At 48.4% G+C, this 141,620-nt stretch overlaps 4 protein-coding genes across 5 annotated transcripts; 1 reads left to right on the plus strand and 3 right to left on the minus strand.

Annotated features, from left to right (window-relative positions):
• Positions 1 to 16,001: 16,001 nt before the first annotated feature.
• Positions 16,002 to 24,839, minus strand: PROX2 (prospero homeobox 2; the record flags this gene model as incomplete). The annotated part of the gene is made up of 4 exons (XM_081228303.1): positions 16,002 to 16,316; positions 17,817 to 18,011; positions 19,054 to 19,163; positions 23,504 to 24,839. The coding sequence occupies 4 exons, from the start codon at positions 24,837 to 24,839 to the stop codon at positions 16,131 to 16,133; spliced, it is 1,827 nt and encodes a 608-aa protein (XP_081084429.1). The 3' UTR covers positions 16,002 to 16,130.
• A 16,517-nt stretch (positions 24,840 to 41,356) lies between these two features.
• DLST (dihydrolipoamide S-succinyltransferase) lies at positions 41,357 to 61,108 on the plus strand. Its single transcript, XM_081230296.1, has 15 exons — positions 41,357 to 41,501; positions 42,046 to 42,079; positions 44,689 to 44,737; positions 47,577 to 47,632; positions 47,770 to 47,844; positions 48,071 to 48,126; positions 48,633 to 48,744; positions 50,259 to 50,414; positions 50,751 to 50,827; positions 52,650 to 52,747; positions 55,880 to 56,010; positions 57,426 to 57,499; positions 57,811 to 57,894; positions 58,300 to 58,467; positions 59,509 to 61,108. Exons 1-15 carry the CDS (start codon positions 41,439 to 41,441, stop codon positions 59,641 to 59,643), a joined length of 1,368 nt encoding a protein of 455 aa, XP_081086422.1. The 5' UTR covers positions 41,357 to 41,438; the 3' UTR covers positions 59,644 to 61,108.
• A 1,263-nt stretch (positions 61,109 to 62,371) lies between these two features.
• On the minus strand, positions 62,372 to 78,286 carry RPS6KL1 (ribosomal protein S6 kinase like 1). The gene is made up of 12 exons (XM_081227693.1): positions 78,168 to 78,286; positions 76,485 to 76,769; positions 75,074 to 75,198; positions 73,921 to 74,013; positions 69,751 to 69,957; positions 68,171 to 68,218; positions 67,656 to 67,788; positions 66,271 to 66,858; positions 65,727 to 65,816; positions 65,478 to 65,560; positions 64,212 to 64,307; positions 62,372 to 63,945 (listed from the first exon to the last, which is right to left on the minus strand). Exons 2-12 carry the CDS (start codon positions 76,618 to 76,620, stop codon positions 63,835 to 63,837), a joined length of 1,710 nt encoding a protein of 569 aa, XP_081083819.1. The 5' UTR covers positions 76,621 to 76,769; positions 78,168 to 78,286; the 3' UTR covers positions 62,372 to 63,834.
• Positions 78,287 to 93,518: 15,232 nt separating this feature from the next.
• PGF (placental growth factor) lies at positions 93,519 to 106,283 on the minus strand. 2 transcript variants are annotated; one of them, XM_081229157.1, is made up of 7 exons: positions 105,870 to 106,283; positions 104,601 to 104,643; positions 100,061 to 100,257; positions 99,172 to 99,248; positions 97,159 to 97,188; positions 96,991 to 97,053; positions 93,519 to 94,351 (listed from the first exon to the last, which is right to left on the minus strand). In XM_081229157.1, the coding sequence occupies exons 1-7, from the start codon at positions 105,942 to 105,944 to the stop codon at positions 94,324 to 94,326; spliced, it is 513 nt and encodes a 170-aa protein (XP_081085283.1). In that variant the 5' UTR covers positions 105,945 to 106,283; the 3' UTR covers positions 93,519 to 94,323. The 2 variants fall into 2 exon arrangements, with proteins under 2 accessions (XP_081085283.1, XP_081085284.1); XM_081229158.1 differs by lacking the exon at positions 96,991 to 97,053.
• Positions 106,284 to 141,620: the final 35,337 nt, after the last annotated feature.

The following is a 141,620-nucleotide window of genomic DNA, read 5'->3' on the forward strand; positions in this document are numbered from 1 at the left end:
TCTCTGCGGTACGCGGGCCTCTCACTGCTGTGGCCTCTCCCATTGCGGAGCACAGGCTCCGGACGCGCAGGCTCAGCGGCCATGGCTCACGGGCCCAGCCGCTCCGCGGCACGTGGGATCTTCCCGGACCGGGGCACGAACCCGTGTCCCCTGCATCGGCAGGCGGACTCTCAACCGCTGCGCCACAAGGGAAGCCCCTAGGCTGTCTTTTGCTGTTATAAATTGTGACTTTCATATATTGTCATCATTCCGCCACTTCTATACTTGCCTAATTTCTATCAATGAAGGAACACTACTAATGGCATCCTATACATAGACATCCTCAGAGGGTGACAGGTGCTTAAGAGCCAACACAACACATCACAGCGATGAACTGTCAAGGCAGATGACAAATGAAATGAAAAAGGCAAATCTTGTTTGCTGGAAAATCCTGCATGATAGAATTCTGACAGAGTGAAGAACCGTTGTGTGTCTTAGAGGGCTAGAGTGGCCAGACTGATGATTGTGGTCCACACATGACTAAGAGTTGAGACCTTAGTCCACTGTTCTCTGTACCTATAGGTATTTATGCTTCTGCACCTCAGTGACCGACCTGATCTCAGGCTCTGTTGCTTTCACATCAGACTGTAGTCAAGGAGCATCCTCGTGACTGAGGCTGAGCTTCTGCAGTTATGGACAGCCCTCGGCCTGCTAGCAGGAATCTGCATTTGTGATCCTACGAAGGACCTGTAGACGTAATGGTTTATTATGTAGGGAAAAACTTGACTTTGAATCTTCTACTTAAGAAGCTTGAATTTTTTACCAAATACTCACATTCTTGTTTTTGACAATATTGGTCTAGATTATAGATCCCTTTCCTTTGATATTTGAAGAATTAAAATAAATTCTTCCACCATGACTTGAAATCCCACTCTCAGCTCTATTGTTTCTGATAGTGAGTTCCTATTTCTCGACTAGGCATGTCTAATTTTTTTTTTCTTTTACAGCATCTAGCTCAGTGCATGGCTCGTATATCTATAGAGTGAATAAATAGAGGGGATGCCTCCTATGTGTATGGCAGTGGTCACTCAGAGTCGGACAGGTGACACATGTGTGAGGCAGAGGGTGGAGACTGTGGCAAACGGGAAAACAAGGTAGGTCCTGTTACAGGGGAGGCGGCACCTGCTCAACCACGGCAGACTGTGGCCATCTGGGGATTTGGATCTTGTGTTGCCAGATTTTCTGGGGTTTCAAGAGAAGTGAGAAAACTGGATTTTTATGTGAGATCTTCAATATTTCAGCACCAGGAACTTTTTTGTTTGGTTTGTTTGTAAATGCTTCAGCGCACACAGGCTGCCTTTCATTTCACAGTTGAAGGCTGCGAATTGAAATTCTTGATATTAGGCAAGAGGTTGAAGAGACCATAGAGCTCATTCCTGTTGAGTTCCTTCATTTTACAGGTGAAGTTTCTGAGGCTGAAAGAAGAGAAATGACTTGCTCACTTACTTGATGGCAGAACAAGGCTAAAACTTGGTTTTCCAAGTCTGTAACGTGGCACTTCCTTTTTCCTTAACTACAACACCCCCTTTATGAGGGCCTTCATAAGTTCTAGGATGGCACATCCTCCAGTATTGAGTATGTTGTGTGTGCATGTGCACAGGTGTGTGTTTACTAAATTCTGTGGTCCTGGAACAGTGTGACTCATTTGATTACCTCTGAAACTATCTTGACCTCTCAAGAAGCAAAAAATAGCTATACACATGGGCTCTCATTTATTACTTTTTAGATTGGTTGACATTTCTTTTTAATCACAGAAGCTTAAAAATTTGACAAGAGTATTGAATCGATTATTGTGCAAGAGCAGTGGGGTTTTCTCTAGAAAACCACTCCTGTATCTATGCTTATAGGAGCAGCTAGCTTATCTACCTTATGTAGAAGCTTATATCTGAGCTATAAGCTCAGATAGCTTATAGGAATAATTTTGTTTTCTGTAATTTATTATTTCTTATGTAATGTAACCAGCCTATTTGCTTTGGCTCCAATGACAAGTGTTATTCCTACTTCACTTGGAACTTCCCTAATACCCACTTTATTAAAGACAAACGCATCAACTTAGCAGTGACGTCTGTCAATGTCGTGATCCCAACTACTCCAGCCTTCTCTTCTACCTTTCTTACCATATGTACGCTAACTATACTGCAGGTACACTGCGTGACTTACTGTTGCCGCAGCACTCCCTGAAATTCCTTGGTTTACTGCCTCCTTTTTATCTTATCCTTTAGAAATTATAACTATCTTAATTTGCCTTTCTAGGAGAGTAACTTACATACCTCTCTATTCCTTCTTCCCCATCCCTTCCCACTCCCAAATGTAAGCTCCTAGAGAGTAAGAAGTGTTTTATTCATCTTCATCCTTGTAATACTGACTATGCAGTACCTGTTATGTATAGTTGGTGCTCAGCAAGCATATTTATTTATTTATTTATTTATGCTTTCCTTTTTTTGTTGTTTTTTGGTTTTTTTCAACAAGCATATTTAGAATCGATGGCATGGTATATTTAAATGTGAAGTTAATTCATGTCGGTAAAAATGTATATAATTTACAGAACTCCAATTTTTGTTTGCTTCTTCACTGCCTCTATCTTTTGGTTGGTGGCATATCCATAAATGTTATATAAATCAGGCATTAGAAATTCAAATGCCTAATATGGACAGGAAAATATCATAAGTGAGAGAATTGGCCAGTAGTTTCACAATGGCACGTTAAGTTATATTCTTTCAGCAGAAACATACTTTTTTGCAATTGGACATGTAGAAATATTCTTCATTCTCATAGAAAAATATCCTCTTTTCCATTTTTCTTAAAACATCTGACACTCTGTATCTTTAGCTTTTCCACTTTTGGTAGAAATGTAAGTACAAGTATTAATTTTCTTCCTAACTCTCCTGTGAGAAAAACAGCAGTGGAAACAGAATGATATTGGCAACTGACGCTCAGCCTCAGTACTGGGGAGGCAGTAAGGCATGGTGGGGACTGGGATGTTGCAGAGTGCTTGCCCTATCTCAGTGAGACAGTTCTTCTCCAGCCAGTGGTTGCCGTGAAGCAAGGTAGACCCAGTGTTACCAGATGAAGATAAAGTAGAAATCTGGATTTTTGTGTGAAATAGTCTTCTCAAAAATACCATGGGGACAATACAATAGAGATAAAACAAATCACATCTGAAAGTCACATACTTCAGCCATTATTCTGGGACTTCTGACATATACCCTAAGGGATGGTGAATCTTGAAAGACAGTTATTGCAAAGAAGATATTCTATAGGAAAGGAAACAGGTTATATCACATAGGTGGTATAAAAATATTTTGACCAGCACCTTTTAACTGATGTTTTGGAGTGAGCAATTCTGTTTTCATTGAGCCAGATGGTAATACATACATAATGTACTGATGCTGAATTTGCAGTGGGTTGATTTTTGTCCATTGCTTGCTTTGACATGGAAGCATGTGTATTGCCCCCCTCCTTGGCTAACATCCTTCCAGTGCTTCCATTTATCAAGATGCAGGTAAGCACCTTATGTGTGCACAATTAAATAGTGGGCGCACACCTGTCCCACAGAAAGAAGACAGCAAGAATTCCCTTTGGTTAAGTGGAACAGCTAAGCAGCCATACCTGGATGCAAATTTGACCAGAATGTTCTCTTAACTCTCCATTGCTTTCTACTATTTCTCTGGGGGAAGAGGATGCGTGTCATTCAGCTTCTTTGTTGGCACCTATCAGTGTCAAGGTGGGTATACTTTTGATATATTTGATTTCTCAAAGTATGTTTTGGGGCATTATCTTTTTCAAATTCTTTTCAGCCATAAAATATGAACTCATTATTTTAAAAAATATATGACATATAATACTAAAACCCCCCACTGAGCAACAGACACCTTAAAGTCTTAGAGGTAGTTACTGTTACCATTTTGGAGTGTGGCTTTCCAAACCATTTTCTGCGCGTTTGTATACATATACATGTATCTATAAGGATATAGTTTTATTGTTTTTTTCCATGAGTGATATTCTTTACATGTTGTTTTGCAGACCCACTGTGTCATATACATGTACACATATACATAGGTGTATGTGTATATTCTATTATACGTATATAACATAGATTATTTTCCCTTATTTGTGATAATTTTTCACTGTCATAATGTTGCATTGAACATCCTTGTAAATGCCCCTTTTGGGGTATGTCTTCAAATTTTCCAGGGAAAATACAGAACTAAATTACTGGGCCACAGGGAAACAGTTTTTATGTCCTCCGAATAATTATCTATCCATGTGTTTTAGAGAGAGTCCGAACTTAATGTCCAGGGTTTCAAAAGAAATGCTTTTGTATTTAGAATTCTAGTTTTTGAATTTCAGAATTCTAGTTTTCTGTGTGGCATTTTAGAATTCTAATTTTCTATGCTGCTGTCATTTGAATTCTGCCTTTTCAGTTAATTCGGAATTGATATGGGTAAGCAAAATAGGTTCTAAGTTCTAGCCATGGTTCAAAATTAATAAGCTTTTGGATGATGTGTTACAATGGTGGGGAAATTAAATTTTCAATTGAGAAGATAATCTCCCTTAATCATGAAGTTCTTCAAGTCTTTCTCTGCTCCCTTTGGAATTATAATAGCTGAATCCATAGGAGCCATGAAAATATTTTCTCACATCACACATTTTTTAAAATAGTAGTTTGAATAATCATGGAAAGTGTAGGTTTTGATACTGTGCCCTTTTCATGAAAAAAAAATATATATTGTGTTAGTGAAGGTCAATTTTCTTAAGAGAATCTAGTTCATTTATTTAGGTATTAAAACTTTTATTAAAAGAATATTCCTTACACAAATGACTAGTGTTGAAAATGAAAGATGTCACTACAGATTCCATGGAAATTAAAAGGATAACAAAGGAATACTATGAACAACTCTTTGACCACAAATTGGATAACCTAGATGAAACAGACCAATTACTTGAAAGACACAATCAGCCAAAACTCACACAAGAAGAAATAGACAATTTAAATAGGCCTATATCTATTAAATAAACCAATAATTATTAACCTTTCAAAGTGGGAAACACCAGGCCCAGATGGGTTCACTGGGAATTCTGTCAAACACTTAAGAAAGAAATTATACCAACTCCTTATGATCTCTTCCAGAAGATAGAAACAGAGGAAATACTTCCTAACATACTATGACACCAGCATTATCTTAATATCAAAACCAACGACATTACAAGAAAACTACAGACTACAGACTTCTCTCATGAAATGCAGAAATCATCAACAAAATATTAGCAAATCAAATCCAGTTATGTAGAAAAAGAATTATATATCACGACCAAGTGGGAAATATACCAGGTATGCAAGGCTGGTTCAACATTCAAAAATCAGTTAATATAATCCATCATATCAGCAGACCAAAGAAGAAAAACCACATCATATCAATAGATGTAGAAGAAGTGTTTAACAGAATCCAACCTATTCGTGGTAAAACTCTCATTTAACTAGGGATATAGGGGAACTTCCTTAACTTGATATAGAATATCTATGAAAACCCTACAGCTAACCTGCTTCATCATACTTAATGGTGAGAGACTTGAAGCTTTCCCTCTAAGATCAGGAACAAGGCAAGGATTTCCCCTCAGACCAGTGCTTTTCAACATTTTATCAGATGTCCTAGTTAATGCAGTAGGACAAGTAAAGGAAACAAAATGTATATGGATTGGGAAGGAAGAAATAAAGCAGTTCGCAGAAGATGTGGTTGTCTATGTAGAAAATCTGAAAGAATCAACAAACTCCTGGAACTAAGGAGCAATTATAGCAAGGTTGCAGGATACACAAGATTAATTGATAAAAGTCAGTTGCTTTCCTATGTACCAACAATAAACAAGTGGAATTTGAAATTTAAAACAATACCATTTACGTTATCACCCCCCAAAATCAAGTACTTAGGTATAAATCTAACAAGACATGTACAAGATCTATATGAGGAAAAAGTACAAAACTCTGATGCAAGAAATTAAATACAGATATTCCATGTTCATGGATAGGAAGACTCAGTATTGTCAAGATGTCAGTTCTTCCCAAATTGATCTATAGATTCAGTGTAATCCCAATCAGAATTCAGCAAAATTTTTTGTGGGTGTCAACAAACTGATTCTAAAGTTTATATGGAGAGGCGAAAGACCTGGAATAGCTAACACAATATTGAAGAACAGAATTGAAGGACTGGTACTACTTACTTAAAGTTGGACTTCAAGACTGAACTATACAACTATAGTAATCAAGACAGTGTGGTATTTGTGAAAGAACAGACAAAAATAATTAAATGGAATAGAATTGAGAGCCCAAAATAGACGCACATGAATATAATCAACTGATCTTTGACAAAGGAGCAAAGGCAATATAATGGAGCAAAGATAGTATTTTCAACAGATGGTGCTGGAACAACTGGACATTGACGTGCAAATAAGTGAATCTAGATGCAGACTTACACCCTTCACAAAAATTAACTCAAAGTGGATCACAGACCTAAATGTAAAACACAAAACTATAAAACTCCTAGAAGAGGACATAGGAGAAAATCTAGATGATCTTGGCATAACCCAGGAAAGCAAGAATTGATAAGTTGGACTTCATTCAAATTAAAATTTCTGCTCTGCTAAAGACACATTCAAGAGAATAAAAATACAGGCCACAGGCTGGGAGAAAATATTTGCAAACCACATATCTGATAAAGGACTATTATCCAAAATCAAAAAGAAGTCTTAAAACTCAACAATAAGAAAACAACCCAATTTAAAAATGGGCCAAAGACCTTGACACCTCACCAAAGAAGGTATACAGATGATAAGCATATGAAAAGTTGCTTCACATCATATGTCTTTAGGGAAATGCAAATTAAAACTGAGGTACAACTACACACCTGTTAATAATGGCCAAGATCGAGAACGTGGACAGTGTCAAATGTTGGTGAGGATGTGGAGCAACAGGAACTCTCATTCACTGCTGGTAGGAACGCAAAATGGTACAGCCACTTTGCAAGACAGTTTGGCAGTTTCTTACGAAAGTAAACATGTTCTTATCATACAATCTAGCAATCACATTCCTTGGTGTTTACCCAAAGGAGCTGAAAACTATGGGCACACAATAACCTGCACATGGCTGTTTACAGCAGCTCTATTCTATAATTGTCAAAGTTTGGAAGCAACCAAGATATCCTTCAGTAGGTGAGGGGATAAATAAACTGGTACATCCAGACAATGGAATATTATTCAGTGCTAAAAAGAATTGAACTATCAAGCCATCAAAAGGCATGGAGGAAACTTAAATGCATATTACTAAATGAAAGAAGCCAGTCTAAAATGCTGCATGAGTCCAACTATATGACATTCTGGAAAAGGCAAAACTATGGAGACAGTAAAGATTAGTGTGATTGCTAGGGGTTAATGGAAAAGGAGGGATTTTTAGGGCAGTGAAAGTATTTTGTATGATACAGTAATGGTGGATACATGTCATTATACACTTGTTCAAACCTATAGGATATACAACACCGAGAGAACTCTAATGAAAACTATGGACTTTGCATGATGCCGATATATCAGTGTAGATTGATCATTTGTAATGTACCACTCTGGTGGGGATGTTGATAATGGAGAAGCCTGTGCTTAAATGGAGGCAGGGAGTATATATGGGAAGTCTTTGTACCTTCTGCTCCATTTTGCTGTGAACCCAAAACGGATCTAAAAAGTAAAGTGTGTTTTTAAAATATATATATATAGAAAGAGACAGGGAGGGGGAGAGAGAGAGAGGAAAAGAGAGGATCTCCTGTTTTTCATATGAGCCTTCCGCTTTCATTAGATATGAACCTCAGCGTGTCAGTAGGGACTCTACAAGGCATTCCCGAAGTTTTATGGTCAGGGAAGGGTATTGACAGTGGAGGCCCTAATCCAATAATTTATATGTTTCAAGTTGAATAATTGCTTATATTTCATGAGCACTCAAGCATATGATTACTCTTTTCTTTATGCATGTTTGGAAGAGTGATGAATATGAAAAGTGTTCCATGTGAACAGTTGTGTGCTAAAGCAGTAGTTATCAAACTTTGCATATAAGAACTATCTAGGGGGGCTTCCCTGGTGGCACAGTGGTTGAGAGTCCACCTGCCGATGCAGGGGACACGGGTTTGTGCCCCAGTCCGGGAAGATCCCACATGCCGCGGAGCGGCTGGGCCCGTGAGCCATGGCCGCTGAGCCTGCGCGTCCGCAGCCTGTGCTCCGCACCGGGAGAGGCCACAACAGTGAGAGGCCCGAGTAACACGTAAAAAAAAAAAAAAAGAATTATCTAGGGGGGCTTCCCTGGTGGCGCAGTGGTTGAGAGTCCGCCTGCCGATGCAGGGGACACGGGTTCGTGCCCCAGTCCGGGAAGATCCCACATGCCACGGAGCAGCTGGGCCCGTGAGCCATGGCCGCTGAGACTGCGCGTCCGGAGCCTGTGCTCCGCAATGGGAGAGGCCACGGCAGTGAGAGGGCCACGGCAGTGAGAGACCCGCATACCACAAAAAAAAAAAAAGAAAAAAAGAATTATCTAGAGATCTGTTAAAACTCCCAAAGTTCAGGCTACACCTCATAGCAATTAAATCAGAATCTAGAGGTGGGACTCAGACACTGGTAATTTTTAAAGTCCACTGGGTAGTTCCAATGTGTAGCCAAGTTTGAGAACTGGTAGGCTAAAGGAGATTTTAAATTTTATTTTATCTCTGTCTGAAGGTAGGTTCATTGATCACAATTTCCAAAGGCCCTGGTCTGTCAGTAACTTTGCATGTGTGGAAGAAATTGGAGGTGTAGGAAGGCTATTTGTTAATAGGAAACTCCTAAAGTGAAAAATAAAATCCAACTAGCCTGAAAGAGTTAGTGTAGTTTCCAAAGGTACTTGATAGCCAAGGAACAGCTTAGGCACAGGAAGAATCTGGCTTATTGGGAGCAAATAAAGCCAAGATTTAAAAAGTCTTAATCTAAAACACATATGTGCCCCTGGACCTGAAAACAAGCCAAGACGTTCATAGTTGTGATGAAGATTCCTAACAATACAAAGAAATGAATTGCTGTACAATGTTACGTAAACTTGGAAGTTTAGAGGGGAAATGTGATTTGTGGGGAGGTTGTAGATAGATGAGGAGTGTGGTGAGTACGCAGGACAGGTTGTTTTTCCATGACTTCTTTCTGATCCCAAAGAGAGCAGAACTAGCTGATAGTTCGATCATCTGTGTACTCAAAACAGAACAAAAGCAAACAGACCCTAACAAAATGAAAATTGTGTCCTTATAGAAGCACTCCAGTCTGTGCTGGTGTGGGCTTTTATATGCTTCTTCCTTAGAGTACATCTCTCCTTCAATAGAACCCTTTCTTGAAGATTCTGATTCTATGTGGGTTATGTTTTTTTCTTTAACTTTTTATTTTGAAATAATTGTAGATTCATGGGAAGTTTAAAAAAATGTACAGGGAAGTCCTCATGCATCCTTCTCCCAGCCTCCCCTATGTTAGCATCTTACATAAGTAGAGTTTATGTATCAGAACCAAGAAATTAGCATTGGTATACTCCACAGAGCTTGTTCAGATTTTACCAGTTTTACAAGCACTCAAGTGTGTATGTGTGTGTAATTCTATGCTGTTTTATCATGTGTGGCTTTGTGTAACCACTACCATAATCATGATACAGTACTTCACATGGGATTTTGAAGAACTGTTAAAAGATATGGAATGGGTCACTTTGCTCGTAGTCCCATCCCCAACTTGAGTTCAGGACTTTGTATTGCTGGGAGGTGCCACATAGCTTTTGCAACCTCAAGTGGCTTTTGGTCTTTTTTTCTTGGGATCATCAATACAAGTGTGTTTCTCTTTTTTTTTTTTTTTTACAAGTGTGTTTCTCAATAGCTGTGCTTTGAAGAGGTAAATTGTGGTCACTTTATTTAAAGGAAGTGAACTGATAAGTATATACCCCAAAGCCAAAAAATCTGTTATTGATCTTCATTTTGGGGGCAAATTCACCAATTCTGGCAAAACAGCAATGGACTGAATGCTTGGGAGTTCTTTTTCTGCCAAGTTTTAGAACATTTGAGATTTGCTCAATAAATAGTGCCTCTTTCTAGTTCCTGAAACAGTGAGAAGACTGTCCATCTGCCAGAGAAATGCCCTGATACGTTTGAAGTGAATAGGCATGATTCTATAGTAAAGAAGTGAAAACTGTCACTTAATAGCATATTCTCAGCGTTGTCAACATATTCAACTCTGCCTCACTCAAGAGCCAAAGGCTACATTATCATAACTACCATTCACGTGGTATGAGGATTTTAATTATCTTTGCATCTAGTATAGCAAAACTAAGGTGTTTAGGAATGTAAGTCCAGTGTTTTTAAGCTTTCTGTTCCCAGGATTTGCTGACAAATCTACAGTCTAGCAAAAACTGTTTATATGTGTGTTCTGTTCTAATACCTGCACCCCATTCTCTTCTCTAGAAACTCTTATTTCTGACACTATTTTTGGCAAGAGTTCCATAGGAGAGGAGTTCTGGAGTTTGTTCTGGTTGGTCCAGAGTCAGTAAGCTCAGCCCTGATGAAGTAAGGGGATAGATGATGAGGAATAAAGTTTCTAAACACCAAGATAGTAATGTTGAATAAAAGCAGCTTTGGGGTATTTATAAAGAATATATTCTACCAAATGTGGTTTTTTTGTTAGGGATTCAATAGTGAGAATTCAGCAAAGCATCAAATTGATAATCCTATTGTCTCATAAAGCTTGATTTGAAAAAGTCAGTTTATTTAGAAACAGTAGCCAAAAAAACATTTAGAGTCTTAAATATTCTGAAAAAGGTAATCACTGACCCATATTCATGAAAGAGCAGAGGAAGAAAATAATCAACTTTAATGACTAGTAAATGAAAAAGAACCAGAAATGAGGTCAGGTTATTTTCAATAAGAAAGCAAGCTTATCTTTGTGGAAATGTAAATAGATTTTAAAGGTTAAGAGAGGAAAATCAGGGTTGTGTCAGTACATGCTCCCCCTACCCACCCACCCACCCAATCAAGAAAACAATGAAACAGCCTCTTTAACAAGTGGAACAACTACAAAGATGTTTTGAATAAATAGCAGAAGTTAATTCAGAAAATACTCAGGCCAAAAACGTTCTATCCAATGGATACTGATACAGCCTCAAAAAGCAGTTGTTGAAGACAGCAAGTTGAATAATTTTAGAAATACTGTATCATCAGTCACAAAGCTTATAATTAAAAGGGTGTCAAAAAGGCAATGTATTGGCCTACAGAAAAGAAAAGCAGGTTGATGTCTTAGCAACCAACTAGCAAATAGCAATAATAGCTATGTCATGTGTCAAGTAAACACATCAACATAGGATTGTTCTAAAGAGTGAGGGAAGCATATAGAGTTTATGGCACATGGCTTTTTTTTTAGGCTGGGTTTTGTTTACCTCTCAGAAAACGTTAACATACCACTTTAAAGCTAAGTTTTTTGCTATCTTTACAGGTATTAGTGCATGTTACTACATGGTTATAGTAAAAATGAAATTCAGAATGTTTTATATCAGTAATGTCACACATCAGTGCCGTTCTTAAGAAATAATTCTTCTTCACTGTTAGGAGTACAAGTTCATGATTTTGCTAACAGTTTATGACTGCTGAGTAATAATATAGCTAATATTTACTGAGCACCTACTGTACGCTAGGAGTGTGCTGAGAATTTCATGTATGATTTTACCTAAAACTTAGATCAGTACTATGAGGTAGGTACTATTTTATTATCTCTGTTTTACAAATGGAAAAGCTGAGGCCAAGGGAATAAGTAACTTGCAGAGATCAGAGCTGGTAGGTAGGTACTTGAGCCGGAATGACAAGACACTCCAGAGCTCATGCACCTAACCACAGAACTCTACTTAGGAAAGGTATTGGTTGAGGGGGAAAGTGAAGGTTGGGTGGGGGGGCAGCAGATCAGATAGCTGAGGATAAAGTGGGGGAAAGGGAAGGGGAGAGACGACATTCTTGCTTGAGGTACTCAGTGCTTGCTTACTTTTCAGACTTAGTTAAGGAGAAGCAGTTGTCAAGGAGATAGGAGTCTGAGCCACAGAAATCAGTACATATGGGGAGAAAAAGGGTTTTCTAAGGGAAGACTCTAGGACCTGACGTTTGTTTGAGGGGTGATGCTGGAGAATTCGGAAATGGCAAAACAAGAGTTTGTCAGTGTGAAGGGTAAGATTGTTAGAAACAAATAACCCCGAGAGACTCTTGGTGAAAGAGAAGGCAGACTCCTCAGTGTGAGTAGATGGATGTGTGAAACTGGTGGGGTTTGGAGTGGGTGTTCCTATACTGTTTGCGTTGTCTGTACCTGCCCTCAGCGTTTCATTAGACACTCCCTTCCTCTGGGGCCTAGCATCTGGTTTTCTAAAAGAATATGATTGAGCATTCAACTCCTGGACACTTGGTTATACTCTTTAGGTTTATATAGTCTGAAAGAGCTTCTTCTGGTCTCTAGGAATTGTCTACCCCTGAAAAATACCCTTTTCATGAATTATCTTTTTCCATGGGTGAGCACTTAGTACACAGTTTTAAGTGTAGGTACCATGATCTACCTCAGAGGTACAGCATGCATTATTAATGCTCTCAAATGCGTAACCAGAGCTGTCTTTACAGTGTGTGTTGTATATACTTAAATCTGACCAAGAGTATGTGTATACTTTCATGAGAAGTATTGTATTTGCCATACTGTCACAAGCATCAGCCTGACAGAACTATAACTTTAGCTCTCCCCCTCATCACTTTATCTCATTATCTTTTCTGATTTCCTCAGTCCTGAGAAAATGATCTTACATTGTGTGAAATACAAATACACACTCATAGAGTTTGTGTAAAAAAATCAATGGATTTTTAAAATGTTTGTTTTGAATGCATGCATCATCAAACTATGTTTGATCTGCTTTACAGAGCAAAGGTTCAAAACTATAAAAGAAAAAAGAATCAAAGATTATGAACATTTACACTTTGCTGTACACCAGAAACTAACACATCAACTATACTTCACTTAAAAAAAAAAAGATTAGGGCTTCCCTGGTGGCGCAGTGGTTGAGAGTCCTCCTGCCGATGCAGGGGACACGGGTTCGTGCCCCGGTCTGGGAGGATCCCACGTGCCACGGAGCGGCTGGGCCCGTGAGCCATGGCCGCTGAGCCTGCGCATCCAGAGCCTGTGCTCCGCAACGGGAGAGGCCACAACAGTGAGAGGCCCGCCTACCGCAAAAAAAAAAAAAAAAAAAAAAAGATTATGAATCTTTAGAATATATACTTCATCCAGGAAACTGGTTACCAGAATTTCAGCAAATTTTATAAAGATTTTAAAAGAAATATTTTCTTAAAGGCACATGTAAAATTATGTTATGGAAGCCTTATTTTAAATTATTTTTTCTGAGGATTCTATAGTTCGTCATTGAAAACAAAGACAATTTTTAAAAGTGGGCCTGTGTACCTCCCTGGGTCTGGGGTACAGAACTTTGTTAAAGAGTGCTGTGCTGTCACTGCCAGGTATGCCCTTCCCCTGATGGAAAGAAAATGGCTCAGGTACCCCTTATATACCTAGGAGATGCCTTTCGCCTCTTCACCGTATGAATCCGGTCTGGAGCTGTGTATACTATATACAACCATGTTTGAAATAAAGGGTCCTAATGGACATTTTTCTGCATGGAATGCCAATTAACTGCCTGCTTTCAGTTGATCATTGGACATTAAGTCCTCAGTAGTGCCATCATCTTAAACCGCAGTCCAGCCCCTACTGTCCAACCAAGAAGGATTGGACAGTTATGCAGTATTTGACCAGACACTGAGCATGTCTTATGTGGGAGAGAATAGGATCCACATACACCTTGATGGAAAGAATAAGCAGGCCGTTGGCAATATTATGGCTCCTAAAAGAACACAACCACCACCTCAGCTTATGCTCGAATGTGTTCCCGCCATGCTTGGTAGAAACAGAAAAATATAGTAAACTAGAATTCTTCTGTTGGCAGAGCATATATATTTATGCATTCTTGTGTGTTTAGCTCAGTGGTTAGAGAACACTTCCTGGAAAGACTGCAGTACCCAAATGTTTTCAATTTGAACTTGTACATTTCATCTAATTGGTCCCTGGGACAAGGTTCACTGCCCTGGAGGTGGCTTGGCTCAGTGTTTAAAACACTAATGAATTTCAGGTTTGGGACAGAAAGTGGCTGTTCATATTGGACAATCATGTGAACTTGGAATTGTTTCCCAGGAATGTCTTAAATAACTATGTAATGTCACTCTGGACAGGAGGTTCTTCTCCTGTCCCCAAACACAGATGCCTGATTGCCCTTGCTCAGGATACTCAGTGCTTGCTTGCTTTTAAAACTGAGGTTTGGCGGAGTCCTTCATTTTTGTAAAGAGAACATTGTGGGAGAAAATAGGGCAAAGATCATCTGAGTGCAGTTGGATGTGATGAAGGACACTTACAAATAGCCTTAAAGCAACCCAAAAAGACTGGTTCGGGCTGAGTATGTTTGTTTTGTTTTTCCTCTTAGCTGTGTGGAGTAAGAGAAAATTCAAAAGAAAGTCATCTTTCCTACCTTTTTATGTTGATACATCTAGCAATAATTTAGGGATTTCATCTTATCTGATCCAGCTGACCTGAAAAGTCAAGGAAGTGGAGTAGTTAAATGTGGAAACTTGTTTTGCACAGAGGGAAAAGAAGTAAACTAATGAAGTCACAGACACCCCTTAATCAGAACACAGAGCTCAAGCTCTGTGACGCCTATCCTGGCCTGCGCACCTTTGGCATGCTTTCAAAGACTTGACTCTGACTAGCTGGGAAGCTAGATACAGTTACTCAGCTTTGCAGATGTCTTGCCTATATGCTCAGAGCAAGTCACAATTTGTGTTGGAGCAGTAGGTGAAAGAAATGTTGATTTCATGAATTCCTTTATCTGTGAAAGATTGACCATGGGCTGTAATGTCCTTATGGAGCAGGAGAATTTCCATTGCTACGTGATGCTGTATTCGTCCCATTTAAGCCATCCATAGTCTGTGTAAAGCCTCGCATCTGGGCTTCAGTTTCCTCCTTCCTCTTTTAAGCAGGGTAGGCCAGATGAGCCCCTAAGGCCCTTCTAGCTTTCATGGTCTGAAGTTCAGTTTCTTCTGCACATAGGAAGTTGGAGCATTAATTGCATTGCTCACCTAGAGACTGTTTGGGTTATTCAGCTGATAAATTCTTCCAGCAGATAAATGTGAATGTACAGCAACACTCAGGTCCTGCAGAAAGTTTGTGTCGGCTTTGCTGGAACGATCAGTGGACGTCCGGGTGATGAAGCACTCCTAAGTGCCAGGCAGGGGTTGTCAGAAGATAGTGCTGCATCAGTGCTGGATGCTCACGGGGGATGGTGGCCTGTGTGAGAGCATGGGCGGCAGCATGAGGTGGTCCACACGCAGCCCGGCATCAGAAGGCCATGGGTTCCTCCACACTCCTGACTGCCCCTACCAACCCAAATGTCCTAGCCTCATAGCCTTTGGCGACTTATCTTCCAGTTCTAAAACTTGTGTTTGGTTGTTTTAAAAATGTTTCAGGGTAAAAAGCTTAAAGGTAATGTATTTGAAAGTGTCTTGCAAATAAGTGGAGCTTGATAAAAAGGTAACTCAAAACAGCAATTTATAAAAACCCCAAATAAGATAGCCTTATCTGAAAGATGAAGGAGAAAAAAAATAACATTTGTGTAGTGAGAAACATTTCACAAAGCTCTTTAGGACATGTCTTTTTATCCTTACAACCTCATGTTACAGATGCAGAGACACCTGCAAGTTCCCAGGGTCATGATACCTGGAAACGAGTGGAGATTCTTCTGGTTCCAAACTGTTGTGTTCCTTTTACAATATTTTATAGTTAATGTTAAACCTCTGGTAATTCTGGAAAAGGAAATAAATGATCAAAAATGGTAATGGTATCTATTTGAGGGGTTTCTCCTTATGCTCTTTTTATATGACTACAGCTGTACTGACTGCCATTTAAGATAAACCCAGGAAACCCAGGCCAGTCGCCCCTCACTTTGTGGGACCTTAATTCCGAAACAGCTCCTGGGGATAGCTGGAAGATTTGAATATCTCTGGGATGTCACTGTCCAGTTTCGAAATAATTTTGTAAATGGGTTTCTTCCAGGAAGGATCTGAGTCTTTGCCTGCGGAGACAGCCCTGAAGAACTCCTGTAATGTCAAGCTGGCGATTTCCAAGAAGCAATCTGGGACCTGCACTCCCAAAGAGACCCACAAGGAAGAAAAGACGTGAGGCTGTGAAGCACTGACACCATACAGACCTCACTGCCGGATGCTGCCTGTTCCTAGGGTTGTGGGCTGATCAGAGCATCCCTGCTCTACTGGCCCCTGACTTTTGTGGAATCTTTTCCTCCCTCATCAAATACGTACCTTCAAATGATGGTACTGATGAGACAGCCCTGGGAGAAAGCGTATTGGGGACACTCCCTTTGTAGGAGTAGCTGATTCCACTAATGAGTGACGTTTTTAGTTAGTGGGAGACTGACTCTGATTGAAATTAAATCTGTGGTTCAGAAGAGGTTTTTAGTATTCTTTTCCTAAGTGCCTCACACGGAAAGAACTTACAACTGTCGTACCTCATTCTGCCATCCTTTGGGACTGGGTTCGAAGGACTTGGAATCATTCCTGCTCCCAAAGCCAACCAGGAGGCTTGCGGGGGTGGGGGGGGGCCTCAAAGATATGTTCCAGGACCTCACCCAGACTGGCACCGTTAATGATGGGACATCCTACAGGGCCCCCAGATCCAGCCTGGCCTGGGGCTTGCCACCCCTGCGTGCCAGATGACACCCGCACGTGGAACGACGTGGCAACACTGCCTCCCGTCCGCATGCCTTGACCCCCACGAGCCTCACAAAGGGTCCATTTTCCCCACAGGTAGGCTTAGGTTTCCAAACATATTCTGACGGAGCCTCTAACCAGTGGATGCCAGCAGTTCTTCTCCTTTTTGGAGGTGTCAGTACACTGCTTTGTGATCACAGTCAAGTGAGAAATGCGAGAAGAGGGAAGTGTAGCCAGTGACCAGACACACCCAGCACCTGCAGAACAAGAGGCCAGCCTAACAGAGCTGTCAGCCACACACAAGGAAGATTATGAGTTCTCACCAGCGACACTTAGGCCACTTGCTCACCCTTTACTGATGCTTTACCTCTAAGGTGCCACCAGCGTGCCTTCACAGAGATCCCCAAAGGACTGAGAAGCTTGAGTATTGTTTATTATTTCCAGAAAGGATTTGAGGTGACTTGCCATGGAAGACCCACAGATAAAACTGTTCAAGGGAGAATAAAGATAAGAACCAAATGATGGAAAGAACAGGGACTGTGGTAAAGAAAACCGAGGCCAAGACTAGGTGCTGCAGCCGAGCCCTGCATTCAGTCCTGGGCCTCCTGGCGCTAAGGTGAGAAGGTCGACAGGCTGTGTAACTCGGTCATTACAGAGTATTGTCTAAAATGGCGTAACAGCTGACCTCTGGCCAAGTTTATGAATAAAGACTGGCTGTACATTCAGTTTGCAGCATCCATTAGTTGCCTAAGAGAAGATGTGCGGGCTGTAATCTTTGTGGATGGTACAGAGATTGGCCCCAGGCTGCCCTGCTCTCCGTGATGTAAGGACAGACACGGAAGGGGATCTTTTCTAAAACTCCAGTCACAAAGGGAAGGCACTCATCAGACCTGGGACCCAAGCACATGATCTTACCTCAAAGTCGTTTCCCTTGTTATAGTGCATATTGAGAGCTCGAAAAAGCTCTGAGTTGCGGAGAACCACCAGCATTTTGGGATTTGTGACACCATCTGAAATTGCTTGCCGGGCAAATTTCTCCATTTGGATATAATAAAACTCACGAAAGTTGCTGAACCACTTGATCATCTGGGAGGTAATGCAGCGGTTGAACTGTACAAACAACAGGGTCCGTGAAGTCAGACGTTTGCCATGAGGTGCTCAGAGTCAGAACTGTCAGCTTCCAGTTCAACACAGGGGTTAACAAGAATGGCTTCAACCAACACTAAGAAGGGCTTTCTTTAAAAAAGAAGCCACAGCTATTTTCTAAGCCTATACAGTTACACACAGAAAAATCTGAATTAGCCATAATGCCCATTAGAAAATAGTTGTATTTTGTAGCCTAGATTTATAAAGGTTTTTCACTCTTGAAGTGTGACTTTGGGAGGGTCCAGGGTCAAGACTAGTGTGGTCCCAGCTTCTGCTGCACCCAGGTAGATTGCATGGCAGCCCCAGAGCCCTCTGCCAGGTAAAGAGCCAAGGAAAGGGGTAAAGGTGTAGATCAGAGAGCCATTTACTGGCAACTCAGAGTTGCAGAATGAATCAGAATGAGAGCTTGGTGCAGGGATCAACCAAGCAATTGGATATGAGGGAAAGAGCTCAAAAACAGCAAAGGGATGATATAGATACAAAGTATTAACAGCCCCTAACCCAATACCCAGGGTAAAGGAGGCTCTCAGAAACTTTATGGAAATAGGCAAGGCCTGGTTGCAACCATCAGACCTTGATTTTTCTTATTGTCACATTGATCTGTATGCACCTTCAGTCGATTTTGAAACACAGCAGTTTGAATGTAAAGTTGACAGGGACAATGTCCAACTCTTGATACACTCTTTCTTTTTCATAGTGTCCCCAGCAAAGACAGAACACTAGGCCAAAGATGCCATTTCCTAGCGTTCTTTCTAACCCTGCCTCCCTCCCCATGTGTTTCTGGGTATACCTACAGTTCCAAAGCTTAAATTCAGACACCCAACTTTCCTACCCCCAAAATTACCCCTGATTATTCAGACAGTTTCTCAGCCCAGACCAAAAATGCCACCAGTTCTATCCACAACCTGAAGGGGAGCTAAAGTGCACGTATGATGACCTAGGACTTGCCTCACATGGGAGAAACCCGCTGCCACTTGGGAGTTCTGCAGAGGCTGAAGGACTTTACCTGAACATCAGGAAAATAAGCCTTCAGGAGGTTGGAACTGGGATAGCGTGTGAAGAAAAACATTAGTTTGGCCTTCTTCAGGTGACCAGGATTGAGGCCCTCCTGGATTTGTCCCAGGGTCAAGGAAAACTAATACCAGTTTATCAAATAATTTTGTCAAATTATCCAAATAATAAATTGCCCTGTTCCTTATGGTTTCTATTTTATTTATTTTTCCTGGTTGAATGATGTATTTGCTCTGTTTTTCTGCCTCTAGCAAGTATGATCAGATAAGCTTTTTCTTTCCAGATGCTGAATACCATATGTGTACAGTAAAGTTGCAGAATTTACAAAACATTTTGATGTGTGAAAGTTCTATGGCATATGTGATATCAAATACAGTTTGTTGTACTGTGTGTGTGCTTTCACAATACGATAGGCAGAGACGGCAACTCTCTCCCAGATAAACCATTTCAAAACCTCAGGTAGAGATTTACTTCTCTCTGCCTCAGTTTCCTCATCTGTAAAATGAGAGGAGTCGACTAGATGGTCCCCATTCTGGCTCTCATCATTGCCTTTGCAGTGTTGACGCCAACGAGCATCTAACCAGACTGAGTACCAGATCACAGTTAACTTTGGCTCACGAAGCTTGAATTGCTGGGCTGCAACTGCTCTCCATTTGCCTGGCAGAATTTTCCCTCATCCTTCTCGTCTCAGATCAGATGTTCTCTCTGCTGTGAAACCTTTTCTTGCCAAATTAGGCCTTCCTTACCCTGGGCTACCAACACTCTTTGTATAAACCTTTTTTTTGTAACAATGACATTATTGGAATTTTATTGCATGTTTGTCTCCCCATTTAGACTCTTAGCTCCTTGAGAGCAGAGACCTTATCCTTTCATCTTTGTATTCCACGTGCCTAGCCCGGTGCTAGGAACATAGTAGGTGCTCAATAATTGTTTCTTGGATGAAGGAATGAGTGAGTGCTTAAATGGTCAACTTTAATCCATACACAAATATGGCAATTCTATTCCAACTCATTCCTCACTCTGGGAACAGATTCCTTCCCCTTTAATAAGAGTAGGGGGCTGTGGTGTGAAAACTAGCACCAGGGTGGGAGGGAAATAAAAGATTCTTACACAAGAACCCTTAGCATTCCCAGGAACACTCCTAGGGCTGAGTGACAAGCATACAGTGTTACCCTGGAGCTCAGGCCTGAGAGCTGTAGCCCTAGGACAATAAAAGACTTCTCAGTAGGATATGTCAGTCTACCCGAAGGAAACCAAGCAACTGATTATAATTATAGCTGGCCAGGCACCCAGGCTGCTGTCCAGGAGGCCCCTGCCCCCTGCCTCATTGGCCCTACTTCTTATCCTTCATAAATGCTGTGGACAGAATCCTGGATTGAGTCCAAAGACCCAGTTTCAGATACAGATTTTGCCACCAAGACCCTATGTGACCTTGGGCAAGCCACTTAATGTTCTCTGGGCCTCATTTCTAAACTATGGAGTATAGTGGTTGAAGCTTGTGCTTGGCAGTCAGATGCTGGGTTTGAATCCTGTCTCTGCATGTGTCTGTCTTTGACTTTGGACAAGTTATTTTGCTTCTCTGTCCCTGCCTCCCTGATACTGATCTAGAGTGGATGATTGAGGAGGGTAAGATAACACAGGCCCACAATCTGAAACGCTGGGCCAAAGGGAGGCCAGACTTCAGAATCCCTGTTATTTTGTAAAGGTTATATGGTGCGTGTACAATGTGTTAACACCCACAGCAGGGTCTGTGGCAGGAGTCTAATCCGTTTAATATTCCCACAGCAAAATCAATGACTCATTATGCTAAGTGAGATAGTCTATACATAGCCTCCTATCAGTGCAGGTCAGGTTTTGCAACCAAGTGAGTTCCCATCAACCTTTAGGGAAAGAAATCATAGAGATTTTCAGAGCGTTTTGTGTCTCAGAATTGTGGCTAAGTGGGGGTGAGCAGGGGAACTGCCAGTCGCGGTGCCTGCCGCTCTACCTGTTTCACAGGGGTATCATGTGAATGTGAAGGTCCTTGAGAGCAAGAGCCTTATCCATTCATCTTTGTATTCCACGTGCCACGTGAAGAACTTGCTCTTAGGTGGCTTTCATGGCCCAGAGGAATAAATCTCTAATGCTGGAATGAGGGAATAATTGGGGCCAGGATGCTGCCTGGGGGCCCCCAATCATTCCAAAGGAAGCCAAGTACCTGACCCGGGCAACCAGGCTCCGTGGGTGCCCCCCAAAACCTCCTGAAGCTCTTGGAGCCCAATCCTCATTTCAAGAGGCAGGGCCAGGCACACCCCTTCATGTGTATTTCTCAGGGCTGGTTGCCTGAGGAATAGCAGCACACTCCTCACAGGGGAAGGACAGCAGAGAATCTTTGGGGACTGAGTTCTGGAGGTTCTTCCACCACCTGATTTTGACAGAGAGTCTTAACCAGTAGCCTCTTATCAAAGACCCAACAGACAGCTTTCCTCACAGAGGGCTATCACCTGACGAGAAATTCTGTCTATGTTGATATCTCTATGCCTGCTCGTGGCTGGTGAGGTGCTCTCAGCATTGGTTTTGTAGCTGCTCACTGCCTGCCAGGAAAGCAAGCAGCGGTGCCAGAGCTTCGGGAGTGTTTCCAACACCTGTGACCAGCAGGGGGTGCTCAGAGCATTTAGGACACAAGGGCGGGCCTGGTGTGGTAGTGAGCTGGCCCCACCCCATCCTGCACCCTCACCACAGCTTGCCAGGAAGAGGGCACGACTGTTCACACCTGCTTGTGTGACTCCACAGGCACAAGGAGATTCGACTTAAGGCTGTCCCTGTGAAGCAGCAGTGTGAGCTTGTCTCCCTAAAAAAGCAACATCCAAAATATGTTCTCAGGAACTTGAGTCCTACAGATGCCTGTTGGAAAAGGGTCCTTTGGTCATATGAGTTTGGGGCTGCATACATTCTCCTCTTAGAGCTTTTCACTGGACTTAAGCATGGCTCTGAGGAGTCCCACAGTAATGGAACTAACCCAGTGTTTATTTACCCAAGCCACTTTTTCTCCTACTTCAACAACTGTTAACATCCTGAGGGAGAGTTACTCTGAAGAAAAAACTGTTTAAAAGTGGGGTCTGCCTAAGGGTTGCAAAGATGATGCAATAAGATTCAGACCGTTGGGACTTCTCTGGTGGCTCAGTGTTTGAGAATCCGCCTGCCAATGCAGGGGACACGGGTTCGAGCCCTGGTCCAGGAAGATCCCACATGCCGCCGAGCAACTAAGCCTGTGTGCCACAACTACTGAGCCTGCACTCTAGAGCCCACGAGCCACAACTACTGAGCCTGAGTGCCACAACTACTGAAGCCCGCGCACCTAGAACCCATGCTCCGCAACAAGAGAAGCCACCGCAATGAGAAGCTCAGGCACTGCAACGAAGAGTAGCTCCCACTCGCCACAACTAGAGAAAGCCCACGTGCAGCAACAAAGACCCAACGCAGCCAAAAATACATAAATAAATAAAAATTAAAAAAAAAAGATTCGGACCCTCTCAGACCAGCCTGGGCCCTGCAGCCTTCCCCATGAGGGCCTCCTCTTCCTCCACATGTGTGCAACCCTAGGCTCTCTCCTCAGCTGCAGCTTAGAAGCTAGTCCTTAAACTGAAATCTTCTTACCCCTTTCAGCTTACCCCTCAGGTCTAGTCCCTGCAGAAAACTTCCCCTTTCCCATCTGCTCCAGAAGTTTCTGGTCCCTCGTCTCTTCCCCGTTCATTATCTGGTCAAAGCAGGCCTTTTGCCTGTAGAGCCAAGAGGCTCCAGGAGCCATGCCTCAGGTGAGGCCATTTCTTTGACCTGCGCTGCCAAGGTATATGGGCAGCTGACAACCAAATGATGGGGTTTTTCCTTCCACAGGGTATTTTGGGAGCCAATTTGGGTTTAAAAACAGACAAAACCCTTTCAAATCCAAAGGACTAAGTCAGTAGTGGGAGAATCTGATGTGTCACAGAAGAAGGTGACAGACCCCTCCAAGCATGCTTAAATCCCAGGATGTGGTCAACACTTTCTCAGGAACCTAACAAATGCGAGCCACAGGGGAGGGAGGCCCAGAAGCAACGTTAAGAGGACCACCGGGGGCTTCCCTGGTGGCGCAATGGTTGAGAGTCCGCCTGCCGATGCAGGGGACACGGGTTCGTGCCCCGGTCCGGGAAGATCCCACGTGCCGTGGAGCGGCTGGGCCCGTGAGCCATGGCTGCTGAGCCTGCACGTCCAGAGCCTGTGCTCCGCAACGGGAGAGGCCACAGCAGTGACAGGCCCGCATACCGCAAAAAAAAAAAATAATAATTAATTAATTAAAAACAAACAAACAAAGAAGACCATCGGGAAAGAAGAGCTGTTCCCTACGCTGGGTAGTTATTTGTCCCCCCCTCCCCTCATCGTCCAGACTTCCTGTCTCTCTGGGCTGTGACAATGAGAACTTCGATTACTAGTAAAGGATATGTAAAGGGCTGAAGAGAAAGGAAGTGCGTCCGTAACAGCCTGCAGGCCACCTTGCTCCATTTTCACTGAGGGAACGAGGGGCAGTCTTTCCAAACAGGTGGACTTGAAGAGCCAGGGGCACTGTTGCTGGCTCAAAGCCAGTGGTCGCAGTTTGGAAGCTCGCCAAGGTCGCAGGGCCGCCTCTGAGGAGGGGTGGCTCAGGGGAGATGAGTCCTGCGGAAGATTGCCCCTCCAGTGACCACTGGGCCTATGGCCCAGTAGCTGGCTGAGAATCTGATCTTCCTGGATGTGGGCAGGCACAGTCAAGGGACAGTTTGCTGGGGGACCCTGATAGGGTTTGGGGATCATTCTCGGAGAGACAGGGTACCTGGGAGAATCTAGAGGCTTGGCCAGAGATAAGTTTCCCAGTGGAGCCCCTGTCTGTGGCTGGGCCCTCCTGGGCAAGGCAGCCAGGGGAAGTGGATCTTTATAGGCCCCTCCCTCAGGAGGCGAGGGCTCGCTTCCACCGTCTGGCCCCAGCCCCAGGAAGCTTCTGCCCAGGTGAGTCAGGTGGCCTGATGGATCCAATAGCACCTTCTGTAATACTGAGTCCACAGCCTGGGATATGGCCCCCGTCAATTCTTTCTTCAGAATCTCCAGCAAAGCTCGTGCTCCAGAAGGAAGGAACCTGGGTTCCTTAGACGGGTGTTTGACCTCAGACACTCTGTGTTTCTCCACCCTGGAGAGGTCCCCGCTGGAACACTGGTGGTGGTCACTGTCCACAGCCCAGGACCTAGACCCAGAGCCATTCCTCTGCTTTACACTCAGAGGGTCCTTCCCTGTCTCTGAGCCTCCCGGGCCCTGAGCTGGGGCCTTGGGCTCGGCAGCCTGCAGGATGTGCTCCTGCAGGTGTTTTAGCTGTTGCTTCAGCAGGTGAAGCTGTTCTCTCACCCGAGGGCCCCCCTTCCTGCTTCCCCGGTCCCCGGCAGGGCCTGGCTTCAGGGGGCCTTGCTGCATGGGAAGATTCTGCTTCCTCTTCCGCTCCCGGGCCTTCTCTGGGCAGCACGGGCTGTCCCTGGCTGGGGCATTGCCTGGCACCGGAGGGTTAGGGGAGAGGCACATGCCTCGGACGATGGTCTCTACTCTGGCCCTCTTTGCCTGGATGTGCTCATCCCAAAACCAGTCAGGGTCAGCGAGGCTGGAGCTGGGGACCTGGCTCCAGGGAAATGGGGAGTCTCTGCCCTGTTCTCTGGGGCACGGGCTTCTTCCATCTTTGGTACAAGGTTCTGCCAGGTATGAGCAGGCCCGGGATGGCTGGGAAAGCAAGCTGAAGTTTGGATCCATCCCTTGGCTCCACAGAGGCTGTTAGTCAGGGTTCCGTGAGAGAATTCCTCCCCTTCAGGTCCTCAGCTGGAGGTGCACCTACAGTGAGCTGGGGGCTTCTCTTCACTAAGAGGAAGGATTCAGACTCTGCGATGCCGGGGCATACCCACCTCCCGGTCAGACTCTGAAATCAGAGACAGGAGAAAACAGTACATGTGACTTTGAGCGGTGCTTTCCAAACTTGTACGTGCAAACAAATCACCTTGGAATCTTGTTAAAATGCAGATTCTGAGTCTGCAGGTCTGGAGTGGGGCAGAGATTCTGCATCCCTAACCAGCTCCCAGGTGATGCCATTGGTCCAGACCACACTTTGAGGAGATTCTGAAGAGCAATCCTCCAAGGAGAAGGTTCTTCTCCTGCCAGGGCATAACAATAAAATAATCTGTAATGATAATGATAATGGCAGCTAACTGCATAACTGGCATTGGGCCAAAAACTTTACATCCATTACCTAATTTATTTCTCATAACAGCTCCGTGGGAATGTTGTCAGTCCTATTTTACAGATAAGGAAACAGGCTCAGAGAAGTTAAGAAGTTACCTCCCTAAGATCATACAGCTAGTAAGTGTCAGGCTGGAGTCAGAACAATATTTGTCTTGATTCAGAGTGACTATCTGCCACAGAAACACCCTGAGTGCTTGTTAAAACAAGCAAATTCAGTAGGCCCGCCGGCCCTAATTAATCAGAATCTCTCGGTGCTGGGGCAGGGCACCTGCCTTTGAAACAAGCAAACTAAATTTTGAGAACCTGCTGTTTGACTGCTATGCTATCTTGCTCCTGGAAGTGTCAGATTATGCATCTATCTTTCAACGTTTCACAGCTACTTTTTAAGCATCTACTATACATCAGGGCTTCTGGGCACTTGGAGAGTCGGTGGTGAACAAGACAGCAGAGTCTTGCTCTCACAGAGCTGGGCGTGTAACAGGGGAAGAGAGAATAAATAAGTACATTTTCAGGTTGTGCTAACTGCTATGAAGAAAAAGCACAATAAGGGACTGGAAATTGGGATGAAGTTATGGGGAGAAGGAGAGAGCTATGTTAGAAAAGACTGAGTAAAGCTGTTTTATTCCCATGAATATCAAAGTACACTGCACTTGAACCAGGAGGCTTCCGGTAGCAGGTATAAGGCACTTTGAGTTTACGAAACATTCGTTCATGTAACATCATTGCATCTCACACCAACCTTGAGAATCAGTGTAATTCTCCCATTTTATAGATGAGGAAACTGAGGCTCAGTGAGACTGAGTGGCTCTCGGTTACAAGATTCCAAGTCTTCTGATGCAGCCACACTTCAGCTCCCTCCCTGAAGATGAAAAGACCTGCATAAGAGACCGACTTCTCTGCCTGTTAAAAAGTTTCATCCTTTCCTAGAAAAGGTAAGTGAATTTCTTTTTTCTCTACAAATTTTCACTCTCGATTGCTGCTCTGGTCCAAATGATGGTGGGAGAGAGCTTGCTTTCTTCTTCCCACTTTCACCCTGAAGCTTATTTGGAATTCTCTGCTCCAGGAAATCTCAGCTCCTCTGCCTCCAGTGGGTTCTAGTCAGTAGACTTGACCACAGCCTCCACCTGGAGCTGGCAGGTGACTGGCAGCCGCAGAGCACAAGCTCTCTATGAGCAACGTCATACCAAGTGCCAGGGAGAAGGGTGGGAGGTGGTGGCATCTGCCGTGCCGTCATGGGGGAAGTGCCACTGAAAGAAGGCTAGGTTCTCAGGTCAGAGTAATTAGAAGATTCTGGCTTCGAGTAAGTAATACATTTGTAAATTACTAAAAAAAAAGTGACTCACCAAATTAATATAAATTAAAGAGTTTGTTATCGCCAAGTTTTACAAACAGTTTGGATGGTTTACCACCTCTTGGAGAGAGAAACATTTAACTTCCTGTGATCATTTGGCAATGAATATATATTATTTGTATCATATGAAAAAATTATTTTCAAATCATATCATCTAATAAGCATAACTGGGTCATTGAGCATACCTTAGCTGCTTTCTAATAATGATCACTACACTGGAAGAATTGATATTTTAACCAAGAGGAACTATACAACAATAGTATAAACCGTGTATATTTTCAGTTAAGTAGCTTCCAAATAGAAGAGGGGTTTGGTTATAGTTATTCTAACTATTTAGTGAATATTTCCTAAACTCAACATTTTCAAACCCAAACTCTAGAGCTGCCCCTCTGCCTTACCTCTCTGCTACCTATCTTATTGTTCAAGCCAGAAGCTGGAGAGTCTCTTTGACCCCTGCCCACCTCCTTATCCTCAACATTGATTTGGTCACCATGGCTGGTAAATTTTGGGGCAAAAATGTCTCTGAACTACATTCTGCCATGCTTTTCCCATTATGTTTTCCTGATTCCACATCTCATAACTTTTCACCTGGACAATTCCAATACCTCATGACTGGTCCCCATCTTCTAGCCTCTCCTTACTCTGGTCCTTCTTCTACATTCATTCATTTATTCATTCAACAAACATGGATTGAGTGCTGACAACAGACAAAATCCTCTGCCCATGTGAAGCTAACATCCATAAAAAGGGAGGCAGATGTAATAACATACTAAGTAATGGAAGGCCGTTATATAGGGCCTTGTTGGTCATTTGTAAAAACATTGGGCTTTACTCTGAGACAAACGAAGACCCATTGGAAGGTTATGAGCAATGTGACCTGACTTAGTTTTAAAAGGGTCATTCTTTACTGGGTAGGGAATAAACTAGGGGGTGGGGAGCAAGGGTTGAAACAGGGAGACTACTTAGGAGGCTTTTGCGATGATCTAGATGATAATAATCCAGATGAGATGGCTTGGACCAGGGTGGCAGTAATGGAAGTGGGAACTTGTGTCAGATCGTGGATATATGTTGAAGTTGGAGCCAATGGGATTTACTAGCAGATTAGATGTGAGGCTCAAGAGAAAAAGAAGTATGACTGATGATGACTCTGAAGTGTCTGGCCTGGAAGGATGGAGTTGCATGAACTGAGCTGGAGAGGGCTGCAGAAGGATCGGGCTTGGGGAGGAATACCAGGAGTCCAGTTTTGGACATGATAAATGTGAGGTAATTATTAGACATCTAAATGAGGGTGTTGAGAAAGCAGTCGGATAACTAAGCCTCAGGTTCAGTGGGGAGATCTGGGCTAGAAATATAAAATTGAGAGTTGCTGGTGTGTAGATGGGTGAACTCATCAAGGAGTCAGTGTAGATAGAGAGGGGGCTGAGGTCTGAGTCCTAGGACTTAACAGCATGAAGAGGCTGGGGCAAGAGGGGACCCGAACAGGAAACACAAAGACCAATCAGTCCTAGGAAGAAATCTAGTCTAGTCTAGGAGTGTGTGAGGTCCTGGGAGCCAAGTGAAGAAAGTGTTTCTAGGAGTGGGGAGAGGTCAAGTCACATAAGGATTGTGAATTGACCATTCAAGTTAGTAATTCCAGATGTTAATCAGAGTCATTTGGGATCTTGATCAGAGCAGTTTTGGTGGAGTGGAGGGGGGGAAAGCCTGGTTGGATTGAATTTTAGGGAGAGGACAAGAAGAGGAATTGGTGACATTAACTATGACAACTTTTTCAAGGTGTAAAGAAGAGAGAAATGGGACAGTAGCTGGAAGGAGAAGTGGGTCAAGAGAGGGTTTCTCAAAGGAACCCTCCCACACTGTTGGTGGGAATGCAAACCAGTGCAGCCAATGTGGAGAACAGTATGGAGGTTCCTAAAAAACTAAAAATAGAGCTACCGTATGATCCAGGAATCCCACTCCTGCACGTATGTCAGGAGAAAACTCTAATTCAAAAAGAATTAGATTACATGTTGGTAATTCCCTGGCAGTCCAGTGGTTAGGGCTCCGTGTTTCCACTGCAGGGGGCATGGGTTCGATCCCTGGTCAGGGAACTAAGATCCCGCATGCAGGGTGGAAAAAAATAAAAAAATAGATACATGCACCCCAGTATTCATAGCAGTACTATTTACAATAGCCAAGACGTGGAAGCAACCTGAATGTCCATCAACAGATGAATGGATAAAGAAGATGTGGTATATATAGACAGTGGAATACTAATCAGCCATAAAAAAGAACGAAATAATGCCATTTTCAGCAACATGGATGGACCTAGAGATTATCATACTAAGTGAAGTAAGTCAGACAAAGACGAATATCATATGATATCACTTATATGCGGAATCTAAAAATAGTGATACAAATGAGCTTACTTACAAAACAGAAATAGACCCACAGACATAGAAAACAAATTTATGATTACCAAAGGGGAGATGGGGGGGGAGGGATAATTTAGGAGTTTGGGATTAACATATACACACTACTATATATGAAACAGATAAACAACAAGGACCTACTGTATAGCACAAGGAACTATATTCAATATCTTATAATGGAAAAGAACCTAAAAAAGAGTATATATGTATAACTGTACACCCGAAACTAATACCACATTGTAAATCAACTATACTTCAATAAAAAATAAATTTTAAAAAAAGAGAGGATTTCTCAAGACAGGAGGAATCACAGGATATTTGCAGGCTGATAGCAATGATGTTGTAGAAAGATAGTATTTGTTAATATAAGCAAGAGGGGGAGAATTTCTGGAGCCTTGTCCTTGCGTAGGAAGGAGGGGGTGTGACGTGCTGCGCACGAGGAGGGCTGATTTTAGAGAGGAGAACCCTCAGTTCATCGGTGGTGGCAGTAGAAAGGCAGGTACTTGGGCAGGTGCTGGCATGTGGGTAGATGCGGTGATGGGAGCTGGGGGAAGTCCCTTTTGATTGTTTCACTTTTCTCAGCAACACTGTCATTGGCATGAATTTTCTGAACTATAGGTCTGCTTATGGAATCAAAGCCTTTTCTAACTTCCTATCGACCATAAGGTTCAGATGTCTCAGCTCCTCTTATTCTAACTCCTCTGGAGCCACTACCCTCAACAGTTACCTGCACTGAGTGGTTAAGAATCCACCTGCCAATGCAGGGGACGCGGGCTTGATCTCTGGTCCAGGAAGAACCCACGTGCCGTGAAGCAACTAAGCCCGTGTGCCACAACTACTGAGCCTGCACTATAGAGCCCGCGAGCCAAAACTACGGAGCCTGCATGTCACAACTACTGAAGCCCAGGCGCCTAGAGCCCGTGCTCCTCAACAAGAGAAGCCACCACAGTGAGAAGCCCACGTGCTGCAACGAAGAGTAGCCCCCGCTCGCCACAACTAGAGAAAGCCTGCGCACAGCAATGAAGACCCAGTGGAGCCATAAATAAATAAATAAATAAATAAATAAATAAATAAATAAATAAATAAACAATAATAATTTGTAAAAAAGAAAACAAAAAACAGTTACCTGCATTGCACTGTCCTGGGCTGTGTTTCCTGAGCTCACCAAACCCCTTCATACCTCTGGGTCTTTGCACCTACTGTTCCCTCTGCCTGGAAGGCCCTTCTCCTGCTTTTCTGCCTGAGAAACCTCTACTCCTCTTTCAAAATCCAACTGAAATGTCAGCTCCTTTCTGAAGCTATCAGTGCATCTCCCCTTCAGACTCTGAGCTCCCGCCTTGTGTCCCCAAGTGGTGCCTGACCGCGAATTGTCACCAAACAGATTTGTGGTGACTCAGTTAAATAAATTATTCTCTCAGCACTTTGGACTGACTTTTGTCTCCTCATTAGAGGTACATTATTTCAGATCTCTTTAGCACCTAGTACAGAGCCTTGTGCATGAAACAAAATCAACACAGACAGACCAAGAGACAGACAGACAGGTAGATAGAACAGCCTAGAACCACCAACTGCCAAATCTCCCTTGTGGGTTATTGAAGGTATTGTTTCTAGTGTTCCGTGTAGTCTTTGTGCCCCGGAAGGCACAACTGCTAGAGTAAAAGACAGGACTCAGTGTGTTCAATGAAGCAAAAATCAGCAAGAATGCCCTGAGGTCAGAAACTGGAAGTCCAGCCAGACTCTGCTGTGGTTGGGTGCCCAGAGACGTTTACGTCCGTCTCTGTAGGACAATCATGGAAACTCTGCATCTGGGCAGCTGAGAAACAGGAAACCTCTGTGCTGGGGCCAGCCTGCTGCCCAGAGTCCTTGATCTGGGTGTGGCCTGAAGCAACAATGCTTTCTGTCTGAAAATTAACTAGCAGCACTCTCACATTCACTGATCGAAGTAGCCATTGTCACAACCCTTTAAAAACAGGTTTACTGCCTTTCTTAGATTATGAAAGTAACATAGAATCATTTTACCCCAAATATAGAAATGTATTAATAGGAGAAGAAAGACACTTATAATGCTTCCTCCTAGAAAAAAAATCACAGCTAACATTTTGGTGTTCATCATTTTTTCCAATGTTTTTCTCTATGTGCAGATAAATTTCCATAATTACTTTCATTTAAAAACCAACAGTGGAATCATAAATGCATAGTTCTATAGCTTCCAATTTTTTCCCTGTTTTGTGTCAATGAATATTAATCTACAGCAACACTGTGAAAGCCCATTAGTCCACTGTATGGATAACTACCATACAGTAGTTAACTTATTTAATAAATTCCCATACCATAACTTATTTAATAAATTCCCTTTCTAGGGACACTTAGTTCATTCTTATGTTTTCACCATTATACTCGTAGCATGGACCTTGGAGTCTGACTGCCTAGATTTTTTTTAAAATTAATTAATTATTAATTAATTAATTTTGGGCTGCACTGGGTCTTCGTTGCTGTCCGCGAGCTTTTCTCTAGTTTGTCAAGCAGGGGCTACTCTTCGTTGTGGTGTGCGGGCTTCTCATTGCAGTGGCTTCTCTTGTCGCGGAGCACAGGCTCTAGGCACGTGGGCTCAGTAGCTGTGGCTTGCGGGCTCTAGAGCACAGACTCAGTAGTTGTGGCGCACGGGCTTAGTTGCTCCGAGGCATGTGGGATCTTCCTGAACTAGGGCTTGAACCCAGGTCCCCTGCATTGGCAGGTGTATTCTTAACCACTGTGCCACAAGGGAAGCCCCTGACAGCCTAGATTTGAATCCCTAGAGCCACTTACTAGCTTTGTGACCTCTCTGTACTAAGCCTTCCAGTCAACAAAATGGGAATAACCATAGTACCTACTGTTATCATAGGGGTGTTGTGAGGATCCAATGAGTTAACAGATGTCACATTTTTAGAGCAGCTCCTGGCACATAGTAAATTGCTATTGTTATTATGAGTAGTATTGGGTTGAACACTCCTATCTATATCCTTGGCAACTTATCCTATTATTTTCTTATGTTACATTTCTAGAAGTGGAAATTCTGGGTCAAAAACAAGGCGTATGTTAAACTTTCATACTTGTCACACAGTTGCCCTCCAGTTTACACCCAACTGATTGGGAGTAAAGATGAGGGTCTGAAGGAGAATTTTCAATTTTGACTGTATATTTCTGTATTAATTGATTTTCATAAGAAAGTACTCATGCATTACTTGTATATACACTTTTAAATAGCCAGTTTGCTCTCTTACCAACATATCTTTAAAAGAACACATATCCTCTCATCCTCACCAACAATGAGCATGTCAGTCTTTTGTCAGAGTCAGTCTTCTAAATCTTTGCCAATATGATGGGTGAAAATGTTATCTCATCATTTGTATTTCTTGCTCATTTTTCATATATTTTGGGAGAAATAGTTACGTTGTGTATATTACAAAACTTAAACATGTTTATATCATTTGAGTCAATGACTCTACATCTACGAAGTAAAATCAAGATGCTATTAAAAAATAAAATACATTTTTAAAAATTAAAAAAAGAAAATGAGGGCTTCCCTGGTGGTGCAGTGGTTAAGAATCCGCCTGCCAATGCAGGGGACACGGGTTCGAGCCCTGGTCCGGGAAGATCCCATATGCCACGGAGCAACTAAGCCCATGCGCCACAACTGCTGAGCCTGTGATCTAGAGTCCGCGAGACACAGCTACCGAAGCCCGTGCTCCTGGAGCCCATGCTTCGCAATGGGAGAAGCCACCACAATGAGAAGCCTGTGCACCGCAGCGAAGAGTAGACCCCGCTAGCTGCAACTAGAAAAAGCCCACGCACAGCAACGAAGACCCAATGCAGCCAAAAATAAATTTAAAAAATTTTTTAAATAAAAATTAAAAAAAAGATCTGATACCCACAGATTTATATCAAGAATGATTATCTTAATATTATTTATAAGACTAGAGAGTGGTTAAATAAATTATAAAGTATGATATCATCTATGTGATGCTATATTATGCAGCCATTTAAAAAAATCATGTTTGAGAAGAGTTTGTCAAACATTATTTTATAGTAAGTAGAGAGGAGAGAAAAATCACGTATTAAAAATACAAAGAATGGGCTTCCCTGGTGGCGCAGTGGTTGAGAGTCCGCCTGCCGATGCAGGGGACACGGGTTCGTGCCCCGGTCCGGGAAGATCCCACATGCCGCGGAGCAGCTGGGCCCGTGAGCCATGGCCGCTGAGCCTGCACGGCCGGAGCCTGTGCTCCGCAACGGGAGAGGCCACAACAGTGAAAGGTCCGCGTACCGCAAAAAAAAAAAAAAAAAAAAATACAAAGAAGAAAAGGATGAGAAAGAAATACATTAAAATGTTAGCAATAGTTCTTCATGGGTGATAGAACCATAGGTAATTTTTTTCTCTATTTCTCCGTTTTACTTTTCTGTATTTTCCATATTTTCAGTGGGTATGTTCTCACTCTCGTAATTAAAAAAAAGGCATCCCTTGCCTTGGATAATTTAATAAAACTTGCATTTATAGGGTAGCCTATGCATGTTTGGGGTCAGAAAATTTATGGGAAATCTCTGTACTTTCTGCTTAATTTTGCCATGAACCTAAAACTGTTCTAAAAAATAAAGTATATTAAAACAAACAAACAAAACTGGCATTTTGCTCTTATTGACTTTCCCAGACACACATTTCTGGGCACCAGACAGGAAGAACCTCACTGGAGAAGAAAATTCAGCTACAAACACAAGCACAGAACACAGGGCTTATAAGTTAACTCCAAAGGTATGTAGGATTTTTTAGCTAGAAAGTGTAAAATGAGGGCGAGGTTGAATTTCAAGTAAATAATAGACATAAGAAAGAAGCTGTGTGTCATCTCTTTTCAGCTGAAGTATTTGAAACCATGGGTACGAGCTGAAAAGACAGCTCAACTGCACAGATCACCTCCTGACATGAGAGCCTTTCTCCCTGCAAGTCTGTGCCCTTCCATGGGATCTCCCTTGAGATCTCCCAAAAGCTCTGCCCAAGAGGACAAAGGGGAAGAGCTGCCCACAGGGCCAGCTGGGGTGAGACCAGCAGCTCACAGGCTGTGTTTCCCCTTCTGTGGTGTGTCTACATTTAGGGAACAGCAAACACTTCTGACAAACTCCAGCAGGGCCACTAAGAACCAATCAATAAAAAAAGGTGGGCTTATGAGGAGTCCTTAGATAAGAGGCCCCATGTGAAGCCCAAGAGATGCTAGGTCATTCTCATCCCTATGACTGATGCTCAGGCCCCATGTGAAGCCCAAGAGATGCTAGGTCATTCTCATCCCTATGACTGATGCTCAGACCAGATTTATATGAGGTTTATTGTTACTTCCTTGATAATGTTCCTGCAAAGTTTTTGTTGGGAAAATTTAGTGTTTATCTTTGCAGGATTTTGTTCATTCATTTCCTAGACTCAGTTGGATTCCGATTGGACCAGCCTAGTAGATCGCCACTCCAATATGGTTGGAGAAATATGGAGGAAAATGCCTTATCCTGAAACAGCCTCTTCTGTGCAGATGTCATGGGATCTAAGGACCCACCACGGGTGATTCATAATAGCGATCACTTAATCACACATTTGTATACGAATGCCTTTTTGCCTGATCCATAGTATTTCTGAACAGCCTCCCATCCTCGTACTTAGCAGGCTCAGCAAACTTTAGCTGCCACCTTAGACTTGTTCAAGGTGGCACATCTCAAGGACATACAGCATTTCCATGCTTTACTAAGGTGTTTTCATATACGACCTCACTTCTGCTTCATTTTCTGAGGGTCCCCTGCATCATCCACCCCCACATGGCTGTGGGTGGGAGCGGGGGCACCCATTCATCTCTGGTCCAGCCCTGAGTAGCTCTCCCCGCTGCACTGGCTGATGATGGAAATGGTGAGAGGAGGTCAGACTGACGGCCCAATAGGCACAGCCCTGACCATCGACAGACATAGATACAACCAAGTCGGAAGCCCTAGTTGTCTGTGTGACTAGTGCCCATGAATTATAGAATTATCTACTGGTGTTGAATCTGGGTCAGACTCACCAGCTCTTAGGTGATCTTATACAAGTTAACTTTGCCTCTTCCCTCCCTCAGTTTCTTTGTCTGTAAAATGGGGTTGATAACAATGCCGTTTACTAGGGGTTCGGTGAGGATCACAGGTGTTAACACACGTCCAGTGCTTGCACTCTCCAGCACTGATAATAGGTGCTCCTTAAATTGCAGCTTCCTTTCCCCGTAGGGTAGGTTTGGAAGGCCCCATCGCCCTGGAACTTTAGCACTGGAATGGGCTTAGGGATCACCTGGTACAGTGGGTGGTTTCCAGACTTTTAGATTTCAATCATTAATAAAATGAAAAAAAAAAAGGATCAGCTTGAGAGTTGCTGACACTTTCTTTGTGGTAAGGGCACAAAAATAAGTATAAAAGACTGCAACCTACTATTATTTTTATTTCATAAAAAAAAAAGAATCTTAACCACTCTGTTTAAAAAAAAAAACAGGAAGGGCATACTATCCAAATAAATGTAGCTTTGTAAAAAAAACCTCTTTACATTGCCTTTTCTGAAAATCAGTGAAAACATCACAGACCAGTGTTAAGGAATCTCTGATTGTCAAACCATACCTTCGCTGTATGGATGAGGCAGCTGAAGCCCAGAGAGGTAGAGTGACATGCCCAAGGTCACACAGTGGCTCCATGTCTCACTGTTCTCTAGGACAACACCCCTGGACAAAAGAGTTTCTTTCATGTCGCTGAGACAGGTGCTCCGAGCCGAGAGTTAGTAGGTCTGGGTTCTACTCCCAGCCATTTGCCCTCAAGCCACACTTTACGCCTTATCTGTTTTTCTAAAATGGGGATGATAATCACCCCCTCACTAAGACTGTCTGAGAACCTAATGAAAGATGAGCTTCAAAACTGCTCCGAGATGCATACCAGGGTATTAGAGAGTGAGGTATTAGGGGTGAAAAGTCTCACTGTCTGTGATCTACTTGAAAGTATTTCTGCCAACAAAAATAGATGAAGCAAATATGGCAACATATGAACAATGGTTAAATCTAGGTGATAGGTTTATAGATAGGTGTTGTTACTCTAGTCTCTCCACTTTTCTGCATACTTGAAATTTTTTAAAATAAACATTCCATCATCATAAAAAGTGCTCTGGCAAGGTAAATGGGAGGGATGGTGTTACTCACAGAGAAGACGCCCTCAGGGAGGTCCGGTCCTGGGCTCTTCAGCCAGGTGGGGCTCGCCACCCCAGGAGCTGGAGCAGCAACACAGCCACAGTCCTGAAGTGATTTTGGTTTCCCTGCTTCCTCCCCAGGCAGGCCTGGTGCCTGTGGCTGGGTAAGGGAAGCCTCCCACCTCTTCTCAGTGCAAGGCACCATCTGACAGACCCAGCCCTGCTGCAGCCGCTGGCACTGGGGACAGTGAGGGCTGCCTAGCGCAGCCAACCAGTGTGGGGGGGTTATGAATATGCAGATAGAGGCCAGAGCTGGTTGGCTGCCCCCCTGCCATCTCCCACTCCCACCGCATCTCAGATGTCCAGAAAAGCCAGCTCAGAGAGGACCTTCTTGAAATGCCATCTCTTCTGTCCTTGCCTAAGGATCCACGGAGCCCCTTGATATTTTGAGACTGAGTTACCCAGCTTCACCCATTACACTGGCCTCCAGCAGGGAGCTCCTGACCTCAGCTTCTAGATTCTCCAGAGAGTCAGCTCCAAAGTGAACATCTTTCTCTCTACCCCTCACGCATCCTGAGGATATGGAAACCAGGCCAGCACCAAAAATATGGCATCTCAGCTCTGCAGGAAGGCTATGCGGCTTCCCCCTCCAGCAGAGGTCTGAACACTTTTGGGGAGGCTGTTTGCTGGGCCAAAAGCCCGCTTCTTTGGCAGAGCTGGGGAGAACTCACTGGCCAAATCATTTCCCCCCAACATCACTAGAATTTTAGCAACTTCTCCTCCTTCATTTTGGGAAGTGGAGTGAATGTTGTGAAATACAGCAATGAAAATCAATGCACTAAAGCTCAATTCAACATGGATAAAGCCTCAAAATGTAATGTTAGGTGAAAGATGTAAATCACAGAATGACACAGGTACTGTGATTCCATTTATATTACGTTTAAAAATAGGCCAAAATGTCTAGATTTTCGCTGAGTACTCATCTATCCATTATTTTTAATTACAACTGAATGAAGAGATAGACAGATGGAATCTAGGTATCATGAGTAATTCAAAGTGAATATAGGGTATAGTCTTTATTTTATGGACCCCAGGCTCTAGCTCCATCTATCATCTGGTCAATAATATTAGAAAAAATATAAGTAAGGATGTGAGTGTATAGTTCAGACCACACTTATGAATACTGGGGAGTTTCAGTTAAAGAAAAAGAATGTTGTGTGTATTATTTAAGCTGAGCTGCCCTCTCTGTGGTGTTTTTATAAATTAACTGAGCCATTTATTCTTCCTAGAAACATTTCTTTTTCTTATATAATTTGAAACTAAATACATCTTTTCCTCAATTTAAAGAATAAACAAAAACATGTGTACAGTTTAGGACACATGCATATTGAAGCTGCAATGGAAGCCTGGGGATGGTTAATATATAATTCAGTATAGCAGTGGTTAACTCTGGGACAACCAGCAAGGAGGGTCACATAGTGCTTTGCCATTTCTTTTTTTTTTTTTGCGGTACGCGGGCCCCTCACTGTTGTGGCCTCTCCCGTTGTGGAGCACAGGCGCCGGACACACAGGCTTAGCGGCCATGGCTCACAGGCCTAGCTGCTCCGCGGCATGTGGGATCTTCCCGGACCGGGGCATGAACCCGCGTCCCCTGCATTGGCAGGCAGACTCTCAACCACTGTGCCACCAGGGAAGCCCGGGCTTTGCCATTTCTTTGCCATTTCTAAGCTGCATGGTGAGTGTGGGTATTCTTTTTGTTACTTTTCTTTAACTCATACACATATATTTATACACCCTTTTGAATATATATTTTGCCATAAAATTTTTCTTTTGAACCCTGCCATAAACACAAGTTTATGAACTTGTATTCATCAACTCCTGTCCCAATAGATGATGCTGTGTCCTGAAAGGCTTTAAATACAGAAGAAGGTGTGAGCTTATTGAGTTGGACCCTGGGCTCCACGGAAGCTCATATGTGATTCTCAAGAAAATCAGTTTTAACCTTTATCCTGTGAGAGAAATTTTGCACGCAACTGTGTGTGTGTGTGCACTCCTACGTGTGTGGTGTCTAAGACTGTAACATCTAATTAACTTAGGCAATCACTGAAACTCCAGGAGAAATGCTTTGCCACATTATCCAGGCCTGAGCTTCTAAACTCTCAATCAGAATCTCAAAAATTAATTATTTAAAACTGAAAAAATTAAGTAGTTATCTAAGAAATATTAACAGCAACCCCTGCAAAGGATTGTCACAAGTCCTGATTACTGTTTTTGGACTCTTTAGCTGCATCCAGCAGTGCTTGTCAGCATGGCAGTATTTAATCATTCCACTGTATTTATTGAGTACCTACAGAGTACCAGCCACTGTGTCCTGTGCAGGGGATTTAGGAAAATAGAGTTATCTCTTTCCTTCTGCTGTTGTGCCCAATAGAGGAGACAGACAGGTAAAAATGACATTACAATCAAGGTGGAGATACAGACACAATGCTTTGGAAAAACAGAAAAGGTATCTGTTAACTCTGCTAGAGGGGATTAGGAAGGGATTCAAAAGACTTTTAGAGGATGATTAGGAGTCCCTAGGCAAATAGGAGTCGGGAGCAGCCCGGGTAAAGATGTGAAGGAGTGAAATAGAACTAAAGCTCAGCACCTGGGAGAATGGGGGTGGGGAAGGTAGGGAGAGGATCACAATATAGCCAGAGGCCAGGTTATCAGGTGCCTGGTCAAATTGAAGAGTTTGGACTTTACCCTACTGACAGAGAAACAACCGAAGGACTTTAAGCAGGGGAGTGACAGGATTAGATTTGCATTTCAAAGACATCTTTGACACAGGTGTGGAGGATAAGTTAGAGAAAGTAAGAGTGGAGGCCCAGGTCCTTTCAGGAAGCTTTTTTAATTTTTTACTTTTTTATAAATTTATTTATTTATTTTTGGCTGCGGGTGGGCTTTCTCTAGTTGCGGTGAGTGAGGGCTACTCTTCGTTGCGGTGCTCGGGCTTCTCATTGCGGTGGCTTCTCTTGTTGCGGAGCACGGGCTCTAGGGGCCTCGGCTTCAGTAGTTGTGGTGTGTGGGCTTAGTAGTTGTGTCTCGCGGGCTCTAGAGCGCAGGCTCAGTAGATGTGGCGCGTGGGCGTAGTTGCTCCGTGGCATGTGGGATCTTCCCGGACTAGGGCTCGAACCTATGTCCCCTGTATTGGCAGGGGGATTCTTAACCACTGTACCACCAGGGAAGTCCCCAGGAAGTTTTTTAAATAATCAAGGTGAAGGATGCTGAGGACTTGATCAGAGGCAGCTGCAGGACAAGGATGTTTTCTCTAAAGTTAGGGCTTCTGCTCATCCCTCCACAACTGCAGTGGAAGTGCTTTCAGGGTTTGGGTGAGTGAAGGCATCATAAAGCTCCTAAGGATCAGGCAAGAAGACTCAGCTAAAGAAAACAACATGAGGCTTCCCGGGTGGCGCAGTGGTTGGGAGTCCGCCTGCCGATGCAGGGGACACGGGTTCGTGTCCCAGTCCGGGAAGATCCCACATGCTGCGGAGCGGCTAGACCCATGAGCCATGGCCGCTGGGCGTGCGCGTCCAGAGCCTGTGCTCCACACCGGGAGAGACCACAGCAGTGAGAGGCCCGCGTACCGCAAAAAAAAAATAAATAAATAAAAGAAACCAACATGAGTAGGCACCAAGTGGCTCATTCATTCATTCATTCTTAATTCAAACTGAAGCTTATAGAACACCTTTTCTAATAGGAAGGCGAACTATAAAAGTGGATACTCAGGGGCCTGGGGCTTTACGGGGAGGATAAACTAAAGAGTAGAGGGAGTGCTACCTGCTTTCACTTTGAAGCATGGTCTTCCCAGAGCTGGGAGGCCCAAATTCAGCCCACAAATATTTATTGCACACCTAAACTGTGACAACCTCTGTTCTAAGTGCTGGGGATACATTATACTTCAAAAACAAGCAAACAAACTCATAGAGAAAGAAATCTTATTTGTGGGTACCAGAGGTGAGGGAGGTGGGGGAATTGGATGAAGGTATAAACTTCCAGTTATAAGATAAATAAGTACTAGGGAGGTAACGCACAACATGATAGATTAACACTGCTGTAAGTTATATATGAAAGTTTTTAAGAGCATAAATCATGAGTTCTCATCACAAGAAAAAGTTCTTTAATTTCTCTAATTTTGTACCTCTATGAGACAACGGATGTTCATTAAGCTTTTTGTGATAATCACTTCATGATACACATAAATCATTATGCTGTATATCTTTTTTTTTATTAGTTTCTGCTTTATAACAAAGTGAATCAGTCATACATACACATCTGTTCCCTCATCCCTTCCCTCATGCATCTCCCTCCCTATGCTGTATATCTTAAACTTACACAGTGCTACATGTCAATTATATCGCAACAAAACTGTAATTTAAAAAAATTGCTGGGGATACATCAGTGGACAAGACAGACGAGGTCCCTAATCTCATGGATTTTATATTCTGGGGGTAGAGTGACAAATGAACGGCCTCCAAAATGCACAGGATGTATGGGGAACAATTAGCTCGGCTGGAGACAGTTTGAGTTGGCACTATGGAAGATCAGGAGATGTGGATGCAGAAGTAAGCCTACTTGGTGAAGATCTTCAGCTCGGTTAAAGGGCAATGGGAGCCCTTTAGAGGTTCCTTGGGGTTCTGTTTCTTTGTTCCGGGGTTAGGGAGCGAGGCAAGTGATTATTGCTTTTTTCAATATTTGAGGAACCTGAGGCTTAGGAAGGCAATGTCACCTGCCCAAGGCCACACAAGTGTAAGGTAAGGCAGGCATGTCTGCCAAGGTCCGAGTCCGAAGCCCATGCCGTCTTCGGCTCTTTTCCGGTAGTGCAGAGGAGGAACGGCGCGGTGCCCCTGGGTGCCAGGACAGAGGGGCACCTTCGGGAGGACAGGCCCCGGCCGGCTGGCAGCGCGGCAGCCTCACCAGCGCGGACAGCTGGCTTGAGGCGGTGGCACCTCCACGCTGCCCGTCGGTTCCCCCCGCCCGCCAGTGGTTCGCCCCGAACACCCCTCCCCGAGCGGCGGGTGCCGCGGCCCGCCCCGCTTCCGGTTGTTGCCGGGCCCTATATCCGGTGTCCGCCTGCCCTCCGCTCCGCCGCCTCCGCCACCGCTAAAGCCGCTGCAGCCGCGATGCTGTCCCGGTCCCGCTTCCTGTCCCGGGCGTTCAGCCGCTCGCTCTCCGCCTTCCAGAAGGTATGGTACTGCCGGGCCGGGGCCCCGGCGGGTGAGAAACTCGCCGGTGGTGGACGGGCGGCTTGGGGACAGGGGCGTGGCGCCAAGGGCACCGGGACTCGGAGGCCGCGGGCTGGGCGGCCCAGAGCCGCTGTTGCCCTCGGGGCCGTCTTGCGGAGCTCGCCGGCCCGTCGCCTTCCCGAGGCAGCCGGCGCCCCGTCCCCTGCTGGACCCCACCCTCCGCGCCGGCGGAGGAGCCGCCTTAGAGCCGCGCTCGCCCCCGCACGAGACTCAGAGTTCGGGAGGAGGCGCGCGGAAGCCCCGACGGGATCCGGGGGCCCGTTTCTTTTCTGTTAAAGTCGGTGGATATCAATTCGGTTGGGAAGTTGAGATAGTTGGGCAGGCCCCGTGTGAGCCCGCCCAGGCTGTTGCCTTCACCTTTTGGAGTCATGAGATTCGCCTGTCACCGGCACCTGGGCAGCTTTGAGTCTGTGCTTGAAAGAGAAAGCTGTTTCTTCTCTCCTTTCGTCTTGGGTGACGTCGATAATGTCTTCTTTCTCAACAGGGGAACTGCCCTCTAGGGAGACGTTCCCTGCCTGGTAAGTTCTGCCCTTGCCGTCACCTAAAATGCTCTCCTCCTGGGCAGAGCAGTATGCGAGGAAATCGGGGTGCCTGTGTTTCTCCACATCGTGTTCAGATAGATAGGAGTGAAACAGGTGTTGTGTAATGACAGCTATCGTTTATTCATTTGGCACTTAGCTACTTAGTATCTCCTGAGTGTCAGGCACCATGCTAGGCCCTCACAAGGGATCCAGCAGTGACGGGTTCTCGCCCTCCTGGAGCTTACAGTCTAGTGGGAAAGACAAAGTGTAAATTGCTAAACAAGTGAACCGTCATGAATCTTGGTTAAATGCTGAGAAGGAAACGTACGAAGCTGGACACTGAAGCTGTGACCCAGAGGATGTGACAGGCCAGCCGGATGAAGAGCAGGAGAAAGAAAGGGAATAGCATGTACAAAGTCCCTGAGGAGGGAGAAGCTTGGCGGTATTTTGGAACTGGAAAAAGGGTGATTTGGCCAGAGCATTTTAGTTGAGGGAGAGAGTGGCAGGAGATAGAAGATGGCATAGAGACTAGCGAGAATTTAGGTTTTATCTCAACAGTCCTTTATATGCGTGGCATAAGTATTTGTTGAATGAGTTGATCTTATTGTGGGCATTCTGTGTGCCAGGCATTGTTCTGAGCGCTTTCTGTGCATTTTTTCAGTTGATCATCAAGAAACAGTAAAAGAGGTGTTTTCTCTATTTTACAAATGTATGACTCAAGACTAAGAGAGGTTAAGTGCCTTGACCAAGGTCATGCAGCCAACTATTGGTCAAGCCAGGTCTGCCTATTCCTCAGCCCGAACTCCTAACCCACCATGTTATCATTTGCTCATATAATCAACAGATTATTGAATTCTTACTACATGCCAGGCAGTGTGCTACGTGACAGGGATAGAGGCGGTCTCTACCCTCCAGGATCTTAGGGGCTACCTGGAGAGAAAACAAATATATATTTATGCATACCTAAGGACATAATTGCATTGTGGTTACTATAAAGGAGAAGTGGAGTGTAATGAGAGGATGGGATGATGTAGCCAGGCTTGGGAGGGTGGAGAGTGTGGTGGCAACGTCAGTAAAGGCTTCCCCAAAGAAGTGACATTTAAGCTAAGTCTTGAAGAATACATAGGAGTTGGCCAGGAGAACGATATTCTAAACAAAGGGGATTGCTTGTGCAAAGGTTTTCAGGCAGGAAGAGACTTGACCGGTCATAGAAATGGAAAGGAAGCCTGTCTGGGAGGGCTGGACAGGAATATGGAAAGTTTTTGGACTTTATCCTAAGAGTCATGAGATCATAGGCACCTAGCAGAGTGTTCGCTCATAGTGGACTCTTAGTAATAAACTTTTTAACTTAGAATTTTGAAAAATGTCAGTAAACATTTTCTCCACTTCATAGATTGGCAGGACAATGGGAAGAGCCTTGTACTTGGGGTTTGCGTTGTGGTTCAGGGCTTCTCCTTGGGCTGTCACTTAACCTCCAGAAGCCCTGCTTATATATGAAACGGGAGTAATGGCAGATGGTCGTTCCACTTCAGGGAGTTGTGAGACACAAAAATCAAAATGAGGTCATTATGTGAAAGCTTTTTATAAACTCTTAAACGCTGTACAAATGAAACTTGCTGTAGGATGAACTCTAAATTGGAGTTAGGGTTCCAAAAATCAGTAAGGGCTGCTGACTGTTCTAGCTCAAATACATGCTGTGTTTGAGATTTGTACTGCAACGTCATGGGTTACAGGATATAGAGGTGACTTAACTTGCCTCTGAAACCCTGGGGGTGTTTGTGAGGAGGTGGGCACAAGAGAGAATTGTCTCCCATTTGGTGTTTACCGTGCCCGTGGCTCAGAAAGAGTTGTTAATAGATCTGAAAAAATAAGACACCTGAAAGAATATAATCAGGTGAAGCAGATACAGTAATTAGTTGTCAGTTGAGGAAGTGCAGTTATCTGTGATGATAAGGACAATTGGTGGGGCAGAAAGGAGCTCCCACCTTGTTGAGTATGACCGGAGTGGAAGGTCTCGGGAAGAGTGTAGGAAGACAGTAAACTGAAAGGAGGGACAATGATTTGCTCAGTCCTAGAGCAAGCTGGAGACCTTAGGCCTGAAGTAGCCTAGTCTTTGCTACTGGGGTTCAGGCAACAAGACTTCCAGCTCAGTGCATTTTAAGTAACCAGGGAAACAAACTCAGATCAAACATTCCCACGGCTTCTCTGATTAGGCTATATGTAGTCACAGGATAAGCCATCATGTGTCTTTTTCAAGCTTCAGTTGTATTTGAAGTCTTGGGCAGTAGAGCGTTTTATTATGAAAACATAAAGGGATAATGAAAGTTTATGAGTTTTAAGATAAATAAGATTATAGAATTCTCCCCTTTCTTCCTCCAAGCCATTCCCACCCGAAGTCCCACATACCTGTTGTTCTCTGCCATGACTGTTGCTATGGTGGAAAAGCTTAAGAAGCAGGACTCTGTGTGATAAAGATTATGTTGTTGCCTGCTGTTGATACTGTTCTATCTCAGAGTTAGGGGGTGAACAGACTTCTTTTCCATTCCCAGCAGGTATCCTGTATAAGATAAAGAGTTGTTGGTTAAGCGTTGTTTTGTTTCTTGCAGGGATCTCCTTATGTCAGGGACCAGGTTACCCTGACAGCAGGAAGATTGTGTAAGTATCCCTGGGGAGCACAGATATGTGGACAGGGGGTATATATTTAAGACACCAGCTGAACCATCTGCTTTCTTAACTGTCTTTCAAGCCTAGTAATCAAGCTGGTTATGTTGAGTCCCTCAACCTAAGCTTGATGTTAACTTGTGACATGTGCTTGCACTTCAGCCCCATGTTAAGCGCTGGACCAGGAGTGTGTCTGTCCTGAGGTGTTTAGATTACAATGAAAGTGAAGCTGGAATCCTCTTTTTATGGGAATAGATATAGAAAGGTGCTCCTAAATATTCTGGTTGGATACAAGTGAAGCTGGAGGACTGGACGTTACATTTATTGTGGAGATGAAGAGCATCCTTTTGGTTGCATGGTTACTCATTTTAGAAACAGCAAAAGCAAAAGACTAGTCAGTTGAGTCATGGGACTTTGACTAGTTCAGGGGGAATGCTGTTATTGCATAATGCAAAGTTTGGAGAAAGGCCACCCATGTGTGTTTCAGATTAACTTCTGCTTACGAATGTTGCTTAATGCTACTTTGCATTCCAAGTATTTTCAGGGTGGTGGTAAGAGGATGCTCTTTAGTTACCTGCTGAGCAGCTGTCAAGCTATTTTCTCTACAGGTAGGATCTTCAAAATGAAGGGTGAGCAGATTGGCTCCTTCTTCACTGTGCATTACAAGCATAATCCCATTGTAAATGTTCTTTTTGCCATTTCTAAGTATTCTACTGTTAACCTCTAATACTTTTGTAATTTAAAAGTTATTTAGGGAGATTCAAAATGTGTTACTCATCTGCAGTTTAAATGAAAAGTGGAGCAGCCACAAATCCTATGCAATAAATGCAATAAATAACTATTCAAAAGTAAATTATTTTAAAATACCCTAAACTTTGAGGGATAAGGATCACACATTAGGGTATTACTCTAATCTAATAACTGTTTTTGTGTTTTATGTTGTCTTTTTTCATGAATAAGGTATTCATTTTACTTAAAAATCTTTTATTGTAAAACTATTTTTGGTTTTATGTTTTTATTTAATAGCTTATAAATTTACATGGTTCAGAAGTAAAAAGAGAGTCCATGAGAAGATTTTTTTCCTGTTCTCCGGTGCCACCAAGTTTCTCTTCCCCAAGACAGCCGATGCTCCAGGTTCTCGGGTGTCCTCAAAGAGCAGTCTCTGCATTTACACATTACCTGTTAGTTCTTGCCTACGAACATGTACCTGTACATGGTTGTAAACTTTTTGCAGAACACTTTGTGTTCTGTATTTTATTTATTTATTTTTTTGTGGGACGCGGGCCTCTCACCGTTGTGGCCTCTCCCGTTGCGGAGCACAGGCTCTGGACGTGCAGGCTCAGCGGCCATGGCTCTCGGGCCCAGCCGCTCTGCGGCACGTGGGATCCTCCTGCACCGGGGCACGAACCCGTGTTCCCTGCATCGGCAGGTGCACTCTCAACCACTGCACCACCAGGGAAGCCCTGTATTTTTTTAATAACATACATTTTCCCCTTGATTTTACATAGACCTTATAGTTAATTTGAAATTATAAAAATAAAAATATCAAAAGGCAACTTAAATCTGTTATACTTTTCTATTATAAAGATGCTTATGGTAGAATATTCAAACAGTCCTGAAGTGTAGAAAGTGAAAGTCCCCATCGGTCCAAATCACTCTTCCAAAATGTGTGTGTATGTAACAGATAACCATAGATACCATATATATCTACGTTTCCCACTCTCCAGTGGTAACCATTATTAATGGTTTTGTACATACAAGGTAATATCATTCTCCAGTTTACGTTATTGAAAGTTAGTGTCATATCAAAGAATACCTTGCTCCTTTTTTTTTTTTTTTTTTTTTTTTTTTTTTTGCTGCGGTACGCGGGCCTCTCACTGTTGTGGCCTCTCCCCTTGCGGAGCACAGGCTCCGGACGCGCAGGCTCAGCGGCCATGGCTCACCGGCCCAGCCGCTCCGCGGCATGTGGGATCTTCTCAGACCGGGGCACGAACCCGTGTCCCCTGCATCGGCAGGCGGACTCTCAACCACTGCGCCACCAGGGAAGCCCTACCTTGCTCTTTTGAAGTTCCTCTTGAATGAGTCCAGAATGGACTGATATGCTGCCTCCTGGCAAGAGAACAGATTAGGAGATACTATATCAGTTTTTTGGTGTTTTGTTTGTTTGTTTGTTTTGCATATAACCCCTTGTTTTACTTGTTAACTGTCTCATCTTGCTGTCCTGTGTAATCTATAATCATGTGGACAGAAATTCTGTTGTATGTGGCACAGTGGCATGTACCCTGAGGGCACACAATTTATCTTACTTGCATTTAGTTAAGAAAAAAACGTCATCAGGAAGCTGAGTCCTTTTGGTGGGTATGCAAAGGGCCAAGATGCTATCTTTTTTTTCAAAGACCCAAACTAGGTCTGTTCTGGGAGAGCTGGCGTTTCACTGCAGCACATTTCACTCACCCAAGGGACTCGCTGTTTAAGGCACCCAAGTCATCCAGGCTTTGCTCTAGACCTGCTGAGTCAGAATCTCTGGGAATGGGGCCTAGACATGTATGCTTTGAAAAAGTTCCCCCAGGTAACACTGATGGGCACTCCTAGTCAAGAATCACTGATTTAAAGGGAAGGTGAAAGAATCTAAAAAAGAGTGGATATATGTATATGTATAACTGATTCACTTTGCTGACAGCAGAAACTAACACAGCATTATAAATGAACTATACTCCAATAAAAATTTAAGAAATGAAAATAAAAAAGGGAAGGTGACCCGTGGTGCCTTATCTAGACGAAAATGGGAGTGAATCACCGGTTAAAGGAGTTTACTTTTGTGTTTGTTTTCTAGCATTAACAACGGTAGTGTCTTCGGTGTTCGCTTTTTCAGAACTACAGCTGCGTGCAGTAAGTACCTTCAGCTCCGTACCGTATTGGGAGTGGAGCTTTAATGGGAAGAGCAACAATGGACTGAATTTAATGAAAGAAAAAAATTACAGAGGAGAAATGTGGGCTATGTGATGCTTTTCCCCCTCTTTTCCTAGAGGATGAGGTGATTACAGTCAGAACCCCAGCATTTGCAGAGTCTGTCACAGAAGGGGATGTCAGGTGGGAGAAAGGTAAGACTTAGTGCCTTCTCACTTCTTGAGTTTAAATACTTGTGAGAAGTCCCCTTTACCCCCACGATAATCAATGGCTCCACCGTTTTCTTTACATGCAGTGTACTTTCCCCTGGCGTTAGGAAAGGGGTATTGTAACACACCTGCCAATGGGGATTTTGTGGCTACTGGAGGGTTCCCCCCCACCACCACCACCCTAAGAGGTAGGCTTTGACTATCTTTTCAGCTGTTGGAGACACAGTGGCAGAAGATGAAGTGGTTTGTGAGATTGAAACTGACAAGGTAGGCTTGTCCTATTAGTGCCAACTTTTCATGGTCTCCCCTTGGTTTCTTAACCTAATGAAAGGAACAGGGACTTAACTGTTGGTTATAGATAATTTTTAACTGCCTCAGTTGTAAAATTGTTGGCATGGCTCATTAAAAAGAAAACATTAAAAGTTTAATTTTAGATTATTCTAGGTGTATGTACTATGTACTTTAATAGCTTTAGTTTTATAGCTTTTGTGTGTGTGTGTGTGTGTGCATGAGCTGTTTCCAGCTGTTTTTATGTATCACTGGGAAACACATTAACTGAATCTTGCTTTAGTGCTCTGAGAAAGGACAGAAAGGGTGAATCTTCACAGTAGCATTGATTACTCTTACTCTGAAAGTGTGGCCTTGGTGTTTCTATATACAGGGTCTTGTGTATCTGTGTTGCAACTCTTGTGACTCATTTGAGATTCTATACAATTAATTTTCTAATGCTGAGTAAAAATTTGGACTCTTTCTCCATCTGTCTTCTTTTCAAGACATCTGTGCAGGTTCCATCACCAGCAAATGGCATGATTGAAGCTCTTTTGGTACCTGATGGGGGAAAAGTAGAAGGAGGCACTCCTCTTTTCACACTCAGGAAAACTGGCGGTAAAGAAGTTCTCCTGGTTGTCAGGGTCTCCAGTGTTCCCCCTTGGAACTGGGGCTGAGCATAATATACTAATTCCTTGATACCTCAAAGACCATTTGGCATTTGGCATTCCCTCTGCCCTTTTTGAGGCAGTAAGAGGGGAGCTATTTATATTGTGAACTTTAAATGTCAAGTTTTAGAAGAAAAGGGTATTAAAAAAATAAAGCTCATTATACTCTGTTCTTTATTGTGCTGGACCTTTTCTTAAGTAGGAATGAAGAAGATTCTAAAGACAGTGATTTCCCCCCACCCCAACCCTGGCGTCAGAGTCACATGGGGGCTTTAAAAATAATACAAATGCCTAGATCCTGAGTCCCAGGGATCCTGATATATTAAATCTGGGGTTTTCAGATCCTGGTTATCTTATCATAGTTTTCATTGTTGTTGTTGTTGTTGTTTTTAACGCTCTCCAAGTGATTCTGATACACAGCCAGGGCTGGGAGCCACTCTTCTAAAATGAGAAGTAGTATTTCATCCTGTCTATTATAGAGAATTTGGTGTAGTTCTTTCATATCTATTCTCTCATAACATTTTTTAGGGAGGGCTGGGTTTCTCTTGGGAAGAAATGAGAAATAAGGAAATGAATTTGTACTGGATCTCACAGTCAGTCTTAGAGATTAGAAAAGAACTTTCTGATTCTTAATTAAATGCTATAACTACTAAAGTATTTTTTTCATTGTTAAGATAGTTAAGCAGAAAGATGGTAGATTGCATTGTTATGATTGATCAGGGCAAGACCAGAAGCCCAGAATGGAAAGAACATACAGTAGAAGGCTAGGGGATAAGATTGATTCTTCTAGTTGGAGAATTTCATCTTCTGATCATTCCTTAAGAGAATGTTCTTCTAATTTAAATGTAAACCCAGATGTGATGTCCAAATTGGTAGAATCAAAAATACTTAAAGTTGTGAATTTATATTGCTTGACCACCTCATTGGTTTATAAGAGTTATCCTAGATAAAATGCTTTGAAGTCTTAAGTCTAAATGTGCCCTTGATTATTTAAACTTTTAATTTTTAATAGTTAAGAGTATTCTCCCACATGGGATGTTAAAATAGAAGAGGAGAGGGTCAGTATTACCATAACTAGAAAGGTGTTGCTCTTATGTGTGTATTTTAACGTCTTAAATTACCTGGGTTTCTTTTGCTTTGAAGTTTACATTACCATGGACTTTAGTAGGTGCTTTGAAAGTACTGGCTGAATTTGATGATCAGTAGATATTTGTGAAATCAGGAAGGCAGCTGAGTTAAGTCAGTTATCTAATGTAGGACATCTAGGAGCCCTGGGGAATAGAAGCATAGTGCCTTAAATCATTCTGTGTATCTCAAAGCCTTACATGTATAGCAGATACTCAGGAGGCACTTGTTAATTGATTGGAGATAGAGCTTTTGCTGCTAAATTCTACTTAGTGTCTGCAACTTGGTTGCTTTCCATTCCAGATAGTGCCAATGGCATCTATTTTTCTTGTTTTTCAGCTGCTCCTGCTAAGGCCAAGCCAGCCGAAGCTCCTGCTGCGGCAGCCCCAAAAGCAGAACCTGCAGCATCGGCAGTTTCTCCTCCCCCTGCAGCATCTATACCCACTCAGATGCCACCAGTGCCCTCGCCCTCACAACCTCTCACTAGCAAACCAGGTAAGCCTCTGGCTTCCACGTGTCTTTATGTGGGAGAACAACATCTCATCTTATGTCATGTTCCCTCACAGTCTAAGACTAATTATGGCTCTGAACAGGCTCCACTGTCTGCTTTGTGGAAAGAATTCTAAGACCTGATACAAAGGGTTTGCATCTCAGCTTTTTAGCTGAGTGTATAGCTGTGTGACTTTAGGCTAGTTATTTAACTTCTCTGAGCAGATTGTTCGTTCGTGAAGTAGGAATGATACTAATACACCTCAGCATATCTTGAAGATTAAGTGACAGTACAGTATGAAAGCGCTGGCATGTACTCAAGTAAATGTTTCTCATTTTCAGTGTCTGCCGTAAAACCCACTGCTGCCCCTCCAGTAGCTGAGCCAGGAGCTGGCACAGGTCTGCGTTCAGAACATCGGGTAAGTCTCTGAGGAAAACTTCCAAGAAAGAAGCCGAGGGGCAGTGCTGAGATTAGTGGAGTGGGTATGCTCTGCCTACCTTTGAATGGCTGGCAGCTGATCCCCTTGGCCTTGACAAGGAAATTGAGTTTAGGATGCGACTTGTTCAGTGACATGACTGTCAAATGACAGGACTAGAACCAGAGGTCTTCTGAACGCTTGTCCATTGGTTTTTCCCACTGTGTTATGCTACCAGCGAAATGCTGTGGGTGAGTAAGATATACGCAGGGGATGGTAGCCTAGTGACGCATCCCCCCCGCCCCCCCACGATAACACATACTTCAGAGAGGTGGCTTAGTGAGCTCTAGTCCTATACTTCCGGGATACTTAGCTGAGGGCTACCCAGTGGCACTCAGGAGCAGACATAAAACCTCAAGGAAGTATGGTCAAGAGGGTGGGTTCCTCTGCCTGAGAATACCTCCTAAAAATACTATAGCCTCAAAAGTTTGTTGCTTCTGAGTTTCCATTCCACAAGTAGCTATTCTCGTGCCAGTCTTTATTACCAGAAATTTCCCTTTCTGCAATGACTCTTGGGCTGGCTAGCCCTACCCCACACTCTTCCATAAATTGGTTTTGGTTTTTAAATCAAACCATATCCGTGGCCTTTATTCTTTTTTTTTTTTTTAAACATCTTTATTGGAGTATAACTGCTTTACAATGTTGTGTTAGTTTCTGCTCTATATCAAAGTGAATCAGCTATGTGCATATGTATATCCCCATATCCCCTCCCTCTTGCGTCTCTCCCTCCCACCCTCCCTATCCCACCCCTCTAGGTGGTCACAAAGCACCGAGCTGATCTCCCTGTGCCATGCGGCTGCTTCCCACTAGCTATCGATTTTACGTTTGGTAGTGTATATATGTCCATGCCACTCTCTCACTTCTTCTTAGCTTACCCTTCCCCCTCCCCGTGTCCTCAAGTCCATTCTCTACGTCTGCGTCTTTATTCCTGTCCTGCCCCTAGGGTCATCAGAACCTTTTTTTTTTTAGATTCCATATATATGTCTTAGCATACGGTATTTGTTTTCTCTTTCTGACTTCACTCTGTATGACAGACTCTGGGTCCATCCACCTCACTACAAATAACTCAATTTCATTTCTTTTTATAGCTGAGTAATATTCCATTGTATATACGTGCCACATCTTCCTTATCCATTCATCTGTCGATGGACACTTAGGTTGCTTCCATGTCCTGGCTATTGTAAATAGTGCTGCAGTGAACATTGTGGTACATGACTCTTTTTGAATTATGGTTTTCTTAGGGTATATGCCCAGTAGTGGGATTGCTGGGTTATATCGTAGTTCTATTTTTAGTTTTTTAAGGAACTTCCATGCTGTTCTCCATAGTGGCTGTATCCATTTACATTCCCACCAACAGTGTAAGAGGGTTCCCTTTTCTCCACACCCTCTCCAGCATTTACTGTTTGTAGATTTTTTGATAATGGCCATTCTGACTAGTGTGAGGTGGTACCTCATTGTAGTTTTGATTTGCATTTCTCTAATGATTAGTGACGTCGAGCATCTTTTCATGTGTTTGTTGTAGGCCTCTATTCTTGGTCAAACTTCAGGCACACTTGAGTGGGTAGTTTGTGTCTGTGTTTCCTCGTTCTTGCACAGAGGAGCAAGGCCACCACAGGAAAGAGGAAGCCTGGATCTCTCCCTGTATTTAGATACTACAGCCTGTCCTTATCCACGCCTAGCAAGCCCAGTGCTCCCTCAGGCTAAGTGCGAAGGGTTAGGTCCAGAGAGACCAGGTGGTCAATACTTGTCCCACTTTCCCTTTCAGGAGAAAATGAATAGGATGCGGCAGCGCATTGCTCAGCGTCTGAAGGAGGCTCAGAATACCTGCGCAATGCTTACCACTTTCAATGAGATTGACATGAGGTGAGAGCTCTAGTCCTCTTCCTCCCTGTGCCCACTTTCTTGGAGAACACTGGAACTTGCCCAAGTCCCTACCTAGTGCTGATGCCCAAACTAACTTAACAGGAAAGAAGTACGTCTTTGCAGCGCTTGTTGACTTATACAGAGTGACCCACTGGTTTCACTCTCTAATCGACCTTCCTCATACTGTGCCTGCCTCCTCTGTGACCTAAAGAACTTAGCCTTTTACTTTTATACCTGAATCTTGTGATTTCTGATAAACGAGGCTGGTAATAGTCTTAAACTCTCATGACTACTGTCGAGCTGACAAGTAGACATAGGGCATCCAGGCTGACAAGGCTCCCCTAGGGATACAGGATCACTTGACAGCATGACCAGAGTCAGGCGCCATACCCTGCTTCCTTCTCACTGTGACTGCTCCTTATGTGTGCTCCTAAGCGACTCAGAATTGAGTGGGTGGAAAGGCATAGGCTTGTCCTCTCTTTCACCTTTCCCAGCTTTGATAATGAAATGGGAAGCAAGTTGTGCTTTTAAAGAACAACCTCAGACTTAACCAAAGGGGCTAATTCAGTGTACCCATTTCTGTAGTGAGCTAATCGTTGACTCACTTATCTTCTGCAAGACTTTGATGTTTATAGGTGTCAGGACTGTAGGGAAGGGAATACAGTCAAAGTCAACAAAGAGTTTTTGAGTGCTTACTGTGCACAAGATATTACACTGTATTTGAGGGGGGTGCAAAGATGAGTGAAAAAGAGCCCTTACCCTCATAGAGCTACCATCTTGCTTAGATAAATAGAAAGTAAAATCTCTAGTATCAGTATCAGGAGGATACAAAACGTATGAAGTGGAGAAGAGAATGAGATCATTTGTTTTTGAGGTGGCAGGGTGGAGGGTAGGGATCAGGAAAGGCTTCCTGGAGGAAAGAGATTTTTAATAGACCTTAAAGAACGACTAGCACTTTGACATAGTGGAGGAAGGTCATTGCAGAAGATGTTAACAGTGTGGACCTGGCACAGACTGGAAAGTCCATGACACGTTTGAGAAACAATCGCTGTGAGAAATATGTGTAGGAAAGAATGGTAAAGCAAGTTGGATCCATACTTCAGGATGTTTTAAGTGCCAGGGTAAGAGTTCATAGTTAATACAGGAGGTAAAATCATCAAGTCTTCAGGTCATCTCTTTGTTTTTTATTTTTGTCCCAAGTGTTTAGTCTGAATGTACGTTTCATGAAGGAAATTGGTCTCCTTTGGAAGGGGTCTGAGAAGTGTAGAGAGGGGAGTGTGCTGTGGCATTCACAGAGTAGGGCTCTGTGGCCCATTTCACTAGATGCCATACATCCTATTGTGAAGCTTCCCAAAAGGCTGGATGTCATTCAAGCCAAAGATTTCTCTCCTATCCGTAGGATGTAGGGAAGGACCTTGACTAATGAATCACAAGGGCTGCAGCTTATGTTTCAGTGCATTAGGGCCAAATTGTACACAAATCAAATTGGGCTTTGAAATTCTACCCAATTCCTTAAGACAAAACATGTAAACATTTGTGGCCTTGAAAGATGCAGTTGGCCCAACAGCGTTGATTGAAGGTAAGTACAATAGCTGGATCTCCTTTCAGCAGCTAATCGAAGTGTCACTTAATGATGGCCTGGGGTCTTACTGCAGTCAGTAATCTGGTTTAGATTGAGTGCCCTTTGGGTCTTGCACTGATCAGCTAACCCATAAGGGGCCTTTCTGAGACCTTCTCCTCTCCCCTGTTGCCCCAGCCTCTGCCTGCAAGGGCAGAGCTCTGAAATAGAAACTACTTAATGACCAGACAATAGCATTTGGGCAGTTTTGAGAGCAGAGATGTTTATCACTTCTCTTTCCCTCTTCTGCCGCTCTTGTGTCTTGGGAACCAGTAATGTCTTTAGGGTGGTAATCCTAGCACTAAATGAGGTTAGACTCAGGACAACAAAACATTTTAAAACCAATCAGTCCCCCTAGGAAAACTTCCCTTTTGAAAGACAAAAGGTCTAAAGGGGGGAGTTAAAGTTATATCATCTTATCTTTCGTGCTAATGTCAAATTAGGCCATTATAGAGAGAAAGGGAGAACTGAGCATTTGGGCCTAAGATAAAGTTAAATTCGATTTCCATCATGGAACTGTATTCCCATAAATACAGAGGTTTCTGCAGCAAAATGATGGGAAAGCCATTTCCCACTAACTCTGTTGCACATGTGTTGTATGTATGTGAAAAACCAGCCCCGAAGGAACAAAGACTGGTCACCTTGCAAAGGCTTCTCAGGGGCCTTGCTGCTTGTACTTTAAAAAGCTTAGGTCTGCACATGGTCACTTTTCTAAATACCCGGGAAACCACGTCCATCAAACTAATATTTACAGCAGGAATTGTGTCTTTATTATCTTTATATCTTGGTGCCCTGCATTGACCCCCACGTGTGGTGGGGGTTAGTACCTGTTTGAAGGAACAAGTGGATGGAACTGCTAACTCTGGGGAGATGAGTGAATCTACTGACTTTCTCATGAGCCTAAAACAACACTGGATTATACCCATCCACAGATAGTCATGACTGCTCTTGCTCACATGAAGCCCATGCACCTGTGGGGCTTTGGGGGTTTTTTTCATCTTCACTAGTTAGGAGACAGGAGGAATGTCACAAGGAAGTCATAATCAGGTTTGGTGGTATTTTGAAAATAAACAAGAGATAAGAAGAATGGTGCTTATTTTGCGGACTTTGTTTATGCTTAAAAAAAGCTTTTTTCGGGGTAGATGGCTCATGATTTTAGTGTAGCTGGAAGTCACTTTCTTGTCCAGGGTGAGGATGTTGGTGTGCTGTATGAGCTCCCGTTCATATTGTCTGTAACTGAAATCTTTGACTTCTGGAACACGAAGGAGCCCTGTAAAGGGCTCAATCTACCTTCAAGACAGATTGGATCCGATTCCTTTGGGTCCAGGTTTTGTAAAGGAATAAAGTTATTGTGTTGACCTCTAGTGGACTATTTCAAAACTTGAACTTAGGTAGATGGTCCACACTAAGGGAAAAAAGCTTACCCAACTGTGTACACGGAGTTAGAAACCAGTATGAAAGTCAGAATTGAGGCTTCTTTTGTGGTCAGTTTGTTTTGTAATGTGTTTTTGCAGTAACATCCAGGAGATGAGGGCTCGGCACAAAGATGCTTTTCTGAAGAAACATAACCTCAAACTAGGCTTCATGTCGGCATTCGTGAAGGCCTCAGCCTTTGCCTTGCAGGAGCAACCTGTTGTAAATGCAGGTGAGTTTGTGGTGGCTAGAATCACAGAGGTCCTGGGAGGTGTGCGTGTAAACACAGACCTGCTCCCACACACAGACACAAAGACGGCGGTCGACAGACTAAGGCTTCTTATTTCATACGTGTGAAAACTTGAGTACCTCCCCTGGGGGTTTCTTGACTCACCTTCCCAAATGGGCATCATGATTACTTCCTCCCCCCCTAGCTGGACAGAACAGGTTCTCTTCACAGTGCATAGCTTGGCAGCTGCTGTGGTGACAGGCAGTTCTGAGCCAGCCCAGCAATCCAGGCTTCTCATGTCTGTGTGGAGACTTGTGTTCTGGCTGATGCCCACCCTCCCACAAGCCCTATTATCTTGGGACCTGACTCTTACACCTGGCATAGCTCCAGGGTGACCTTTGATTTCTGGTCAGTGGACCTCACTGGGAGGCCTTGGGCTTGGCCCCTCTTTCCTGGACTTGGTGCCCATTTTCCTTACTTTTTGCTCACCTACGTCATTGGAATGTTGACCTAACAAGCAGTTCTCTTTCCCATTGAGACAATTCTCTGTTCCCTGGAAGATTAGAGAGGACAGTGGCACTTCTGCAGCCCTCAGCAGTGCAGGGTCCCTAAAGATCTAGAAATAGAAGTCCTAGTCCCTTCCGCCAAGTGGTGTGCCCTAAGGTAGGTGGAAGGGCTTTGTTTCACCCCAGTGTGTATCTCTTTATTTCTTCCGTTCTTCTTATGCTTCCTGATGACTCTCTCCATCTCTTCTGCCTACACATACATGTAGGCATTTCTCAGAGTTCCCCTGACCTCTTTCTCACTTTATATGCTTTTCTGGGGTGTCTTATCTGTAATACAGTGCAGACTTTCTATGAAAAAGATTCCCAAGCCTGTATTTTCTCACGAGCGTCAGACCTAAATTTTTAGCTGCTGGCTTGCTCTCTCAGGCTAGCATATTAAAGCCAGACCACCCTGCTTCCGAGTCTCCTAGAAAGAGGCTTGCCTCCTTGTTGAGAGTGGGCAGCAGAATGGGCAGCATCCCCACCCCCCCACTTCCACTTCCTTTACTCATTTGCCCTTTTGGGGAACACTTTTTCAACCTGCCGTTAGCTAAGGGAGGGCTGGAGTAGGGCTGCCTAACAAGAACTTTGGCACATACTTACCCTGTGTTAGCCTGTGTGTTGATCCCTCTGCGGGCTGCCAAGGAAACGGATGCTCCTGTGCTCATGCTTAGGGCACTTGGGAGAAGTTACAGTTGGCTGGCACGGGAGTAAGAGGAGTGTCAGCTGCCCCTTGTAAGGTGGTGGTTTTTGTGCTAGTTGGTCGGCCCACACTGTACCAAGCACCGTGGATTTTTCCTCTATTAATGCAAATTTTTCCTCAATAGCCTAGGCCTGGGGCGTTGTATGTAATGTGTGTTTTCTCTCTCATAGTGATTGACGATACAACCAAAGAGGTGGTGTATAGGGATTATATTGACATCAGCGTTGCAGTGGCCACGCCTCGGGTATGTTGGGGCAAGAAGTGGGGAGCTCTGATCTTTGACTCTCTCCTTACCTGTGTGAAGAAGCAGACCCCTGGGAGAGATCTTTCCTGTAATTCTGTCTTTTTAGAAGGGAGTTACTAGAAGAGTAACCTGTTTTGGATCATACCATGTTCTTCTATCTCTGGCAAGCCTAAATATTTTAGACTCTGTTAATCACATTGAGTAATTAAGATATTCTGGGGGAGGGGAGACTAGAGGCTTGAATCAGGAGAGTTACAACTATAAAGGATGCTATTAATTTGCAACTGAAAAGAACTTTTCACTCTCATCAGGGTCTGGTGGTTCCCGTCATCAGGAATGTGGAAACTATGAATTTTGCCGATATTGAGCGAACCATCAATGAACTGGGAGAGAAGGTAAAATAGAAAGGATGGTATGAGCAGCTGGGCAGGTCAGGGAAGAGAGCCTGGGGAAGGCTGGGCCAGTGAGCGGTGCTCAGGGAGCTGGAGCCTCACTTTGTTCTGAAAGGAGTGTGTGGCCCCTGCGAACGGCAGTCACAAGCGAGAGCTGAAGTACAGCTACCTGGTGGGGCTTATCGTGCTCTTACGACTGAAGAGCTCATCAGATGAAACCTGCTCGGAAAAGAAAAGATTCTGAAGTCCTCTTCCCTGGTGGAGCACTAGTCATAGGCATCTCAGCTGAATGCTTTCGTGTTAAAGCTAGACCTTGGATCGTTGATCTCAGATATGAGCCTTCTGGACTTCCTTTAGGTGAAGAAAGCTGGGTTGACCTTACCTTTCAATTATAAAATCTGTTTTTAGGCCCGGAAGAATGAACTTGCCATTGAAGATATGGATGGTGGTACTTTCACCATCAGCAACGGAGGCGTTTTTGGCTCGCTCTTTGGAACGCCCATCATCAACCCCCCTCAGTCTGCCATCCTGGGCATGCATGCCATCTTTGATAGGCCCGTCGTCGTGGGAGGCAAGGTAGGGACCGTCACCATTAATTTCCTAGCAGCTAGGCGATAAGGAGAGGGAAGTCTAACTAGATGCTCATTATAAAAGATTCGCTATAGTTTCAGGCATAAGTTGCATCTCCTAGTTTCTAATTACTAGCTGAGGCACTGGTTCTTAAATTGTGTGTGGAGTAGCAGCACCTGGGAACTTGTTGGAAATGCAAATTCTTGGACCCCTTCCGAGACCTAGTGAAGCAGAAAGTACAGATGATTCTGCTGCACGTTAAAGTTTGAGAACCTTTGAGCTGAGAAAGCTTGCTCCTTCATCTGGGACTGGTCAACAGGCTTCATTCTCTAGGTGCTGTAGAGAGTGTGGGGATACAGTTGAAGACATGGTCCTTGCTCGTGGGGAGCAGAGGACAGCAGGGCAGAGCCATCCACAAGCTGCCAACTTGCAATGATGAGGCGTAGAGGTTTTCTGGGAGTTCACGGAATGAGGGCAAAAGGTCTTGAGCTGGCCCTGGAAGATATGTTGGTAGGAAAATGTTTTCTGGGACTCCTGTGTTTAGAACCTTTTTGGGTCACTAACTCCTTTTTCAATCTAAAAATCATAGACCTTCCCTGAAAATGCCCATACACCCAACTTTGCATAGAGTTTCAGAGAATTTGTGGACCCCAGGTTAAAAAAAAAAAAATTTTTTTTTTTTGTTACTATAACCCCAAAGAAGAAACTGCAGGCAGCCAGAACTGAAGAGGAACTTCCCTGTAGACAGCACAGAAGTGAGAGGGCAGAGCATGGTGTTTTGTTTTCTTTTGTTTTTTTAAAGGCAGTTGTAAGGAGACTCCTATTTTCTTGGTTTAAATTTAAGCTTTGTTTTTGAGTGTGGGAGCTTTGCACTCAGGGTAGGGCTTGGTCTTTGAATATACTGTAAGTATCCAGAAGAAACAAAGCAAAGTAGGAAAGGCTCTGCAACTGGGAACTTAACTGTGGGCTATGCTTTGTCATCTCCCCTTTCATCTGGGCTTTCTCGGCCCCGCTGCAGACAAACCTGTCGACCTCTCTTCTCTGTAGATGGAGGTGCGGCCCATGATGTATGTGGCCCTGACGTATGATCACCGGCTGATCGATGGCAGAGAGGCCGTGACTTTCCTCCGCAAAATCAAGGCAGCAGTAGAGGATCCCAGAGTCCTCCTATTGGACCTGTAGGAGGAAGCCATGCGCCCTACACATCAACCATGCAGGAACTGAAAACCAGTCTTCTCCCTGTCCCCTCACGGGCCCCGGGTTAGCCTGGTGACAGACAGGCATATGCTGTCGTTCTCAAGCAAGGAAACCAGGGCACTATGTAACCAGCAGTCACAGGTCTCTTGGTGTTCCTGCCAGGCTCTCTCCCTCTCTGCGCCGTTCTCTTACACTCGAATATCTGATTTCCTTAGGCTTGAGGGAGAGAGAGAGCCTTAATGGATGCTCATTAATATTCCTGCCTTTCTCCATTAGCCCTCCGCTGAGATGATTTTGCTTCTCCCCCGTCCAGTATACCATAGGGAAACTGCCGGGGACCATGTGATTAAGTTTCTATCTCTTGAAAGTCTGTTCTCCAGAGATGCCTAGGAGGATGCTGTGCCTCCCAGGCTCGGAGCACCCTCTGTCCTGGCTGTGCACGTCCTTACTCGGTTCCACCCATGTGGAGGTATTGACCACAGGCCAGGAGGTGCTGCTTTGCTTCTTAAGTGGCATCTTCATTCTCAGCTGTCACTGACTTCAAGCTGCCTCTTCTACCTCTTCCGGGAAGCACAGGCTGGGGGATCTGGAGGGGCAGGGGATGGGTAGGCAGTGTTGAGGGGGAGGGCGGATTCTGAGGTCAGAGGTTGTAAATGAGACTGGAGCAGAACCCAGGCCTGCCCTCACACTCCCCGTCACAGCTTTGTACCAGGAAGACCCATTTTGGCACAAGCACTCCCAGCTGTGGTTGTGCCGCCCTTTCCAGACCACTGGGACCATTCTAGCACGTTATTCTCATCTAGAGCAGATTCTAGCACATCTTGGCAGTGAGAGCGTGTCACAACCAAGGGCTGGAGGGCGCCTGGTAGAGATGGGAGTGGAGGAGGCATACTGAGGACTGGCTCACATTGTCTGGAGCTTTTAAATTCCATTGGCTTAAGCCTGTGGGCTGAAGAGGCAGTTCTGTTCCTTCCTGTATCGTGGCCCTTAGGGAGCGGAGCCTTAGCTCTTCCTCCACAGAACACAGGTCTGGGAGAGGATGGATTGTGGTGGAAAGCAGCCCAAGATGCTAGTGCACAGTGGGGAAATGGCCGATGACACCCATGAGGCACTGCCTTGGGTCTGGGCACGGTCATTGGAATTCTTCGGAGCATGGTTAAATGCACACATCTTGTCATGAAAGCTACTGGGCTTCATCGCTTCGTATCCAACTGCATCCAGGCGTGAGGCTGCTGACACTTGACACAGGGAGCCATTTATTTAGTGCAGGGTGCCCATTTGTATTTTGAGCGAAGAAGCAAGGCCTAGGGGTTGGGGGAGGGGGAAGGGGTGGGAGCCAGTACTGAGTGCCTGCAGCATCTCCTATGTCTTCACTATTCAGAACTTGTAACTAAAATATTTAAAGAAACTGATTTTAAATGCAAATTAAAGGGCAAATGTTCACAAACAGGGTTCCTGCTTCTGTACTTCTTTTGGTTACTGAGGTTGTACAAGTCTCCAGCACTGTAACTGTCATTAGCACTGAAAGCCACGTAATGTCCCTCCCATCCAGAAAAGTGCCCTGGCTTCCAGGGCACTTCCTTCCTTCCTCGAACCCGGTGAGCCCGGCAAGCCACACTGTTAAAGAGAAACTGGTTCTCACCTGCATGAAGCCCCTTCAGACACCAACAGACATTTACATTTTGATGGCGCCTCGCGTTATTTCTGGGATGGATGGGGGAGTGGTGGAGCAACATAGTTTTGCATTTTGCACTTGATTGCCACGTGGGTACCCACATGATCAAGGTTGATTTGAACAGATGAGGGTAGATCACCTCCTAGGAGCAAGTGGTCTGTGAGGGCGAGTGGAGAGGGTTGAGAGCTAATCTGCGCTGACTACGTGTGATAGGCTTGATGGTGTCCAGGCTAAACTCAGCCTGGCTTTTCCACACGCAGTCCCTGCCTGCTGATCTTGCTTGCGGTGATGCCATCTTTATGTGAAGGGCTGTCACGGGAACAGAGTGGCTCCTAGAGGGTAGAACTAGAGCTAGTAGAAAAACTTAAGTTCAGTGAAAGGAAGAATTTTAGGTCAGGTTTGGGGCATGGAGCTAGAAGCTTTAATTTCTTTAGTAAACCTACAAAGGAGGTATATTTAGCCCCATTTTTATCAAATGGAAATAGACCGTATGCCCCTTACGGGCTGGGACCACAGTATTCTAAACTCAGGGCCTAGCAAAGTGCCGGATGTGCAGTGTTCATTGCATGAATGAGGCCCGGAAGTTCCAGAAGCAACTTGCACTTTGTGTACAGTAGTTGGAGGTGCTCTGACCTGACTGAGGGAGGGTAGCGGAAGGAACACAGACTTGGGAGCGGGCTCCACCAGGCTCTGGCCAGGTCCCATCATTTCCCTCTTTGAATTCCAGTTTTCTCAGGAGCCACCATCTGTTGAAGAGGTCACGGTGAGGGTTAGGTCCACTCCCCTGCACCACCCCCAGGCACCATGACCCTCTGCAAAATGTCTTTTCCTGTTTTACTTCCCACGGAGCCCAGTGCCGCCACTTTCCGGGGGGCTCACAGCTGCTCTGCTGGGCACAGGCTGGCGTGCTGTTCACTACCAGCCCTGCTTCCTCCTTCCTAGCAGGATCCAAGCGCACTCTTGGTTATCATGGAGCTTGCTCTGGAGGAACCCTCCCATCTCCCCATCCCCTCTCATTGCGTTAATGAGGCAAGGACACCAGAGGCAACAGCAGGCTTTATTGGAGTCGGGGTGGAGGGACGTGGGCAAGCCCCAGGGAGAGCCAGGACCTTCCAAAGGCTGCACCTCCCACGTCCCCCGGACGCGTCCAGAGGGCCTGAGGAGCGTCAAGTCATGCCCACAACAGGTCCCCAGCCCCAGATTTAGAGCTGGGCCTTCACAGCCAGACTGGAGGGTAGTGTCAGAGGCGCCACCTGGTGGTGTCGGAGACGCAGGCGGGAAGGAGTTGGCGGAGATCTGTGGAAGTTTGTCTTAGATGCCACACCCCGGTGACAGGGCGAGTCCTGAGAGGAAGAAGGCCCCCAAATCTGGGGAGGGAGTTGTCTTCGGGGGTAACTACTTACCCCAGTTCTTCTGAGACCAGAAACGTTTTGCTTCCGGGTAAAAGCTTGGGCAATCATTCCATGTGTTTTGTGGTTTCATTTCAAAAGGAGATGAAGTCCCAGTGGGCAGTGGATTGAGTGGACCCTCAAGACTAAAATGCAAGACGGTAAACAGGACGAACGTCCGAGAAGGGAGTCCTAGTGGGTACAACTTTTCTTCAAGTGGCTTCAGCCTGGACACTGAATGGTGGTCTCCCCTCAGACCCATGGGGCAGGTTTTCCTTTCTCTCCACATGGGTGGGCTAGCCGGGGAAGGGAGCTCTTTGTTTCCAAAATTTCTCTTAAGTGGCAGAGCTGTGCCTTCCTCTCTCCCCCCATTCCTCTTTGTCCTTATTTTCCTCCCCTCCTTTCCTTTTGCTCTGCAGAGTCTAATCACAAGATAAGGGGCATGGTCAGGAGGGGGGAATGGGTTGTCTTGTCCCATTCCCTCACCCCACCCCATGCCCACTACAGACTTCTTCCCTGCTTCCCCAGCCTCCCGACCCCCTGCAAAAGTAGCCTCTGGTGGAAGAGGCCCACTAGTTGCATGGTTAAGATGACCCGCCAGGGCAGCCCTGGTTTGGGACCACAAAGCCAGCGGACTAGTATCCTGAGATGAGCCTCCAGAGACATCCCGAGTGGGGCACATGGCAGATAATGAGTCACAAAATTTCACGGCTCAGCAGGTGGTCAGTAGCTCAGAGCTAATGCAGAGGAAGGCACCTTTTAACATGGTAGGTCCAAGTTCAAGTACAGGGTGTGCACTCAGCAGGTGACTGCTGACTGATGGGTGGAGGGGTTCAAGCTGCCTAACAGGCTGAGATCTCTCTCTCCCTCCCACTCAGCACCGTCTAGGAAGGGTTTCTCCAGGACGTGGCTGGGGGACTCCGTAGGCCCTTCCTGGTCAGTGAAGAGACTTCTGAGGCCCAAGGGAGGGGCCCGACCAGGAAGGGCAAGCCGCCTTTCATTCTTTGCCCGAGGGCCGCTGATGAGAAGGGCCAGCTCTGGGTGGCAGGCAAAGAGAAGAGAGGAGATCCAGACCAGTCCAGCTGCTTCCATCGCCTACTCCACCCCCTCCGGTTACCCCACCAGTTTGCTCCACTGGATGGTGCTGAAAAAGGGGTGGGACTTGAGTTTGTTGACACCGCCTCTTCCAGCGCCCAGGCGCCCGGAGGGCTCAAACTGCAGCAGCTGTGGAGAAAGGCCCAGTCAGCACTGGGCAGGCCTTCCCAACCCCGTTGCTCCCTGCCAGCCCGGCCCACAGAACCCCCAGTGTTACCTTGGCAGACATTGGTGTTTGGCCACCAACATCTAGAAATTTGTTGTCCCCATTAACCTCCTGCACCCACATCAGACACCTAATACGCTGGGCGGCTTGTTCACACACAGGGTCTGTCCTCCCTTCTGTCCACCCTCAGGCCAAAGAAGCCGCCTGCTCCGGGCCGGCCGCACCTCACCTCAGTCAGCAGGGAGGCCGCGGGGCAACTGAGCCACTCGGGCAGCTGGAGCTGGGTGTGGGGTTGGATTCCTGAGGGGTGGCTCTGGGACAGCGCCTGGGAAGACACACGGGGCGACCCCAGGAGGGTCTGTACACTCCAATGGCGGCCAGGTTTTATCTTTTTCCTCCTTTGTCACATCTCATGGGGATGATGATGATGCTGATTGTTGCCTCTTGCTTTGGATCTACTGCATGTCAGGCTGTGGAGGATGCCTGAGACCCGTTATCCGTAATTTCCACAACAACCTTCAGAGTAAGTATTATTACCCCAATTTTAAAGACAAGAAGCAGGCTCAGAGAGGTCAAGGGATTTGTGCTGAGTTCAAGGTTTGAACCCAAGTCCCTCTGGCTCCAAGCTTGCTAGAAACATCGGCCTTGGGTTGCAATCAGGGCAGGCACTCTATCAGGAACAGCACCGAAACTTGTCTCCTTATAGAAAAAAAATTTCCACGGGCGACTCATTTGACATGGCATGTTACTGTCAGGGCCAAGGCAGGGCTGTGGCGAGGGAAGAAGGCAGGACCTCTCTGTGCTCCAGAAGGGTGCAGCTGCAGGGAGCAGAGAGGTCTGTCTGGAGGTCAGGAAGAGAGGCAAGAAGCAACCAGGAGGAAGGCCAGGAGCCCTGATCTGGAGAGGTGGTGGGAGGCCAAGAGGAGAGAGCCACTCTGTGGGGCTGTGTGCAGCCAGGGCTCTCAAAGGCCCTGGCTACAGGACCAAACCAGGAGGGAGCCAGGAGGGCTCAGTCAGATCTGGACTTCCGGTCACACTGCACCCACTCGGGGCATTTCCTGCTCAAATGCCGTTTGACCTCTCCCTGCTGCCTGACCTAACCAGCCCCAGGTGTGGCGTTGAGCTCACGAGGGGAGATGGAGGGCGGAGGTCACCATCCTGAGCAAAGGGTGCTTTGCCAGGGGAACTTTAAGCTCTGGGTTGACCCAGGCTGGACAGGGCAGCTGCCAGCCTGGGATGAAGGAGGCCCTCTCTCTGGTCTTCCAGCCAAAGTCTGGGGGTTATAGCTCTGAAGGGTGTGGGTGCGGGGAGTGAGCAGCGGGGAGAGGAGGCTTGGGGGATGATCCAGTGGCCCTCTGCGTCAAACTCCACCCGCCCTCCAGATCCAGGCCCGGGCGCTCTCTCCCAGAAACCTTCCCTGATCATCCCGACTCAACTCCCGCTGAGCTTCAGCGACACCCACCGAGGCCCTACACCCTGCCCACACACCGCTCACCATTCCCGTCAGCAGTTCATACAGCAGAGACCCAAAGCTCCACCAGTCGCAGGCTTCGGTCAGCTCAGAAATCCCACCCACCTCTGTGGGAACAAGAACATACGTGTCTCAGTCTCGCCCGCCCAAGGAGCCGGGTCTCCCCTCCACTCACCCTACCCAGATGGCCCAGTTCCCTCTGTCATCCTCAGCCCGCTGGCTCAACCCACATAAAGACACCCAAGGGCCACCCCCTACCCCTTCCCTTCTTGCCTGGGGCGCTGTAGAGTTTGTCCAAAGCCTCCCTGCAGCACTGGGGCTCCACCTCTGACCACTGGCCGAAATACGTGAGCCGGATGTGGCCTTGTCATGCAGTGCATGCAGGGAGGAATAAAAGGGGACAAAAAATTGCTATTAGTCATCTTGGAGCTGCACAGGCGTGAGGCAGGGGACTCCAGCGCTTCTCCCAACAGCCACAAGGCAGGGGCCAGCGGCTGCGCTGGGCAGAAGCTCCCTAGGGGCCCGCCCCCCCACCCCACCCCGAGGCCCCGAAACAACCTGGTCTTCACAGGAGCCTTGCCCTGAGCTCATTGAGGGAAAGGGTTTGTTTCCCAAGCTCAACCCTGGCCAGCCAGGCTCAGCAGAGTCCTTCCTGAAAAGGCCGGGGAGGGGAGGCAAGGGAAGAAGCAGATAACCTCTGCACCCGCTTGACTTTGGGGAAATTTCCTTCTCTGTCTTGAGGCTTCGGGGGCCTCCCGCCGGAGGGGTGGGGTAGGGTGAGGGCCCACTCTTCTGCCCCTGGGCCCAGGGCTCCTACCTGCCTGGTCCAGAAGCAGGTTCCGGGGATTGAGGTCCCGGCACAGCACCCCCTGCTCGTGCAGCGCCTCCAGGGCCACCAGCATCTCGGCCGCCCACTGCCTCACCTGCTCTTCCCTCACACGCCAGGCGGCCCCACCGGCTGAGGGGCGGCTCCGACCTCTGCCTCGGCCACAGCCCCCCAGCACCCGGCCGGCCCCTGCACGAACCCAAGGGATCCCCCGAGGGGGCCCCGGATCAGACCTCTGGCCGGGCCCCCGCCCGGCATGGTGGTGCAGGTGGCCCCCTGGGGCCTTTGGAAGGTCCCAGGAGCAGGAAGGGCCGGTCCCGGCTGAGGGTTCACCTTCAGCCTCTCTCTGGGGTCTGATGGCTGCGGCCCCCCTGGCCGAGGTAAGGCTCTGAGAAGTCCGGGGGGGCTCCAGGGGGATTCCGTCCTGCAGGCAGGTGTGGCCAGGCGGGAGGCGAGCTGGGGTCCGGAGGCTGAGGCGGGAGTTGAGCTGAGCCTTCATCCTCTCCAGGCTGGAGCCAGACCTAGTCCCAGACTGTTGGAGGCACGGCTGGGAGAGCAGGTGGGACCACAGAGTGCCTCCTGGGCCGTGCAGAGGGTGCAGCAAGCATGGGGACGGGAGTAAAAGAGCGTGGGGCCCAGGTCCCTGTCCCACTCCCGCCCCACCGCACCACCCCCCCCCGTCTTGGGCACGGACCCTTTGCCTTCCAGGTCCTCACCTCTGCTTCCTCCCCTCCCTCAGCCTAGGGTGCCCTCTCCCCTCCTCTCCACCCACCTAAAGCAGCCCCAGCCTCACAACCTGGCACAAAATAGGTGCTTAACCCCTAAGGAGATGTAAATTATTCTTAACGTCCTTGGTCTAGGTGGTGGGTTCGCCAGTGTTCAATGTATTATAATTTTTTTAAGGGAGAAAAGCGTAATGAAGCTTAAGTAAGTAAAATAAAAACAAGGCCAGGCATGGACCTGCGATGACTGTATGTCATGACCCAGAGATGTGTACCTCATTTAAAAACAAAATCATAGCTGATCAATAAATATCTGCTACGTGACCCAGTTCCTGTCCTTACAGCTTCAGCACCATCACCCCACGGGGCCACTCTGAGGGGTGGGCACAGACTAAAAAAGTGAAAAGAGCCAAGACTGGAGGAGAGGGTGACAAAGGGGACATCTGCATAAATGCCCTCTCACCCGCCCAAGATGTGAACATCCTCCCAGGATGTCCCCTGCCCCCCCTGGCACCACACAGAAGCCCCCAGCAGCCATCATCCTCCAGGAAGCCTAGGTCCCCTGGTCTGTGCTGGGCATCTGGGTTTGGCAGTTTAAGAGGATGAGACGGGACGACATCCCAAAGGCCTGAGGAGCTGACAGGGCCCCCTCACCTTGCACATGCTCCAGGTGCAGGAAGATGGAGTCCTCGCTCACAAAATACCGCAGCAGCTTGGTCATGTAGGGGACGCCGTGTGGGATGATGGTCAGCCGCTCCCGGCTCACCGCGTGGCACCTGGACAGGCTCTGGGGAGGGAGCAGAACGGGCAGATCAGCTGGGGACCCTCTGGCCCTCAGGGGCAACCAGATGAAGGGTGGGAGCCACGCTGGAGAGCAGCTGCCTGCCCCCAGTTCCTAACTGACCCTCAACCCTCTTTCCACCCTGGAAGGCAGGCCCTCCCATCTCTGGTCCAAGGATGAGGCAGTGTGTGTGTGCGTGTGCGCATGTGCACATTTCTGGGAGGCAGGGTGCATGCTGGGGGCAGAACAAACAGCTGTTGGATTTGGAGGAAGTGTGGGTTCCCCATACGGCTTCTGGGTAGAGGTTCCCCAGGGGGTAGGGGTTTCCAAGAGCTCTGAGAAACTCCAAAGGGGAATGCAGAACGGCAGGGGGTTGGGCGGCACCTGCCTTCACCACGAAGGTCCCTCCAGTCGCTGGGTCCTGGACCAGCTGCACCTGCCGAGGTCCAGGAGGCACTAGTCAAGGCACATGCTAGTTCCCGGGACTCCACGGCCCCAGCCCCAGCCTCCCAGGGTCCTCCACCAAGGCTGGGCTGGGAGGCCAGGCTGTGGTAGTGCAGAGTGTACCCCCCACCGCCAAACTGACATCGAACCTGTCCTGCTCATCCACCCTTGTTAGATCTGCAGGTCTTAGCTCAGGTACCACCTCCTCCAGGAAGCCTTCCCAACCCTTGCGTTAGGCTGGGGCTCCTAATCTGTCTCCAGTGCTCTCTGGGCTCACCCTATCACACTGTGTCTAATTTTCTGTCTCCCCGCTGGGCTGTGAGCTCCGAGAAGGCAGGGACCACATGTCCAGCTCTGTACTCCCAGAGGCCTGCATGGGACAGGGAGGTAGTCGGTGCTTCCCACATGCATGCTGAGTGGTCCATCCTGTAGGGTCTGAGGGTGTCATGGCTGGAAGGGACCTCAGAGCCAGTCACCTCCTCTGATCTCTTACTTTACAGGTGAAGAAGCCAAGGCTCTGAGAATGTGGCCCCAGTGGTGCCCGAGACCATGTGGTCTTGCCATGCTCCTTCAGGTCTCATCCCCTGCCCCCAGCCCCTTCTTTTAAATGGTCTTTCTTTCTGGAGGCTATCTTTGGAGGGCAGCCCACTCCTTCTCCTGTTGGTTTTGCTTGGAGGCAGTGGTCTACCAATTGCTGGGCAGAGCCTTGTTTGGAGTTGGGCCCTAGACTCATCTCCATGGTGGGCAGGGGTGGACCCCAGCCATAGGAGAGGACACGTCAGGGGAGGAAGGCGGAAGATTCGGGCCAGATGAGGGGCATGTGGGGGGCAAGGCCAGCACCCTGGTGTTGTGACTTCTTAGCTGTCAGCCTGCTCTGCACACGTTCCCCGTAGTGGCACATGGGAACCAGGCCCTGAGGCCAGGCCACAGGGCAGTGACGAAGGCTGCAGCCTAGGATTGGGGTTCAGATCTTGGGTGAGCGAATTGATTTTCTCATCTACCAAACAGGAATTACAAATGCCCACCCTCCCTTATCACTGGTTTGTTGAGGCCACCAATGGGAAGGGCCTTGGAGGATGTAAAGGCGGTGGGAATGTCAGTTACCACATTTGCCAAGTCACATGGCCCCTGTGAACCTTGGTCTTCTTCACTGCAAAATGGGTCATAGCAGTACCTCCTTCAGAAGGCCATTAGGAGGATTCTATTAAAGCAAGCAACTCAAGCACAGCAGCAGCCTGTGCCTGCCACATAACATTCTCTCAATTGTCTATAGTGACGATTATTAATATCATCACAGGGAAACCCCACACTGGCTATAGAGCATTTACTCTGTGCTAAGGGCTTTATCTAGGTCATTTCGTTTTATTCTCCAGCCCTACCAGGTGAGCATTACTAGTGACTCATTTTACTGATGAAGAAACTGAGGTTCAGAGAAGTTAGGTTGCCTACGGTCCCCCTGCTAAAAAGTGGTAGAGCCAAGATGTGACTCCAGACAGGCTGATCCCGGAGCCCTGGAGACATAACTGCAAATAGGGGCACAACCAGGTGACCTGGTGCATGCCTTCCCCTCTGGGCCTCAGTTTCCCCATCGTCAGTGAGATGCAGGTGGTGGACTCTGAGCACAGGGGCAGCAGGAGTGAGGCATCCCTTCTGACCACTAGAGGTCTCTCCTCCAACAGCCAGAGATGGAGTCCAGCCTAGTCCCGGCTCCTTGGCCAAATTTACGCAAAGCTTGAAAAAGAAAGAAAGAGAACTCTGGGGTCATTTAGGATAAAACTTGATAATTCCCACAAGTGCTGACACCCCGGATAATTCCCCACTGCCACTTGCCAAGTGGGATTCCCCTCCACCTTGTCTTGTCTTGGGCAAGTCTTCTCGTTTACAGCGTACAAAAAAACAGCAGTGAAGGTCGTGGAGGCCAGAAATAAAACTTGATCAGTACATTGAAACAAGTGTGTTAAAAAAGAGAAGAAAAAATACATATATACACACACATCTATCAAGAAAGAATTAGACCAAACCATTAACAGTGATTACCTTGGAATGAGATAGGATGGTGGGGAATTTTTTTTTTTTCTTTTCTGTTCTAAACTCCTTTCTCTTTCATGATATTTCAAAAGGGTAGAAAAGGGGGCATTTTCCCATTAAACCAAGCAAATAAAAAAATCCCCTTCCTCTTTTGCTCTGTGCTATAGGGCACTAGTTTGTCCCTTGACCTCTATGAAACTCAGTTACATTCTCTGTAAGACAATGATTAAAATGCAGCACTGTCCAGGGACTTCCCTGGTGGTCCAGTGGGTAAGAAAGACTTGGTGCTCCCAATGCAGGGGGCCTGGGTTTGATCCCTGGTCGGGGAACTAGATCCCACATGCATGCCACAACTAAGAGTCCGCATGCCACAACTAAAAGGCCGCACATGCCACAACTAAGAAGTCCACACGCCACAACTAAGACCTGGCACAGCCAAAATAAATAAATACATAAATACCTTTAAAAAATGCAGCACTGTCCAGTAGGACTTTCTGCCATGATGGAAATATTATATATCTGCACTGTCCATTAGAAGCCATTAGCCACATGTGGCTATCAAGCCCTTGAAAGGTGGCTGGTGCCACTGAGAAATAGAATACTTAATTTTAATTAATTTTAATTAATTAAAATAGTCTGATGTGGCTGGTGGCTACTGTATCGGACTGTACAGTATAACCCTTTTCCTCCTCAGGGTGACCGAGCGGGTTTAATGCAACAGCTTGGCAAACTAGAATGGGCCTTACGAATGTCAGGTGAGTATTGCTATCAGGAAGATGGAAGGCAGTTCTGGTGAAGGGTGCCTGCCCTCATCTTTTTAAAAAGGGAAATCTCAGGCTTCCCTGGTGGCGCAGTGGTTAAGAATCCGCCTGCCAATGCAACAGACACGGGTTTGAGCCGTGGTCCGGGAAGATCCCACATGCCGCGGAGCAACTAAGCCTGTGAGCCACAACTACTGAGCCTGCACTATAGAGCCTTCGAGCCACAGCTACTGAAGCCTGTGCGCCTAAAGCCCATGCTCTGCAACACGAGAAGCCACCACAATGAGAAGACCGCGCACAGCAACGAAGACCCAACGTAGCCATAAATAAATAAATAAATAAATAAATAAATAAATAAATAAATAAATAAATATAAATAAAAAGGGAAATCTCTTTTTAAAAAATAAAACCCACTGAGTTCTTGGGATTCGGGGACAATGAAAGCTTTGGTGAAACACATTAATCCTTCCTTTTACAACGTCCACAGTATCAAGGCCAGGAGGACTCCTCCTGGAGCAAACAAATCCAGAAGTTTCAAGCAGGTTCTCAAGCACTAAGGTCCACAGGAGCTGGGCATGTGAGCCAATGGGCAGGATGAGAAAGGGGCAGACGGAGGGCAGGTGCCCCATTAAATCGGGCAGCCCGTCCTCTGCTCCGGCTGACATGAATGTGAACCAGCATTTCCAGATCTTCTGATTTCTCAGGATAAGTAGGAAATCTGGACTTCTCTATGAAACCTGCCAATTTTTAAATGCTGATAACTAACAATAATTCAAAAAACACCCCTGTTTGAGCCAAAAACATGGAAGTGACTTGGCTGGTCTTCTCTTTCTTCCCCATCCCTGACTCAGGGCCTGGCTCCTGGACAAAGCTCAGCAAATAGGCAGCATTGTCTCCCAAGCCCCCCAGGCTCCCAAGAGCAGACCCTGGCTCTCCTGGCCTGCTGCCTGCCTAGTCCTTGATCCACCCTCCTTGCTGTTCCCTGCCACCCCCTACCCCTGCCAGTATCTCTTCGGCCCCGAGGGACCCCCGGCTCCCCAGCCCCTTTAACCCTCACAATGGGGTGTTTCTGGGGGCACTCAAGGCTTCCTGAGTGGGGCCTTCTGCTCCCACTGAGTCTGCGAGCTGCTGCAGGCTGGCACTGCCCTCCCACCTGCCTGCCCAGATCTGCCTGGGCAGAGCTGTGGTATGGAATGTGGTGATACTCATCCAGGCCTGGCTGCAGGGACCTGGGCCCAGTGGCCCCGACACCTCTCCTAATTTGGGGAGATTGGTGTTCCTGGGAATGACTCAGAAAAAGGAAGCAGGATTTTAGGAGGGAGGTGGAGTAGGTAAATTGAGTGCCCAAGAACGTATATAAAAAGAAAGAAAAGAGGGCACTCTCAAGACAGAATGGCTGGGCTTGGCCTGAATTTCTAATTCCCATATATGCACAGGCCTCAGAATATGGGATTCCAAAAATGCTTTGCACATGTGTGTCCGGGGTTAAATTCAAATTCGGGGAATTCTGTCACAGACCTCCCTCTTGGAGATTCACTGTGTACATCTGCATCCTAATGTAATGTAACTTTAACTCACTGTTTCCAAAACTTATTTGACCCAGAACCCCTCTCTCCCAAACACCACTGGTTCAGTGGGACCCACACGGGGAAACAGTGGTGGCTGTCACCTCCTCCGCCTGCCCGGGGCAGCGGCCAAGCCACGTGGACTCGCGCAATGGGAGGGAAGGGCTGGGCGGATGGAAGCTGGCTGGGCCTTGGCTGACAGACTGGGGCCTGTTCCAGGGACCTGGGAGCAGCAGCTGGAGCAAGGCCGGGATGGGAAGCCTGCTCGCCACACACTCTCGTCATTCGCCTTCATGGCCATCAAACTTGTATCAAATGCTTTAGCGTGTGCCAGGCCTTTCCCTCGGATCATTTCACTTTAGTTCCCACGTCACGCTGGGTGGGGCGGGGGTGGGTGGGAGGATCCTTACCCCACTTCCAGATGAGGAAACCAGTGCCCAGACAGGGAAAGGAGCTCGTCTGTGGCCACGCAGTGCCAGCCCGGCCAGCACTTCCCCCTCGGCATGTCGGGGAGCACGCACCGGTCCCCTTTTCTCTGCGGGCTCCCAGACCCATCCAAATCCCCCGTGAGTGCTTTAAATTACAGGTGCCTGGGCTCAACCCTAGAAATTCTGACTCAGTGGGTTTGGGATGGGGCCTGGGCATCTGTATTTTTAGGAAGCTCCCCCAGGGGATTCTGATAAACAGCCAGTTTGAGGGAAAAAACGCTTTAGCAAATATTCAGGTATCCCTGGGCTGGGGCGGAGAGCGATCAAATATTGGCTCAAATCTCATTTGACCCAACTTGTCCGTCCTTCTGATGAGTGTCCCAGGTTCAGGTTTGGCGGTCAGCTCCTATCTTCCTGTCTGCCCTGAATTAAGGGAAAAGATCCTAGATGGGGTCAGGATTGGGGGTGGCCGGAGGAGCCAGGAGAGAAAGGGCAGAGCTGCCAAGGCCCTGGACGAGGCACCAGCCCGCTTCGACCGTCCGCACAACGGGTTTCTGGAGATAAGCGCACTCCCGCCGCAGGAACCTCTGGGCTGTGCTAGGTAGGGAGACTCCTGGCTGCAGTCCTGGGGAAGTGGAAGTGGGGCCGGCAGGGCAGCGCGGGCTGGCTGGGCGCCCCGGAGGGAGCGGCTTTCTGCGTCTGAGCTGGCGGGCTGTGGAGAGGAGCTGCGCGCCCCTGCTTCTTCCTCACGCTTTCCTTTCCAGAGCTGACGGATGCGGGCTGGGGTGGAGGAAGGGTGCGGGGCCGCCACAGCTGCTCTCCTCCCCGTGGACCCTCTGACCCCTTTCCAACACCTGCCCCTCCGAATTATACGCAACTCCTCCTCCCACACCCCGGGCGGTGCTCACTCACCTTCTCGATGACCGCGACCACCTTGCAGCCCCTCAGCTGCTCTAGGGCAGAGCTCAGTGTGCGGATGGGCCGCAGCCTCAGGCTGCTAAAACCCTGCAGAGTCAGGACAGAGCCACGTAGCGGCCTCAGGGTGAATCCTCCTCAGCCACGACCTTCTCACCAGGCAGTGGGCAGGGCCCCGGCTGCCAGGAGAGCAGTGGCCACAGAGGGCAGGACCGGGGTACAGGCAGGGCCCACCTCACAGGGACAGACTGAGCAGAGAAGCAGGCCTTGGTCCAGGGTGGCCAGGCCACCCTCTCAGCTCGGTCCCCACCTAGTCCTCCTCCCAGGCCCAGGGAGTTCTCAGGGCTTCAGAAACCCCCTCTCAGAAGCCCCGTCCACAGGAGGCAGATGTGCCCGGGGAGGGGGGAAGTAACCTGGGAACATGTGCGTCTTGGGGAACACGCCTCGAAGACCAAGGCATGTGGCCCAGGCACCTGTTTTGGGGGAAGCAGCTTACAAGGTGCAGCAAGCCTAGAAGGGGTGTGTATGTGCACACCTGTGGGCTTGAGAAGTGTGTGTGCATCTTCAACCCTTTCTGAGTGCCCCCTGGGTCAAGAAAAGCCTTATGGGGAGAGGACTTTTGCACATTTATATATGCACATATTCCTGTGTGTGTATATGCATGTGGGTATTTGTGTCTGCTCCGAATACTCACTGCAGCCCAGGCAAACACAGAGAGATCTGGGGGCCTGAGTGTGCACATAGGTGAGCACGTGTACGGGCCATGCGTGAGGGTGGGAAGGGGTGTGTGTGTGTGTGTGTGTGTGTGTGTGTGCTCTGTGGGGGCGTAAGACTGGACTGGAGATGATTCACTAAGCGTTTGGGGAGGTGTGTGTGTGTGTGTGTGTGTGTGTGTACTCTGTGGGGGCGTAAGACTGGACTGGAGATGATTCACTAAGCGTTTGCAAATGAATGAATTACGGAGAGTGTGGGATAGAGAGGAAGCCAGGAGGAGGAGGGCAGGAGGGCAGCCCTGGCACACACACCAGCCGACCTGTGCTTTCCACCGTCTGCCTGCCGCTTGGGAGGGCAGGCGACAGCTCCCTGGCCTGTGGGGTGAGGGCCTCAGCTCTCTCCCCTCAGAGCCCTCAGGACTTTGGGGTCTCCTTACCGTTCCAGGGCTGGCTCCACTGCCCAGCGTCCTCTGCAGGTGGCAATTAAAGATCTCCTCCGCCCGCCGCAGGTACTTGGTAATTTTCAGCTTTACAGCCTCACATCTCTCCTTGTTGGGGTCAACTGTGGGGAGGAGGGGTCCTGTCCTTGGGAGGACGCTGGGGTTTGGGCTCCCAGTGCCTGCCCTCTATCCTCCATAGGAGGTAGTGCCTATTTCTGATGCTGGTCAGTGGATTCTGACCCCCCAACTGTTCTTGGGTCCTCCTCTGGATGGGAGACCAGCAGGGGAGGAGGAGGAGGGATGGTGGCAGGAGAGGTTGGGAACCACAGTCGCCACTCAGCCTACAGCACTTTACAGTTGGCACCTACTACCTCGCTGGTCACCATCACACCCTGGGAAGGGACACAGTGTGGATTTCCATGTCCGTTTTTCAGAGTAGGAGACAGAAGTCCCCAGAGAGCACACGTTCTTCTATCTCTGATGCCCAGTGTGAAAGAGGCCAGAATGGGGATCAGGACTGGAGGGTAAAGGAAGTCACTGGACAGGCATGAAGCCCAGGTATTGAGAGGTCTCATCGGCGGAAGGGTAGGAAGCGTGAATTGGGGCCTGACTCCTACCCCCAGCCTGGCCACCAAGGCCCTCAGGGGTCTCCAAGTGGCCTCAGAGCCAGCCTCTCCCCCTACTTGGAAATGCCTCCCTTTTCCCTGAATAGGCCTCCCCTCTCACCTCCAGGCCTGTGCGGTTCTCCCTCCGGAGCCCCACCCAGCCCTTCAGCTGGACAACATGCCCACCATTCTTCAGTCCTCAGATTAGGGTTTTGACTTTTAGAAAATGCCCTATGCCAGCCTAGCCTGGCCTCAGTTTTCCTCTTCCCTCCCTTCACTTCCTCCTCATTGTTCTTGCCACCTGGGACTATAATAGTCCATCATCAACTCATCAATCTCCCCCCATTAGAATGCAAGCCCCCAGAGGGCAGGACCACAGCCCAGCTCCAGGGGCAGGCAAGCTTAGTGAGCCGAGTGCACAGCCTCTGGAGCCCACACTGTTCCAACCCCAGCTTTGCCACTTGACACCTGTGGAGTCTCAAGCAAGCTACTTAACTGCCCTGTGCCTCAGTTTCCTCATCTGGAAAATGGGAATAAAAATCATTCTTATATATTTGGAAGTACATGCAAGAACATATACAGTGGTTTGTATTACTGTGAATGGGAAATGAGCTGATACAGGTAAAGCCCTTAGACCAGCGCCTGGTGTATAGGAACCGTTCGATAAATGAGAGCTGTTATTACTGTCCTTTGCAGAGGCCCTGCAGGGCCCACAGAGAGCCCTGCTCGCCCAGCTCAGATGGACAGATGGCGGGATGAGCCCTTCACCACTGGCCTCCATCCCTGCCCAGCCCCAGCCTCACCATTTACGCCTCGGAGCAGAACGTCCACGCCATTCTGGTAGTGGCTGAAGGCTGCCTCATAGTCCTCACTGACGTCACGCTCCAGGGCCAGCCGGATCTGTGTGGCTGCATCCACAAGGTAGTCGCGCTTGGTCATGTCAGGTGCCCCCGGAGTGACCCGGTTGCGAATCTGCTCCAGGTACACTAGGGCCTGGGACTGCACTCATGAGCAGGGCTCGGGGTCCAGGCCAGGGCCAGGGGGACACTCACAGGCCACCAGGCTCATGGCTGCCCTGGAGCAGGGACCTGGAGAGAGCAGAGGCATTAGGGAGAATCCTGCTGGGAGTAACACCCCATCTGCACCCTGGTTTCCTCCACTGAGTATTGGGAAGACTAATGCTCGCGTCCAAGGGCTGGGGGGATCAGAGCTAATGTGGGTAATATCCCTCACTGAGCCAGATCTTTCCTAAGTGGTGGTAAAAACAGAATAACATGCTTTGGGCTCTGGGTTTTTTGTTTTCAATTTAAATTCAGTTCATCGAGTATTTCTTGAGCACTTACTATGTGCTGAGCACTGGAGAGAGCTGAGGATATGCCTGCAAAGGGCCTCTACACACATTAAACATGGAGGTCACACACTCTGAGGCCGAAGCCAGGGCCCGGGGCCCAAAGGCCATTCCTTATACCGTTCCCTCCATCCTGCCTGTTCTCCCCTCCCTGCTCCTCCCATGGGAATCTCATTTATCTTTCAAGGTTCGGCTCCATGGCACCTCCTCGAACAGGATGGATTGCCCCTGCTTTATTTCATTTCCCTAGGTTCTGAGGTCAGTGTGGCCAGGGAGTGAGGACCCCCAAGGAGCCAGGCAGAGAGCCGGACACAGGGCTTGGCCTTAAAGTCTGCGGGCAAATGAAATGACTGAGTGGCAGATTCAGTGCCACGCTGGGTGGAGTTAGAGGAATGGGGTCAGAGCCCAGCCAGCCCTAGGGAGGGGATGCCTCTGGCCTCCTGGCTCTGCTCTGAGAAGGCCAGGAGGCCACGTGGCCTCCAAGGACCGTACAGCAGCTCCTCCTCCCTGAGCAGTGTGCGATACAAGTGGCCAAAGGGATAAGAGCAGTGTCTTCAGGAAAGGAAAGGGCTCAGAGAGAGGCCGGCAGAGCTGCCTTTGCCCCTCACTGCAGCCCCTGCACCTTCGCTCTCTCAGGCCCCATTGGGAAGGGGCAGGGCCCAAATGGCCAACTCCAGGTCATTTCTGCCTCTGTGGAGAGAGGGAGGAGAGAACAGGATGGGGAGTGGGGCGGGGAGGAAAACCCACATCGTGAAGCCAGCGGGGAGCTGAACCCTGGCCAGAATGCGGCCAGGAGGTGGAGGGAGCGGGGAAGGGAAGCCGCACCCTCCCCACTCGGCCCAGTCACCAGGGACATGCCGCTCTGAGTCCTGTGCTCAGAGGCACCAAGGCCGAAAGGGCGGGCTGCTCTGTGTCAGGGTCCGGCTTCCGGGGCCACCCGCCGGGCCGGGTCCTTCCGGGCAGAACCGCATAGCCTCGCCTGGACCCAGAAGGCGGCGCGTCCAACCCGCGAGTCCCCGGCACGCAAGGTGCACCGCCCCTCGGGGGTCGCCGAGGAAGGCGGGCTGGGGGAGTGAGAAGAGGGGGCATCCTCTCCTGGGGGAGGGGGGATGGAGGAGGAGCCGGGCAAACACCGTACCTGCCCGAGCCAGGAACTCGGTCCGCGTGGCCAGACCCAGCCCTGCCGCCACTGACCCTTCGCCCCCGCGGGGGACCTTGCACCGTGGGCGGCTGCTTTCAGCCCTCCACCCAGGTGCAGGGGTCTGGCCGGATGCAGCTCGGTCATTGGTTGCAGATGAGCTCATCCTCTATCCGTTAGAATAAACCACCAATCAGCGCCCGGCTCGACTTCTGCGGGGCCCTTAAAGCAGAAGCGCCCGCAAAGCGGAGCGCTGGGGGAGGGGGAGGGGGAGGGGGAGGGGGGAGGGGGAGGGGGAGGGGGAGGGGGGAGGGGGGAGGGGAGGTCCAGAATCTCTCAGGGATGCGGAAGGAGTTGCTTCAGAAATCTAGGCCGACTAAAAGCACACATGCAGCTTCCAGGACTTTTCTCATCCATTACTTCATTCATTTATTCAACTATTTAAATATTATGTATTGAGAGACTACTGTGTGGGAGGAGCTAGATGCCAAGATACCGCGACGGAGGGGACAGTCTCTGCTCATGTCTTCATGGGGTTTACAGTCTAGGGAGGGTTACAGGGATTAAAGAGCTAAAGAATACAGTTGATATTTCATTCCAGTTGTGATCAGAGTTGTGAGAGAGAAGCACCACAGGGGCCATGAGGCAGCAAGGGGAGTGACCTAGTCTGGGGGGGAGAAGACTTTCGGGAGGGGGTGATATCTGAGCTGGGCACACAGACCTCACCTGCACCCTAATGCTGCCTGGACTCACACTATTCTTCCCTAGTGCACTTGCTCTCTTCTAGATACCTTTTCATTCCATTCCCTTCTAATTCCCAACACCTCCCCCTCACTCAGCCAATGACCATGCTTCTTCCATCCCTTGAAAATTTAGGAACACAGACTCCTACCCTGCCTGCTATCTGCCTGCTGGCCAGGTCTGCATGCACATACCGTCTCCCCATCTCATTCGATAGATGACCCGTATGAGCCCCATCAAAGGCCAACCTTCCCCTTGGGATCAATCTTGTCCCGTCACCTACTCAAGGAACCCCCTCTGGTAATTCTCCCCTTTCTCTCCTACATCATTAATTTTTGGCTCCTACTGTGTCGTTCATTCCTATCTGAAACAAACATCATGCTGATTCTCCCATCTTGAAAACAAAACAAAAAACACTCTTGGCCTCACTTCTCTCCTGTCTACCACCCCAGGTTTGCAGAAAACTCCTCAAAAGAGATGTCTCCACTGTCTCCAGTTTCTCTTCTCCCACTCTTTCTTGAACCCACTCTGATGAGGCTTTCTTCCCTGACATCGCTCTGAAATAGCTCTTGGTCAACCAGGAGCTCCATGACCTCCTGGGTGCTAAACCCAATGGTCATTTCTCAGTCCTCACCTTACTTGACCTCTTAGGAGCATCTGACCCAGGTGACCACAGCCTTCTGTCCATGCACTTTCTCCCCAGGCTTCCAGGACCCATACTCTCTATTGCCTCCCTCTCACCAGCAGCCCCTTCTCTGTCCCCTGTGATGGCTTCTTCTCTTCCAGATGTTCGAGTGTGCCAGTTTTGGGCATCTTCCTTCTCTCTGTCCTTACTCACTTGATGAGGGATTGCACCTAGTCTCATGATTTTAAGTAGTATTCTTCCATATATTGATGATTCTGTATATCTATTTACAGATATCTTATATTTTCTGTATCCCTTAGCCCTCACCTCTCTACCAGACTTAAATATTTAATAGTCTAATAAAACACCTCAAATTCAAAGAGTCCAGAACCTTGGAAAAATTATGCTGGATGAAAGAAGTCAGACACAAAAGGCTACATACTGTATGATTCCATCTATATATAATTTCCAAAATAGGCAAATTCATAGAGACAGAAAGTAGATGTCTAGGAGGAGGGGATGGAGAGTGGATAATGGGTATGGGTTTCTTTTGGGGGGGTCAACAAATATTCTGGGATTAGATAGTGTGATGGTTGCACAACTCATGAATATTCGAAGAACCATCAAAGTCACATTTTAAAGAGGTGAATTTTATGATATGTGAATTTTATCTCAATAAAAAATTATCATAATGAAAAAAAAAAAAAACTGAACTCTTGATCCTCCCCCACCTGAAACCTTCTCCACCTAAAGTTTCTTCCACTCTTCCAGCTCCATCCTTCCCATTGCTCAGGCCAAAATTTTGGAGCCATCCTGGCTTCTCTTATTTTCTCACACTCCACATCTAATCCATTAGAATATCATCATGGTTTTTCCTTCAGAATGTATCCAGAATCTCAGCACTTCTCACCACCTCCACTGCTATGACTCTTGTAGGAGCATCTTCATCTTACACCTGATTTATTGTAGGCGATTCCTCCTGTCTTCCTGTTTCTACCCTTGCCACCCTAAAGGTGGTTCTCACGACTGCATCAGGGGGATCCTTTCAAAGCGCAGTCAGATTCTGTCCAAAAGTCTTCAAGGGCTCCCATCTTAGTCCAAGAAAAACTCAAAGGCCCTGCTATGACCTCTAAGGCCCTCACGGTCACCCTCCTCTACTATTTCTCCAGCTTCATCCCTTGCCAGGCTCACTCACTCAGCTTCAGTCCCAGAACCTCCTCACTGCTTCTAGAACCCACATGGCAATTCCCACCCCAGGGCCTTTGCCCCACTGCTGCGCTCTGCCTGGAACAGTCTGCTTTTGGATACCTACCTAGTAAACTCTGCCCCTGCTTTGAGTCGTCGCCCTGATGTCATGAGAGACCCACTCTGACTACACCCTCCCAACATCGCCATTTCCCCCTTGCCCTGCTCTGCTTCTTCTCTGTTGTACTCAAGACTGTTGGCATGCTATCTAATTTACTTATTTATTTTATACGTTTCTTTTCTTTCCTCCCCCCAGTGTAAGATCCACATGGGCAAGACCTTTATCTGCTTTGTATCCCAGATGTATCACAGATGTATCCCAAGTGCCTAGAACAACATCTGGCACATAGCATTGCTCAATCAATATTGGCTGGATGAGTGAATGAGCTCTAAAGAATGAGAATTAACCAGGAAAACTGTTTGAAGAGGACAGTGGAGGAGAATGTTCTGGGTAAAGAAGCAGCATATATAAATGCCTTAACAAATTAAGGGAGAAAAATAACATTTACACATCAAACAGATGACATAAAAACAGTTGATAAAATTTAACACTCATTCATGATAAGGACAAACTCTTTACTTAACAAGTTCTAAACAAACTCATGCACTTACTTCTAAACTTGATAAAGGGTTATCTACCAGAAACTTAGAGCAAACACCATGTGTAATGGTGGAGCATGAGAAGCATTCCCACGGTCCAGCTGTTCTTCTGGCGTATGGAAGGATCACACTTCCCTACCCCTTTGGAAGTTAGGCTTGGCCATGGGACTTGCTTTGAAATGTCAGTGGACAGAACAGCAGTTACTTCAGGGTGGAAGCTTCAAAAGCCAGTACATAATTCCTCCTGCCATAGTGATTGTGGAAGCACACGTCCATGTGCTTAGCCTCCATAAGCCTGAGTCTCTGAGAAATAACAATAAGGAACCCCTCCCTGATCCACGACTTGTGTTGAATATGAGGTGTAAGTGAGAAATAAATTTTGATTGTGTTGAGCCACTAGATTTTGGGACTGTTTGTTACTGCAGCAAACTTTGACCTATCTTGAATGATACCCCAGTGCAGTCAGAAATGAGCCAAGACCTCTACTCGTCAACAATATACTGGAGGTTACAACTAACACGATAAGAAATTAAAAACAAAGAAGAGAATAAAGACGCAGATGAAGAGAACTGACTTGGGGACATGGGGGGGAAGGGGAAGCTGGGAGGTAGTGAGAGAGTAGCAATGACATATATACACTACCAAATGTAAAATAGATAGCTAGTGGGAAGCTGCTGCATAGCACAGGGAGATCAGCTCGGTGCTTTGCGACCGCCTAGAGGGGTGGGATAGGGAAGCTCAAGAGGGAGGGGATATGGGGATATATGTATACATATAGCTGATTCACTTTGTTGTACAGCAGAAACTAACATTGTAAAGCAATTATACTCCAATAAAGATGTAAACAAACAAACAAGCAAGCCAAAACAAAAAAAAGAAGAGGTTTCAAGATTGGAAAGGAAGAGACCAAATTGCCATTATTTGTGATAATGTGATTACCCACCTAGAAAACCCAGAGTAACAATTAGTGAGTTAGAACGGTTCCATATTTACAAATCAAGAGAGCTTTTCTATATATGAACAATAAAAATTTGAAAATGTAATAATAATTTTAAAATTCCATTCATCAGAGTAACAAAAACTATGAAATACTTATGAATAAACTAATCAGAAGTATATAAGACCTTCATGGAGGAAATAATAAAATTGAAAGTCACAAAAAATGAAGAGACGTGCTGTGTTCAATAATGGAATGACAAGAGCTTCCCTGGTGGCGCAGTGGTTGAGAGTCCGCCTGCCAATGCAGGGGACACGGGTTCGTGCCCCGGTCTGGAAAGATCCCACATGCCGCGGAGCAGCTGGGCCCGTGAGCCATGGCCACTGAGCCTGCACGTCCAGAGCCTGTGCTCCGCAACAGGAAAGGCCACAACAGTGAGAGGCCCGCGTAATGCAAAAAATAAATAAATAAAAAATAATGGAATGACTATCATCGTAAAGATGTTGATTCTCTCCAAAATAATGTAAAACTTCAATGCAATCTCAATCAAAATACTAAAAGGACTCCATAGTACTTGACAGGATGCTTTTAAAATCCATATGTTTATTCATTCCCTTAACAAAAACTTATGGAGGGTCTACTATGGGCCTAACCCTGTTCTAGATAGTAAGGAGATGGTGGTAAATAAAACAAAACAAAAACACCTTCCTGGAGCTCTTTTTCTAATGGAGAACAACAGTAGTAAAGACACAGACATACAGATACATAATATCTCATGATGATTTTACACAGTATATGAAAATGTACAACAATAGCCCCTTGGAAAAAAACAAATGGTGGGGGTTAGGATCTCGCCTTACCAGATCTAAAGAGTTATTATAAAGCTGCAATTTTTAAAAGAGGTGACGTTGGTACACATAAATAGATAAGAATAGACTAGAGTCCAAAAAAAAAAAAAAATTCATGCATCTAGGGGATTTGACTTAGGATAAAGAAGGCATTTCGAACCAGTGGGGTAAGGATGAATTCTTCATGAGAGGTGTTGGGACAACTGACTTAAGGAAAAAAAATTGATCTCTTCCTCATACCTTATACAAAAATAAATTCAAGTTTAAAATTCTGAATTAAAAAAAAGAGAACAACCTCAAAATTTTAGAAGAAAGTATCAAAGAATATCAGCATGATCTTCAGGTAGAAATCACCTTTTAGATATTCCTGATGGGGAGGGATATGTGAATTAGTATATTTTGGAGGGTGATTTATCAGAACTATTTAAAATGGAAATACACATAATCTATGACCTATCAATTCCACTTCTAGACATTTAATCTAAAAAAAAAAACTTGCTCAGATACATAAGGATATATATGGATATTCACTGCAGCATTGCCTGCAATATTAAAAAATTGGAAAAAATTCCAAATTTAGTATCTTGTGAAATATCAATGTAGAAATGAATTAATAAAATGTGGTATATTCATATATTGAGTTATTATTGTCATTCAGCATTTTAAAGGAATGAAACAGAACTAAATCTATGTGTACGAACATGCAAGATCTGAAAAACATATTGTTGAGTAAAAACAGTCAGTCCCTAAGAGCTACCTGCCTTATGATGCCATTTATATTTATTAATTTATGTATTTATTTTTTAGAAAAAAATTTTTTTTTGAATTTTTGACTGCGTTGGGTCTTCGTTGCTGCATGTGGGCTTTCTTTAGTTGCGGCGAGCAGGGGCTACTCTTTGTTGTAGTGCACGGGCTTCTCATTGCGGTGGCTTCCCTTGTTGCGGAGCATGGGCTCTAGGTGCACAGGCTTCAGTAGCTGTGGCGCACGGGCTCAGTAGTTGGGGCTCACGGGCTCTAGAGTGCAGGCTCGGTAGTTGTGGCGCACAGGCTTAGTTGCTCCGCGGCATGTGGGATCCTCCCGGAACAGGGATTGAACCCATGTCCCCAGCATTGGCAGGTGAGTTCTTAACCACTGCGCCACCAGGAAAGTCCTATATTTTTAATATCTATTTATTATTTATTTATTTTATTTTTTGGTTATGTGGGTTCTTAGTTGCGGCATGCAGGCTCTTTTTTGTGGCGCATGGGCTTCTCTCTAGTTGTGGCGTGCAGGCTCCAGAGCTTGAGGGCTCTTCGTTGCAGTGTGTGGGCTCCAGAGTGTGTGGGCTCAGTAGCTGTGGCACGTGGGCTTAATCGCCCCACAGCATGTGGGATCTTAGTTCCCTGACCAGGGATCGAACCTGGGTCCCCTGCATTGGAAGGTGGACTCTTAACCACTGGACCACCAAGGAAGTCCCTATATTTATATTTTTAAACTACACACACACAAAAATACTATATACGATCTATATATTATAGAGTATTAGGATTCTCCAGAAAAACAGAACCAATAGGTTGGATAAACAATAGATAGATGATAGATAGATAAATAGATAGGTGATAGATTTCTTACTGTAAGAAACTGACTCGTGCAATTATGGAGGCTGAGACATCCCATGATCTGCTGATCTGATGTCTGCAAGCTGTAGACCTAGAAAAGCCTGGCATAGTTCCAGTCTGAGTCTGAAGGCCTGAGAACCAGGAGCACTGGGCATAAGTCTCAGATCAGTGTCCCAGCTCAGTCAGGCAGAGAGAGTGAACTTTCCCCTCCCTCACTTTTTTGTTCTATTCAGGCCCTCAGTGGATTGAATGATGCTCATCCACATTGGGGAGAGCAATCTGCTTTACTGAATCTACCAATACAAATGCTAATCTCATCTGGAAACACTCTCACAGACACATCCAGAAATAATGTTTAACCAAATATCTGGGCACCCCATGACCCAGTCAAGCTGACACATAAAATTAACTATCACATATAGTAATAGCTAACATCTATTCAGCACTTATTATGAGCCTGGCACTATCCCAATCACTTAACATGGAACATCTCATATAAATCTTAATCCTACACTATTAGTTACTATTATTAATCCATAGTTTACAGATGATAGAACTGAAGCAGAGAAATGTTAAGTAACTTGCTTAAGGTTACATAAGAAGTAGGAGCAAGCACTGAGACTCAAATCTTAGCAGTTTGGCTCCAGAACCAACCCAACCTCTGAGCCACTATGCTGATCATATTAAGCTCATAACAGTGGTGTTATCCAGGAAGTGGGGGAAGGCAGGGAGCGAGACTTGGGGGTGGAGCTGGGTAGTGGTCAAATAAAGCTCTACAATACCTGTAATGTGCTATGTTTTTGTTTTTATTTTTGTGTGTGTGTTTTTTTTTGTGGTACGCGGGCCTCTCACTGTTGTGGCCTCTCCCGTTGCAGAGCACAGGCTCTGGACGCGCAGGCTCAGCAGCCATGGCTCACAGGCCTAGCCGCTCCGCGGCATGTGGGATCTTCCCAGACCAGGGCACGAACCCGTGTCCCCTGCATCGGCAGGAGGACTCTCAACCACTGTGCCACCAGGGAAGCCCTGTTCTATGTTTTTAAAGGGCAAAGTAAACTCGTATATTATTTGTGATAATAAATTAATTTTTAAAAATTGCATATGAAATATATATATATATATATATATATATATATATATGAAATTATATAATTATTTTTCAGGATATAGTGATTAATGCTACAAGGAAGTAGACAGTGCTCCATAGCCTTTAATGGTGGGCTAGACCTAGTCTGATGGGGAGGGATGTTTGGGAAACTTTCCTGAGGAAGTGTCTTTGAGCTGAGCTGTGGATGATGCATGTGTATTAGTCAGCAAGGGTAAGGAGTTGGGCGTGGGAAGGTGGAAAGATTTCCTGGCATAAGAAACAGCATGAGCAAAGGCCCTGAGGGGGGCACCACAAATTCCCAGAACTAAGAAAAGGTAAGTGGGTTAGGCTTTAGATAAAGAGGGGACATGGCTTGAGATGAGGATGGGGAGCTGGACAGGGGTCTGACCTCATGGAGGCCTGTAGGCTGAGGAAAGGACTGGGAGTTTAATTCTCAGAATATTGTGTGCTGTTTGGTAAGATGAAAACTGGACACTCTGATTGGCACCATGGAAATCGCTGGAGTCACTTTCGCAGGGCTGTGTTACGATAGTGAGTAGAAATGCCAAGAAAGAGACTGAAAATATAGACAAATCTCAAAACATGTGGATCTGAAGCACAAGACTGGGATAGGGAGGCCCCTGGAGGGTGAATGTGCCATTGAAGTCTGGGTTTAATTCCGGCTGCTGTTGTTATTTTTATGATGGGAAAGACTTTTACACACAAAGACATATCCACAAGGACATTCATCATAGCATTGTTTATTACAACAACAACAAAGAGAAACTAAATATCCAGCAACAGAGCAAGTAATCAAATTATGGGATATCCAAGTGACGCAAAGCAATTCAGTGCTTAAAAAATTATATCGTAGAAGAATATCTATTGTTGTGGGGAATGTCTACAGCATATTAAGTTTAAGAAGCAAGTTATAACATAATGAGTATATTACGATCTCATTTTGCTGTCAGGATGTCTCCCCCACCTCCTCCTTTCTCCCTGTCTTCATGCCTGGTGGTGGGAGGAGGAGGGGGTCTTTTGACATAATGCAACATGCCAAAAATTAAGCCAAGGGAAGTGATCCACTTTATCAAAAGAGACGTTTATTTGTCTTGTGGATGCTCCACGTGGGTCCAGGATGGAGCTGGAATGTTGGGGGAGGGCAGAGGGATAAGAAGGAAGGCACTTCTGGTCCCAGCTTAGGCCAAATTTATACCAAAGCTGAAAAAAATGTATTGCTCGTTCTCTGGATTTTGGAGGAATTTGTGATCGGTTATAGGAAATATCTGGGTGGGGGGCAAAGTTTTAAAGGAAGATGTGACCCCTCACTATCAGAAACAAGAGTCTTGAGTGTACTGCTTGCTTAAGGGAGCTGTACCTGCAAAGGCATCTCTGAGCAAGGGGGAGAGGTAATCTCATATAGGCTTTGGGGAAGCGTGGAGTTCAGCGATGGGTCAACTTTCAGAGTGTTTAGGAATGGTCGACCTTTGGCTCTAGAAGCACCGTCAATGGAGTGAGGCCGCCGCTGACTGGTTATTCTCAGAAGGGTGGGCTATGACTGAAGGAGCGCGCAGTTCCAGGATCATGGTTACTGAAACAAGTGGTCACAGAAGAAGCTGAGTAGATAACTGGTGCTAAGAGTTACTTGTTACTATAGCCACATAGCAATCCACCTTTTCCTAAGAGGATGGGAAGAGAAGCAAAGAGAAGGGAAGAGATGGCAGGGCAGTCTACACATACATGAAGATGAAGGGTCTCAGTGAAACAGCCCAGGTGGAGTCTTTGTGCTAGAGCTAATCCTGATTGGCCAGGACTGGTTTCTAAAGAAGGATCCCAAAGGCACCCAGAGTTTCCTGGATTTGGACTCAGGACTCGGTTGTGAGACAAGAGTGCTAACCCCTCCTTACCTCCGCAGGTCTGGTGAGAAGTTGTATTTCCAGTTGATCTGGGGCGGGGGAGGCATAGCTCCCGGGTGCCCCCCTACCCTCAGGTTCCCCCCAACCCTCAGGTTCCGACTGGGCCCTCCCTCCTGAGTGATGACCTCCATGACCCCAAAGGGCTGGTCCGGGGTCCACGAGCCCATCAGAGCCTGCGAGGCCTCAGCTTCTGCCTCGCTGTGTGGCAGCTGTGGCCAGCTGTCAGCCCCCTGGACCCTCCAGAGACTCTGGGGCTGGAATTCCTCGGGCAGATTTCTCACCCTCTCAGTACTTCCTTCCAGCTTGTCTGGTAAATGAAAAGACTTCACAGGCTTCCGAAGAAGACTGTGGCAGGGACAGCTTTGGAGGGATAAAGAGCTCAAGGAGGGGCGGATATCACCATCATTACAGTCTAAACCTCAGACCCCCGCTGGGGGCGTCAGGCGGTTACATGTCTGTAAACAACCGGGGCTGCTGGCCTGGCTGTGTGAGCACAGAGGCTCCCTGTTGCTGAGTGGCCCACACGGTGACTCATGGGGGGCCCGGGCTGACTGCTGGGTGGCGGTGGGGGGTTGGGGGAGCCGGGGCCTTAGATGGGAGAGAAGAAGGGGAAGGCCTAGAGATGGGGGCTGGCGGTGGCGGGGGACCCTCCTCTTCCGAGTCCAGTGAGGACAGGGGCTGATTCTCCAAAGTGCCTCTATGGAAGGTCAGTATGGCCGCAGGGCACTCTGCCCGTCACCCAGGTAACGCCCTCTCCATGGGAGGAATGCGCGTGGGAGGGTGCCCAGCTTCGTGGGGAAGCCCTCACCCTCCTCCCCGCCGGACTGTCCTGCCTGGTGGTTGCCATGGTAAAAAGCCACCTCAGGGGCTAGAAACACACTATCTTTTTGGCCCGGAGCCCCATGGCCTGTGAGGTAGGATCCACAGATGGCTAGCAGGGACCAGGCCCTCATCTGCCTCAGTCACAGCCAGCGTCGGGGGAGGGAGACCACTCCAGGCTTCCCTCAGGAAGGGGAAGGGTCAGCCTCCTCTAGGAAAACAGCTGCTGGGCTCCGGTGCTGACAGAGCCGTCTTTCCACACCAAGGCTCTGTCCTGTCACCGCCCTGTCTGGGAGCCTTGGTTTCCCACCAGCGTGTGCAGAGGGGCCCGTTCTGTGGACCCACCACGCAGAGGTCTGGCCTGCTTCTTAGGTTTGCAGCAGACACAGTTCTCCTCCCCTCCTCTCCTCTGCGCTCCATCCTGAGAAGAGATGATGCAGTGAGGGGTAGAGAGCACGGGTTTTGGATTCAGATCTGAATTCAATTCCATTCCTGTCACTTACGGGTCAATTGTGAAATTCTGACTCAACTTCCATGGCTCTGGACGCACCTGGCCCTCAGCTTCTTCATTTGCAAAATGAGGATATGGAAATGGATTATTTGCAAATTTTCTTTCAGCCTGGAATTCCAAGATCATGTCACCCTCCTGCCTAAAACACTTCCGTGCCTCCCGCTGCTTCTCAAAGTCCTGCCTCCCAAGGATGGCGCCCGGGGCCCAGCCCACCTTCTGGCCTTATCCATCACTCCTCTGCTGCACCTACTTCAAGCATCAGTGACACTGAACCACTGGAAAACCCCTGGCTTTCACACCTCTGGGTCTTTGTTAGCGGGTTGCCTCCACCTAGAACACCTTCCCCAGCCATCTCCCCGCACTCAGGCTTACCTATTCCTCAATGTCACTGACTTTGCAAAGCTGGCCCTGATTTTCTCCATGGGTAAATCAGCTCAGCTCAGATTTCTTTAGTAGCACTCCATCTGCCTTTGCTGAAGCTATGTGGCCTTATTTCCTTCTGTTGTGATCACCTGTGCGTATCTGATTCCTTTGACGCGTTTTTCTAGGAGCAGGGACAATGTCTTAGCTGTCTCTGTGTAATCTTAGCTAATCCAGGTGTTTTACTGGGTTCAGTTTCTGCCTAAGAACATTAAGGCCTTCAACATTAGGGAAGTGTAGCAACATTCTCCAAACCCTTCCTTCGCTCCCCACGCTGTCTTAAATCATCAGAAGCTCCAAAGAGAGCACCAAGCTCTTTCTCTAGCTCTGGCCCTGGAGTCTTTTATTTCTCTCTCAGAATCGTGCCTTCTCTCTCTTAGTTCTCAGGTAGACAACTTAGTCTTTCCAGCTAAGACATCTCTCTTTGTCCTTATTTCTTCCAGAATGGGATTTTCTTTAGTAAGTGGAGACACCGGAAAGACTTTCACGTGCTAACATATTTTGCCCCTTCACACATGTATCTGCTACAAAATGCTTGGTCCTAGTAGATTCAAAAAATGTTCATGAATGAATGAATGATCAGGGTAACGAGCCCACATGCATAATTAAGACCAAACTCTACTTCTCTCCATCCCATGTGCTTCTTCCTAGACAAAGCCACCATAATTGGTTGTCTGGATTGGCTATAGCCTTCTAGGTGGTATTTGTACCTCTGGTCTTGTGCCCTTAGAGTCCATTCTCCTCATGGAAGGCAGAATGATCTTTCAAAAAGGTACGTAATATCACTTCATTCCCCTGCCTGAAAGCCTCCAATGGTTTCCCTCTACATTACAACAAAATTCAACCTCCTTACCCTGCAGAGCCCTCCATGATCTGCCTACCTCTAACATCACATCTCCTGGCCCTCCCTTCCTTACTCATCACGCTCTAGCCACACTGGGATTCCTTCTAGGCTTTTGCATCAGCTGTGTTTTCTGTTCACAGGGCTCTTGTCCTGTTTTGGAGTGATCTTCACATGACCATAACTTCACCATAAATGTCACCTCCACAGACAGGCCTTCTGTGACCTCCTGGTTTAGAGAACCTTCCCCAAACACTATCTCATCACCTTTCCTTATTTTCCATTCAGCCCCTATTGCTGCATAGCAAACTGCCCCCAGACACTTTGTTTTTATTACATCTCATAATTCTACGGATTAGGAAATCAAACAGGGCACAGTGGGTACAGCTTCTCTCTCTCTTCTCTATGGGGTCTGGGGCTTCAGCTGAGATGACTGTAATGCCTGGGAGCTGGAGCAACTGGAGGCTGGCTGATACCCCTGCCTACATATCTATACATATCTATATTGTTAGCTTGGGCTTCCTTCCAACATGGTGACCTCACAATAGTTGGACGGCTTACATGGTAGCCCAGGGTTCCAGGAGACCAAGGCTTCTGCCAGTGCTCTCTAAAGGACTTGGAACAATTATAAAGTCCCTTCTGCTATACTCTATTGATCAAAGCAGACCCAGGTCAACTCAGATTCAAAGGAAGGGCCATCTCTAATATGCCAGAACCGTATTCTGGCAATAAGACATTTTCTCATTAATTTCTCTGTTTATATGTATAAATTGCTTATTGAGCAAACCGTGGGAGTACAAACAAATGAGTTTCTTTCTCTCATCATTGCTTCTAGATTAACTATGTTGATTCTCCTTTTCCTGTTTCTTAATAGCATCCTGGGCAGATCTTCTAATGTTCCTGTCACTTTAATTTATTAAAGGTCCAACCCCATCTAGGTTGGTCCATCCAATTTAAGACTAAGCCCTTTCTCTCCCCTGGGCAGGGCCTGGACTTGGCTCAAGGGAGCGGGGAGAGGCGTAGTCTGCCCCTGTACTCCTCTCTACTTTCCTCGCCAAAGTCCCTTTCTCTTTTTTCTCAGGGTCGGGAAGGAGAAATTAGGGGAAAGTTTCTCTTAGCTGTGGCCATTTCTTCTCCAGCTATGAATGTGCCTCGTATGACAGGCATCCAGATGCCCACTCTCGTGTGGGTACACTGCAAACTGCAGGGCTACCCCACACACTGTTCCCTACTGTGTGCCCTTTCCAGATCTATACCTGACACCTCCACTCAGCTACTGTCCCAACCCTACGTCCACAGCCTCGAGCCTCTGGGGTCTCATCATCTGCACGTATCCCTCTTGGGAGAACATGGGAAAGGAGGCTCATGGCCATTCACCTTCCCCCATGTCCCCCTGGAAACTCCTGCTGGAGGTGCTGAGGTGTCCCCTCTCCCCATCCTCTGTCACTCACTAGTCAGTTCTCCATTCCTCCAACTAGCCATCTAGCACATGGGCTAATCTGAATGACAAATCCGCTCCAGGGAGACGAGGAGAAGGGGCCAGCAGCCCAGGTCTCTGGTGACCTCCCCTCCTTCTCTCTCCTTTCCCCCTCCCTGGTCCTCCGCTTATGGAGACTGAGGAAGGGGATGCTGGGTGATGTTAGAGCCTAGCAGGATTACTTCAGCCATCTCTTAATAAATCCTGTAGGCAGATGTGTCCAGCCCCAAATTGCTTCTTCTTTGTTTTAGAGTGTGGGATACTCAAGACCCCTTTTTCCTAAGTTATGGTCCAGTCTCCAATTTGAAAAAGAATAAAGTCCACCCAACATCCTTAACCCACGATTATGGTCTGTCTCTCCACTAAATACAAGATCCATGAGAGCAGGTCCGGGGAGTTTTATTTCCCACTGAATCCTTGGTGCCTAGGACAGTTTCAGGTACACAGGTGGGGCTCCACAAATACATAAAGAGCAAAAGAAAAGGGCCTTCTAGGTCCTAAATGATTTGAAAGGACGGCCAGTGTAGTCAGGTGGACCAGTCATCTCCTTTCCTACTGACTCCTGCTGTGAGGCTCTGGCCACGGATGCAGATTTTTGCTTCTGGCCTCTGGATGCTCCCCTGGTCTCTGTCTAGTTCTCTACAGAGGTGGCTGGTCTGGGTGGGGAGGCAGACCTCCATGCGGGTGACTTGTGAATCTGAGAGCCTTGGAGATGCTGCAAGGGCTGCGGTAGGATCCCTGGGGCCACATCAGAGCCTAAGGGGGAGGGGTGCTCTTCTCAGTTCTCAGTCCCTCCGAGGCAACGGCTCGGAATGCGTACAGCCCAAGAGTGGAGAAGCTGGAGAGAAAGTGCGTTTCTTCTGCAAAGCGTGTCCCCCGGGGCTGGCCCACCCCTACTCTGTGATCACCAGCCAGAAGCACATTCTGACCAGACTGTCCTCCAGAGGGGCCCGGGCCTCGGTGAACAGACCACCAAGGGCCTCAGCAGGGCCTCCCCACTCCACCTACCTCACTGGACCCGTCCATGGCTTCCTTCCAAAGCCTGGGGCGGGCCCCTGCCCCCGGGCCTTGTGGCTTTGTCTGAGCAGCCTGCAATTAGAGAGAACAGGGAGCTCCTCTTCCCAAAACACAACAGGAAAACAAACACATCTTGTGGGTCAAAGGTAGAAGGGAATCAGAGAGTAAGTGTATGGGATTGAAAAAAGAAAAAAAAGCATTTTTTTCTCATTTCATGCCAAGGTGTTCAGGAGGAAGACAGGAAGACAGGAGGTCAAAGGAGGAAGAGATCAGGCAGCATCTGCCCATCCCTGCATTCGGCAGCCAGAGTGGGTTGGAGGTGGTGCAGTTCAGTCCCCCGGGGCCACGATCTGTGGCACCTGGGAGCCCCCACTCACTCAGGGTCCAGAGGGTCGGGCACTGGGCTGGGTATAGGGTGGCCCTGGGGGAAGAGGAAGGGGACTGTGCTCTTGAATTTGAGGGTGATCGGGGTGGCTGGGGTCAGGGCCTCCCAAGTTTGGGGCCAAGCCTCCATCCTGGGAACCCCTCATTATGGGAGGAGTGGGCCTCAGGGTTGTGCCTAAAGCACCTGGGAAAAGATGCCCCAGGGAGCTGCGGCAGCAGGCTGGAGCTACCCCCGGGCAGCCTTGGAGCCCACGGTCCCTTTTACTTCTGTCCTGCTTCCATTTCCTGCTATTGCCCGCTGCTCTGGCAGACACACTCCCCTGGAAAGCTGTTTCCAGACTAAAGTACTTTATTCAAGAGAATCTGGCTTGGCGGTCAAACAGCCACGCGGGGGCAGCTTGCTCCGTGTCCAGCCTGGGGCCACTCTTTGCCTGTGTCCCTGGGAGGGGCAGGATGGTGACGCCTTAGCGGTAAAGAACAACGTCCCAGCACAAGCAGTGGCAAGATGTGAGGCCAGACCTAGGGGACAAGGAGTGGCCAAGGCCCCCAGGCAACCACTGTTCTCCAGAGCTGAACGTTCTGATCTCCAGGGGTAGAGCTGCTGCCAGGAAGCGGGTGCAGAGTTGCTGCCGGCTCACCCTGCCGCCGGCTCACCCTGCCATCAGGGCCCGTGGGAGCAGGCTTCTCCACTCCCACCCCGGCCAGGAGCTCCCCCAGCAAGGGCTGCTGGTCCATGCAGAGCCCAAGGCCGGGGGGCAGGCGGTGGGTCTCCAGTCCTTCCCTCTCCAGCCCCCTGGTGACCCCCGGAGCCTCTGGGGCCTGGCCTGCCCCTCACAAAGCCACACGTCTTGCTTCTTCCCAAGCTGAAGCCACATGGGTCTGTCTTCTGTCTTTCTCTCACGTTCTGTTTAAGGCACTGAATTCCTGAGGGTCCTGTCCCTCCCTGCCCCTCCTCTTGGAGGGAGTGAGTCATTCAGCAGGGATACAATTGGCTAATAAATAGAGGGCAGGTGCCAGCAGGGAGGTAACTGAGAGTGTGACGGTAATAAATACACGAGCTGGGTGTGGGGTCTCTCTCCTCCGAGGGGCTGGTTACCTCCGGGGAACAGTATCGCCGCACCTGCCAGAGATCAAACACAGAAAGGGGGTATCAGCCCAGTGTGGAGGGTGGGGTCCCTCCTATGGGAGGGGGGACAAACCCAGAGGGGAAGCTTGGACAGGGAGCACGGGAAGCCTGGATCTCTGCTTGCACGAGGCCAAGAAGCAGCTAGGAGCTACCCTTCACCAAGCACGCACCCGGGTGCCCAGCCCCGCACTAAGCACTCTCTCATTTACCCTTAACAATATCCCATGAGTAAGGCACTATCATCTTTTTGCAGATGAGGAAACTGAGGCTCAGAGAGGTCAAGAAACTTGCCCAAGGTCACACAGCTAGTCAGAGACGCAATTTGGCTCCATGCACCAATGCCTTTGCTTACTCTGGGACACCAGTCTTCAAACGAGGATATGGGAACCCCTAGGTGTACATGAAGATTGTCCAAGGTGTATGTACTGATGGTTTTAAAGGAATTCGTTTTCAGCCTTCCCATGTACTCTGCCTGAAAACTGTCTGCGTGAGAGGTCCACTTCCCCCATCTTCCCCACCTGAGGTCTGCTTCCCACCGTCTTGTTCCCAGTTGCCCTTCTCCCTTAGGAAGGAAGGAAGCATCTTGTCCATTCTAAATCCTGTTACAGTACTTTTCCCCAAGGTAAAAAGGATTCGAGGGGACACTGAATAAAATAACCATCTGAGACATTGTTGTAGGCGTTGAGAAAGGAAGTATGGTGACTGACTGGGTAACCAAGCGTTTTGCAAGCGGGGTGGTTTCCAAGTCTGCTTTCAACAAAATTGAAGAACAGCTTAACCGGATTGTCAGTTAATCTGTCATGAGAAGTAATTTTTGTAGCAGATCACCTTGGGGTTTTTGGCAAACAACTTGGAAGGAGATCAGGTGATCGAGTGACATCCAGCCCCATTTACCTGTTTATGTGAACATGGTTTTTCAGTCTTTTCATCTATAAAAAACGATGCACAGGAATGGAATTACTATTGAATCCTGCCTCAGTCTGGCAGGAGGTAACATTCGTTACTGAGTTCATTAACTAATTGAAAAGAAGTAGCTGCCTCCATCTCATTGAGGTGCATTCCCAATAAGATTGATTGTACTTCTGCATTTAGCATCTAGTAAAATATGATGTATTTGGGCTGTTTTGATCAGTTGCTACTACTAATAATTATTGTGATAATTCATTCCAAGAGAAAATTTAATTTCGAGTTTTCTGCTCACAGGAAATTTAAAATAATTCAAACCATTGTTGTGGCAGATAAATATGACAAGGTGATACATAAAAGACGTTTGAATATTTAAAAAAATACTACATTAGGCTGAAATTCTGTGGGGAAAGTAAAATGGAAAGACAGGTTCAAGGAAAAAAGAAGCAATGGAAATATTCAACTATTAAAGGAGAGTGTTCATATATTTTTTTTGTTGCTGTTGTTCATTTTTTTTGAGTGGATGATGGTATTAAATTAGGATGGCTTATTCCACGGGATACATTTGGAGAGTGATATAATGGCTTTATATTAAAATATTAATATTCACGATAGGCCAGAAGTTGCATCCTTTGCAACTATTTACAATTTTGATGGAAAAGTTCAATGTCAACTTAAAAGTGAACAAGGGAGCGCATGAGTTTTCGAATTTCTTTGAATAGATTCCCGAATGAAACGTTTGAAGACTGCTGCCCTAGCAGATAGAGGACAGGACGCTTTCCATCTGGGGCTGCCCAGCTGGGGAGCCCTGCACTGACTACACTGCCAGCTCCTCCCCCAGTCGCTGCTTGGGCCCAGGGGAGAAATCAGGGGCATGTGCCTGCAGAGGACCCACCCAGAATCCTCCCCAGCATCCCAGAGTGCGATGGAAGTCTCTGCTCGTGCAGGGGTGGGCTCATGGGGTAGGACTTGGTCAGCCCCAGTCCCATAGCATGAAATGATTTCCTGAGTCCATTGGTGGAAGGAGACAGGCCCTGAAGGAGAACCGTGGTGTGACTGATTACTGTGCATGTGAAATACTTTATTTTTACTCTTTACTCTCACAGATTTGGGTTTTCCCTTCTCTAATCCTGCTCTCCCAACACTCAGGCTTGGACTCCAGCCTAGTCCTCCGGATGTGAAGCCACATGGGCAGATAACATGGAGAGGGAAAGGGAAGCGAGTGGACCCCAAGGCTCCCTGGGAGGGTAGAAGAAATATTGGTCTGGGAGCCGGTGAGGGGCTACACCTTCCTCAGGGCCACCAGGAGGTAGCCCTGGCTGAGTTTTTGGACGTTTTAGCACTAGAATGTAAGCCCTGTAAGAGCAGGAATCTTGTTGGTTTGCCCACTGGCGTACCTGGCACACAGTAAGTGCTTAGTAAATGTAGACCGACTGAATGCTTGGTGGACCCCCTGACCCCTCATTCTACACACAGAGAAAAACTTGGCTCAGAGAGGTGACGTGACCTGCTCAAGGCCACACAGAAACTTAGAGCTAAGCCGGGACAAGAAGCAAGGCTTCCTGGTTCTTGTCCTGGTTCACCTGAGGCTTCCTAGGCCCTAGAATCTCTAGGTTGTAGCCCCCGACCACTGGCTTTGTCCCTCCCAGACCACTGACCCTGCTGGCAGGGTTGGGCTCCCCTCTGGCCCAGCCTCCTTGCCATCCCTGGGCCCCCCGCGCACTCACAGGTGGCAGTCTGTGTGTCTCTGCTTCTCTCTCTTCCTCTTCCCCCTGCCCTTGGGTCTCCTCCTGTAATAAGCCAAAAGCGTCAGGACAGAGTGGCTGGGGGCCCCCATGCTAGGACAGGGGCTGGCAGGCCTGAGAACAGCCCGGTGCCCCAGCCAGGCTGCTTACCTTTCTGGCTTCATCTTCTCCCGCAGAGGCCTGGGAAAACAGAGAGGAGCAGGGGAGAATCAGGAAAGGAGTAAGCGGGGGCTCCCTTCCCCCCTAAGCCCCCTCGGACATCCCTGGCGCTGGTCCTGTAGTTGGCACTGAAGCCACTAGGGGGTAGCATGGAGCTAGTTAGGGAGAGATGCCCAGAGGCCTGGGGGCTTCCGCTCCAACGTAGCCTCTGGTGACCCCACCAAGAGAGGTGTGAATGCCCTCTTGGGGGTCCTCTCCACACCCTCTGCTCTCCTCTGCCTCTTGGCATCAAATCTGGGGAATGAGTCTGCTCTCTGCTGCCTTTCTCTGTTCACTTCCTTCCCTCGCACCGGCCCTTCCTTCCAGGGTGCCCTCTGGGAGTTTCCTCGCTGACAGTGAATGAGGGGCAAGGCCACCTGTCAGGTGGACGTCGCGCCACCCCCCACCCTGAGGATGCGTGACGGTGCAGGCAACAGCAGGGGGCCAGGGTGAAGGGTGGGGTGAGGGGAGCTGATTGAAAGCCCCACAGTCACCAGGCTTGTCCTGGCTCTGCCTCCGGGGGCTGTGGCTGTTGACCCAGAAGGGAGAAGAAAGGTGGCCCTGTTGCCCAGCCCTCTGGAAGGGGACAGGGCCTCAGTCTCCCCTGGGAGCCAGAGTGAGGTCAGGGAAGGCTCCCTAGGCTGGCCATCTGCCTTGGGAGCCAGGGCAGGGTACCAGCGCCTCCTGGGACTGCCTGGTCGTGTCTCTGCCACCTGGGACCAGTCAGAGACACTCTTGGACCCTCAGTCTTCTCATCCGTCTGCCCCAACAGAGAGGCTGTGAGGGCAAAGGTGATGTGGAAGGTGAAAGGTCACTGTCAAGCACTGTGCCCAGGAGGGTTTGTTACTGAACTGTTGTTATATGGCCAAGCCCTGGCAAGGGGGGACAGGAGGAAACAGATTGGGGCAGGGCCTCTAACAGTGGTACAGGTCCAAGAGGGGTGGTCAGAGCCCAGGACACTAAGCAGGACCAAGCCCAGGGCAGTACTGGGGCTCCTGGAGAGTGTGGTAACGGCCACGAGAGGTAGCAAGAAAAAGGGCAAGCTTAGGGCTTAGACAGGCTGGGGTCCACTCACTAGCTATGGCTAATCATGTAACCATAGCAAGGCTCAGTTTCTTCATCCGTAAAATGGGATGACAATGGTACCTATCTCCTAGGGTTCTTAGGCGAGCTGGGACTTGGTCTGTCTTGCTCACCACTGTATCCCAAGTATCTGGGACAGTGCCTAGCATACAGTTGGTGCTCAATGGATGTTTATTGAATAAATGAGAAAACACAGTCAGGTGCCTAATGCTTGGCGAGGCACAGAGGAGATGCACCATAAGTGGTGGTCCTCCCCCTCTTCCTGCCCCAGGATAGGGCTCAGGACCTCTTGTCTGGTGCCTCCATCCATGGCCCAGGGGTACCAGGAGAGCACCTGAGCCCATTTCTCTCTTCCCTGAGCCTGGTTGGCAGTGCCAGGCCTGCTGCTCCTGGTAACTAATGCTCAGAGTACCCTGGGCACCAGCAGCAAGATGTGCTGGTGACAGGCTCTCCCAGGTGGGGGAGCGACTTTAAAGAAAGCTCCTTCCCTCTGCCCTTTCCCTCCCACCAGGGCTTGTCCGTCTCTGCGCGCCTCAGCCAGTTGACCCCTCCCGTGGGCACCAGCCTGGCCTAGAACTAAGTCCAGTCACTTCTTCCAGGGCCGTGGCAGCTGCCTTCCAGCTTGAGGAGGGAGATGGAGTGCCCTGAGCCTGGCAAGTTTGGGAGGGACCCTGGCTCCCTCCATCCCTGTGGTTTCTCAGCAGCTGTGGTCCAGCTGCTGGGGCCAGCTCCCTGGGCAAAACCGGCTGATGGGGAGACACAAGCAGCTGCCACTGGTCGCCGATTTCCCTGGTCTCCCTCAATTAGGAAGCAGGGACGGGCAGCCCCTGGCTGAAGCTGCCAGGCTCGTGGGGGCTGTCCCTGTCACACCCGAGGACCCACCTGCACTCGCAGCGCACATGCTGAGAGAACGTCAACTCCACGTAGGAGGGCCGGTCCCCAGAGCGGATCTTCAGGAGCTGAGGGGAGAGGAAGGTTGGGTGAATGGATCGGAGGTGGCCTGGGGTTTCCAATACTCCCTCCAGCCTCCCCTTGCATGAGGACCAGGCTCCCTATTTCCCACCAGCCTTTGGACTACACACCCTCATTTCACTTTGAGTGTGGGGCAAATAGCCCTCCCGCCTGCATGTGGAACTGAGGGAGGGCCCTGTCCCTCCCGTCCCAGGGCCACCAGCATAGCAATAGTGTAGGAAGGGGGGCCCTCCTCTGGAGGCAGCAAGACCTATGTTCAAAGCTTGGCTCTTCCACCTGCTGAGCAAGTGAAATAACATCTCTGAACCTCAGGTTCCTCATCTGTGAAATGGGAATATCACTTGGCTCCAAGGATTGAATGTTGAGGTAACATTTCTGAAGCACCTAGCATAGTGCTTGGCATTATTCAACTAGTGCTCAAAAAACCATGTGGGTGTGAGTGTGTAAGAAAGCTCGGGGCATGAAATGCCAAATGTCCCTGGTATAAACAGGGACATCTTGAATCCGAACAGATTTCTTTTCCAGCCTCAACCAGATATCCTAGGTCCTGGGGCAGGGCTAAGCCAGAGGCTGAGAAAGCTGGTAAGGGAGGAGGTGAGGGGGCTCAAAGCTGGGGCAGGGGTTCAGGAAGGAGGGGCACTGTGGTTCAGGAGGATGGGCCTGGCCATAAGACCCAGTCCTGTGATCCTGGCCTGCCCTCCTTCCCTCCCCAGGCCCCCTCGGGGGCAGGTTCTGTGGCCCTCTGAGCAGCACGTGGACAGAGGGGCGGGCCCGGACACGAGGAGGAGAGCCTCCCTACCTGCATGGTGACATTGACCGTCTCCACTGGCACACAGTGCAGGTTCTCATCGCCACAGCAGCCCGTGCAGCGCAGCAGGGAGACGCAGGACGGGCTGAACATGTGCTCCACCTCGCTGGGGTACTCAGACACGATGTCCACCAGCCTCTCCAGGGCCCGGCAGTAGCTACGGCCCCACACTTCCTGGAAGGGCACCACTGCGAGGAGGCACAGACAGCTGCGTCAGGCCAGGAGGGGCCTCCTCCTTGAAGCCCAGGCCCTGCAGGTCCTCCCAGGTTCAGCCCACGCCCCCTCCTCCAGGAAGCCCCCAGCCTATGTGAGCTCCCCCGGCTCTGAACTCCTGATGTGATCCCTCTGGGATGACAGCTGGAACTCCAACTCATCTGCCAGATGGAAATACCAGTGGAACGGAATTTCTCAGTGTCTTGAGCTCTCAGCTCTATTCTCAACTCAGGGACCCACATCTGCCTCGGTGCCTTGAAGCTTTGAGGAGTGTGCTCTGGCAGCTTCCCAGGCCCTCTGGATCTTTCTTAGCCCTGACCTGGTGATTCCTCAGTCTTGGGGAATTGGCAGAAAACAGTCAGTTCTGCAAGACTGGCTTGCAGAGTCCCACAGGGAGGGTTAGCCTTCCCCTTAGTCCTTGTTTCCTGCCCCACTCTGGGCCAGCTCCTCTGCCTGGTGGCCAAGACTGCAGCCAGCAACATGCTCCATTCCCGTGCTCCATTTCGGTCAGGCCACCCTCGTGAGAGCTCGGGGCCGCATCACCCTAATTCCCACTTGAGGTCCATGCTCCTTGCCCCCTTCTCGTTTCTAACCAAATAAAGCCCACTACCCACTTCCCCAGGCCCGCCTCCCTTCCTCCTCTCCGAAGCCTTCTCCTACTTGTCCAGCATGAACAGATGTTCCTTTTTTGAGCATAACTCAGCCCCAAGGGCTTGCCTTATCTCCGTCACTGGTGGCTCTTATCTTTTTTTACAAGCAAGTTGAGGCTCCTTGAAGACACGGACCCAAGCACCCAGTAAACACAAGCTAAGTAATTACTGATTGATTAGATGATAGTTCGCTGAAGATTATCAGGGACATCCCTGACCCCCACGATGTCCTGGTGGTCTTGACCAGGATCTTCTGGGGGCTCATCTGGAGTCTCTCAAAAGACGTTGCTCCTTCAGGGGAGGGCCTGGGGCCTGGTCCCAAACAGAGGCTCACAGGAAGTGAGTAGCCAGAGCCAGGAGACCTGGCTTCTAGTCCTGGCCCTACACTGGCTGTGTGACCTTCACCTTTCTGGGTATATCAGTTTCCTCAGCTGAGGAAAAAGAAGAAGGTTGGGAATAGATGGTTGCTAAGGGCTCTCCCAGATCTGACAGGCAGTCTGTGATTCTGTGCACACAACCCAGCCCAGCTGTGAGACCGTAAGCAGAGACACATCTCCAGTCCTGGGTCATCCTGCCCTGTACCTGATGGTCGTCCTCAGCTGGTGGGGGAGGACAGGGAAGCTGGGCCACCTGGGGACACTGCAGCCTCTGCCCTAGAGCAATGGCCTCTCTTAGCAGCCCCTCACTACCTTCCATGTCCCTTCCTAGGAGGCAGAAGGGGCTGAAGTCCATTCTACTGAGCCTACGAGGACGTGAGTCTCAGGGTAATCTCAGAGGAAAAATAAACTTCAGCCCTAGCAGAGGCCCTCGGGAAAGGCTGCAAGCTGGTGGAAAATACCCAAGAGGCAGTGTGTCCACGTGGAGCTGGCTGAAGCGGCCACAGAGCAATAAACTGTGCTTATCTGGGCGTCTGCTGCTCCATTCTGCCCTGTCTGCTTAGGGGGCACTAAGGCTGGGCCCAGGGATGGGAGGGAGACCAGAGACCTCCCTGATCCTGCCTCTCCAGGCCACTGGGTCACTCTCCCTGGACCCAAGTGGGAAACAAGGCCCTCTCCTCCAGGCAGCCCAAAGCCCCAGGGAAGCCAGCCTTTGCAGGGAGAGGTCAGAGGAGCACCTCCTTATTGTAACTCTGTGAGTGCGTGTTTAGTCTAAAATCTTCATAAGCACTACACAACTCTGAACATTTAATCTCTGCCTTGGAAAATATAAATAACAGCAGAGGGATAGCCAGCTGCCAAAGTGCCACAGAAGGTTCAGGGTCCTGCCCCGGGACCAGCCATCAGGGAGGGGGAAAGGAGCGGAGAAGGGGCACCCCGTCCCCCTACCATCCCGCAAGCAAACTCCACCCAGCTGGGCCATGGGGCCACCGCCAGGTTAAGCAGAGCCGCAGGGCCTAGGAGGCAGAAGGGATTTCCTTTCCCCTCACCCACCACGCAGACTGCGGCAACAGGACCCAGGCTCCAGGGCCCTGAAGCCCACCGCTTTCTGGGCCTCATGGCCGGACGGTGTTGGGAGAGGGCTGAGAAGGAGGTGGGCTGGGCCTGGTTTACCTGGCAGCCACCAGGAAAGGGGGCAGCTCATTCCTGGGGCTGCTGTCTGGGTGTGTGGGAGAAACAGAGGGGGCTGGGCGAGGGGCTGGCTGAGGGAGTGCTGTGACCGCTCCCAGCTGTGGGCTGAGCCCCTCAGCAAAGAGCTCTGCTCAACTGCTCCTGAGGGCACTTCCTCTGGCCCCAGACCTGCTCAGAGGCCGGGGTGGGGGGAGAGGAATGGAGGCTGTGGCCGAGGCAGGCGCCTGGCTGCTCCCGGGGCCAAAAAGTGGGCTCTCGGCTCTCTTGCCAGCCCTTGGGCGAGCCTCCCGTCTGGCTCCAGCTGCCTACCACCCAGGACAGAGGAGACCCCAGATGGGAAGTGTTTCATCCTGAGAGCAAGCTCCTGGGGGGGGGGGCCACTGGGAGGGTGGGGGGACCGGGCCGGGCAGAGCCACTGGCCACCAGCCCGAGCCCAGCAGGTATCCTCCTGGTGGTCACCGGCGGGGCACACACCCAGCCTGCGGCAGGGGACACCCTGCTCAATGCCTGCTCAGCTGTGAGCCGTGGGGAGGCTCGGTGCCACGTGCTCCAGCTCTGCCACATGTACTGAAGAGTGTCCAAGGCTTTAGGTGACCCCAAGGGTCTCTGTGAGCCTCAGAGCCTTCATCTATAAAACGTGGAGAATACGAGTGCCTTCCTAGTTCACAGCTTGTGGTCAGCACAGAGTTATAGTAAATGCCTGATAATATTACCATGAATAGTAATAGTAAAAAATCAACGTCTGTGGCTGCAAAGCACAGACCACTCTGTCTCTTGTCTGGTGTTAGGAGGGGATGGCATTTTCAGGATTTTGATAACTGGGGTCCAAAGCTCTTTCCCTGGTCATGATATGGGCTCCCTAATTGATCAGGATGACAGGTGAGCTGTCCTAATGGATGGACACTTCCCGGGTCCCTCCTCACCCGGGTCCCTGGGAGATATATACTCCTGTGTCTCCTCCATGGAGTCAGAGAATCCTACAGTCTGAGAAAAAGAACCTTAGATATCATGTAGTTTAATGCTCCCATTTTATAGATGATGAAACTGAGGCTCAGACTTCTTTGATAGCTGTTATCTGAAATATACTAAAAGCATCAAAAAGGCCATGGGGTGGAGGTAGGTGATGGGTCTCTCTCCAAATCCCAGAGAGCATAGTATTGTGCCAATCCCAGAGGGCAAGCAGGGTGAGGGAGAGGATATCAATGAAATCAACGTCTGCTACCACCCCCACCTTCTCAGTGCCCAAGGGGCCTGGGACTCAGCCGTCAGAGCATGGCCAGGCCCAGGAGAAGTTGGCTACCAGGCAGTAGAGGGAGGGTGTTCCCAGCTCACAGAGGTCACCACGCGTGTGCGTGTGCATGTCCCTACATGCTCCCTTTCTTCCGTGGGAAGTGGTGTGTGGCCTGGCTGCACGTCTCGGAGAGGCAGGGAGGGAGGAGCAAGGCAGGGGGCCTGGCATGGGCCTCCTGCCTTCTGCACGTATGTCTCTTTGGCAAATTGTCTCACCCTTTGAAGATTCCCTCTTGATGCAACCCTGGGTGGGGAGTGGAGGGGCCAGGGAAGGCAAAACTCATTCTGTCTGTTTGTAATCAATGGAAAGGCCTCGTCAGGTCCTTGAAGCTCCTCCAGGGCTGGCTGCTGGAAGGTCCTCTTGTCCCTCCCTGGTCCTCTTGACTGCTGGGCCACTGCACCCAGCTCATAGACCCCCAGCCTGGCCCTTGGCACTCATTGTCTGCACTGCCCTCCAAGACCCCATCTGCCCTCTTACATCATGCTGGGAAGGGGCTCTGATGAACCCCAACCTGACGAATCCTGGGTAAACGGGCCCCAGCCCTGCTCTCTGTGTGCCGGGTGACCCTGGCCCAGGAAGACACCTCTCTAGGCCTCTGGGTCACAATGGGGGGATCTCTCAGGCCTTGCCAACTCTGTCGGCCAGGGCGTCAGCCAGCTTGCAGACTCTCCCCAGCTCAGTATCAGCCTGCACCCACCCTTCATGCCAACCCTTCCCATCCTCTGCAGAGGCCCAGGAGGTGAGGACTTGGCGAGCCGTGCACCCGCCCCTCCAGCCCCGCCCCCACCCCCTGGGCCCAGGCAGCTTACCTTCCACCTCTGATGAGCTGTTCGCAGCAGACAAGCCCCACTGCTGTGGACAGAAAGGTGCAGAGATGAGGGGGACCACCTTGGGCCTCTGCGCTCTGGGGCCTACTGTGTTGGTGAGATCATAGAGACCCCTCTGACTCTGAGCTCCTTCCCACCCGCTGCACACACTCTGCCCTGTCTCACAGCTGGCTCCTTCCAGGTGCAACGAAAAACTCAAGGGACCCTGGGTGGGTCTGGGTCCCACCCCCTCTCTGGCCTCAGTTTCCTCATTTGGAAAGGGTGGGAGGCTGGAAGCTTTTGGAGACCCTTTGCCTGCTCTGTCCCAAAGATCTGGCCATCCTTTGGGGTCTCCCTTCTACCCAGCCCCCAGGCAGCCCTGCTGGCCCTGTGCAGCTCGCCTTGGCTGGGTGCCAGAGCCCAGGGGGAGGCGATCAGCTGGTGAGAGCCGAGGCGCTGGAGCGGGTGGCGCCAGGAGCCGGTGCTGCCGGTAAAGTGACACCTCTGACCAGCCCTGCAGCAGGCAAGCCGGCGGCGGGTGGTATAGCCCTTCCGCCCCGTGGAACTGCCCAGCCCACCCACTTCTGGGCTGGGGCTCGGGACTCCTAGGGCAGTGGGACAGCGCAGTGGGAAGGGAGCTCATTGGCTTTGTCAGGATTTCGCTGCCCAAGCTGGCTCACAGCCAGACTCACCCAGCTCCTGGGAAAAGGGCCCTGCTCACTTCCCCAGGCCCTGCACTCAGGACCTCCAGCTGCCCATCCGGGAGAGAGGGCACAGTGCGACCCTTGTCTTGCCCCCAGCCCACCCAGGAGCCCTGGGCTCAGCCTGGAGCCTTGGTGGGGGGCAGGGCCCAGCCTCCCCACCAAGAGTCTTTTCAGCCGGCTTTCCCTCCACCAGGCCAGGTCAGAGGTCCTGGGGGCGCCTGCCTGGTCACAGGGCCTCGACCCTGACCACAAGGCCAGGGACCCGCCTGGGATTAGTGGAGAGATGCTTTTAGCAAAGCCACCAGGGCTCCAGGGGCCAGACAGGAAACTTCCCTCCCTTCCCTGTGGCTTCCCTGCCCCCGCCAAGACAGACCCCGGAGCTGAGGTCTGGGACAGCCCAGCCTGCGGACTCCTCCCAGACGACGTGGTCCAGCCTGGCTCCTGGGAAGTGTGTGGACATCCTTGGAGGTGCTGCTCCCGGGAGTGGGTCTGTGATTTCAGAGCCCCCTGTTCCCAGTGCTGGGGGTGGGAAGATCAGGGAAGCCAGGCTGCGGGGTGGGGGTCTTACCTGGGGGGGCACAGCAGGCAGCGCCAGCCCAGCCAGGAGCTGCAGGAAGCAAGTGAACAGCCTCATGGCAGGCATCTTCTCAGACGTACCAAGCCAGGGGGCTCCAAGGGAAAACCACCATGCTCGTACCCCGGGGGAGCCCCTGGCACAGGAGGACAGGAGCTGAATGGGGGGCTAGGTGCCCCCCTCACTGCTGCCCCGAGGTCCCTGTCGGTGGCCCGAGCATCCTCTGGAAGCCCTGGGGATTCTGGAGCCCGCAGGTAAGGCTGCGGCTGGGGCACCTGGTGCGGAGGGCCCGGCAGGGCCGGGTGGTGTGGGGCAGGCGGGTCCCTGAGGAGGGTCCGTCGGGCGCCCAGTGCGACCCCAGGTCCTCTCGTGGCTGGCCAGTGAAGATGCAGTTTCTTCCTCAGACAGCAGCTCCCTTCTGGGACTGAAGCTTGTCGGCCGCTGGGTTTCAGGGGCCGCGAGTGGGGGCGGGGCTGCAGGCCCGCCCCGCCCACCGCCGACGAGGCTCCAGACCCGAGTCCTAGGGAGCGGCCGGGCGCCGAGCGGGGCCAGAGGCCGGCCGGGCGGCGCGGACCTGAGCGAGCTCGGCTGGCAGTGCGTGGAAGGGGCCCTCCAGATGCGGGCTTCACCGCCCGGCGGAGCCCAGCCCGCAGCTTCTCCTGGGACGCTCGGAGCCTGCTGCCCGGGGCGCCGGCTGAGCCAGGCAGCACCCGGTGCCGGCCCAGGAGAGGGGCCCCCAGCTTGGCTCCCGCTCTTCCAGGCCGGCCACCTTGGGCGGGGTCAGCCAGGTGTGGAGCCCAAAGCCTGCGAACAAGGCTCCTGACATTAGGCCTCTGCAGAGATGCAGCTCCAGACCCCCAGGAAGGCAGCGATTTGGTCTGGTACTTCACAGTGCCACCTTATGCCATCTCCATAATCCTCAAGGGTGAAAGAATTATCAACCCTATTCTATAGATGAAGAAACTGAGGTTCCAAGAGTTCCCCTCCCTGTATATGTTGTACATACATATGCACTCCTGAAAAGGGTGTGTGTGTGTGTGTGTGTGTGTGTGTGTGTGTTTAACATACAGAGACAAAACCCATGCCATGTGGCTGTCTCTTCAGCCCATGCACCATCCTCCTGGCCAGGCACTCGGACGGCAGGCACCTGGCTGGGGCTTCAGCACTATTTCCTCTTGTGGCAAGCAGTTTTCCAGGCCCTGCCTGCAAGCCGGCCACATGTGGCTTGGAGAGTGGCCTACTAGTGCAGCATTTCCTCCTGGTCCCGGGAGGAGGAGGAAGCGCTCCAACATGGCAGGGGTCTGCCGGAAGGGGTCTGTGTGTGCATGTCTCTGTGCCTGTGTGTGGGCATTTGTGTGCGGTTGTGAAGATCCATGTGTGCTATCAGTCTCTGTGTGGTCTGAATGTCTGTGTGCATCTGCTGTATGTGCAAATGTCGCTTTGTGAGCATCTGGTCTCTTGGTATCTCTGTACGCCTGTGTGATTGTGTGTGTGTGTGTGTATGTGCCTGATTTTTCTTCTGTGTTTGCAAGAGTGTCTGAATGTGCATTTCAGTGGGATTGTGAACTTGTATGCCTGCCTGTGTCTTTGTGTGTGTGTCTTCGTGGGTGAGTATCCGGGCCAGCTTCTGTGTGTGACTGTGCATCTCTGTGTTATTTGTGTATGCCTCCCACAGTCCTCGAGTGTTCATCACCACCACCACCCTCCACGCACACTTCCTGGCTACAAGATCCTGGCAGGATTTGGGGTCATGGGTTGGCGTGGGCCTGGGGCTGGTGGGCCGCTGGGGGAGAGGAGGGAGGCCTGAGAGGCGGCCCCTACATCTCACATTCCAGCCAGGAAAAGAGAGGCCAGGGCAGCCCCAGCTCTCACCCCAGTGACCTCTGCGTCCGTTGCCTGCCTGCCCACCCACGCGGGGCTGCCGGAGATGCTGCCTCCTGCCTGGCCGGCCCCAAACCCGGAGGTCCAGGAGCCAGGGGCCAGTCACCAGCCAGCTAAGTGGGGGCTGCAAAGAACTTTCTGACGAGCTCCAACATGCTAAGGCTCATGGAGCAGACAGATTCCTTCCTGGCCCCAGGGTCTTGGTGGAGGACGTCTGGGCATTGCTGGGGTGAGTAGATGTGTGTTTGTGCATATCTGGATCATATATGCTTGCCCATGATATCTGTGTATACATATGCATGTGTTTATGTGGGTCTTTGTTCTGGATTTGGATTTGTGAATGTGGACATGGGTGTGTTTTGTGTATGAGTGTGTGTGTTTAAGTATCTGTTTTGTATATGCTTGTCTATAACTGAGTGTTTTGAGCACTTATGCATTGGGCACATTTGCCTATAACTGTGTATGTATAAGGGTGCATAGATTGTACATGTTGTGTGTATTTGTTTTCATTTATCTGTCCTTTCATGCAACATGTATTGCTTCAGCCCTACTATGTTCTAGGCACTGGGCATGTGGTGTGGTGGTTCCCTTGAAGTTTACATTCACAGCCAGGGCCGAGGAGGGGGTTGGTGGGTAGGTACAGATGGGTGGGAATGCTGCAGCTCCCTTTCTACTCTCTGGAGTGAGCTTGATGCCTGGGAAGTGTCTACGATTCCTACAAGTGCACCTCAGTCTTTTTGTCACTAAACTGGAGACCATATCCTTCTAAACTTGGCTTCTTGGGTTGTGAGATGAATTAGCTAGGGTAGGCTAGGGAAAACCAATTAGATTTTCAGAATGTCCATGAGTCAGATAGAGGTTTACTGTTACTCACATCCAGTCCAGGGCAGGTGTGATGGGGCTCTGCTGTCCTGGATTGTGACTCCAGTCCTTACCAGCTGTATAACTTCAAGTAACTTCCTTTACTTCTCAGAGCCCAGACTTCCTCCATCTAAAGTGGGAATAATAACAGTGCTTACCTCATAGGTGAGGGAGGACTGCTAAAGCACCTGGGGTACAGGAAATGGTAGCTGTTAGGCATGATTTCTAATTCAACTTTTGATTCTTATTAGAGATATAAAGACACTACAGGGCTTCCCTGGTTGCGCAGTGGTTGAGAGTCCGCCTGCCAACGCAGGGGACACGGGTTCGTGCCCCGGTCCGGGAAGATCCCACATGCCGCAGAGCAGCTGGGCCCGTGAGCCATGGCCGCTGAGCCTGTGCGTCCAGAGCCTGTGCTCTGCAACGGGAGAGCCCACAACAGTGAGAGGCCCGCGTACTGCAAAAAAAATAAAATAAAAAAAATAAAAGACACTGCAGAGTAGAGTCCTCACCATCCTGGACATGAGACAGAAAAAGAAGAATCTTATGTTTCTGCCAAATGCAGAGGAGAAAAAGGATGCAGGGATTTGTGTGCGCGTGGATGTGCACGTGTGCATGCACGTACATGCGTGCGCACACACAGACACACACGCAACTTCTCACCATCACCATCCAGGCAATCAGTCCCCAGCTGCCCCTGACACCTTCTGAGTAGATCCAGGTGCTGAGCAGATCCACTGGTAGCGTCAGTATTCACAACTCAACATTTAGCTGTAGGATGGTGATCATTTGTTGTTGTTTCAGGGAGAGAACAAGTATTTTTTGAGCGCTTATTGTGTGTCAAGCAGTGTGCCTGGCGCTTTTAGCACTTCAACTCATTGAATTCTCATAACAACCCTATGAGGTAGGTTTTAATGATTCCCATTTTTTTTTTTTTTTTTGTGGTACGCAGGCCTCTCACTGCTGTGGCCTCTCCCGTTGCGGAGCACAGGCTCCGGACGTGCAGGCTCAGCGGCCATGGCTCATGGGCCCAGCCGCTCCGCAGCATGTGGGATCTTCCCGGACCGGGGCATGAACCCGTGTTCCCTGCATCGGCAGGCGGACTCTCAACCACTGCGCCACCAGGGAAGCCCTAATGATTCCCATTTTTAAGATGGGAAAATGGAGGTGCAGGGAGTTTAAGTAATTGGCCCATAGACATTTAGCTACCAGGGAAGGAACAGAGATGGGGATCAAGCTTAGGTCTTTCTCCAGAGCTCTTTCCAGTGAGCACAAGCTCTCTCTGCAAGCAGACAGCAAGTACCTTGAAGGCAGAGCTGGTGTCCCAAAGCTTTTCTGGATCGGCCCTTTGCTGGAGCAGAGTGGCTGCTTGACAAGCTCTGAAGGTTGGTGTGTGGGAGACAGAAACTGTCATCCCGGGCCTGGAATTGACCCTGTCACAGGTAAATACAGGTAAACGCAAGTGTCTAGGCCATAGAAACACTGATTGGACCATCACAATAGTCATCCTGAGCAGCCATGGGTTCTAGTCCTGCGTGCTGGGCTGCCTTCCGAGGCTGCCCTAAAACGCAGGGCTTCCCACACCTTGCATTAGTCATGGTCTTAGCCTGAAACGCTTGCCTCAACCCATCCCTATTTCTTGGCTTTTAGCTTCCTGACTCATTTTCTCATTTTGGCCTGGCCTCTTCGTAGTCTTGACCCTCTCATCTGTTTCCCAACTATGATCTCTTCCTTCTCCCTTGATGACATTGAGCATCAGCCTCTGGAGTGGTATCTCAGGTGGCCCTAGAGAAGCACACTCCCTCTGACCTTGTCCCTGAGCCCCAGATCTTGATGTGGCCAGAGGTGGGTGAGAAGCAGAGCATCCAAGGACTAGAATCTCCTGTTTCCTGGCTGGCAGGGAGAGCGGCAGCGGGCAGCGCAGGCTGAAGGCCTTTCCACTATAGGCTGGACATGCTGCAGCCACCAGCTAGCCAAAGTCACCAGCAAGAAGATGGCTGGTGGGCCTCTCTGCCTTCTCCTCCTGCCTTCTGGGCTGGGATTTCCTCAGCCTCAACCCTAAGCCTCTCTCCTTCTCTCCATGCACTTCATCCAGGCTCCAATGGCCTCCCTGGCTGCCACCACTGGGTGAGACACGCCTCACCTAGGCTCCCCCAGCACTTGGAATTTCCCTCCCATCATGGTGCCTGGCCCTCAGCATCATCACTGCCCAGACGCTGGTCTGTCTTTCCTCAGCCTGTAAGATCTGAGAGGGCAGACACTTGTTCACCCTTGGATCCCCAGCCCCTTGTGCAGTGCCTGGCACACAGTAGGGGCTTACTTGATGTTTGTTGAGGTGGGCCCATCCTCAGAGCACTCTCTCCTCTCTCCACAGGGAAAACGTCCCAAGCCTGCTCATTCTTTACGCAGATGTCCTTCAGCCCTCAGAGGTAGACCTTCTAGACCCCGTGCTCAAGACAGCTTGTGTGGGCCTCTCTGGTGGGGTAAGTGTGGGAAAACAGCTTCCCGTTGCCATGTAATCACGCCCTGGGCTGGTCACCACAGCCCTGCCAGCCCCCAGGGGACAAGGCTCACGCCTCGGCCCAGACACCAGAACCCAGTGGGAGGCCTAGGGCGGGTCCGAGTTGGGAGACAAAAGCAGAGCCCACGGGAGACCCAGTGGTTCCCAGGGCTGGAAACTAAGATGGCACCCACCACGAGGCTGTGAACAAGGGCGGCCAGGCAAGGTGCCTGCGGCCTTGTCCCAGGCTTTTGGGGCAACGTGTCATCACCAAAGGATCAGAAACCCGTACTTTGGGAACTTGGCAGCCTGGCCTGGGTTTTTTGTGTTTTCTGTAATTATTTCCCTTTTGTTCTCCCTTAGTATTTAGTAAAGCCCTTTGTGAAAATGCCAGCTGGTCTCAGCTGTGCTAAGTGGAATGACAAAGGGGTACTCTGTGCATGCTTGGCCCTCTGCTTTAATGGAGGGATGTAGCTTAGTGGCGGCAGCAAAGTCAAGAAACACCAGGGGCACAGGGAGGCTCTGGGGCCACAGCCAGCACCTCGTGTCCCACAGCCTCACTGACACTGAACTTCCTTCCAGGCTCTTCCAGACTGGAAGAGCTTTATTGAAACCAGACGGGCTGGAGGGCCGGCCAGCTGCTTGGAGGGAGGGCATTTGTTCAGATCCCAGGGTGTCCAAAGCTCTCGAGAAATCCAGAGGCCGGGCACCTGCTGTGCTCCAGCTACCCAATCAGGGGCTGTCCTCCCAAGCTGGGGGTCCTTGGCAAGCTGCTTTCCAGGAACTGAGCCTCTGAGCTGGTGCCATAGCTGCTTCCCCTTTCTGCCCTCACAGCTCAGGGCCCTTGCTAAGCCTTGGTCCCCTGCCTGCTTGCTGCCTACCAGGGTGGACACAGTGGGTCCCTTCCCAACTGCTGGGACCCCCCACATCCTATTTCCTGTGACTATTCCCCCTTTCTCCTCCTAGCCCCTCCTCTCTTTCCCATTGTGTCTCCCAGCTGCCCTGGTGAGAGGGGCCAGGGAGACTGTCCTCAGGAACAATCTCCCCTTTCTCTCTGTTGTGTAAGTGATACACGAGGAGAGGAAGCAATTTGTAACTAATCGGCTGTGATGTGGAACAGAGCTTTCTGAGAACTGGAGAGTCTGTGACAGCTCCGGGCTGTCCTGCCTCTGCAACAGCTGGGTGGCTTGGGTGGCAGGTCAACCTTCTCCTCCCCCACTCCACCAAGGAGGCCTGAGGGATGATGGCGGGTAGTAGCTGCCGCCTGGGTTGTACCTCTTGTGTGCCAGGCAAGCAGCAGAAGGGAGAGGGATGGGCAAGGACTAGCTGAGGCTGTGCAAGGAAGCGGTGTCAGGCAGGGATTAAGAGCCTGTCTCTTTCTAGCTATGTGACCTTGGGCAAGTCTTTTCAGCTTTCTAACCCCATCTCAGAGACTGGTTGTGTGGCTTAAGTGAGAAAGTGAAAGTCGATCACATAGCAGAGTGTCTGGTACACTGTGAGTGTTTAATAACTTCAGCTGCTATAATCATTTCCTGGGGAGAGGGGAACTAGGTGGGCCAGATTACCCCCACTGAGCTTCAAGCAGACCTCGCCATGGTCGCCGTGGTTACCATGGATGGCAGGAAAGCCATCCCAGAGGAGGCAAGGCTTCTGGGTTATTCTTCTGCCCTTCAAGGGGTGGAGCCAACCTCAGAGACCTCCTTCTCCGTAGAGTGGGAGAGGATGGGAGAGGAGAGGGCGCCCACATCCATCGATGCCCCTTCTCTGTATACCATTCATCTAAGGAGACAGAGATGCTCCCAGGTCATAGACAATCACAGTTAATTATGAATTGGCCTCTACAGAACCAGAGTCAAGGTGCAAATTGCTACGGGAGCAGAAAGAGCGGGAAGAAGGTTGCTGGTGTTTGTGCGTATATGTGTAGGGACGGGGGATCAAAATCAACATTGGACCTCCCCGGCCTGAGAATCCTGACCGTCCCTTCCCCCAGAGGAGGCACCCACCCAGAAGCTGGAAGGGGAAGGGAGATGGGCCCTAGAACCAGGGCCTAATGCTTCCTGGGGAAGGAGGTCTTAATACCCCAGCCACTTCGTCAAGGTGGCAGTGTGACAAAAGTCTTCTGCAGGGGGCTTCTCTGGTGGCACAGTGGTTGAGAGTCCATCTGCCGATGCAGGCGACGCGGGTTTGTGCCCCGGTCCGGGAAGATCCCACATGCCATGGAGCGGCTGGGCCCGTGAGCCATGGCCACTGAGCCTGCGCGTCCGGAGCCTGTGCTCCGCAACGGGAGAGGCCACAACAGTGAGAGGCCCGCGTACCGCAAAAAAAAAAAAAAAAAAAGTCTTCTGCAGGGACTCCCCCAAAGGAGAAACGTCATGCCTGCTTTCTGGGTAGTAACTGAAGGACTTCCTAGCACCTGATGGGGGTGGGGCACTTGGGGAGAGGTAGAAGAAAATGGCAACTAAAAGCCCCATCCCCACGCCTCACCCTCAGAGCACCATGTCCAGAGGCTGCGGAGTCCGGGCAGCCAGTCTACCCTCCGTTTGGCCTCCCAGAGCTGGCAGGGGACAAAGGACCCAGACTCTTGGCTCGGTGCTTCCCCAGTGTCGGGAGCCCAGCGGGTGGCAAGGGGCTTCTGTTCTCGTCAGGAATGACGTTGTCTGTTATGGGGCGAAAGGTCAGTGGAGACAGTCTAGACTAAACATCTCATAATTGGAACGGCGTGGATCTGGGTGAGGATTGCTGTGAGGGCCCGTATCTGTTCCATTTTAATGTCATCCCTTAGAGTGTTAGTCCTTGGTCAAGCTGTCATTGTGCACTTCAGAGGGAGGGGGCCAGGCCGGGGAATCGGCAGTGCTCTGAGCTACAACGGGAGAGAGAAGGAGCTGCATCTTCTGTGGGTCCTTCGCTCATCCAGCCCTACTCAGTGCCAGCCCCTGGGTTCACTGCTGGGGACACCAAGACAGCGATGGTGCTGGAGGAGCTTCTGGTCCAGTGGGAAGGGCTTAATAATGCTGTCTTAAACAATACTAAGTCTGTGCAAAACAAAGCCTCCAAGGCCACTGCTGCAGACCCATGGTAGCATGCGGGTGGGCAGCTCTGAACCTTAGATGGCTGTCTTCTCGAGGGCATTCAGACATGTGAGAGAGTGTTCCAGAGACTTTCCAGGAGGTCCACAGAAGACAGAAGTAAGGCTTCACATGGAGAAGGTAATGCTTGTGTAGCATCTCACAAGATGAATGGAAGTTTACCAGGAATCGAAGGGTGGGAAGAGCATTGTAGTCAAGGGGAGTACCTTGGTGAGGTATGGATCATTTGAGGGACGTAGAGGAATCTGGTGGGGCTGGACTGTGTGCAGGGTGTGGAGGGTGTGCATCTGTACCTGGAGATGAGGCTGGAAGGGAAGTCTGGAGTCAGACTGTGAAGAGCTTTGCAGGCCATACTGGGAGCTTGTAGCTTATTCCTTGAAGGGCTTCAAGGAGCCACTGCAGGTTCTTGAGCAAGGGAGTGATATGGCCAGATGTGGAGGGTTGGCCTGGAGGCAGGAAGACCAGATCTGTGCTTATCATAGAGTTGAGGGAGGCCTGAATCAGGACAGTGGCTGTGTGAGGAGACGGGATGGGACCCAGTGCCACCCAGATAAAAGAGTTCACTTCCCAGCCATCTCTGGAGCTGGCAATGACCTTATGACTAAGTTCTGGCAATCCTTGCCCCTTAGGGCTTCTTAGAGTTTTGGGTGTACATGGAAGATTGGGGTTTGACCTTTGGAAAGTCTCCTTAAAGGAAGAAGCATTTCTTACTTCTCTGTCTGCCAAGCTTTTGCCTGGAACTTGAATATGATGGTAGGAGCCCTTGCAGTCATCTTGCACCTTGAAGATGAATTGGAAGGAAACTGGGTCCCTGAAAACTTTGCAGGGTCTTCATACCAGCCCTGGCCTATTTAACTCCAAAATTATTTCATGTGAGGAGAAAATTAATTTCCATCTTCTTTAAGTCATCATTATTTTGGAGTTTTCTGTTGACACACGTGCTATTCCACATTTTGCCTTATAAAGGTGAGAACATGAGTTCCACAGTTCTGTATGAGTTATATGGAAAAAAGACTGCTATCGTCCATGGCTTATCCTGGAGAGTGAGTCAGATCACTGCTTCCTGGGGAGAACTGGTGCTCTCCAATCCCCTCTCAGTTCGAAGCAGGCATGGGGAGGCCACAGTTAAGGATACGGATGTTGTGGGCCAGCTGAGCTGGACCTGCCTCCCCAGCTGCATCCCTCTTTTCCCAGCTCTCATCTTCTCCCAGAGAGCACAAGACGGAAACTGTGCTGGGGGCAAGGGATGCAGAGGGGAGCCAGATTAGTTACTCTTATGGTTGGATTCCCAGGGGTGGAGGAGACAGAAAGTCTAGCAGAGCTTTCAGCAGACAGACAGCGGACCTCCAGCTGGCCCCTTGGGCCCCCGGCTCTCTTATGAGTCAAAGAACACTTGGCTGCTTCTCCAAAGATCCTCCTCTTCCTCCAGCTCCCCTCATCTTGGAGAATACCGGGGGCCTCGAATCTATAGCTCAAGAGACCCTAAGGGGCAGAATTGGCTCCTGCCTTGGGTATTATGCGGTGAAGGTGGGAGATGGGAGTGGAGATGGAGCTGACAACTGCACTTTTACTCTCTACCTTTCCAGCTCTAGCTTTAGACCAGAACAGCTCTGGGGAGCCCGATTCTCCCCAGTTATGAATCAAATGATCCAGATGATGTCATATACTATGAATCACTTCCCTATCTTTCTTCCAGGAACCTGCAGGAGTTCTCTGGAGCCCACATTTACTGAGCACTTGCTATGTGTCGGGTCTCTTGTACACATGTGTGATCTCACTCCATCCTCACAATAGTCCTGAGAGTTGGCATTGCCCCATTTTAGCGATGAGAATGATGAGGCACCAACAGGTCAAGTAACTTGCCTTAGGTCACCTAGCCAGTAAGTGACGGAGCTGGAACTTGTCATGTGATACTAGACACGTGACTCCAAAGACCAGGTTTTTTGTGCTGGACAGTGCTGGGGAGCCCCAGTGGCAGGGAGGTCTATGCTCAAAGTCACAGAGGGCAGTTTCCAGGTATTCCCAGACCTAGATCAGGGTGTGAAGGAGGGTCCTTGGCATCCTCCCTTTCCAGCCCTCCTGCCTCTCACCCCATCTTACCACCCTCTTTTCCTCCAGGCTCATCTTTACGTCTCGTTTTCTGTATGCAAAAGGTTTTGAATGACACTGGATTTGTGATTCGGCCAATAATACTACTAATGAACCTTATGGAGATTTCCTGATTTCAAACCCCTTTCACATACTTAGTGTGCTGAAAACACCCCGTGAAGCAGTCAGATGAGGGGACGGAAGGGACTTGTCCAGGGCCACACAGCTATGAGCATAGGGGTAAGGACCAGAACTCAGTTTCCCAGCTCCCAGTTGGTACTTGGATATGGCAAATACCATATGCCGCATGGAGTCTGACCTCTGACCTCAGACCTCTTAGCCCTTTTGGAATGACATCTATCCTATTCCAGGCCCTGTTCTAGGTAGTACTGGGGGAGAGTCCGAGAACTAAGACACTTTCAGCCCCTGTGATGTTCAAATCCTGGCAGCACTAGGAGGAAAAGCTGAGGAGTCACGCCTAAGACCAGAGCCAGTATAAGCAGCGATGGGTGAGGGGGTCTCAGAAGAGTCAACTGGATGGATCACTCTCCGCAAGTGTGCCATATCCCTCCAGGGAGCAAAAATCTTCATAACCGTGTGCCACATTCATGAAGCTTGCCGTATCCTAGTACCACCTACACTAGTATTTGTTTGTTTAGATTGATTTTTTTAACTTAAAAAATTTTTAAAGGAAACTGTATCACTACCTTAAATAGCAAAGTAACTGTAAAAATAAATTAAATTATAGCTGAATAATGCCAGTGAAGACTCTGAGCCTAAGGTCTGCTCTTTTTTGTTAAAAAGGACATTTAGCAAGTATTAATGAGGTGTTAGAGACACATTAGCCCCTAACTGAGGCTTTCTTTTTAACTCATTAGAAGAATGGAAAGAGAATTGGAAAGGGGACAATTTTCTTACTCCATGACTCCGTACTATTAAAGGCTAGTTAAGATCATCTCAAACACACCCCAGATCATTGCATATGCTGTCCATACTTTGAGAACCCGTGGCATAGAAACATGAACATTCCAATCCCATAGTCAGGGTAGGTGTAATGTCTGGGGAGCAGACTCTCACTGGCAAGGAAGCCTCAAGTCATGTTCTCTCTGAAAAATAACAGAAAGGATAGGCAGGCTTCTCAGTTTTGGTCCATGTTTTTCCAACTTGCAAAGAGTTGTGTGTTGTTGTTTTTTCTTTCCCCAAGCATATGAAACTCACAGCCTTATGCAGCCCAAAAGATCTTCGGGTAATTTTCCTCTCTATTATGGCTGAGAAAACTCATGTAGAGAAGGTCACAGGGCCCATGCAAGGTCATCCAGCAGGTTACCCCACAAAATACTTTGCAAATGCTTAATGGTCCTCTCTAGTCACCCTATCCTCAGGTAGGTGAACACAGCATCACTTTGTGTGGGAAGCCTGTCCTGCATTGTAGCAAACCCAGACCCTCAGAGGCTGGTCCTGGAAGAAGAGCTTCTGGAAGAGGCATCCTGTGAGTCTGATCTCTGCCCTGAAACAGGATTCACCTTCTCATGGGGGTCTCTCTGTTCCTGATGCCCTCTGCTCCCACCCTTTTGGTCCCCGTGGGTACTCAGGGGGAGGAAGGACAAAGGAGGTACAAACACTGAGGGAAGGGGGATGGGTCACTGTCCAGATCCTGAGATAGATATCTGCCCTCTAGTGTCAAGGGTCTGGGATGGGGGCCTCAGTTCCTGGCCTGTACCTGCCTCCATGAGGACAGCTCATCTGCAAGCCTACCACCTAGGGTTCCTCCTACACTTTGCAGTCTCTTCCTGGTCCAGGTCCAAAGAACCCCATTCCCAGGCCTCTGCCTGGCCAGGCCTTTCAGCTCAGGGTTGGCTCTTGCACCAAGGGATGCAATTTTCATCACTGGTCTCAGCAATGCTTTCCCTTCCATTGAGACTCACCTCTTACATTCAGGGTGTGGCCTAGGGGTATAAACAGTCACTTTGTTTTAATTAAACAGTATACAGTCAGCCCTCTGCATCTGAGGGTCCTGAATCCAAGGATTCAGATAACCACAGATTGAAAATATTCAGTAAAAAAAAATTCCAGAAAGTTCCAAAAAGCAAACTTGGATTTGCTGCATACTGACAACTATTTACATAGTGTGTACATTGTATTAGGTATTGTAAGTAATCTAGAGATAATTTAAAGTATGTGCGTAGGTTATATGCAAATACTATGCCATTTTATTTTATTTTATTTTAAAAAATATTCATTTATTTATTTGGCTGCATGAGCCGGGTCTTAGTTGCGGCACATGGGATCTTCGTTGCCCCATGAGGGATCTTTTAGTTGCGGCATGGGGGCTCTCAGCGGAGGCATGGGGGATAGTTCCCTGGCCAGGGATAGAACCCGGGCCCTGCTCTGGGAGGGTGGAATCTTAACCACTGGACCACCAGGGAAGCCCCTATGCCATTTTATATACGGGACTTGAGCATCTTCGGGGGATCCTGGAACCAATGCCTGGCAGATACCGAGAGATGACCATATATCCATTCTAGAAAATACGAATTAACATAAAGAATAAAATAAAAATCACCCAACCGCGTCACCCAGAGAAAACCTCTATTAGTATTTTGTTTTATATTCTTCTAGATTTTTTTTCTATGCATGCATATCTTTTCTCTTATAAAAATGGCATCATAGCATGCTATTCTTCATTTTATCATGTTTTGGTAATGTCTTTTCATATTAGTAGTAAAAATTCTACAGCCTTGCTGCTTGAAGTGTGGTCCAGGGACCAGCAACATCAGCATCCCCTGGGAGCTTGATGGAAATACAGAATTTCAGGTATCACCCCAGACCTGTAGAATCAAAATATTCATTTTAACAAGATCCCAGGGATATTCTTGTGCACATTAAAGTTTGAGAGTGCTGCTATTTGGCGTCATTTTTAATGGTTGTAGTCCCAGGGAAGACTTATCACTGCGTGATTAAATTTTTCTTTTCAAATCTACCTATAATTGGGCATTTAGGTAATATCTAATGTTTTCTCCATTATTAACAGTGCTACAAGGAGCCTGTCTACACATATTTGTTGCTTGCATCCCTTAAATTCCTAGGATTTCTGGGTCAAAGCCTTCTGATGCTTATTGTCGAGTTCCAGTAAGGCTGTTCCATTCCTCCCTGCAATGTCCAGGATGACGAGATCCCTACACCTTGGCAGTCCTCAGTATCATCATTCTTTTACACCTTTGCCGTCAGATCTGGGAAAGTCATGTCTCAGGTTTGTTCTGGATACGTTTCCTTGGTTACTGGAAGTGAGTATTGGCTGTTTGCATTTGTTCTGGCTGAGTGTCTGCTGGGGTTTTTTATACCTCAAGCCCACCGAGATAGTGAGAGATGTTGCCAGTAAGGGCTGCAGGGACGGTGGCCCGAGTCCAGTCCTGGTGTAAAGTCCTGTGCGGACACTCCTGTTGCTGCTGCTAGAGGGCACAGTGGGCTAGGGCCAAACTCAGACCCCTCCTGGCTCTCTTGTGTGCCCCAGCCTCATGCTGTGTTCAGACCCCAGAGCAAATGCCCAGCTAAGCCCCTGCCTCCTGGCCTGGTGCGGGCTGGGGACTGGCTGCCACCCAGGATGATGTTCTCAGGCCTGGCTGGGCACCCCACAGTTCCCCAGGCAGGCAGGCCTGCCAGGTGTGCTGGGGGGAGCCGGTGGCCAAGACAATTCAGGGAAGTGAGCCTGCCGCGTTGCTGAGCGCCTGCACCAGCAAGCATTGTGAGCCGCCCTCTGGCCACCGTTGCTGAAGCTGCTGACGGGGGCAGCAGGAAATGGCGCTTACTCAGCCCCGGCTGCACATTTGCTGCCTCCCTCCGCCCAGCCTTCCTCCCAGGCACAGCCTGCCCAGCCAGCAGCTGGGGGAAGCAGGGCGTGGGGAGGAAACTGGAGGGACCACCCCCCCTCGTCCCCCACCACCCCCAGGCGGAGCACCTGCACTCTGCCGGCCCTGCCACCTGTTGCCTGGCTGGGCATGAGGCCTGCCTGGGGGCCTCTGTTGCCAGTCAGGCTCGGGGCTGGGACATGGGGTGGGTCCCGGCCTCGGGCGCAGGCAAGCTTAGAGTGGGACCCCGCCTTGACATCTACTCGCTCACTCCCCACAGCCACTGGGATGCACGTATTATTATTTCCCTCTGACAAGGAAATCAGGCTCAGAAAATGAGAGTAATAATAGCCTAACCTAGAGATCGCTTGTTCAGTGCCAGAAACTCTGCTGAACACTTTGCAAATGTTAACTCATTCCATTCTCTCGAGAATCACGGGTACAACAGCAGACTCATTTTCACTGAGGAAACCAAAGCGTGGAGAGGTGAAGGCACTTGCTCTAGGTCACATAGCCTGTGAGTGCCAGATGCAAGTGTCCCACTCCAAAGCGCACACCCTTCACCACCCTAACCACCTGCCCACCAGGTGACCCCGCCGGAGCTCCAGACCTGGCGGTCAGTAGCAGTGGGGAAGCTGGGAGGGGCCAGCCCTTAATTAGATTGCTTCAGTACTGGCCCCGCCCCCCCCACAGGAGCACCCACCACGACCCTCATGTGGGCTGCTCAGTGGGAGTCGCCTGACCCTGGGCCTCTGTCTCGCCATGCTCTTCTGTGTCTCCTTCTGTCACCAGATGTCCTCGGGGACCGTCTTAGTGGCTGTGTCCTCTGGCTGTCTCTATCCTGCTTCTTGACCCTGACTCTGCATTCATCTGGCTCCTCTCTCTGCAAAAGAGGCAGAGAGGGAATATGCATGGAATGTGGCAGACCAATTGTGGCACCAGATGCCATGGGCATCAGAAAAGCGTCTCCTGGCTGGGAGCTGAATGGATGGAGGACAAAGCAGAGGGAAGGGAGCGAAGAGGCTGCTCAGGGGCTGGGGACCCACGGGGCAGGTGTCTGGAGGATGAGAGGTGCCGGCTCCCCAGAACTACGGAGGGTGCAGCAGCCCGGCACCGTACACGCCCAACCTTTCACCTTCAGCAGGCGTGGTGGTGGCCCCAGGCTGTCCCGAGGGCTGCAGCAGCTGTTGCTGCTGATGCTGTCTGTTGGCTGAGGGTGGGGGTGGGAGATATGCAGGGCCCGGAGGAAGGAGGGAGTTGTTCTCAGAGTGAGGGTCTCTGCATAAGCCTGTTGACAAGCTTTCAAATCTGCAAGATGGGACTCTGGGTTCTCAACCAGATTCACTTCTGTCCCAAGTGGGGCTTAAAGCCAGACCTCCAGGCCTTTGGCAATCAGGGTGGGATCCAACCCCCCGCTGTTATGGTAACCTGTATCACTTCGGACTTCACAGAAAGGCCTAAAGCCTGCAGCCCCCGGGGGCCAGCGTCTCAGAAGTACACGGCAATGGGCAAGCCCATGGGTGTGCCAGGGAGAACCCTACCGGGTAGGGCCCAGAAAGGGTTTGGCCCTGCAGCTTCCTTCCAGCCCTTGCCTCTTCCCAGCAGTGTCTCCTGGATCTGGCCTAAGTTGGACTTCAGCCAAGCTGGCTGGCCTCCAGGTGGATTTGGGTCAGACAGCTGGGATGTGGCGTTTCCCGCTCTGAAGAGATGGAGGCTGGAAATGGGGCCATGGTGGGTTTGGAGCCTGGAGTGCTGAGCCTCTCAGCCACAGATCTCAGCAGGACGGCGGGGTCACCAGTGGGTGGAGGTTGGCTAGAATGTCTTTAGTGAGATTTCCAAGGGAGGGGGTGTGTCAAAGGATCAGAGCCAGGTGGTCCCTATAACTCCACCCGTTCTTTATCCCGGTGACCCTGAGACATGAGTAGTCCCTTGGGAAAGCCAGCCAGCTGGCCCTGAAGGCTCCTCCTGTGTCCTCAACCCATGGCTCTCCCTCATTCAGGAGAATACTTCCTCTCCTCTCTGAGGTCAGGTCAGCCTGCCCCAGGGTAGCATCAGGCACTGTTCACTGGCCTCATTTTGCGTGTCCCGGTAGACTTGGTCATAGCTGCCTGGACTCCTGATTTCAGCATAGATGGAATAGCTCAGTTTCTCAAGACAATCTGTGCTTGGCTTGACAGGGTGCATGTGAATAAGAGCACAGCCCTTGCCCCGCCCCCAGCTGCCAGCTTCAGCTTCAGGCCTTCTTCCTGTCCTTCCTTGTCTGGATGACTGCCGTCCATCCTCGGAAGCCCATGTCAGACATGAAGCTATTCCTGCTCCTTCCCATCGGTACCAGGCAGAATCGCTCATTTCCCCACCCTGGGCTCCCATAGCACAAAGCACTGACTGCATGAAGCTACCTAAGGAGCCACTCTCATCTTGACACTCTCCATCTCAAACATTTGCCATGGCTCCCTGTTACAAAAGGCCTTTTGCACTTTTTGGCTGCATCATCCCCTGGGATGAACCCTCCAGAGAACCCTTCCCTCCAATCAAGCCATCCCCAAGCCTTGCCCCAAACTTGGCCTGAAACTCCCCCCTCTCTACTCCCCTGATCAGGCCAGACCCTCTTCCTAGAACACAGCTCCATGCCTACCTACTGAAATTCTACCCACTCTGCAAGGCCTGGGGTCTCCTGGTGCCCTGGGAGGCTGATGGCTCCCAAACAGGCATGAGAGAAACTTCCCTTGGGGGCCCAGGGTTCCTCTTCCACTCCCTCCCATGCTCTCCAGAGCCAATGGCTTTTGAACAACTTCCATCACATATTCCATAATGTAAATCAAGCAGCAGCTGAAAACCTTCCATTAATGTCCCATGTGAGTACACATGAAATGTGTCATTGTATGCAGACGAATATACGTACGTTCAGGGCAAGATACAAGACAGCATGTGCATGGGGAGCTATGTGTGGGTTTGGAAATGTGTGGGAATGAATGTGCCTCTGCTTGTGTGAAAGTGGGTGTGTACAGGTGCGTGAACGTGTGTGCACATGAGCCTGTGCAGGGGACCCTGTGCTCGTGTGCCAAAGCATGTGCTTTGTGGGTGTGTGTGTGTACAAGGCATGTGCTCACACCTGCAGGAGAATTTGTCTGTGCACGCAGGTGCCCGTGTCCTGGTGTGCTTCCTTCTGCCCTGCCCACGGGTACTGGGGAAGGCCAAGGCCAGGCAGTGTGCCTTCCATGCACCACCCACCCCCAACTTCCAGGGGCATGAGGAGGGGGCTGCACACTGCATCCTGACTTTTGACAGAGATAAATGAAGCATTCCTGTGCGGTTGCCCAGCCATAGCAATGAGCAGCTGTGAGAGGCAGGGGTCTGGCCCCATGGTGATCTGGCCCCTGGCCTCCAGCCCTCAGGACTCCTTGTCCCCCACATAGCCAGTAACCAGGACTAGGAGGGCTCAGGAAGGGTCCAGCAAGAGGTAATGGCTCTGTCCCTGTCCCAGGCAATGGGAACCCTCCCTGGGCCTGTGAGGAGCGGCATAGATTGGATGCTGGAGGTGGGGACAGTGACAGGGCCAGAGTACCCGGAGAGTGCCAGGGCTATGGTCCTCTTTCCTCTGGGGAGTGAACTTTAGAGGAACAACGCAACAGGTTAATAATGCTGAGGGAAGGTCCATCTGTGTGAACCCACTTTAGGTGGAACGAGGAGCTACAGGTTTAAAATGCAGCAAGGAAGCTTAGGCTAGACCAAAAGAAAGAGCACCCTTCATTGACCAAGGCCACAAAATCTACGTTGGCAAAGATCCCCCAGACAGGATCCATATCCATCCACGGGGTGGTGGAGGGGATCAGAGGCAGGAGACTGGCCGGGTGTCCTCTGCAGCTCTGAGGGGGCCCAGAGGGGAGTTTGGGGAGAGGATAAGCCATGCGCACTTCTGGACACTGCCCCAAAGATCTCTCCCCTCCTTTTCTCCCGCCAAAACCTTCTTATCCTCCACTTCCTGTTGCCCTCCTCTCACCTCCAAGTGGCTGCCCCAGCCTTGCCCCCAAAGTGGCTTCCTCACTCCCTCCCTGCTGCTCCAGAATTCGGGAAAGAAGCCGCAGATTCTCCCAGCAGACCACCCCCAAAGGCCCAGCCCAATCCCGCCTGCCTGGTCCCTGGAGTGTAGCCCTGGGCCTCCACCCACAGGAACAGTGTTTAGAGGCCCAAACTGGGAGGGGTGCCTCGGGAAGTCAGGGCGCTTTGGGAGGGCAGGGAGAGGGCAGGCCTCAGTGGGCACAGGCTCCCACCAGGGTGGTCCTGAGGGAGCCAAAGCCAACTGAACATGAGGGTGTGCCCTGGGCCACCACCTCTGTGCTGGGTCCCCCTCCTCTGAGGGGCTTTGGGGCCTCTGCCTTGCCTTTCCTGGTGGCTTCCTCTTGCTCCTGATGGAGTGGCTGTGGGAGAGGACACGCAGAGGTGCTGGGGAGGGTGTGGAAGGAGGGTGAGTGCCCGCTACACCCTGGGCTCCCCCCTCCTCCTTCTGGAGCCCCCATGCCTTCCCTGGGAGGTCTGACCCAGGCGAGCTCAGGGATGTGGGGAGGAGGTCATTCATCATCGTTATTTATTATTTCTTATGTAACGGGTGTTATGAAACATGGGACCTTGTACCAGGCACGACTGGGAATGTGTGAAAGATGGTCCCTACCAATAAGAGCTCCCCGTAGGAATGAACAGGTGGGCCAGGAGCCATCAAGCCGGTTCCTACAGACCAGCCTGGAACGAGGGGCAGAGGCTGGGCTGGGCTCGGCAGGAGGTGGTCAGCCTGCCATGATTGCCTGCTACCTCTGGGAGCCTCGAGGTAGGAAGGGAGCTGGGTTTGGGGCCCCCTGCACCACAGCAGGCTCGGATCAGCTCTGGCTCCAGGGTGGCCTGGGTCACAGCTGGAGTTGTCACAATATTGACCCAGGAGGAGATAACATCCAAAGGGCTTGGAGTCCCAGTCGGATAAGGAGGGGGATGTCGCCGGAAAAGATCCCTGGCCCCCAGGGGGATCAAACTAAATGGGGCTTTAATAGGTCTCTTCCAGCTCAGATTTCATGGGTAATTGGAAGCAGGTCTTGAGTTGAGCAGAGTGGGCTGGCCTAGTGGCCTGCCGGGTGGGTGCCGCCTCCATGTCATCCCACACATCCCCCTGAGGCCTCACTAGGGGCTTCTGGACTCCGTTTACTCTGCTTTGGAAGTGCTGCTGTTTTAACCCCTTCAGGAAAAGAAGGTGGATAAGTGGGGAGTCTGAGTTGGCTTGGCGGGGGTGGGGGTGGGAGAAGCATGTCGTGAGCCAGAGATGCACTGGGCCTTCGTGCATCATTCATTCATTCAACAAATGTACATTAACATTTAAAGCTGGCAATAGCCCTTTAAGTTAGAACCCTTACATTTTTTAATTACAAAAGAGGTACATACGTGGGGACTTCCCTGGCAGTCCAGTGGTTAAGACTCTGCGCTTCCACTGCAGGGGCCGCAGGTTCGATCCCTGGTTGGAGAACTAAGATCCCACATGCCGTGTGGCATGGCCAAAAAAAAAAAGAGATACATACTTGTTGAAATAAAATTCAATATCAAGGTATATTAAGTAAAAGTTGCACACTCACTGCCCTGTCCCTCCCTTCACTCCCACACTCCTGGATAACCTCTGTCTACAATTTATGGGATGTCCTTCCAGACCGTTTTCAATGCATTCTGTGCTACATCCTGCTGTTTTCACTCAACAATGCATCGTCAATATCCCTCTAAGGCAGTAAATAGAGTGTGGATATTCCTCACTCCCATTTTAAAGATGAGAAAACTGGGGTTCAGAACAGTTTAATGGCTGTCCCAGGCTGCACAGCCAGGCCTTATTCCCCTCCTGCCACAGCTTCCAGCCCCTTCACTGCAGAGAATGGATATGATGGAGCAGAGAGACTGGAAAACCCCTGAGGAAGGGTTGGGGTGGGAGAAGGGGGCTGGAGAATGAGAAGGAAGCAGCAGGCTAGGGAGGGGTATGGGGTCAGCTTGGAGTGCTGTGGTGCCTCTCCTCCAGTGTCCCCCAGGAGCCCATGCTGTACCCATGCTCAGGGTCTTGGGGTGCTGGAGGCCTGGGCTGGGCAGGGCTGGTCACCTGTCAAGGAAGGGGTTTTCAGCCCCCAATGTGCCTGGGGCACATACATTCCTAGGCTTGAAGGGACACTTCTCACCTGACACCATTGGTGGGTGCTGGCCACTGCCCTTGCCCACCAGTGCTGACCTGATGGGCCTCCCTCTAGGGCTCCAGCTACTTGGCCTCCAGCATATCCTCCCGCGGAGAGGCGGCTGCCCCTTATCCCAGCCAAGGCCCTGAGCAGCCAGGACCAGCTCCTACTCACAGATGGCTTGGGGCACCCCTCAGGGAGGGGACTGAGGGGACAGGTAGGTGGGAGGCCAGCCTGGCCTGTGCCTCAGGCTGAAGTGTAAATAAGACAGGCTCTGAAAAGGTCATGACCCAGAGGCCTCCACACCAGACACCTAGCTTTCCTCCTCCTTGCCTGGGACCTCCAAAGGAGGGAACACAGAGGATGTACAGGAAAGAAAATATCCAATGTTCCTCCAGGGCAGCACACATACTCTCCCCCAGCCACATGCATGGACGTGCACACTTGTGCACACACACACTAATGCAAAAAGGAAGATCTTGGCCAAAGTGTAGCACAACGGCCCATCAGAGATGGCTTAAGGGATGTTGCCTGTAGAAGCAGGGGCAGGGCCACTGGCCCAAGAGCTCTCTATTCCTCAGACTGTCTGGAAAAATGCTCCCACAAGGACCACCCAGACCTTGAAGGAGATCACAGAGATTCTCCCACAAGGCACTCAGACCAACTGGGGAAGAGGACACCGATACAATCACTTTGCCAATATCCTTGGCAAACTTACTCTGTGCCAAGCACCATGCTGGGCCTGGGAGTACAGAATGCACCTGCAAGGCTTGACTGGTACCAGGCACCAGTGGGCATATGGGGATGAGGGGCCCTACCAGCAAGAGATGAGCAGATCTCTCCACATGGGGTTGGCTGAGCAGTCACTGAAGGGCTGCAGAATACGCTTTGACCAAGCTGAGGCCACACCTAGGATGCGGACCCTCGCCCTGGACCCTGCCCCAGCTGGTGCCTGAGTAAAAAGAGCTCCGGAAGACCCATGTCTCCTCCCTGCCCACAACCCACCCACCCCCACAGTTCTGGCCCTGGCTGGGGCCCCAGAAAGAAAATCACCGAGGAGGATTGAATGTCAATTCACAAACTAATCCGATCAGTGCAAACAGCTATAGCACATGCTGTTCCCTGAGCCGTGGCCCCCTCCCCTGCTCCGCAGACCCTGGCGGCTGCTGGCTGACGGGCCCGGCCCCTGCCTGGCTGCGAGGCCAATTACAGCAGCCTTAATCACCATGGTGGCGGCGCGTTAACAACTGTCTGCCCATCAGTCTCCTTCCCAGGGCCTCGAGGAGGGGGTGACCCCTCACAGCTCTCCTCGAAGGAGCAGGAGTGTGAAACTGGATCCCAACAACAAGCCGGTGGCCGCCGTCCAGGGTAACGCCTGACTCCTCTCGCTGCTTGCTGGTCTCCTGTGTGTTTGCCTGGCTCCTCCTGGCCCCGGGGTGGAGTGCCCACCAGGACAGGCCTGGAGACTGTGCATCCCCTGAGCACTAACGCCATTGCTCCCTCCCAGTCCCAGTGGTGCTGGGGAGGCAGGCACTCCCGGCCAACCAGCGCAAATTAGGTGCCTGGACATTGAGGTCTGCTTGGCATTTCCTGTGTTGGCTTTGGCTGGTGAGGCCAGGCCAGTGGGCCGCCCTCTTGACCTGAGCCGAGTCAAACAAGCATGTCCAGAACTCTAGAGCCTACTGACTTCTGCTCTGCGCCCCACAGGGAATCCTGTTCCGGAAAAAAAAGATCACCCCTCCCCGCCTGGGTTCCCACTGAGCTGCCTTCCCTTGCCTTGTAGGGTGCTGTGACCGCCTGAGGCCTGGCCGGCCCCCAACCGGCCTCATCTCAATGCATGTTCCTCAGGCTGAGGGATGGAGCCCAGGGAATTGGTGGATCTCTGAGCCTTCCAGTGCCGCCTGGATGTGGTGAGGCCCCTCTGCCTGCAGGCCAAGGTTGGGGTTCAGTGGGGGGCTCCGAGCACCTCAGATCCCCTGCTCCCATCTGTCTGTGGAATAATTAATTTTCCTAGCTCAAGGCTTGTCCTTTGACTGGACCACAAGGAGCCGTAGGCAAGGAGCCTGCTCTGGGTGTCAGCACCCAGGTTCCAGCTTGAGAACCCGCAGAAGCTCCCTTGTCCAACCCCGGAAGGGCCAGCTTCACCTGCAGGCTTCAGCATTGCTGGCTCCGGTTCCTCAGCCCATGTTTTCTTTGGCTTTGGGTCTCTGGGACACCAGATTGTCCAAAACAAGATGACTTCGTGATACTCATTTTCCCAAACAACAGAGGCTGCAACACAATCAGGTTCTTTGTGTGCAGTGCGGTCCCCAGCTGCTCCCTCTCCAGTCGCCCCCATCCCTGCCCCACCCAGGTTCCCTTGGGGCATAGGGGTCCCCATTCCCAGTGGCCAGGGGGCTCTGGTCTAGGATTGGACCAGGCTGGGCAGAGAGGGCAGACCCAAATCCCACCCCCATAGACCATCACTGGTCCACAGCCCTTCCCTCTCTCTTCCTTTGGGTGCCAGCAGAGCCCCTGTGAGAAGAAGCAGGAAATGGGAATAGTCTAGAGCAGCGGTCCCCAACCATTTTGGCACCAGGGACCAGTTTCGTGGAAGGCAATTTTTCTATGGACTGGTGGCGGGCTGGCGGGGTTGGTTCAGGCGGTAATGTGAGCGGTGGGGAGCAGCAGATGCAGTTTTCCTCGCTCACTGCTCACCTCCTGCTGTGCGGCCTGGTTCCTAACAGGCCGTGGACTGGTACCGGTCCATGGCCCGGGGGTTGGGGACCCCTGGTCTAGAGCACAGGGTCTAGAGTTAGACACCTGAGTACAAATCCCAGCTGTACTGCACACCAGCTGTGTGCCCTGAACAAGGTACCTGATGACTGTGGAACTCACTTGCCTTATCAGTAAAATGGAGACAACAGAGGTACCTATTGCCTAGGGTTTGTGAGAGGAGTCACTGGGCCTAGCCTATAGTAATCCCTCAATAAAGGGCTATCCTTTTGCGAGGGATTGGCTGAGCAGTCACTAACGGGTCTGCCAAGTGGTCCTGGGCCAAACTTAGGCCACACCTAGGATGGAGACCCTGAACCCCTACCCCATAGATGCTTCCTTGTTCCCAGGCCGGCTCTGCACTGCAGTCTCTCTCCAGACCTAGGCTGGCTGTCTCCTGAGTCACTCTACTGCATGGCCATCAATGACTTGTCACCTCAACTGGACAGACCAGCCCAGGGGGCACTCACAGATGGTTGGGTACATGAATCCCTGCTGGTGGAGGCCTCCGCCTTTCTCTAGGGAAAGAGAAGTCATGGACAAGCAGCCTTGGCTCCTCAGGGCCAGGCGCATGAGTGCTCAGAAATGTGCTAAATGTGTGGTGAAGGAAGGAAAAGGCTCTGGATTTCCTACACTGCTCATGGGACACAAAATAGAATGGTTGCCAGGGTCTGGGGTGGGAGTGGACAGTTACTGTCTAATGGTGCAGAGTTTCAATGTGAGAAGATAAAAAGTTCTGGAGATGGTGATGGTTGCACAAGAATATGAATATAGGGATTTCCTTGGTGGTGCAGTGGTTGAAAATCTGCTGCCAATGCAGGGGACACGGATTCGAGCCCTGGTCCAGGAAGATCCCACATGCTGCGGAACAACTAAGCCCATGCGCCACAACTACTGAGCCCATGTGCCACAACTACTGAGCCTGTGCTCTAGAGCCCATGTGCCACAACTACTGAGCCTGTGTGCCACAACTACTGAAGCCCGCGCACCTACAGCCTGTGCTCCACAACAAGAGAAGCCACCACAATGAGAAACCCACGCACCGCAATGGAGAGTAGCCCCCGCTCGCCGCAACTGGAGAAAGCCCACAAGCAACAGTGAAGACCCAATGCAGCCAAAATAAATAAATAATTTTATAAATAAGTAAATTTATTTTAAAAAAGAATATGAATATACATTTAAAAACAAACTGTACTTTAAAAAATGGTTAAAATGGTGAATTTTATATGTATATTTTACCACAATTAAAAAAAAAAGAGGTCATAGGAAAATACATCAAAATGTTCTTAATGAATATTTTTGAGTGAAGGGATTACGGGTTGATCTTTATTCTTTTTAGTTTCTGACATTTTACCCCTAGTAAATGAGATTTTTTGTTTGTTTGTTGTTTGTTTTAAGGAAGCTTGCTCCAGCATCTGCCAGATGTGTGCGGGGGTGGGGTGGGGGGGAGGCTTGGTCCAGCTGCAGTTGGAAAAAATGAGGGGAGAAGCACAGCCTGCTGGATGAGGGCTGGCTCAGAGAAGGCCCGGGGTCTCCCCTAAGCTCTCGCTCCCCCCTGGCTGGCCTCTTTCTCTGTCTTCCCTTCACACTCTGAGCCTTGCCCAGGGGCCTCTCTGTAGGAACAGTACAGTTGCTAGCCTGAAGGGGCTGTCCCAGCCCTAGTGGGAATGTGGGCTCGGGGCTTTCTCAGATGGTGGGTACCCGCGAAGCCTTCCCAGCTGCTGCTCCGCCCCAGCCCAGCTGCAAAAACAACAGCCCATACCCAAAGCCCTGTTATTGCAGCCCAGAGTGTGCTTCAGTGTGCAGCAGAAGGAGTAGGGATGGGGCCAGTCAGCCCTAAAGAGACCCAGGGAGATGGGATGTTCCCCTCCTGCTCCGCTACGGGAAACCTGGCTCCAAGGTGTAGGGGGAAAGGGCTTTGGGAGGCCTGGGGACTGAGAGCCAACTCTGCCGGTGGCTTCCCTGGCTCCCTGGGGGCTGTGGGGGGTGGTGGTGGAGGGGGGCAGGAAGTCAAGCCACTTGGGAACCCGCTGAGCCAAGCCGTGGGCAGGAGGCGGCACCACCATGGCTCCCAGGCAGGCCAGGGCCAAGGCTTTCCCACGGGGTGAGACCGGCCACTGGGCTCCAAGGATGCATCCAGCCCAGGCTAGGCTTGTGAGCCCTGGGAGGTTTCCATTCAGGTTTCCCTTCAGGGGGTAGGGGCTGGCAGGGAGATTCCCTTACCCACCCCCTCAGCGCCCTCAGGTGTGTGCAGGGCATCCTAGCAAGGCTAGGGCACAGCTCTCAGAGGACTGCCACTCAGCTTTCTCAGCATCAGCTCCAGTCTCATCCTTTGGCTCCTTATTCATGTGACAGGGTAGGGACACAGAGCTTTATATCCCCAAGATCCTGAAGACCTCAGGGACTGGTGGGAGTCTGGCCCATTTGACCCCTAAAGACCATTCTTCCCACTCTAACATGGAGGGTATAGATGTTGTGGAATTAGGAGGCACTGTGGAGGTCACTGGAGAAGACACACCTGGGTTAGAACCCAAGCTCTGTCTCACTGGCTGTATGCCTGGGCATGGCACGTAACCTCTCTGAGCCTTGGTGCCCTCCAGTGTAAAATGAAGAAGTTAACATTTACCTTGTAGAGACTTGGACGGTTTCGATGTAATTAATACATAGCCTCTGGCACAATGTAGGTGCTTAGTAAGTGGAGGACGCTGTGATTCTTATTACTCAAGCCCTAAGAAGTGAAATTAGCTGAGATTAGAAAGAACTTGCTGGGACTTCCCTGGCAGTCCAGTGGTCAGGGGACACGGGTTCGATCCCTGGTCAAGGAGCTAAGATCCCACACGTTGTGGGGCAACTAAGCCTGCGTGCCACAACTACCGAGCCCACGTGCCTCAACTAGAGAGCCCACGTGCCACAAACAACAGAGCCCGTGCGCCACAACTAGAGAGAAGCCAGCGTGCCACAAGAAGATCCCGTGTGCCGCAACTACGATCCAATGCAGCCAAAAATAAATAAATATTTTAAAAATAATAATTAAAAAAAAAAGAGAAAGAACCTTCTGATCTCAGTACTCAGTTCAGTTCTCCCCATCCGCCACGTTCTGCACAATGTAGACAGCACGCTTGAGAAGCCTCCTTGCCTATCCTTTTTCCACTCTGGTCAGGAACCAGTTAATCAAACTACCCTCTGCAGTTAGACAATCACTGTCTGTTGTCAAGGATGTTCCTGGCCACAGGCCTCAAACCAGGGATAGAAACTATTCCAGGGAAAGAAGGAGGGGAGCCAGATGGGAGACGGTGGGCCTTGGGCCGCTGCAAGCCACCAGCAGCTTCTGCCCGTAGGTTAGTTGCTAAGTGTCCCTTATGCCCCAGGAGTGGTAGGAAGTGCTACAGCCAGGACCCAGGCTTCCTGACTGGGCTGCCCCATCATGCAAGGTCTGTAGCTGTTCTGAAATACTCCCAGGTAGTTACACTAACTGATATTCTTTTTATTTTTTTTTTTACATTTCTTTTTTTTTTTTTTTTTTTGGTGTGTGGTATGCGGGCCTCTCACTGTTGTGGCCTCTCCCGTTGCGGAGCACAGGCTCCGGATGCGCAGGCCCAGCGGCCATGGCTCACGGGCCCAGCCGCTCCGCGGCATATGGGATCCTCCCAGACCGGGGCACGAACCCGTATCCCCTGCATCGGCAGGCGGACTCTCAACCACTGCGCCACCAGGGAGGCCCAATATTCTTTTTATTTTTTGCGGTACGCGGGCCTCTCACTGCTGTGGCCTCTCCCGCTGCGGAGCACAGGCTCCGGACGCACAGGCTCAGCGGCCATGGCTCACGGGCCCAGCCGCTCCGCGGCATGTGGGATCTTCCCGGACCGGGGCACGAACCCGTGTCCCCTGCATCGGCAGGTGGACTCCCAACCACTGCGCCACCAGGGGAGCCCATAACTGATACATTCTTGAAGAGAGGAGTTATAGAAATAAAAGCTAGCATTATTTTTGTCTGGACTATCTGGTTTTCAAAATTCTAAGTACATCAGAATCACCTTTTACTAGAGATTTTAAAAAATTCTCTTGATTATGGGTATGGGTATCCAGACCTACTGCTTTAAAGATCAATAGTAGTACAATGTCTCTAAATCTTTAAGATCACTACCCTTTAGCAAACGTCACTGTTATTATCATCTCCATTGACAGATAACATCACTCAGTTTCGGAGGGGCAGACCTAAGATTTCAACTGAGATTTACATGATTTCCAAGCCCAAGCATTTAAACATTTAACATTCCATTACACTGCTACCATAGCTAAGAGGGTAACTGTGGGCCTTGGTCTCCACATTTTTTCCCCCAGAATCACAGACTATTTGTTTTTGTCTACCTATGTGCTTGGTACAATTCTCACTTAGGATGGACCTGTCAATTGTGGAATAACTGATCTCTTGACCAGAGCCAGCCCACTTCATAGGGCTCTTTAGAAACCAAAAGAGATAAGGAATATGAATATCTTTAACTTAAAGGCAAGATCCTCTAAGTGTAAGTGATGCTGCTGCTTATTATTATTATTATTATTTTCTTTGTGGTACGCGGGCCTCGCTGTTGTGGCCTCTCCCGTTGCGGAGCACAGGCTCCGGACGCGCAGGCTCAGCGGCCATGGCTCACGGGCCTAGCCGCTCTGCGGCATGTGGGATCCTCCCGGACCGGGGCACGAACCCGTGTCCTCTGCATCGGCAGGCAGACTCTCAACCACTGCGCCACCAGGGAAGCCCTGCTTATTATTATTGAGTCTCCCCTGCTACAGTGGCTATTTTCCAATATGCAATATGGTGCTTATATTTATTTATATGCTCAATAAATATTTGTTGCCTATTGAGTATGTTGTTCTATGAAGAGCAACTGTTAATACAGTCTTAATAACAATAGTGGTAGTAGTTTTTTCTAATCACACGCTCTGGGACTACCACTGTGTCAGTAGAATTTCCCTCCAAATTCCTAGCAACGAATCACATTTAAGTGCCAGGGAATCTCAAGAACGGAGCCAGTTTCCAAAAAATATAAATCCACATTTAGACCAAGACTAGCTTCTAGTCTAGCAGAATCAATCAAATAATAATAAACTCCCACCTTAGCTGAGAATAGGGTTGGGACCCTTGGAGGACAAAAGAGAAACATAGTCAAGGCTCTAGCAACTCAACAATTTAAGCCAAAGGGGAATATGTTGAGAAGTCCAAGGGTGGCTCCACCTTCAGGCTCCATTTGCTCTTTCCCCTCTCGCTCTAGGACTTGGCTCTGCTTGCTTCTGCTTCTCCTGGAGCAGTTGCCTTTCTCCTTCAGACAAGCTTTTCTCCATGACGCAGGAAAGCTGGCCACTGATAGTCCAAGGCAACTTCCCTAGAGCAGATGAAGAGGAGAGAAACCTGCTCTCTTCCAGGTATGTATAGCAAATCACAGGGAAGAACTGAATGGCTTTGCAAAACCAGCCATCATGGAAGTGGGTGACTGACCAGACCTGGGTGGTGTGCCATCCCTGCGGTGAGGGGCCATGCTGGGCACCAGGAGACCCTGGGATTGACAGTTTCACCTGAATGACATGGGATGAGGAGGGGCAGTTCCCAAAGGAAAGGGGGTGCAGGGCAGACAAAAACAACAGGTGTCCACTACAATAGCACTTGTTCTCAGGTTGCGTAGAGACATGACTTACCCACCAAAACAATCAGAGAAGGATAAAAACAGTAGTGCATTCACATGCCCAAGCCTTGAGTCAAAGCCTTTCAGGAAAAGGAAGTGATCTGATGGCCTAAAGGAGATTCTTTAGAACAGGAGAAAGACACAAATATTTTGGTCGGCTTCCCTCCCCCTACTTGAGAATTATCATCATAATCACGTTATTCTCCAAATTAAGTTTGGAAACTGTGATTTGACAATTATGCAGACAATTAGCCAGAATGTTTGAGATTGGGATCCTTTGAGAAAACCTGGAAGATTTGGTCAACATAAGCATACTCATTGAGAGAATGGGCCTGATGAAGGATTTTTTTCTTTTTCTTACAAATAACTTTTCTTTCTGATTATAAATGGGTGTGTTTATTGCAGAAATTTTGGAAAATACAGAACAGTACACAAATGAAAATAAAAAACACTCTTGCATTTGTTAGGACTGGGTGTGACTGCAAGTGAGAGGAACCCCAAGATAACAATGGCTTAAACAGAAGTGAAGTTAATTTTGCTCAAAGCTACACGAAGTCCAAAAGTCCAGGCTGGCATAGGAGCTCTCACGGAGGCCTCAGGATGCCCAGGCTCCTTCCAGCTCACTACTCTGCCATCCCTGCAGTGAGGCCTGCATCCTCATAATCTAAGCTAGCAAAGCAGAAAGTCAGCAAGAAGAGAAAAGGATAAAGAGGCCAAGGACCCATGACGGCTATCTCCTAGGGAAAGTTCTCAGAAGTAGCAACAAAACACGTCCATACCATCCCATTGATAAGAATGTAGTCACATGGCCACATCTACCTGCTGGGAAGACTGGGAAATGTAGTCTTTTTTCTGGGTGGCTATTTGCCCAGAAAAAATCCTATTACCATAGAACACTGGCTTTTGAGGCAACTAGGGGTCTCTGATAAACCTGTAACCATTAACATCCAGAGATAACCACTGTTAACATTTTGGTATACGTCATTTATACACACATACAAACACACACACACACCTGCATATAGAAAAATAGATATAGGTATATGTAGACATGTAGATAATGATACTTGGTGTATATGTATGTGTGTGTGTATAGGTGTGTGTGTGTGTAAGTATATATGTGTGTGTATTTTTATAATTTATATGAATAACATATATAAATATTTTAAATGAAATTGACATCCCACCAATTATGCTATTTTCTCATCCTGCTTTTTTGAAAAATTGCAGACCTTAAATAAATTCTCTTTTATTATCTATTTTAGCACTGAGTCATTTAACAATTACAGTTAGAGTAATGTAATGCTTTATGATTTTCTTTTAAATACATGTTTTTCCTTTATAAACCCTGGTTCATGAAGTTTTCGTTTATTTATTTTGAAATCACTGTAGATGCACAGGAGGTTGAAAGCAAGGTACACCAAGGCCCATGCATTCTTCCCCTGCCTCCTCCAATGGTAACATCTTAGACAGCAGTGGTACAGTATCAAAGGAAAGATATTGACACTGGTACAGTCCATAGAGCTTATTTAGATTTCACTAGTTATATATGGACTCATGTGTAGCCTTACATAACCATCACCACAATCAAGAAACTCAGTTCTACTATCCTTTGTGCCATGCCTTCAGAGCCACACCCATCCCATCCCCCCACTCATCCCTAACTCTCGGCAACCATGAATCCATTCTTTATCTCCATAATTATGTTTTATCATTAATGTTACAAATGGAATTAGGTAGTATGTATACTTTTTTTTTTTTTTTTTTTTGCGGTACGCGGGTCTCTCACTGTTGTGGCCTCTCTCGTTGGGGAGCACAGGCTCCGGACACGCAGGCTCAGTGGCCATGGCTCACGGGCCTAGCCGCTCTGCAGCATGTGGGATCTTCCCGGACCGGGGCACGAACCCGTGTCCCCTGCATCGGCAGGCAGACTCTCAACCACTGCGCCACCAGGGAAGCCCTAGTATGTATACTTTTGAGCTTGGCTTTTTTCACTCAGTGTAATTGTCTAGAGGTTCATCTAAGTTGTTGCATACACCAATAGCTCCTTTTTACTGCTGAGCTGTATTCCACGGTATGGATGTACTGCAGTTTGTTTAAACATTAACCAATCAGAGAACATTTATTTGGGTAGTTTTCAGTTCGGGGCTATCATGAATAAAGCTGCTATGAACATTCATGTACAACTTCCTATTTGGACACAGGTGCTCATTTCTCTGGGATAAATGACCAAGAGTATAATTGCTGGGTTGCATTATAAGTCCATTTTCAGTTTTGAAAGGAACTGCCAAACTATTTTCCAGAGTGACTGGAAACTTAATATGTTGTCAACAATTCTCCTTATCATTAAGCACTTCCTATGTCATTAAATATTCTTCTAAAACATGATATTCCATTGTATGGCCATACTATAATTTCCAAACAATTTCCTAATTTTGAATTTTAGGAATATTCTTGTTTTTGTGTTATAAATAATAAAGTGAAAAATATTGTGGATAAATCTTTGTGCCTATTTCTGATTATTTCCTTAGGATAAATCTTTAGACATAAATATGCTGGTTTAAAGGGTATGAAAAAACATTTTAAACTCTTCTGCTTTTTTTTTTTTAATTGTCCTATTAAAGGTTTCAATTTAAAATCCCACAGCAATATATGAGAATTGGGCAAAGTTTCTAAAAATACTAATATTTCAACATAAATTGCAGTCAAACAGTTGGTATCCTTAATATATAAATAGATCTCATAAGTCAACTAGAAAAAATAAATACCCCAAATCAAGATGCTTTGGGCTGCAAATGACAGAAAATTCCAATTAAAATTATATAAGCAATAGAGAAATTTATCACTTCATATAATAAGAAGTCTAAAGGTAGGGCAACTTCTGAATTTGTTGATTTCACACAACTTTAAAAAAAAAAGGCACCACGATATACAGACTAATGGTGTAGGCTCTGAAGCTAGATTGTTGGGTTTACATCCCAACCCTTCCATTTACTGAGTGTGCGACACTGAGCAGGTTACTTATCTTATTTATGCCTTAGGTTCCTCTTTTGAAAATGGTTATATTAATAGTATCTGTCTCAAAGGATTGTTTTAAGGATGAAGAGTTAATATATGTAAACTATCCATTAAGTATTGACATTATCAAGAGTCTAGGTTCTTTCCGTTTTTCTGTTCTGAAATCCTCAGAATGTTAACATTATCCTCAGTCTTAAGACCTCATGGTCACAAGATAGCTGCATTAACTCTAGGAATCTCATCCAAGAAGTCCAGAAATAGAAGAGACTACGTAGTCTTCTCTGTTTCTTTCTTAAGAACAGGGAAATCTTTCCAGGAAGTCCCAAACAGATTCTCCTTACATCTCACTGACTAGAAAATGGGTTATTCTACACCAATCTGTAAAAAAAAAAAAGTAGAATGGAATTACTATGTTTGGCTTAGACCAATCAGGATTTATTCATAAGCTAAAACCACCTTCCCTGTGGGTAGAAACAAAACACAATCAGTTATTTTTAACAAGGAAGAGAAAAATGGATATTGAATGAACAATCAGAATGTCTGCTATACGTCATATTAGAAAAATGGGCAAACCACATGCACCAGTAATTCATAAGAGAAGCAATGCAAATGGTAAATAAACATGAAAAAGGCTCATCTTGATTAATGAGCAAAGGAATGAAAATTAAAAGGAGTTTCTGTATTTTCTCTATCAATTTGGCAATGATGAAAAAGAATGATAATCATCTACAATACTGACAGATATATAAGATGACTAGGAATAAATTTTATACACAAGATGTGCAAGACCCAAATGGAGAAAATTATAAAATTTTACTGGACAACATTAAAGAAGACCTAAATAAGAAGAGATATACACCATGTTCATGGATAGTAAGACTCAGTATCTTAAAGATGTCAATTGTCCTCAAATTGATATGGAGATTTAAAGCAATGTCAATCAAAATCTCAATAGAGTGTGTTTTTCTTTGAGAAATAGACAATTTATTTCTAAAATATATATGAAAGAGCAAAGGCCCAAAACTAGTCAGGACACTCTTAAAGAAAGGAATATGGTAAGGGAGTTTTTCTTACCAGAGAGCAAGACTTTTTAAAAAATAAGACAGTAAAAATTAAGATAACGTAATACTGGCTCAGGGATAAGCAAATTTAGCAATGGAACAAAATAGAGGGCCCCAAAACAGACTCACACAATATACAAACTTCACATAGTACAATGGTAGCACTGAAAATCACTGAAGAAAGAATGGAAAAAGAAAATAAAATTGGATCCCAGCTCTTACCCTACATAGAAAGTAATTCAAAATTATGTGTAAAGGCAATTTTTAAAATACAGGAGATTATCTTTATGCCTTTAGATTAGGGAAGGATTTTCTAAATAAAACACAAAAAGCACCAACTATAACAGACAAGATTGAGGGCTTCCCTGGTGGTGCAGTGGTTGAGAGTCCGCCTGCCAATGTAGGGGACATGGGCTCGTGCCCCGGTCCAGGAAGATCCCACATGCCGCGGAGCGGCTAGGCCCGTGAGCCATGGCTGCTGAGCCTGCGCGTCCGGAGCCTGTGCTCCGCAACGGGAGAGGCCACAACAGTGAGAGGCCCGCGTACCGCAAAAAAAAAAAAAAAAAAAAAAGATAAGATTGATACATTTAATCACATTAAAATCAAGAACTCTGTTCAAAGACATCTCAAAGTGAGTAAAAAGACAAGCCATAAACTAAGAAAAAAATTAGTATTCAGAATATATAAGGAACACCTACAAATCTATTAGAAAAGATTTTTTTTAACCAAAAGCAAGTAGGTAAAAGACACAAGTAGATATTTCACAAAGAAGAAAAAACACACGGCCAATAAACATATGGAAAAAAAAAAAAGAACAACCTCATTAGTAATCAGGAAAACAAATTAAGATTCCAATGATATATCCTTTTATATCCACCTGATTCCACCCCCACCCCCCAAAATAGTTGATAATACCAAGTGTTGGTAAGCTAGAACTCTTTAAGCCCTACTGGAGGGAGCATACATTGATTTAACCACTTTGGAATACTAGCACTATTTGTAAAGTTGAATATTCACATAGCCTATGACCCAGCTGTTCCACTTGTAGGTATGCCAAGATATACAAAAGAATATTTATAGTTTATATTCTCTCACCCCCCAAAAAGATTGGAAACAACCCAAATATCTGTTGAAGGAAAATGAATACATAAATTGTGGTATAGTCACATGATAGAACATTACACAGCAGTGCAAACAAGAGAACTACAGATACATATAACAACATGGATGAATTTTAGCAACGTCATACTAAGTAAAAAAAGCAACTTGTAGAAGATTACATTATAATACCATGTGTAAAAAAACTCCAAAACAAGCAAAATTAATCACTATGTTGTTTAGGGATTGTAAATATAAATTATTTTTTCATAAAGCAAAGGAGTATCAATCAAAATTTAGTTTAGTGGTTATCCTTGGGTGTGGCAGAAGGCAGGGAAATGGGTTAGGAAAAGAGCACACACATTGATGGGATGGTACTGGCAGTATTCTAGGTTTTTTTTTTAAATATCACAAATTATTTATTTTTTAAAATTGTGGTAAAATACACGTAACATAAAATTTACCATTTTAACCCTTAAGTGTGTAGTTCAGTGGCATTAAATGCACTTACATTGTTGTACAATATAAATGCACATCCATCATCAACCATCCATTTCTAGAATTCCTTTCATCTTGTACAACTGAAACTCTGAACATTAAACAATAAGTAATCCCTCCCTCGAGCCTCTGACAACCACCATTCTACTTTCTGTGTCTATGAATTTGAGATTTTTAGTTTTCAAGTTGACAGATGGGCCCATGGGTGTTCATTTTTTTGTCAAGTTTCATAACTTGCATATACATACTATATACACATGCGCACATATTCTTTTGTATGTATAAAATAGTACATACCTTATTTTTTAATGGCTTTATACCTGGAAAAATAATGGCAATATCTAAAATTGGCCAGAACATAAGTGCCAGCAAGCATGTAAACTCATAGAATTTTTTGGACATTTTAAACTTAACACACAGTAAAATTGACAAATATTTTATGGCTTTTGGGAGCTACTATGTTTTCAATCTTGGTTTCTGATTATTCATCAATAGTATACAGAAATATGATAAATTTTTTGTGTGTTGACCTTGTATCCTTGCTAAATTCATGTATTAGTTCTAGGAGGCTTTTTCTTATTATTATTGATTCTTTGGGAATTTCTATGTAGACAATGATGTTTTCTGTTAATAGGGACAGTTTTCTTTCTTTCCAGTCTGTATGTTTTTAAAATTTCTTTTTCTTGCCTTATTGCACTGGCTAGATCTTTGAGTATAATACTAAATAGGAGTAGTGAGAGTGGACATCCTTGCCTTGTTCCTGACCTTAGAGAGAAAGCAGTCTTTCACCATAAAGTATGATGTTAGGTATAGGATTTTGTAGATGCCCCTTATCATGCTGAAGAATTTCCTTTCTATTGCTAGTTGTCTGAGAGGTTTTGTGTTTTTTTTTTTTAATTCAACGGCTGTTGATTTTTGTCAAATGCTTCTTACATCAATTGATATGATCCTGTGGTTTTACTTTTCAGAATATTAATATGGTTTCTCAAATTGATTTTCGAATATTGAAACAGCTTTGCATTCCAGGTTTAAATTCTACTTGATAATTATACATTAATCTTTTATGTATTGATGGATTTGGTTTGCTAATAATTTGTTGCAGATCTTTGTATCTGCATTCATGAGGGACACTGGTCTGTAATTTTCTTTTCTTGTACTATCTTTGTCTGATTTTCATATTGATATATTTTTT

The sequence above is a fragment of the Mesoplodon bidens genome (assembly GCF_964165515.1).
Source record: "Mesoplodon bidens genome assembly, chromosome: 3".
NCBI lineage: Eukaryota > Metazoa > Chordata > Mammalia > Artiodactyla > Ziphiidae > Mesoplodon > Mesoplodon bidens.

Coding starts and splice junctions, on each gene's coding strand:
- RPS6KL1 (XM_081227693.1), bottom strand. CDS start 76,620: ATGACCAAGCGCGACTACCTTGTGGATGCAGCCACACAGATCCGGCTG. Junction 69,958..73,920: donor TGGTCGCGGTCATCGAGAAG/GTGAGTGAGCAC, acceptor TTCTTTTTCAAG/CTTTGCGTAAATTTGGCCAA. Junction 66,859..67,655: donor GCACCTGGAGCATGTGCAAG/GTGAGGGGGCCC, acceptor TGCACGGCCCAG/GAGGCACTCTGTGGTCCCAC.
- DLST (XM_081230296.1), top strand. CDS start 41,439: ATGCTGTCCCGGTCCCGCTTCCTGTCCCGGGCGTTCAGCCGCTCGCTC. Junction 44,738..47,576: donor CCTGACAGCAGGAAGATTGT/GTAAGTATCCCT, acceptor TTTGTTTTCTAG/CATTAACAACGGTAGTGTCT. Junction 48,745..50,258: donor CACACTCAGGAAAACTGGCG/GTAAAGAAGTTC, acceptor CTTGTTTTTCAG/CTGCTCCTGCTAAGGCCAAG.
- PGF (XM_081229157.1), bottom strand. CDS start 105,944: ATGCCTGCCATGAGGCTGTTCACTTGCTTCCTGCAGCTCCTGGCTGGG. Junction 104,644..105,869: donor TGCCTGCTGTGCCCCCCCAG/GTAAGACCCCCA, acceptor TTCTGTCCACAG/CAGTGGGGCTTGTCTGCTGC. Junction 97,054..97,158: donor GAGAAGATGAAGCCAGAAAG/GTAAGCAGCCTG, acceptor GGCTTATTACAG/GAGGAGACCCAAGGGCAGGG.